This window comes from Oncorhynchus gorbuscha, linkage group LG16, assembly GCF_021184085.1.
Source record: "Oncorhynchus gorbuscha isolate QuinsamMale2020 ecotype Even-year linkage group LG16, OgorEven_v1.0, whole genome shotgun sequence".
Classification (NCBI taxonomy): domain Eukaryota; kingdom Metazoa; phylum Chordata; class Actinopteri; order Salmoniformes; family Salmonidae; genus Oncorhynchus; species Oncorhynchus gorbuscha.
In genome coordinates this window covers 16399729-16543907 of record NC_060188.1, presented here as the reverse complement: position 1 = coordinate 16543907, position 144179 = coordinate 16399729, and the positions used below count along the sequence as shown (strand labels likewise).

Genomic DNA, 144179 nt, shown 5'->3' with positions numbered 1-144179 from the left:
AGCAAACTGACATCTCTAGACTGGTGTGAATCAATGCAACATAGCCACATCAGAGGAACCAGAACCAGGTGCAAATGAGGACAAGTGTGTATTGGTTGAATATTGAGGAATCTTACACTCTGAGTGCTTTTGGTGAGGAGGAGGGGAGAGGTTCAGTTAGCGATGTCACATTTCCATCCAGTCCTACCCTCTCTTGAGAGACAAGTTGGTGTAAATAAAGAAGTTACTTGTGTTAAAGTAGTGCTGTCAGATCCAGATATCTCTGTTTTTCAATATATGTGTCAGAGTACAGCGCAGTGCTTCTTATTTAGTGTAGTCTATACAGACGCCAGCACCGCATTCAGCAGGTATTGTTCTGGGGTATAAACCAGCCTGTTCCTCACAGGTGGAATACAAAGGAAAAAGAGGAAGGAAAGAGACTCCAAACCTTCAGAGCCATTTCCCTTTCATGTGTCACTGTGCCGAGCAGTGTACAGATGTAGGATCTTCATTTGATCACTTTTTGTTGCTGAGAATTTGTAAACTTGTATTGTGTTTGAGTTTTAAAAATGTTTCTAAATTTCATATTTCCACTTTAAAATGTCAGACCTGATTTGCCCTTATGAACAATGTATCAACCCCTACAAAACATGTCCATATAATCCACATAACAATTCACATAACTGTTGCTGCGGGATTATTTTCCTTCTCTAGCTATCTGGCTCAAATTAAGATCCTACATCTGTACCTGAGTAGTGAACAAATCCCCATCCACCAGCCATAGTCCAAAGCATGACAGATGAAGCAGAAGCATGGCTGATTGATCTGCATTTCCTTTATACAGGGATTCCTATATAGCACAGTACAATATATTCCAGGAAGGCAGAAGTATGATACTTACAGTATGACCTAGGAATAACAATCATTATGTTTTGGTCAGAAATGTATTGTAATGCCAATAACCATTGAGTAATTTGATCAACAACATAAATACTCATATCATATTGCATGATCTTCCTCCTCTTCATCTGAAGAGGAGAGGCGAGAAGGATCAGAGGACCAATATGTGGCGTGGTATGTGTTCATAGTGAATTTTAATAAAGAGAACACTGAACACTGCAACACACTATACAAAAGAGTAACAAAAACAATAAACCAATGACGACCGTGAAGCTACAAATGAGACCTGTGCTGACACAAGCCACTAACATAGACAATCACCCACAAACAAACAGTGCAACCCAGGCTACCTAAGTATGATTCTCAATCAGAGACAACTAATGACACCTGCCTCTGATTGAGAACCATACTAGGCCGAAACATAGAAATCCCAAATCATAGAAAATCAAACATAGACTGCCCACCCAACTCACGCCCTGACCATACTAAATAAATACAAAACATAGGAAATAAAGGTCAGAACGTGACAATGATAATATTTTTGGTGCAGGAAATCACAGCACCATCATATCATTATGGAATGAAGAAAAAACCTTTCCCCCTTTGTCTGAATTATGATTCATAACTATAGAATTGTGATCAAACTTGAAAATGAGGGTTGGCATTTTGAGTACACAGTTCAGTGAGTTTCTTCTCTCCCTGCCTGCAGGTAATATCGCTGATGGGTAGAAGTGTTCCCGGGTCCCCTTAACCTGGTCTAAGGGGAGGAAGAGCATTCCATCTCTGGAAACAGCTTTGTTCATCTCCCCCTCACCGCCTGGAGCCACAATAAAGCAGCAAACAGTGCTGAAGTGCAGAAAGATGCCCTTTTCTTATCAGTGGGGAGGCTTGACAAAAGAAACCCTCAGGCCAAACGTATATATACAGTGGGGAGAACAAGTATTTGATACACTGCCAATTTTGCAGTTTTTCCTACTTACAAAGCATGTAGAGGTCTGTCATTTTTATCATAGGTACACTTCAACTGTGAGAGACGGAATCTAAAACAAAAATCCAGAAAATCCCATTGTATGATTTTTAAGTAATTAACTTGCATTTTATTGCATGACAGAAGTATTTGATCACCTACCAACCAGTAAGAATTCCGGCTCTCACAGACCTGTTAGTTTTTCTTTAAGAAGCCCTCCTGTTCTCCACCTATTACCTGTATTAACTGCACCTGTTTGAACTCGTTACCTGTATAAAAGACACCTGTCCACACACTCAATCAAACAGACTCCAACCTCGCCACAAAGGCCAAGACCAGAAGGCTGTGTAAGGACATCAGGGATAAAATTGTAGACCTGCACAAGGCTGGGATGGGCTACAGAACAATAGGCAAGCAGCTTGGTGAGAAGGCAACAACTGTTGGCGCAATTATTAGAAAATGGAAGAAGTTCAAGATGACGGTCAATCACCCTCGGTCTGGGGCTCCATGCAAGATCTCACCTCGTGGGGCATCAATGATCCTGAGGAAGGTGAGGGATCAGCCCAGAACTACACGGCAGGACCTGGTCAATGACCTGAAGAGTGCTGGGACCACAGTCTCAAAGAAAACCATTAGTAACACACTACGCCGTCATGGATTAAAATCCTGCAGCGCACGCAAGGTCCCCCTGCTCAAGCCAGCGCATGTCCAGGCCCGTCTGAGGTTTGCCAATGACCATCTGGATGATCCAGAGGAGGAATGGGAGAAGGTCATGTGGTCTGGTGAGTCAAAAATATAGCTTTTTGGTCTAAACTCCACTCGCTGTGTTTGGAGAAAGAAGACGGATGAGTACAACCCCAAGAACACCATCCCAACCATGAAGCATGGAGGTGGAAACATCATTTTTTGGGGATGGTTTTCTGCAAAGGCTACAGGACGACTGCACCGTATTGATGGGAGGATGGATGGGGCCATGTATCGTGAGATCTTGGCCAACAACCTCCTTCCCTCAGTAAGAGCATTGAAGATGGGTCGTGGCTGGGTCTTCCAGCATGACAATGACCCGAAACACACAGTCAGGGCAACTAAGGAGTGGCTCTGTAAGAAGCATCTCAAGGTCCTGTGTGGCCTAGCCAGTCTCCAGACCTGAACCCAATAGAGAATCTTTGGAGGGAGCTGAAAGTCCGTATTGCCCAGTGACAGCCCCGAAATCTAAAGGATCTGGAGAAGGTCTGTATGGAGGGGTGGACGAAAATCCCTGCTGCAGTGTGTGCAAACCTGGTCAAGAACTACAGGAAACGTATGATCTCTGTAATTGCAAACAGAGGTTTCAGTACCAAATATTAAGTTATGCTTTTCTGATGTATCAAATACTTATGTCATGCAATAAAATGCAAATTAATTACTTAAAAATCATACAATGTGATTTTCTGGATTTTTGTTTTAGATTCCCTCTCACAGTTGAAGTGTACCCATGAAATAAATTACAGACCACTACATGCTTTGTAAGTGGGAAAACCTGCAAAATCGGCAGTGTATCAAATACTTATTCTCCCCACTGTATATATATACAGTGGGGCAAAAAAGTATTTAGTCAGACACCAATTGTGCAAGTTCTCCCACTTAAAAAGATGAGAGAGGCCTGTAATTTTCATCATAGGTACACTTCAACTATGAAAGACCAAATTAGAAAAAAATCCAGAAAATCACATTGTAGGATTTTTAATCAATTTATTTGCAAATTATGGTGGAAAATAAGTATTTGGTCACCTACAAACAAGCAAGATTTCTGGTTCTCACAGACCTGTAACTTCTTCTTTAAGAGGCTCCTCTGTCCCCCACTCGTTACCTGTATTAATAGCACCTGTCTGAACTTGTTATCAGTATAAAAGACACCTGTCCACAACCTCAAACAGTCACACTCCAAACTCCACTATGGCCAAGACCAAAGAGCTGTAAAAGGACACCAGAAACAAAATTGTAGACCTGCACCAGACTAGGAAGACTGAATCTGCAGTAGGTAAGTAGCTTGGTTTGAAGAAATCAACTGTGGGAGCAATTATTAGGAAATGGAAGACATACAAGACCACTGATAATCTCCCTCGATCTGGGGTTCCACGCAAGATCTCACCCCGTGGGGTCAAAATGATCACAGGAACGGTGAGTAAAAATCCCAGAACCACACGGGGGGACCTAGTGAATGACCTGCAGAGAGCTCAGACCACAGTAACAAAGCCTACCATCAGCAAGGGCATTGAAGATGAAACGTGGCTGGGTCTATCAGCATGACAATGATCCCAAACACACTGCCCGGGCAACGAAGAAGTGGCTTGGTAAGAAGCATTTCAAGGTCCTGGAGTGGCCTAGCCAGTCTCCAGATCTCAACCCCATAGAAAATCTTTGGAGGGAGTTGAAAGTCCGTGTCGCCCAGCAACAGCCTCAAAACATCACTGCTCTAGAGGAGATCTGCATGGAGGAATGGGCCAAAATACCAGCAACAGTGTGTGAAAACCTTGTGAAGACTTACAGAAAACATTTGACCTCTGTCATTGCCAACAAAGGGTATATAACAAAGTTTTGAGATAAATTTTGTTATTGACCAAATACTTATTTTCCACCATAATTGGCTAAAGAATTCATTAAAAATCCTACAATGTGATCTTCTGGATTTTTTTGTTGTAATTTTGTCTGTCATAGTTGAAGTGTACCTATGATGAAAATTACAGGCCTCTCTCATCTTTTTAAGTGGGAGAACTTGCACAATTGGTGGCTGACTAAATACTTTTTTGCCCCACTGTATATATATATTTATACAGTTGATGTCGGAAGTTTACATACACCTGAGCCAAATACATTTAAACTCACGTTTCCTGACATTTATTCAGAGTAAAAATGCCCTGTCTTTATTTTAAGAATGTGAAATATCAGAATAGTAGTAGAGAGTGATTTATTTCTGCTTTTATTTCTTTCATCACATTCCCAGTGGGTCAGACATTTACATTGAGTATTTGGTAGCATTGGCTTTAAATTGTTTAACTTGGGTCAAACGTTTCGGGGTATCCTTCCACAAGCTTCCCACAATAAGTTGGGTGAATTTTGGCCCATTCTTCATGATTGAGCTGGTGTAACTGGGTCAGGTTTGTAGGCCTCGTTGCTCTCACACGCTTTTTCAGCTCTGCCCACATGTTTTCTATAGGATTGAGGTCAGGGCTTTGTGATGGCCACTCCAATACCTTGACTTTGTTGTCCTTAAGCCATTTTGCCACAACTTTGAAAGTACAGTCGTGGCCAAACGTTCTGAGAATGACACAAATATTCCTTTTCACAAAGTCTGCTGCCTCAGTTTGTATGATGGCAATTTGCATATACTCCAGAATGTTATGAAGTGATCAGATGAATTGCAATTAATTGCAAAGTCCCTCTTTGCCATGCAAATGAACTGAATCCCCCAAAACATTTCCACTGCATTTCAGCCCTGCCACAAAAGGACCAGCTGACATCATGTCAGTGATTCTCTCGTTAGTGATTCATGTCAGTGATTCTCTCTGCACCCCAGATACTGGATAAAGATAAAGATAAATAAATAAATACAGCATGGGGATGAGATAGATTAGCCGGGCTATTTACAGATGGTCTATGGACAGGTGCAATGATCTGTGAGCTTCTCCAATTGACTCAAATTATGTCAATTAGCCTATCAGAAGCTTCTAAAGCCATGACATAATTTTCTGGAATTTTCCAAGCTGTTTAAAGGCAGTCAACTTAGTGTATGTAAACTTCTGACCCACTGGAATTGTGATACAGTTAACTATAAGTTAAATTATCTGTCTGTAAACAATTGTTGGAAAAATAATATATAAAATAATAATAATATATGCCATTTAGCAGACACTTTTATCCAAAGCGACTTACAGTCATGTGTGCATACATTCTACATATGGGTGGTCCCGGGGATCAAACCCACTACCCTGGCATTACAAGCACCATGCTCTACCAACTGAGCTACAGAAGGACTCATGTTTTACTATGAAAATAGATGGAGCTATAGATGAACAGAGATTAGAGTCGAGGACAGCACAGTTCAGGACAGTAGAGTACAGTAGAGCACAGTACAGTAGAGCACAGTACAGTAGAGTACAGTACAGTAGAGCACAGTACAGTAGAGTACAGTACAGTAGAGCACAGTACAGTAGAGTCCAGTAGAGTCCAGTAGAGTACAGTACAGTAGAGTGCAGTACAGTAGAGTACAGTACAGTAGAGTACAGTACAGTAGAGTACAGTGTAATGAAATAACATCAGTACTTGTGTCTTGCACAAAAATGACTTGTGTCTTGCACAAAGATGTCCTAACGGACTTGCCAAAACTATAGTTTGTTAACAAGTAATTTGTGGAGTGGTTGAAAAACAAGTTTTAATGACTCCAACCTAAGTGTATTTAAACTTCTGATTTCAACTGTATATGTCTCTCTCTCTCTCTCTCTCTCTTGGCCCTGATCTGTGCTATCCCAAGTGCCCCTCCTTTTCCACCTGAGGTAAATGTTTATTGGCATTGAATTAAGTGAGATCTTTTTCCACTCTGTGCACAGCCAGGAGCAACAGTAGGAGAATATACCCTGACTGACCTGAACCTTGGTGTTGGTCTTGATTTAATACTAGTTAAGGCATGATTTTTGTCTCCCTGTAGGAAAAAGAGGACCTAGCACGCCCCCATTCTCATCGACAGGGGTGCAGTGGAGCAGGTTGAGAGCTTCAAGTTCCTTGGTGTCCACATCACCAACAAACTAACATGGTCAAATCACACCAAGACAGTCGTGAAGAGGGCACAAAAAAACCTTTTCCCCCTCAGGAGACTGAAAAGATTTGGCATGGGTCTTCAGATCCTCAAGTGGTTCTACAGCTGTACCATCGAGAGCATCCTGACTGGTTGCATCACTGCCTGGTATGGCAACTGCTAAGCCTCTGACCGCAAGGCACTACAGAGGGTAGTGCGAACATTCCAGTACATCACTGGGGCCAAGCTTCCTGCCATCCAGGACCTCTATACCAGGCGGTGTCGAGGAAGGCCCTAAAAACTGTCAAAGACTTCAGCCACACTGGTCATAGACTGTTCTCTCTGCTACTACACGGCAAGCGGTACCGGAGCGCAAAGTCTAGGTCCAAGAGGCTTCTAAACAGCTTCTACCACCAAGCCATAAGACTCCTGAACACCTCATAAAATGGCTATCCAGTTTATTTTCATTGCCCCCCCCCTTTTACACCGCGGCTACTCTTTAATAACTCTACCTACTGCACATGTACATATTACCTCAACTAGCACATTGACTCTGTACCGGTACCCCCCTGTATATAGTCTTGCTATTGTTATTATATTGCTGCTCTTTAACACTTGTTACTTTTATTTGTTATCCGTATCTTTTTATACTACATTGTTTGTTAAGTAAGCATTTCACTGTAAGGTCCACCCACGCCTGTTGCATTCAGCGCATGTGACTAATATATTTTGATTGGATTATTTGAACTTAATTTGTCAATGAGGTGTGACGAATCTATGTGGAAAATTTGTTGGATAAAAAAAAAAAATTGACGGTGAAATTTCAACCACAGGATTATGTTATCATGGTAACCAAATTAAAACAAACATGCCGTGTATACAATATGTTGAATTTGTACCTGGGCAGGTAGGCTGGGCAGCACCTCCTGCTGGAGAATGAATGTATCTACAGCTACCTTTTGGTCTACCATCCAAGGTTATACCCAAGCCCAGCTATGATATGTTTCACAGACTATTACCAATGTGCTATCGTGAGAATGATTGTTGAGAGATCTCTACTTAAAAACTAAATAGATTCACTGTTGCTATTGAAGTTATCCCACAGGGAAGGTTTAACAGAGAAAATGAAATGTGACCATACTTAATCAATCATCAAGGATGTTATTTACGCCTGTATAGATTTGCAAAGTCACCAACAACAATTGGTTGAATTCAACCCAGAACTCCACTAAAAATAGACAATACAATAGACCTTGGGTTTCAATCTCTGGTTGATTTGAAATGTAATGATAGTGATATTGAATTGTGTTTTGTTGTCAATGCAACCAAATATCAACATTTGAAGGAGATGTATCTTCTGCTTGGATAGTTCCATCTCTGACACTGGCTTTAATTCCAGTTGCTCTACAAATAAAAAATGTATATTTTCATCCAAAAGTCAGAGTTAAAGAATATGCCTAAATCTTGACATAAAATACATTTAAAGTTTAATTTCATTTATTCCTATTCTATAACTTTTATTGTTGGTTGAGATGGAGATGTGAATCCAACATATCAATGATTATTTTGTAGACAAAGTGGAATTAAATAACTTTAGAAATGCAATGAAATGCATATTAACTAGTTGACAAGTTAAAACCTTGGGGGTCTAAGCTGACATGGAATTGTTTTAAGATGGTCATACCATGGATCATTTTATTTTTCATTTAGAATTTTAAGACCCATTTAGGCAAAAAACATATATGAATTTGGCCTTCACTACAACAGCCCATAGAAACGCATTGAATAAATGGCAAAAATGACAGTCAACAAGTAAATCATAAAGAATAAGGTTTTGAAGTGTCTGTCCTACGTGTATATCTAGGTGATATAAGAAATCTCAGGAAATATATATATTGTTACACATATTTAACCCCTTTTTTTGTGGTAGGCACAAAACTACCTCCATACTTCCATTAATGTCTTTAACCGCTACTGGTTACCTTCAGATGAGTCCTGTGACACTTGTGGAGGTCATAGAGCAAGACCGAGAACACCATCCTGTTCGTGGGAATCTCCCTTTTCCACAGTGGGTCACAGTGGGTCACAGTGGGTCACAGTGGGGGTCATATTAGTTTGTAGCACAAATGGTTCGTACTCAACTTTGTAGAGAAAAACGAAGACTACCATCGTGAGAGTCTCCTCTTTCCATATTAGTTTGTAGGCCAAACTGTTCGGACGCAGATGTTTTCGCGAGAAGACCAATTTATGGAATGTTTCATGGTCTGACAAACACCGCTGTAGCTTGGCCACCTTCCACCGTAGAAGGCCGCCATAGGCAGATGCGGTGGATTAAAACGCAGCCCATGCAATGAATCTCTACCTTAAATTGACTGATTTTGATGGGTATTTTTTTAGTATGTTACTTAGATGGTACATCAATAAACTCTAGGGGGTTAACAAATGATATGTTGGATATGTCTCCAACTCACCCAAAAATACAAAGTGACAAGAATGGGATTAAGCCAGTGGCTCAGATGGAACTATCCAAGCAGTAGATAAATCTACTGTAAATGTTGATATTTGGGTGAATTGTCAACCAAATACAATTCAATATTACTTTCGTATTACAGTAAATAACCTTAGCCTAAAGTTATCTTAGAAACGAATGTAACATTCAACCTTAAAATTAGTAACACATCCATGGCCACATTTGGAATTGACTGTAACTATACATGTCTTATGTAATCATATAAGCGTGCATGTTCAAGACAGCATGCATAGGTCATTACAGGTCTTTGGAGATCTTCACAATTGCTGTAATAATCTGTGCAGAATCTCAACAGGCATTGATCACTTGCACCATGTACTTTTAATGTAATCTCAACTGCAATCCAGGGCCTGGTTTCCCAATAGCGATGGAATTTATGAGTGTTTTATCTATTTATATTTCTTACAATGGCCGAAGATGTACACTGAACAAAAATATGGGGTTGAGGCCAGGGTTCTGTGCAGGCTAGTCAAGTTCTTCCACAACAATCTCAACAAACCATTTCTGTATGGACCACGCTTTGTACACGGGGGCACTGAAACAGGAAAGGGCCTTCCTAGAAACTGTTGCCACAAAGTTGGAAGCACAGAATCGTCTAGAATGTAATTGTATCCTGTTGAGGTGAGATTTCCCTTCACTGGAACTAAGTAAATATAATAAAAAATAAGTGGTCTATCCCGAACCATTAACAGCCCCAGACCATTATTTCTCCTCCACCAAACTTTACATTTGGCACTATGCATTGTGACAGGTAGGGTTCCCAGATTTGTTTGTCTGACTGCCAGATGGTGAAGTGTGATTGATCACTCCAGAGAACCTGTTTCCACTGCTCCAGAGTCCAATGGCAGCGAGCTTTACACCACTCCTGCTCATGTTTGGCTTTGCGCATGGTGTTCTTAGGCTTGTGTGCGGCTGCTCAGTCATAGAAACCCATTTCATGAAGCACCTGACGAACAGTTAGTTGATGTTGATGTTGCTTCCAGAGGCAGTTTGGAACTCGTTAGTGAGCGTTGCATCCGAGGAGAGACAATATTTTACGAGCTACATGCTTCAGCGGTCCCATTCTGTGTGTCCTACCACTTCGCAGCTGAGCCATTGTTGCTCCTAGAAATTTCCACTTCACGATAACAGCACTTACAGCTGACCGGGGCAGCGCTAGCAGGGCAGAAATGTTATGAACCGACTTGTTGGAAAGGTGGCATCCTATGACGGTGCCACGTTGAAAGTCACTGAGCTCTTCAGTAATGTTATGCGGAGTGGAACAGGGAAACCCAAGAGCGGACTCAGGTGAAGGGACTGGGATGAAGTAACCAAGGTATTTATTGAAACACTGGGAAGACGGAGTGTAGGCCAGGGGAAGCTTGGGCAGGTTGCAGGAAACCAGGTTCGGAGGCTGAGGCTGGAGTGAGAGGAGTTGGGACAGGGTAAGCAGGTCCGGAGGGGAATCAAAGGGAACAGAAGAGTGAGAGATCCAGGACAGAGTAGCAGGATGAGGAGACAGGGACCAGAGTCAGAGCGGGCAGAACTGTAGCAGAAAGGAAAACTATGTCAGGCAAGGAAACCATGCACAACATGATCTAAATAGTAACAAACGGCTAGAACTGTAGACTGACCGAGCAGATATTACGATCTGGCAGTGTGGAAGTGGCAGGACTGAGTATTTGTAGAGGTATTGATTATGGAACAGGTTGCAGCTGGTGGGGATCTGCTCTGACTCCAGCACACCTGTCTCCGCCCACACAATCACACACACACACACACACACACAGAGAGGGAAAGAGCACTGAGACACAAGATGAGCAGTAGAGGGCATGGCAGGAGCAGAGTAACAAGTAAGGCCATTCTACTGCCAATGTTAGTGTATGGAGATTGCATGGCTGTCAACTTGATTTTGTGTGGTTGAAACATGTGTGGCTGAAATAGCCGAATCGACTAATTTAAAGGGGTGTCCACATACTTTTGTATGCAACTCTACTTGCTCACTAGCCTAACTTCCTTTCGTGGGCAATGATACGCCATGCCTGCTTGTTAACACTAGCAATCTACATCTAGCTACACATTGAACTTCCATCCTCTCAGGCCAGGGGCACAAGGTTTAAATTTAAGGTTAGATTAGAATCGTCATTCTAATCATTGGCCAGTACGGAGAATTAAGTAAAACCACAAGTCCAAATCCATATCTCCATCGATGGCTAATTTAGGATAGGGGCGATTTTAGCTAGCTAGTTAGCTAGCCACCAGAGGAAAACAACACAACCATACATTTTTCTGCAATAATGAAGTTTGACTTCAATAATGAAGTTTGGATTGGGCAAATCTAAACTGGCTTCCCTTGACACGTTTTTTGTGCCATACACAGCTGAGCTCAATCAGTTTAGTTCAACGCTGATTGGTTATTATTTGATTTGTTTTATATCAAGAGATGCCAAATGCTCGCTGGCTTCCCTTGCATTCAATGCTACTGGCGGCAACAATGTCATACCCTTTCTGACCAGACAGCATCAGATAGATACCCTACACATACTGAGACAGATGAAAGATAGATAGATAGATAGATAGATAGATAGACTAAATGTTTTTTGTTGTTGTTTTAAGTGTTTTGGGGGAAGCCTGGTTTTCCTTGGCATCCATGAAAACACATCACTGGGTCTATGTAGCCTACAGTAAGTAGGCTGTTTGTATTTTAATGCAGGTTTTCATTTTAAGCGGATTTTTATCCTTCGCTTGTTTGTAACAATTGCAAAAACATTGGCAACTTTATACTTGTGGTCAACTTCGTTGTGAAGTTATCAGTGGTCACAGAGCTTTTTCACACCCATTTGAACTTTTCTGTGCTTTAAGATGGTTGAAAGCATAGTGATAACACATTGGAAATCCAACTAACTTTTGTCTGTCTTTTTTAGTGGGTGAAAATAGTTTGTAATCTCATTTAACAATGTCTCAACCAAATAGGACCCAATCAGTTATCCACGTTGAAATGACGTAGTGTGCTCAGTGGGATGTTACACTGAAACATATTGTCTTCATTGAGCCACTGCAGACAGAGTGCCGTCTGTCCAGTTGCGTGTGGCCATATCGACCACTGTGTACATGATGAATCAGCCCATAGAGGTGATGGAGGCGATAGAGCCCCTGAGAATAAAGGCCTCCCTCTGGCTGTCAGCATGAGTCATCATGCTACTGGCAGCACATCACTGTGTTGGCTGTCTATCAGTGTCATTAGCTTGTATTAGTAAGTTCCCTTAATAAGGAATCAAACCCAGAATTAATTACAGTAGGTCAATGTGTTGACTCTTCACTTCATCTTGTAATTTCTACTTATTTTCAACTTTAATGGAAGTAAGTTACAAACATTAGCTGTGATGGTCTTTCTATAGCCTAATTGTTATTGGTGAAATTATATATTTGGTGTTGACTATTTGTTGACAGGAGATGTAATTTTCATCATATGCCCTCACCAGCTAGGTTAGTCATCATTATGAAGCCTTTAGGACATCAGAGGTATTTTTCTTCCAATCTGTCTCAGTTGAATTAGCTTCAGCCTGATCCAGGGTGTTTATAACATATGCAAATGTCTGACTGCCACTTCTGTTGTCATTGCACCTAGAACATCATAGTTCCTTGTTACGCTCTGTTACTCTCAATTATCCCACTAAGGAAATTTAATTGTCTGAGATATCAAGTCAGGGGGTGTAATTTGACTTTAAAAGTATAGAATCACCAGGAAATGGAAAACCCTGAGGATGGCACTTGAGAACCAGAGTGATGATTTGCCGGCCCATTTCAGAAGTGCTTTAGCAGGTTTGTCATTTCAATCAATTGGTTTTAGTGTAGGTCACAAAGAAGGTTAACTTGAATAGCTTTTGAGACAAGTGGAAATATGTAAGTGTTTAGAAAATGAATTTAATGATGTCTCATACTATACCAGACATTTATCTGAGAATTATTCACAGTGGAGGGGTGAAATGAACTACACTACTGTGAAACAACAAACCTTGTCAAAAAGACTCAGCCTTTCTCAATATAAAATTCTACTCATAATTAGGCTGAGTCTGTTGAGGTTTGGTTCCCTCTTGTGTCACAGTGGTTAGTCACAGCTTTTGTTTCCCTATATGACAGGATGCCCTGCAACTCTCCAATCTTGCCCCCCTCTTCTTCCAGATGTCTGGCAGAAGAGCTGTGGGGGAAAATGCTGGACGGAGGCCAGATAATGTGTATCTAGGCCCCCACTAAACTGTGTTTTATTCCATTCTGATCAGAGCTACAGTCTGTATGTAGGCCACTCACTACTAAACTGTGTTTTATTCCATTCTGATCAGAGCTACAGTCTGTATGTAGGCCACTCACCACTAAACTGTGTTTTATTCCATTCTGATCAGAGCTACAGTCTGTATGTAGGCCACTCACCACTAAACTGTGTTTTATTCCATTCTGATCAGAGCTACAGTCTGTATGTAGGCCACTCACCACTAAACTGTGTTTTATTCCATTCTGATCAGAGCTACAGTCTGTATGTAGGCCACTCACCACTAAACTGTGTTTTATTCCATTCTGATCAGAGCTACAGTCTGTATGTAGGCCACTCACCACTAAACTGTGTTTTATTCCATTCTGATCAGAGCTACAGTCTGTATGTAGGCCACTCACCACTAAACTGTGTTTTATTCCATTCTGATCAGAGCTACAGTCTGTATGTAGGCCACTCACCACTAAACTGTGTTTTATTCCATTCTGATCAGAGCTACAGTCTGTATGTAGGCCACTCACCACTAAACTGTGTTTTATTCCATTCTGATCAGAGCTACAGTCTGTATGTAGGCCACTCACCACTAAACTGTGTTTTATTCCATTCTGATCAGAGCTACAGTCTGTATGTAGGCCACTCACCACTAAACTGTGTTTTATTCCATTCTGATCAGAGCTACAGTCTGTATGTAGGCCACTCACCACTAAACTGTGTTTTATTCCATTCTGATCAGAGCTACAGTCTGTATGTAGGCCACTCACCACTAAACTGTGTTTTATTCCATTCTGATCAGAGCTACAGTCTGTATGTAGGCCACTCACCACTAAACTGTGTTTTATTCCATTCTGATCAGAGCTACAGTCTGTATGTAGGCCACTCACCACTAAACTGTGTTTTATTCCATTCTGATCAGAGCTACAGTCTGTATGTAGGCCACTCACCACTAAACTGTGTTTTATTCCATTCTGATCAGAGCTACAGTCTGTATGTAGGCCACTCACCACTAAACTGTGTTTTATTCCATTCTGATCAGAGCTACAGTCTGTATGTAGGCCACTCACCACTAAACTGTGTTTTATTCCATTCTGATCAGAGCTACAGTCTGTATGTAGGCCACTCACCACTAAACTGTGTTTTATTCCATTCTGATCAGAGCTACAGTCTGTATGTAGGCCACTCACCACTAAACTGTGTTTTATTCCATTCTGATCAGAGCTAGAACATCTCAGTGAAAGAGAGCTATTGATTTTTCATCTTTGTTAATGACAGTGAAACTAAGGAGTTTGATGATACATGATCGGCAGTGTGAAACAACACAAACATAGTATATTTTCTAGTTAACACAGTCACAGCTCAACATAAAGTAATCACTTTTAAGAGTTCTATTGCCCTCCCAGAGGGGTTTTCCCTCTGTGAACTCACATGAAAAGCAGACTGAGATAAAACTACTGAGTAGTGAGCAACAGCAGCAGATAGAACAAAGAGAGTTAGCTAGGGCTCTATTGTTTCTACTATATGGTTTGTGCTGAGCGCTGTGACTGAGCACACCAGGTCCTGAAGGTTGTGCAGTACTAACATGTTATGCCTTAAAGACAATTTTGATGCACACACACACACACACACACACACACACACACACACACACACACACACACACACACACACACACACACACACACACACACACACACACACACACACACACACACACACACACACACACACACACACACACACACACACACACACACACACACACACACACACACACACAGTATCTCGTCCTGACATATCCTGCTACAAATGTCAGTCTGCTCTGCAATGAGTTTCCTTCCTGTCGAAACAAATAATTTGAAGCTCATCATAAATTAAAAGGGGGACCAATGCACTGCTCATGTAATGAATTAAAATGCATTTATTGTATGGCATATTCAATGCAAACAAAGATGAAAAACTCTGACATGTTTTGGCTGCATGGCCTTCGTCAAGGAGTACAAAAATATTATAATGCAATGTCCTCTTTTGAACAGCTTTTTCCAATAAACCCTGATTTGAAGAGGGAGTGGTTACAGAATTCAATGGGACAACACCTAGTAAGCAATAACATACACATAAAAAAGTGAAGTACTGTAGATATGTTATCAAAATGCAAATCACAGTTAGAAGCATCAGAACCTCTAGAAAAATAGTTCTAACCTTGAATATGACTGGGCAAAGTGGTAAGAATAGGAGGATGGCACTAGATCACTAGATCACAGCAGACATGGACCACCGCAGTCTAAACATAGCCGAGGGAAATAGAGCAATATGTCCACTAGATGACAGCAAAGGGACCTCCTACGACCCTACAGGAAAGGTGAGAAATCCATATCTTCATTTAAACCAGGGTACCTAATGGCCTGTAGTTGTAAATCCATATCTTCATTTAAACCAGGGTACCTAATGGCCTGTAGTTGTAAATCCATATCTTCATTTAAACCAGGGTACTTAATGGCCTGTAGTTGTAAATCCATATCTTCATTTAAACCAGGGTACCTAATGGCCTGTAGTTGTAAATCCATATCTTCATTTAAACCAGGGTACTTAATGGCCTGTAGTTGTAAATCCATATCTTCATTTAAACCAGGGTACTTAAGTGGCCTGTAGTTTGTAAATCCATATCTTCATTTAAACCAGGGTATTTAATGGCCTGTAGTTGTAAATCCATATCTTCATTTAAACCAGGGTACTTAGTGGCCTGTAGTTTGTAAATCCATATCTTCATTTAAACCAGGGTACCTAATGGCCTGTAGTTGTAAATCCATATCTTCATTTAAACCAGGGTACCTAATGGCCTGTAGTTGTAAATCCATATCTTCATTTAAACCAGGGTACTTAACGGCCTGTAGTTGTAAATCCATATCTTCATTTAAACCAGGGTACTTAGTGGCCTGTAGTTTGTAAATCCATATCTTCATTTAAACCAGGGTACTTAATGGCCTGTAGTTGTAAATCCATATCTTCATTTAAACCAGGGTACTTAGTGGCCTGTAGTTTGTAAATCCATATCTTCATTTAAACCAGGGTATGTAGTGGCCTGTAGTTTGTAAATCCATATCTTCATTTAAACCAGGGTATGTAGTGGCCCTTGGTTTGTAAATCCAAAGACTTTCCCTTTGGTTTAGCTGTTTAAGACGGTTCCATTTTCTAATTGAGGCCGGAACATGATCAATACCCGTAGCTTGTAGGGAGGCAGGGTTGCCATGGTGTAAGGATTTGTAGTGCCTTGCCATGGGGTAATCGTCGTTGCCTACCCATATGGCGCACTTGTGTTTGTCATTTAGGGTGGGACGTCTCTTAAAGCTTATGACTGGTGGCTCTGGGAAGACTTGGCATAGTAGCGTATCACTTTGGATGATTCCCCAATTATTTTTTATGTTTCTTTTAATGTTCTCTGCTTCAGTGCTGTATTTTGTACCAAAGTACACTCTCCGGTGCATCATGAGGCGCTCCCCTTTACAACAAGTTCTCTCTATCAAGTCGTCTGGCCATTATACCTGGATCTTTCAGGACCTGAGCGCTGTAACCCTGGTTCAAGAAGCGATTCTCCAATTCAGCTGTAGTCTTTTTTCTGATTCTGCGGACTCTTTGGAATTGGCCATATGGAATGTTCTCTTTTAGCCTTCTGGGGTGAAAGCTGTCTGCCCTCAGAATGGTATTCCCATCTGTAGGCTTCCTAAAGATTGATGTGTGCAAACAAACTTTACACAATGTACCTTAGCAGCTTCTGTCTATGAAAACCTATTAGTGTGTACCATAGCAGCTTCTGTCAATGAAAACCTATTAGTGTGTACCATAGCAGCTTCTGTCAATGAAAACCTATTAGTGTGTACCATAGCAGCTTCTGTCTATGAAAACCTATTAGTGTGTACCATAGCAGCTTCTGTCTATGAAAACCTATTAGTGTGTACCATAGCAGCTTCTGTCTATGAAAACCTATTAGTGTGTACCATAGCAGCTTCTGTCTATGAAAACCTATTATTGTGTACCTTAGCAGCCTCTGTCTATGAAAACCTATTACTGTGTACCATAGCAGCTTCTGTCTATGAAAACCTATTAGTGTGTACCATAGCAGCTTCTGTCAATGAAAACCTATTAGTGTGTACCATAGCAGCTTCTGTCAATGAAAACCTATTAGTGTGTACCATAGCAGCTTCTGTCAATGAAAACCTATTAGTGTGTACCATAGCAGCTTCTGTCTATGAAAACCTATTAGTGTGTACCATAGCAGCTTCTGTCTAAGAAAACCTATTAGTGTGTACCTTAGCAGCTTCTGTCTATGAAAACCTATTATTGTGTACCTTAGCAGCTTCTGTCTATGAAAACCTATTAGTGTGTACCTTAGCAGCTTCTGTCTATGAAAACCTATTATTGTGTACCTTAGCAGCCTCTGTCTATGAAAACCTATTAGTGTGTACCTTAGCAGCTTCTGTGTCATGTTTGTCATTTATTATCATGTCTTGTCCCTGTGCTCCCCATTCTATTCGTTTCCCTCTGCTGGTCTTATTAGGTTCTTTCCCTCTTTCTATCCCTCTCTCTCCCCCTCCCTCTCTCACTCTCTCGCTCTCTCTTCTCTCTATCGTTCCGTTCCTGCTCCCAGCTGTTCCTATTCCCCTAATCATCATTTAGTCTTCCCACACCTGTTCCCGATCCTTTCCCCTGATTAGAGTCCCTATTTCTTCCTTTGTGTTCCGTTCCTGTCCTGTCGGTTCCTTGTTTAGAATTCACCGTGCTGTGATTGTGTATCGCCCTGTCCTGTCGTGTTTTTGCCTTCATCAGATGCTGCGTGTGAGCAGGTGTCTCTGTCAGCTACGGCCTGCGCCTACCCGAAGCGACCTGCAGTCTGTGGCCGCTTCTCCTGTTATTCCCCTCTACAGACTAGAGGATTTCTGTTATTCCCTGTTTGGACATTTCCTGTTAAGGATTCAGGATTTGTCGTTTTCTGTTTGGACTTGAATAAACTCTGTTTCTGTTAAGTCGCTTTTGGGTCCTCTTTCACCTGCATGACAGAAGGAACCGACCAAGGAATGGACCCAGCGACTTCAGACGCTCGTTACACTGCCGTCGAGATCCAAGGAGCCATGCTCGGCAGACACGAGCAGGAATTGTCTGCTGCTCGCCATGCCGTGGAGAACCTGGCCGCTCAGGTTTCCGACCTCTCTGGACAGTTCCAGAGTCTACGTCTCGTGCCACCTGTTACTTCCTGGCCTGCCGAGCCTCCAGAACCTAGGGTTAATAACCCACCTTGCTACTCCGGGCAGCCCACTGAATGCCGCTCCTTTCTCACGCAGTGTGAGATTGTGTTCTCTCTCCAACCCAACACATACTCTAGAGAGAGAGCTCGGGTTGCTTACGTCATTTCACTCCTTACTGGCCGGGCTCGAGAATGGGGCACAGCTATCTGGGAGGCAAGGGCTGATTGCTCTAACAAGTTCCAGAACTTTAAAGAGGAGATGATTCGGGTTTTTGACCGTTCAGTTTTTGGTGGGGAGGCTTCTAGGGTCCTGGCTTCCTTATGCCAAGGTGAACGGTCCATAACGGATTATTCTATTGAGTTTCGCACTCTTGCTGCCTCTAGTGAGTGGAACGAGCCGGCGCTGCTCGCTCGTTTTCTGGAGGGACTCCACGCAGTGGTTAAGGATGAGATTCTCTCCTGGGAGGTTCCTTCAGATGTGGACTCTTTGATTGCTCTCGCCATCCGCATAGAACGACGGGTAGATCTTCGTCACCGGGCTCGTGGAAGAGAGCTCGCATCAACGGTGTTTCCCTGCTCCGCATCGCAACCATCTCCCTCCTCTGGCTTTGAGACTGAGCCCATGCAGCTGGGAGGGATTCGCATCTCGACTAAGGAGAGGGAACGGAGGATCACCAACCGCCTGTGCCTCTATTGCGGAGTTGCTGGACATTTTGTTAATTCATGTCCAGTAAAAGCCAGAGCTCATCTGTAAGCGGAGGGCTACAGGTGAGCGCAACTACTCAAGTCTCTCCATCAAAATCCTGTACTACTTTGTCGGTCCATCTACGCTGGACCGGTTCGGGTGCTACATGTAGTGCCTTGATAGACTCTGGGGCTGAGGGTTGTTTCATGGACGAAGCATGGGTTCGGAAACATGACATTCCTTTCAGAGAGTTAGAGAAGCCTACGCCCATGTTCGCCTTAGATGGTAGTCATCTTCCCAGTATCAGATTTGAGACACTACCTTTAACCCTCACAGTATCTGGTAACCACAGTGAGACTATTTCTTTTTGATTTTCCGTTCACCGTTTACACCTGTTGTTTTGGGTCATCCCTGGCTAGTATGTCATAATCCTTCTATTAATTGGTCTAGTAATTCTATCCTATCCTGGAACGTTTCTTGTCATGTGAAGTGTTTAATGTCTGCCATCCCTCCCGTTTCTTCTGTCCCTACTTCTCAGGAGGAACCTGGCGATTTGACAGGAGTGCCGGAGGAATATCATGATCTGCGCACGGTCTTCAGTCGGTCCCGAGCCAACTCCCTTCCTCCTCACCGGTCGTATGATTGTAGTATTGATCTCCTTCCGGGGACCACTCCTCCTCGAGGTAGACTATACTCTCTGTCGGCTCCCGAACGTAAGGCTCTCGAGGATTATTTGTCTGTGTCTCTTGACGCCGGTACCATAGTGCCTTCTTCCTCTCCGGCCGGGGCGGGGTTCTTTTTGTTAAGAAGAAGGACGGTACTCTGCGCCCCTGCGTGGATTATCGAGGGCTGAATGACATAACGGTTAAGAATCGTTATCCGCTTCCCCTTATGTCATCAGCCTTCGAGATTCTGCAGGGAGCCAGGTGCTTTACTAAGTTGGACCTTCGTAACGCTTACCATCTCGTGCGCATCAGAGAGGGGGACGAGTGGAAAACGGCGTTTAACACTCCGTTAGGGCATTTTGAGTACCGGGTTCTGCCGTTCGGTCTCGCCAATGCGCCAGCTGTTTTTCAGGCATTAGTTAATGATGTTCTGAGAGACATGCTGAACATCTTTGTTTTTGTCTATCTTGACGATATCCTGATTTTTTCTCCGTCACTCGAGATTCATGTTCAGCACGTTCGACGTGTTCTACAGCGCCTTTTAGAGAATTGTCTCTACGTAAAGGCTGAGAAGTGCTCTTTTCATGTCTCCTCCGTTACTTTTCTCGGTTCCGTTATTTCCGCTGAAGGCATTCAGATGGATTCCGCTAAGGTCCAAGCTGTCAGTGATTGGCCCGTTCCAAGGTCACGTGTCGAGTTGCAGCGCTTTTTAGGTTTCGCTAATTTCTATCGGCGTTTCATTCGTAATTTCGGTCAAGTTGCTGCCCCTCTCACAGCTCTTACTTCTGTCAAGACGTGTTTTAAGTGGTCCGGTTCCGCCCAGGGAGCTTTTGATCTTCTAAAAGAACGTTTTACATCCGCTCCTATCCTCGTTACTCCTGACGTCACTAGACAATTCATTGTCGAGGTTGACGCTTCAGAGGTAGGCGTGGGAGCCATTCTATCCCAGCGCTTCCAGTCTGACGATAAGGTTCATCCTTGCGCTTATTTTTCTCATCGCCTGTCGCCATCTGAGCGCAACTATGATGTGGGTAACCGTGAACTGCTCGCCATCCGCTTAGCCCTAGGCGAATGGCGACAGTGGTTGGAGGGGGCGACCGTTCCTTTTGTCGTTTGGACAGACCATAAGAACCTTGAGTACATCCGTTCTGCCAAACGACTTAATGCCCGTCAAGCTCGTTGGGCGTTGTTTTTCGCTCGTTTCGAGTTTGTGATTTCTTACCGTCCGGGTAGCAAGAACACCAAGCCTGATGCCTTATCCCGTCTGTTTAGTTCTTCTGTGGCTTCTACTGATCCCGAGGGGATTCTTCCTTATGGGCGTGTTGTCGGGTTAACAGTCTGGGGAATTGAAAGACAGGTTAAGCAAGCACTCACGCACACTGCGTCGCCGCGCGCTTGTCCTAGTAACCTCCTTTTCGTTCCTGTTTCCACTCGTCTGGCTGTTCTTCAGTGGGCTCACTCTGCCAAGTTAGCTGGTCATCCCGGTGTTCGAGGCACTCTTGCGTCTATTCGCCAGCGCTTTTGGTGGCCGACTCAGGAGCGTGACACGCGCCGTTTCGTGGCTGCTTGTTCGGACTGCGCGCAGACTAAGTCGGGTAACTCTCCTCCTGCCGGTCGTCTCAGACCGCTCCCCATTCCTTCTCGACCATGGTCTCACATCGCCTTAGACTTCATTACCGGTCTGCCTTTGTCTGCGGGGAAGACTGTGATTCTTACGGTTGTCGATAGGTTCTCTAAGGCGGCACATTTCATTCCCCTCGCTAAACTTCCTTCCGCTAAGGAGACGGCACAAATCATTATTGAGAATGTATTCAGAATTCATGGCCTCCCGTTAGACGCCGTTTCAGACAGAGGCCCGCAATTCACGTCACAGTTTTGGAGGGAGTTCTGTCGTTTGATTGGTGCGTCCGTCAGTCTCTCTTCCGGGTTTCATCCCCAGTCTAACGGTCAAGCAGAGAGGGCCAATCAGACGATTGGTCGCATACTACGCAGCCTTTCTTTCAGAAACCCTGCGTCTTGGGCAGAACAGCTCCCCTGGGCAGAATACGCTCACAATTCGCTTCCTTCGTCTGCTACCGGGTTATCTCCGTTTCAGAGTAGTCTGGGTTACCAGCCTCCTCTGTTCTCATCCCAGCTTGCCGAGTCCAGCGTTCCCTCCGCTCAAGCGTTTGTCCAACGTTGTGAGCGCACCTGGAGGAGGGTGAGGTCTGCACTTTGCCGTTACAGGGCACAGACGGTGAGAGCCGCCAATAAACGCAGGATTAAGAGTCCAAGGTATTGTTGCGGCCAGAGAGTGTGGCTTTCCACTCGCAACCTTCCTCTTACGACAGCTTCTCGTAAGTTGACTCCGCGGTTCATTGGTCCGTTCCATGTCTCCCAGGTCGTCAATCCTGTCGCTGTGCGACTGCTTCTTCCGCGACATCTTCGTCGCGTCCATCCTGTCTTCCATGTCTCCTGTGTTAAGCCCTTTCTTCGCACCCCGTTCGTCTTCCCTCCCCCTCCCGTCCTTGTCGAGAGCGCACCTATTTACAAGGTACATAAGATCATGGACATGCGTTCTCGGGGACGGGGTCACCAATACTTAGTGGATTGGGAGGGTTACGGTCCTGAGGAGAGGAGTTGGGTTCCGTCTCGGGACGTGCTGGACCGTTCACTCATCGATGATTTCCTCCGTTGCCGCCAGGATTCCTCCTCGAGTGCGCCAGGAGGCGCTCGGTGAGTGGGGGTACTGTCATGTTTGTCATTTATTATCATGTCTTGTCCCTGTGCTCCCCATTCTATTCGTTTCCCTCTGCTGGTCTTATTAGGTTCTTTCCCTCTTTCTATCCCTCTCTCTCCCCCTCCCTCTCACTCTCTCGCTCTCTCTTCTCTCTATCGTTCCGTTCCTGCTCCCAGCTGTTCCTATTCCCCTAATCATCATTTAGTCTTCCCACACCTGTTCCCGATCCTTTCCCCTGATTAGAGTCCCTATTTCTTCCTTTGTGTTCCGTTCCTGTCCTGTCGGTTCCTTGTTTAGAATTCACCGTGCTGTGATTGTGTATCGCCCTGTCCTGTCGTGTTTTTGCCTTCATCAGATGCTGCGTGTGAGCAGGTGTCTCTGTCAGCTACGGCCTGCGCCTACCCGAAGCGACCTGCAGTCTGTGGCCGCTTCTCCTGTTATTCCCCTCTACAGACTAGAGGATTTCTGTTATTCCCTGTTTGGACATTTCCTGTTAAGGATTCAGGATTTGTCGTTTTCTGTTTGGACTTGAATAAACTCTGTTTCTGTTAAGTCGCTTTTGGGTCCTCTTTCACCTGCATGACATTCTGTCTATGAAAACCTATTATTGTGTACCTTAGCAGCTTCTATCTACCAAAACCTACTATTGTGTACCTTAGCAGCTTCTATCTATCAAAACCTATTAGTGTGTACCATAGCAGCTTCTGTCAATGAAAACCTACTATTGTGTACCGTAGCAGCTTCTGTCTATGAAAACCTATTAGTGTGTACCTTAGCAACTTCTGTCTATGAAAACCTATTATTGTGTACCTTAGCAGCTTCTATCTATCAAAACCTATTATTGTGTACCTTAGCAGCTTCTATCTATCAAAACCTATTAGTGTGTACCTTAGCAGCTTCTGTCTATGAAAACCTATTATTGTGTACCTTAGCAGCTTCTGTCTATGAAAACCTATTATTGTGTACCTTAGCAGCTTCTGTCTATGAAAACCTATTATTGTGTACCTTAGCAGCTTCTGTCTATGAAAACCTATTATTGTGTACCTTAGCAGCTTCTGTCTATGAAAACCTACTATTGTGTACCTTAGCAGCTTCTGTCTATGAAAACCTACTATTGTGTACCTTAGCAGCTTCTGTCTATGAAAACCTACTATTGTGTACCTTAGCAGCGCCTCCCTTCCTCCTTTTTTTCACAAAATAATGTGAAGGGTTGAACTTGTCATCTTAAATGAATGTGAGCTGACTGTCAATGCCTTTGAAGCCAGAGCTTGGGTATAATGCCATTCTCCACACCATGACCGTACCAGGCCTGCCAGAGAGCCCTGTCGTGTCAGTCTGATTCAGGGCTCATAGGACTGCATGAAAATGGTTTCCATAGCAGCAGGGATGTAGATTGCTCTCTGTCATAGTAGAGATGGCCCTGGGTGACCTCAAGAATGGCTGCCTCCTCTCTGTCTTTCTGTCTCTTCTCTGTGATTTATTGCCTTAACCCAATGACATACTCCTCTCCCTCTCCTCTCTGACTAGTCCTGCAGGTGCAGGAGCACAAGTGGTCAGGCTGGTCACAGACATGTTGATTTTCATGGGTGTCTGAATGAAATCTAGGGATTGTGACAATCGGTTTCATTTATCTCTCCTCCAGTTTTCAGGTCTCATATCATTAGTTATCATATTTTATATAAAACATTTTCACTAGGTTACAAAAAGCCAGAGGGAGGATAGAGGATACATTGTGGAAAGGTGAGATCGTTCAAATTTGTAACTTCTGCCCATAGTTACCTAGCAAATATATTAGAATAGTGGAGTAGATTCTTAGCAATTGGATTCATAGAATGGGCCAAAGCAGCCCAGTCTAACACGTGCAAACTCGTCAGGTCCTAGTCCTACCAGCCACACTGCAGCTGTCATAAGAGACTTGGTTTGAGTGTCCTCCCATTCAGACCATTGAGTGCTGCTGTTGATAAACTCAGCAAAAAAAGAAATGTCCTCTCACTGTCAACTGCGTTTATTACAATGACCTGAAGTTATTATTACAATCTGTGAAGTTATTTGAATTTTTACGAATTATCTTTGAAAGACAGGCTCCTGAAAAAGGGACGTTTCTTTTTTTGCTGAGTTTATGTCTGCTCAGCTGCTGACGGCAAAGGGAACTGGCCATGGTACTGAAAGTCAAAAAGTAGGCCAAGGCGTCAACGGATGTGAAAAAATCTGGTAAGAAAGGTTAAAGTAATTTACACTGTCCAAAGACTAAACATGTATTTTTTTATTGAATAGCTTGTGTGTTTGTAAATGAAAACTGTACGAACTAGGCTATCTATGATGTTGGCTTTCTATTATTGAGACTAATTCACTGCTATTTTGATTTATGCTTCTGTGCAGAGCTGACTGGGACATTTTTATGAAAACAGGAGTCATTTGTCCTGCAATACTGAAACTTTTGATTGTATGTATCACTCGTTAGATGGCGCTGCACTGAAGACAGATCTAGGCTACTTGCACAATCTGGAAATACACAGCCAGAAAGCGAATGGAGCCTAGCACACGGTGTGTGCTCACTGGTGAGCAATGGACTTTTATGCTCGATAACTCTGCTACCCTTTTCCCAACTTGAAACACATACACGTTTACCATGTTAACAATGAGAGGAGTGAACAATATTACTTGTGTTTTTCCAACAGAACGGCTAGGACTCCGGAGTCGGGGTTAATTTACGGACTAATTTAAACTCAGCGGAAGCAAACTATTGTATGCAGCTGGGCAAGCGGAGTGTATTCCGTCCGTCCGAACTTTACTAAACCAAGCACGTGCAGTATTGGTTATCCGATTCCGAAGTCGATGTATCGATATTTTTAAAGCTCTATTCATTCATAATTACTATGTATGTTTGCGCTTAGGACACTTTGAAATATACACAATGTTGTGGGCTCTTTGCGTTTTCTCCTTCTCCGGAAAATGAGTGCTGTGAACACAGACTATTCAACTATGGTGAGAAGATGTCTTCTGACGTTCAAACCATTCAGGTAAGCATTTACATGTAGGCTACTGTTCTCGTGGTCTCGATGTACAGGCAGTGTTCTCTCTCTGTGTAGCCTAAGTCTCAAATTGAGTTGGAAAAAAATGAGTTCACATGAAAATGGGAACGTCATGAGTAGACTACCACAAACTCACAGTGGTCAGGTTGCCTTGACAGAAGTACACCTGTGATGTCATAGAGGTGTGAAAATGGATCTGTCATGTCAGAAATATGTTATGACAACCTCATAAAAGCAAGGAGTAGGCTAACTGAATAACGGATGAAGGTGCATTGCAGATAGTGCACAACAAGACTGAATAAGAACTACATATTTCTACAGTAGTTTGCATGTATTTTCCCCTGTACACTGAATGACATGCATGTACCTATACAGAAGGCCTATACACTTGACACTTGAGTCAATATAGATCACTGCATTGTTTCAGAGCTCTTGGGTATACTCTGATCACTATGGTAAACCTGAACTCTGCCAGCACTCTAAAGGCAGTTAGACGTGTGCCTAGTGTCTACTGTGAATGAATTCATTGGTGTGTAGAATGTGTTCAGTGGCATGCAAACACACAAAGGTACAGATCAGCTGACTGTAGGTGATATCAACTAGTTTTGTGTATTTCTGAACACACTGGTTTTAGCTTGCATGAGCACAACACTCAGCTCTTCACCATTAGCCCAAATATTGGACAGTGATGGAGTATGACATCGCTCTTAGGCAGTAAGAATGTAATATTACCTCTGAATACCATGAAGCTCTCTTTTAAAGGGCTACCCTTACAGCACAGGATGAGAAGGAAAGCAATATCATAACCCGTGTTCAATGAGCAGCAGGTGATGTGAGCTGTGGTGTGTAATCTGTCAATCTAGCTCTCCATCCAGCAGCTCTCCTCTGGAGGAATGGACCGGAATGCTTTCCAATATTTCAACATTTGCATGAGCATTTCTCAGTGGATCACTTTTCTCATGCAAGGATGTCGTCTACAGTTTGAAAGGCATCTGTTATGAGCATTCATTTCCACCCACCATTCTGAACATTTGAAAATGTCTACAGTGATTGTGGTTGCAGTCACACATATGCAACTGTAATCCTTAATGTTATACTTTTTCAGTTGACTTTTCATACATTGTGTTGGACACAAGACCCATGTACTGTATGTAATATGCCATTTACCTTTGTCCACAACCAGATCCCCAGCATTGCCGTAGGTAGATTAGTTAAGTATGATGATTGATTGATAATTTATCCATCTCTAGTCTCGACAATTGGATTCTCTGCACTCTGTTAAATGGCAAGAAATGCAGTGATGGGATCAATATACTAAGTGAAACCTAAGTGGACTCAAAAAAACGAAGTAAAATAATTAGTTTTCATGATGCCGTCAACTCCCATTTGCCGAGCTATGCGAGGTGCCCCTGACAACCCCCATGTAAAGAATTGCAAAGCATTAGACCAATGGCCATCGAATTCAAACTTGTCATCTTTAAGTTTCTTTGTTATTTTGCATCATCTTCTTGTGCCCCATTCCTTTTGTACTGTACAGCTCTTTTGCTTTCATTCTGACAGTTGACCCCCCCTCTTCTCTTCTCCCCTGCCTTAACTCCCTCATTTTTCTCTTTATTGTTCCCCCTGAGTTCTAACCCTGAGTCTTGCTCTCTGTCCCCTGGCTGCCCTGGTCCCTGTCCCTGCAGGATCTTTGTGGCGGGGATCGGATTCTTCAGCCTGTGCTTCCTAATGACCTCCCTGGGGGGGCAGTTCTCGTCCAAGCGACCCGGAGACACTCCCTTCACCATGCGGGCCGAAGGTAAGCTCCAGAATACAGACATTACAGCGTCTCTCTCTCTGTAAAGCTTGTCAGCCTCTGACTACATACGTTCTCTGCACACAATAAAACGGAAGAACACGCTCAGTGCAGCAGAAGCCCTTGATTGCAGGCAGCCGGCTGACAGACCTCATCAGTCTGCTGCTCACCAGGTGGGGGTTAGGGGGCTTGGGTCTTGTTACCCTCCCCTCACCTCCCTGTAGTCTTGCTAAGATGTCACCCACCTCCAGGTCTTTAGAATTAACCCTGGTCAGTGTTCCGTGCTCTGGGAAAGCAGGCTCTTAAATTTCGGAGCACGTTATCTGTGTTTGTTCTATGTGCCCCTGCATTTATATCACAGTGCACAGATCATTTAGAAGAGTCAATGTTAGCTTGGGCGCAGTTGCCTTTCAGCTGTATTACAGCCTGACACTGACACTGTCTCATCCTCATTTGGCAATGTGGGCATTATCAGGTGGACACAACCACCCAACAGAACAATAGAAAGTCAAAAGAACTCAGAATTATTCCTGTGCCTTGTTGTTTTACAGATGATTTGCTTTATGGTTTGTTCAGCAGTGATGCTTGTAGACTAAAATGCTGCTGCGGTGCAGTGATAATACACAGTACAGTAGGAATCTCTAGTGACTGTTTGTTTGTCTGTGTGAAAGCCTGATCTAAAGCAGAATCCCTCTCTGTCCTCCAAACTGTGGTTAAAATCCATAAGTGATGGATAATCTTCATACAATGTAATCCTCCGTGCTGCACGCCAACTCCAGCAGACATAGGGAGAGGGATGTGGGCAGGCAGAGGAAGGCTGGAACGCTGCCTGATAAATTAACCACTCACAGGCTGCAGTCTAGGGAAGGCATTTGGCCCTCAGCTCATTAAACACTGCCTGTTACCCAACCAGGGAAAGCCAGGCTAAGTAAACCCTGAGCCTGTGTGTGTGTAATGAATGGGGAGGATGGAGGACAGTGTTCATTGGAGCAGCACCAGGATAGTAGACACCAAGTCAGCTACTTCTGGCCCCAGGAGTGACACAGAGAACCTGTTGACTGTGCGATCTGCTTTAGTGATGAGGATCTTTTAGTGCACCCGCGCACACACACAATTTGTGTTTTGCAAGTAAATGTGGGATCGTTTTATGTATTAGACCAACTGAGCATAGAAATATATCCCAGATTGACTGTGATGATAATAAGCCTTTTAGTAGAGCTCATGAATGGACCCATAATTGATAAAGGAGCAGTTTAGATCTACAGTGACACGGCTTTCTTCCTGGGAAGGAGAGGCAGACCAAAACACAGCGTGGTTAGAGTTCGTGTTAATTTAATAAGGTAACTCAAACATGAACAGGATACAAAACAATAAACGTGAAAACCGAAACAGTCCTAACTGGTGCATAAAACACAAAGACCGGAAACTATCACCCACAAAATACCCAAAGAATATGTCTGCCTAAATATGGTTCCCAATCAGAGACAACGATAAACACCTGCCTCTGATTGAGAACCAATCTAGGCAACCATAGACTTACCTAGACACCTAAACTGAACACAACCCCATACAACCCCATACATCTACAAAAACCCCTAGACAAGACAAAACACATAAATACCCCATATCACACCCTGGCCTCACCAAAATAATAAAGAAAACAAAGATAACTAAAGCCAGGGCGTGACATACAGTAAATTGAGATTGACACAAATATTAATTTCCACAAAGTTTGCTGCTTCAGTGTCTTTAGATATTTTTGTCAGATGTTACTATGGAATACTGAAGTATAATTACAAGCAATTCATAAGTGTCAAAGGCTTTTATTGACAATTACATGAAGTTGATGCAAAGAGTCAATATTTGCAGTGTTGACCCTTCTTTTTCCAAGACCTCTGCAATCCACCCTGCCATGCTGTCAATTAACTTCTGGGCCACATCCTGACTGATGGCAGCCCATTCTTGCATAATCAATGCTTGGAATTTGTCAGAATTTGTGGGGTTTTGTTTGTCCACCCGTCTCTTGAGGATTGACCACAAGTTCTCAATGGGATTAAGGTCTGGGGAGTTTCCTGGCCATGGACCCAACATATCTGTATGTTTTGTTCCCCAAGCCACCTAGTTATCACTTTTGCCTTATGGCAAGGTGCTCCATCATGCTGGAAAGGGCATTGTTTGTCACCAAACTGTTCCTGGATGGTTGGGAGAAGTTGCTCTCTGAGGATGTTTTGGTACCATTCTTTATTCATGGCTGTGTTCTTAGGCAAAATTGTGAGTGAGCCCACTCCCTTGGCTGAGAAGCAACCCCACACATGAATGGTCTCAGGATACTTTACTGTTGGCTTGACACAGGACTGATGGTAGTGCTCACATTGTCTTCTCCGGACAAGCTTTTTTTCCGGATGCCCCAAACAATCGGAAAGGGAATTCATCAGAGAAAATGACTTTACCCCAGTCCTCAACAGTCCAATCCCTGTACCTTTTGCGGAATATCAGTTTGTCCCTGATGTTTTTCCTGGAGAGAAGTGGCTTTTTTGCTGCCCTTGTTGACACCAGGCCATCCTCCAAAAGTCTTTGCCTCACTGTGCTCTGTAGCTCTGTAGTGGTGGTGCCCTGCTCCCGCAGCTGAATCAACTTTAGGAGATGGTCCTGGCGCTTGCTGGACTTTCTTGGGCGCCCTGAAGCCTTCTTCACAACAATTGAACTGCTCTCCTTGATGTTCTTGATGATCCGATAAATGGTTGATTTGCCCTTTTTGTGCAAAGCAACGATGACTGCACGTGTTTCCTTGCAGGTAACCATGATTGACAGAGGAAGAACAATTATTCCAAGCACCACCCTCCTTTTGAAGTTTCCAGTCTGTTATTTGAACTCAATCAGCATGAGAGAGTCATCTCCAGCCTTGTCCTTGTCAACACTCACACCTGTGTTAATGAGAGAATGACTGACATGATGTCAGCTGGTCCTTTTGTGGCAGGGCTGAAATGCAGTGTAAATGTTTTTAGGGGATTCAGTTCATTTGCATAGCAAAGAGGGACTTTGCAATTCATCTGTTCACTCTTCATATCATTCTGGAGTACTTGCAAATTGCCATCATACAAACGGAGGCAGCAGACTTTGAAAATTAATATTTGTGTCATTCTCAAAACTTTTGGCCACGACTGTCGATGGCAGGGAGAGGAAGTATAGAAATGAGGAAAACCAACAGACTGGTTTCTAACGTAGGGAAGAGAAGGTTGCTTGATGAAAGGCATTCCCCAGTGAACAGTTCACTCTCCCTCAGCAGTTTGTTTTTATAATGGAACTCACTTACAATGCAACCACAAGATAAAGCCTCAACAAAACTGTGTTAGGACAGTCCACTGTTCTGTTCATTACAATACAGTCATTAGAGGCAGCCTGAGCCTATCATAACATGTTGTCCATAATGTTCTTTCAGAGAAGTCTAAATTAAATTTGAGAAGATACAGTATACTACTATACAATAAATGATGCTGCTGTAGGCTAGTGGGAGGACTACAAATCAATGAATTGTTTGTAGATTCTGCCCAGATCCTGTCTGTATAGTATCCAGCTATGCAAGCTTTGATGCTATTTACATTGGATGATCTGTTTGTCTAGGGCTTTATGGGCTTGTTGTGTGGACAGGGAGATAATTAGCAGGCATACCGGCTTTGTTGTAGGATTCTCCCTGGTCGGATTAGTGACCACACTGGAGATATACACAAAGTTATACAGAATTGATACCCAACAATGAAATAGAAAAGATTCCTAAGGTTTCATACAGACCGTGTTTGAATCTTGCATTTCAGTTACCTCCACTTATTGATATGTCTCAATTCAGACCTGTCTGAGTCAACATCAATACCACTCAATATATTGTAGCCTATTCTCAGTGACTGCTGTTGCTCAATTGTTATTTATAGTACAATATTGTACTATTTACTTCTTCTGTCCTGTTGCCTTACCTGGCTACACCCAGTAGGCCACTGTATTAATGTCTGTACAAACGTTTACCCCATTATTGGTGCAGGTTAACATTTTTGGGGTTGAGTCTTGTCCGTGATGCAGAACTGAGTGATATCCACTAGATGTGCCAGCTGCAAAGTCAAAATTAGCTATATTGTAAAAATGAATGAAAACAACATTTAGGTTAGTGTTAGGCATTAGGGTTAGCAGTGTGGTTGGGGTTGTATGACTTTGTGGCTGGGCCAGCTAGTGACCACTGAGCAGAGCTGCTTCCAGCACATGAGTCATCCCAATACATGCTCTCCTGCATTATGCAAGTGGTCTTTCATGGAACGTGAAACTAATGATGTGGTGGGGGACTATTTCCTGGAAAGGACGAAGGCGTAAAAGAGGGAAACGTTAGAGAGGATCAATCTTAAAGGCTGCAGAGGTGTTCCAGGGGCTTCTAATTATGTCTTTGAAGCCCTCCCTCACGGAGACCCCTTTTTCCATAGGGGCTATTAACGTGGCCCTGCCTGGCTGTTGGGTAGATGGAGGAAGGGTAAAGTTCATGAGCTCCAAGATTTTCCCTTGGCAGGCTGATGCTGTTTAAATGGTTGATATACAGTAGTTTGGATGTAAACATTGTGTCTATCCCACCTGTACTGCTGAGAGATGAGAGGCAGAAGTTCCATTGTGCTGTTCCATTGTGCGATACGCACTCAATCAGAGCTAGGTCACAGCACTGTAGCATCCTTTAAGGAACCACCCATTAAGAAGCGTCTGTGTGTCTATTCACTCAGTCACTGTAACAGTGTGTTTGTGTACTAGGCCTAAGGTGTTCTCTCAGCAAAATGCCACTGATGGATGTTGGTACACATCTAATTAACAGGAGGAGTCTGGCGCTAATATGGGGCCAGGGAAGTAGACTGGCTCACACACGTATTAGGAGGCCAAGTGGGGGGTAATAACTCATGAACTCTCACCACATATGTTGTTTTCCCCTACATCTTGTAACCCATAGTAGGTCACGTATTGCGTCAGAAAACATAGTGGTTGGGCAGGAGCCACTAAGGTGAGGATGAAACAGAGAGCGCTGTTTTGCAGGATGTACACGAGTGAAAATCTAATTTGACCTCCATTCAATGTCATGGCTATCTTGTCACAATATGTCCAATGAAATGCTAATAATGCAGTTAAATCCATCAAAGTGCAAGGACTTCCACTGCAGCTATGTTAAGTGACGCGTTTATGACAACGATAGACCATGTATTGTGTAGCTCAGCAGTCATCACTACCTAAAGTTAGAGCAATTAACTGAAGTGAAGACATGGCTTTTTACTGTACATGTCTCTAAAAAAACATCAATTGCCTCAGTGAAAGTAAAATGGCACGCTTGAAACAGAGGGCGGTCTCCTCAGAAGTGGTTTTGAAAAATAGGGAAGAATTGGCCTTTGTTACAGCATGCATGTGTAGTCCCCACGGACAGAGAGACACTGCAGGAGGTCCAGCAGGCTGTGTCTTCCCCACGGACAGAGAGACACTGCAGGAGGTCCAGCAGGCTGTGTCGTCCCCACGGACAGAGAGACACTGCAGGAGGTCCAGCAGGCTGTGTCGTCCCCACGGACAGAGAGACACTGCAGGAGGTCCAGCAGGCTGTGTAGTCCCCACGGACAGAGAGACACTGCAGGAGGTCCAGCAGGCTGTGTAGTCCCCACGGACAGAGAGACACTGCAGGAGGTCCAGCAGGCTGTGTAGTCCCCACGGACAGAGAGACACTGCAGGAGGTCCAGCAGGCTGTGTCGTCCCCACGGACAGAGAGACACTGCAGGCGGTCCAGCAGGCTGTGTAGTCCCCACGGACAGAGAGACACTGCAGGAGGTCCAGCAGGCTGTGTAGTCCCCACGGACAGAGAGACACTGCAGGAGGTTCAGCAGGCTGTACTGAGGTGAGCTGCTGTGACTAAAGAAGACATGAGCTTCCGTCAGGGTGGCCAGACAAAGAGACGGATGCTTTTCTGTTGGATTTTGAAAAGCTCAAGACAGCCATATGGTGTACAGATCTTTCTCACTCTATTTTCCATGATAGGCAGTGACATTTTGCTGAAGGAAAATACCATGTTTCTACGGGTAGGGAGGCTGCACAAATGTTTTTGATACCTAGCAGATCTGATGGCATCCACCAGGTTAAGAAGGCATGGGGTTCTGCAAAGGAGAGAGGAGAGAGGAGGTAGAGAGGAGAGAAACCTCAAAGATTCCTCATCTTGAGCAGCTGAAAGGATTTAGTCATCTTGATTCTGTGTTGATTGATCGAACCTTCATCCAGTGAAAACACTGTCACAGTCATTAAGGCATTGTCCTTGTGTTCTCACAAACATTCTTTCTAGAAGAGAAACTAATATGTAAAATTACAGTGCAAACCTTTTTAAAGTTGTATAACTAACTGGAAGTCAATCTGGATAAGAGCGCCTGCTAAATGACTAAAATGTCAAATTTAAATGATGAATTAGTTCTCTGGAGTGTTCAAGTATACAAAGAACACCTTCCTAATATTGAGTTGCATCCCTTTTGCCCTCTGAACAGCCTCAATTTGTTAGGGCATGGACTCTACAAGGTGTTGAAATCATTCCACAGGGATGTTGGCCAATGTTGAATCCAATGCTTCCCAAGTGTCAAGTTGGCTGGATGTCCTTTGGGTGGTGGACCATTCTTGCTACACAGGGGAAACTGTTAAGTGTGAAAACCCAGCAGCGTTGCAGTTCTTGACACACTCAAACCAGTGTGCCTGGCACCTACTACCATACCCCGTTCAAAGGCACTTAAATCTTTTGTTTAGCCCATTCACCCTCTGAATTGCAAACATGAATGCCTAATGCTGAACACAGTAGTCAGTATGTATTGTATTGTTTGAAGGAGTGTGTGTGTGTGTGTGTGTGTGTGAGAGAACTGGATGTGTGTACATTACATTGAATCAGAAACCTATCAGCGGTCCCTGTGCAGAGTCCCTGACTCAGCGGTTCCCCTCTTTGTGTTGTTGTGGGGTCCGATTTCTTATTTACCCTGAAAATAGCGGGCCACACGTTCTATCAGAACATAAGAATGGTGGTGGTGGGAGGTCAAATGTGAACTGAATGCTGAATGTAAACATGGTTAGTATCTACATAAAAGCTCCCCATCTAGTTCCACCTTATGTCTGCCATTCACACCAATGAAGAAGACTGGCCTTCAATTTGCTTGTGGTTCTCCTAAAATGTGTTTCGGGTTTGTTTGTGTCTGTGTATATTGTCTGTAGGGAGAGGGAGGGTTAATAGGAGGAAGAGGCAGGTTTTTAATTGAAGCCGTGGAGAAGCATAGACAGTTTCCTCTTTCTGGGCTGTCAGGTGCAATGAGAGAGAGGATAAGTGACAGAGGTTGTCGGCTCTAATAGGTTCTGGTTCTGTCAGCTCCCCCATGGCTGCCGGGTACACTAGAGCAACTCAATCTCAATCAGTCCTCCTGTTAATGAATATTCGTATGAGGAGTGAGAGCAGCAGGGATAGGGGGAGTGTGAATCTACCAATCTAGCAGGTGAGAGGGGAAGGGGGGAGGGTCTGACACCCCAAGGGTCCTCAACCAGGAAAACAACACACATACACACACACACACAGTACTCTCGAGTTATATGTACCAACATTTCCCAGTTGTACACAATCTTGTATAAAACCGTATGAAAAACTGAAGGCTAATTGTCAATAGGGATATGCATAAATTTAATGTTTTATGCGGAAACCACCAAGAATTCAATACAGTATTGTATGTGCAGGGTCAGGTATGTGTGTCTGCTTATGCATGTTATAGCCAAGACATTGAATAGATTTGATCAATATTTGTCTCTGTAGGTAGCATTAGTTGGCTGTACCTATGCTAAAACTTATATTTTTCATCTTATAGCTTGTTCTCTCCTTTTTAAATAGTGAGCCAACATGCCTTCAGCACTTGTATTTCCCTGACTGATCAAAACTAATTTTCTCATGATCTCTCTTGTCTCTCTGCAGCAGACCAGAGGAGGCTGGTGGGAGGAGCTATAGAATGACAGATCATTGTAAAGACTAGGATGGAATTATTGGAATGGTATCAAACACATAAAACATGGAAACCACATGCTGGACTCTGTTCCATCCCAGCCATTACAATGAGCCCGTCCTCCTGAAGCTACTCCCACCAGCCTCCTCTGCAGCAGACATATAATGGGCATTATGTTTGGAACATCAAATCACAATAAAATTGCAAGTATCAAATCACAATTGTGGTGTTTATTTCTTTATTATCAAATGAGGAGAGACAAACTTATCACACAAGTCAGAGTTCTACTTAGTCTTTATTCTTTATTGTGTGGAAACCAGGGTCTTGCCCCCAAAACAAGGCTCACCTCATCATTATCCATACCGGAGAGCCAACTCTCCCTGGTACCTTCCAGTCAGACCAGAGCAATCTCCCTCACATGAATGGAATGTGGCTTGTTATTTTTATTTTTATTTTTTCACCTTTATTTAACCAGGTAGGCTAGTTGAGAACAAGTTCTCATTTACAACTAAGACCTGGCCAAGATAAAGCATAGCAATTCGACACACACAACAACACAGATTTATACATGGAATAAACAAAACATAGTCAACAATACAGTAGAACAAAAGAAAACAAAAAGTATATATACAGTGAGTGCAAAATGAGGTAAGATAAGGGAGTTAAGGCAATAAATAGGCCATGGTGGCGAAGTAATTACAATATAGCAATTAAACACTGGAATGGTAGATGTGCAGAAGATGAATGTGCAAGTAGAGACACTGGGGTGCAAAGGAGCAAGATAAATAAATACTGTATGGGGATGAGGTAGGTAGATAGATGGGCTGTTTACAGATGGGCTATGTACAGGTGCAGTGATCTGTGAGCTGCTCTGACAGCTGGTGCTTAAAGCTAGTGAGGGAGATATGAGTCTCCAGCTTCAGAGATTTTTGCAGTTCGTTCCAGTCATTGGCAGCAGAGAACTGGAAGGAAAGACAGCCAAAGTAGGAATTGAATTGGCTTTGGGGGTGACCATTGAGATATACCTGCTGGAGCGCGTGCCACGAATGGGTGCTACTATGGTGACCAGTGAGCTGAGATAAGGCGGGGCTTTACCTAGCAGAGACTTGTAGATAACCTGTAGCCAGTGGGTTTGGCGACACGTATGAAACGAGGACCAACCAACGAGAGCATACAGGTCGCAATGGTGAGTAGTATATGGCGCTTTGGTGACAAAACGGATGGCACTGTGATAGACTGCATCCAATTTGTTGAGTAGAGTGTTGGAGGCTATTTTATAGATGACATCACCGAAGTTGAGGATTGGTAGGATGGTCAGTTTTACGACTGTATGTTTGGCAGCATGAGTGAAGAATGCTTTGTTGCGATATAGGAAAACGATTCTAGATTTAATTTTGGATTGGAGATGCTTAATGTGAGTCTGGAAGGAGAGTTTACTGTCGAACCAGACACCTAGATATTTGTAGTTGTCCACGTATTCTAAGTCAGAGCCGTCCAGAGTACTGATGTTGGACGGGCGAGCAGATGCGGGCAGTGATCGGTTGAATAGCATGCATTTAGTTTTACTTGCGTTTAAGAGTAGTTGGAGGCCACGGAAGGAGAGTTGTATGGCATTGAAGCTCGTCTGGAGGTTAGTTAACACAGTGTCCAAAGAGGGGCCAGAAGTATACAGAATGGTGTCGTCTGCGTAGAGGTATACCAGAGAATCACCAGCAGCAAGAGCAACATCATTGCTGTATACAGAGAAGAGAGTCTGCCCGAGGGCACCCCCATAGACTGCCAGAGGTCCGGACAACAGGCCCTCCGATTTGACACACTGAACTCTATCAGAGAAGTAGTTGGTAAACCAGGCGAGGCAATCATTTGAGAAACCAAGGTTGTCAAGTCTGCCAATAAGAATGTGGTGAATGACAGAGTCGAAAGCCTTGGCCAGGTCGATGAATACGGCTGCACAGTAATGTCTCTTATCGATGGCGGTTATGATGTCATTTAGGACCTTAAGCGTAGCTGAGGTGCACCCATGACCAGCTCTGAAACCAGATTGCATAGCGGAGAAGGTACGGTGGGATTCGAAATGGTCGGTAATCTGTTTAACTTGGCTTTCGAAGACCTTAGAAAGACAGGGTAGGATAGATATAGGTCTGTAGCAGTTTGGGTCTGGAGTCTCACCCCCTTTGAAGAGGGGGAAGACCGCGGTAGCTTTCTAATCTTTGGGAATCTCAGACGATATGAGAGGGAGGTTGAACAGGCTAGTAATAGGGGTTGCAACAATTTTGGTAGATCATTTTAGAAAGCGAGGGTCCAGATTATCTAGCCCGGTTGATTTGTAGGGGTCCAGATTTTGCAGCTCTTTCAGAACATCAGCTATCTGGATATGGATAAAGGAGAATTGGTGGGGGCTTTGGCGGGTTGTTGTGGAGGGTTCCCCGGGCAGTTGGCCGGGGTAGGGGTAGCCAGGTGGAAAGCATGTCCAGCCGTAGAGAAATGCTTATTGACATTCTCAATTATAGTGGATTTATCGGTGGTGACAGTGTTTCCTAGCCTCAGAGCAGTGGGCAGCTGGGAGGAGGTGCTCTTATTCTCCATGGACTTTACAGTGTCCCAGAACGTTTTTGAGTTCGTACTACAGGATGCAAATTTCTGTTTGAAAAAGCTAGCCTTAGCTTTCCCAACTGCCTGTGTATATTTGTTCCTAACTTCCCTGAAAAGTTGCATATCACAGGGGCTGTAACTTACAGTTAGACTTACAGGTTATGTTTTTGTCGTTTGTTTGAATTGTTTACGTGTCCTCTGTGCGGGGGAAATGATAATACAAGCGGAACTACGTAGCTGATACTGTTGTAACGGGGATCCTTATTGTAGCAACACACTTTTGGAGGGAAGGCAATCCTGCGCTGCATTAGCTAAGTTTTCGTGTCATCGGGTGTAGTTCATAAAGGTTGAAGAGCGTATGTTAGGATGAAGTGTGAATTCATGCCAGGAATAATAAGTGTGAAGTTTGATTTCCTCCCTTCTGTAATAAGCAGCCAATGAGGTATTTTTTTCCTTTATTCATGTGTTTAATCTGGACCCGTTATAACGCCGGTTAAATTGTTATGTATGTAAGCATTTCAGAGTTATATCAAGGTAATAAGTCACTCGTAAGATAAGATTGTCAGAGTGTGCTTAACTGTATTTTTAATTTACTTTATAGTTCTCACGGAAGGTGATAATTTTGACTAAAACTACAGAATAAAGCTGCCAGTTAAAATCAAGGAACGGTTGTGCTCGTGGTTACTGAAGGGAGCTACAGGGGCTATTTGATGCTAATGCGGAACGCTACAGGATGTTTTTGTGCTGGTCAAGGGCAGACAGGTCTGGAGTGAACCAAGGACTATATCTATTCCTCGTTCTACATTTTTTGAATGGGGCATGCTTATTTAAGATGGTGAGGAAGGCACTTTTAAAGAATAGCCAGGCATAATCTCCTAACGGGATGAGGTCAATGTCATTCCAGGATACCCTGGCCAGGTCAATTAGAAAGGCTCGCAGAAGGGTTTTATGGAGCGTTTGGCAGTGATAAGGGGAGGTCGTTTGGTCGCAGACCCATTACGGATGCAGGCAATGAGGCAGTGATCGCTGAGATGTTGATTGAAAACAGCAGAGGTGTATTTAGAGGGAAAGTTGGTTAGGATGATATCTAGGAGGGTGCCCGTGTTTAAGGATTTGGAGTTGTACCTGGTAGGTTCATTGATAATTTGTGTGTGATTGAGGGAGGTCTATAGCAAGCGGCAACAGTGAGAGACTTGTTTCTGGTAAGGTGAATTTTTAGAAGTAGAAGCTCGAATTGTTTGGGTACAGACTTGGATAGTAATACAGAACTCTGCAGGCTATCTTTGCAGTAGATTGCAACACCGCCCCCTTTGGCAGTTCTATCTTGGTGGAGAATAGTTAGTGATGGATATTTCAGCATTTTTGGTGGTTTTCCTAATCCAGGATTCAGACATGGCTAAGACTTCCGGGTTGGCAGAGTGTGCTAAAGCAGTGAGTAAAATAAACTTAGGGAGTAGGATTCTAATGTTAACATGCATGAAACCAAGGCTTTTACGGTTACAGAAGTCAACAAATGAGAGCACCTGTGGAGTGAGAGTGGAGCTAGGCACTGCAGGACCTGGATTAACCTCTACATCACCAGAGGAACAGAGGAGAAGTAGGATAAGGGTACGGCAATACGAACTGGCCGTCTAGCACGTTCGGAACAGAGAGTAAAAGGAGCAGGTTTCTGGGCACGATAGCATAGATTCAAGGCATAGTGAACAGACAAAGGTAAGGTAGGATGTGAGTACATTGGAGGTAAACCTAGGCATTGAGTAATGATGGGAGAGATATTTAAACCAGGCGATGTCATCGCATATGTAGGAGGTGGGACAACATGGTTGGTTAAGGCATATTGAGCAGGGCTAGAGGCTCTACAGTATTTTATTTTATTTTACCTTTATTTATCTAGGCAAGTCAGTTAAGAACAAATTCTTATTTTCAATGACGGCCTAGGAACAGTGGGTTAACTGCCTTGTTCAGGGGCAGAACAACAGATTTTTATCTTGTCAGCTTGGGGTTTTGAACTTGCAACCTTCCGGTTACTAGTCCAACCACCAGGGTACCGTGCCGTAACCACTAACCAAGACAGTAATGGACGAGGCATATTGATATTAGAGAGAGGCATGCGGCGCCAAGTGAACATATGGGTCCAGTGAGTGGTTGGGCTGACTGGGAACACGGCGATTCAGACAATTTACAGGCCGATGCTAACAGTTAAACAAGCTAGCAGTTAGCAGACCGGGTTAGCAAGCAAGCAGTTAGCAGAGGCTAGCAGTTAGCAGGCAAGCTAACAGTTTGTAGACCAGGGCTAGCAATTTAGCCTTTGGGGGACGTCGCGATGGGGGTATGTTTGTTTTTGTCTCTTTGTGCGGTGACGTTGATAGACCAGTCGTGGAGTTAGTATGGTTCCAAGTAGCTTTAGGTAGCTAGCAGGTTAGCAGAATGGGCCTTCAGCGGGCGTCACGCCTGAGGGGCCTGTAGGAATCCTCGGGCAGATTATGTCGGTTTTCCAGTCGTAGAGGATCAGTTGAGTTCAGTGCCCCGTACCGGCAGTAGAAGGGGTCCGGATATTGTAGCCCAGGAGTGGGCTTCGGTGGTAGCACAGGAGCCCTGGCCGGGCTAGCTTCAGGCTAATTGTTGCTTGCTCCGGGATGGAAATGCTAGCCAGGAGTGGTCACCCGGGATTGCAGTTAGCTAGTTGTGAAGATCCAGATGAAAATATTCAGAGTTTGCGGTAGGAATCCGGGGATATGGAGAGAAATACGTCCGTTATGCTCTGCTTTGAGTCACGTTGTTCGAACTGGCGAGAGCTTTCCGAGCTAAAGGTTAGCTGATGACCGCTAGCAATGGTTTCCTAACTGATAGCTTGTAGGTAGTTAGCTGGCTAGCTTCAGTTGAATTCCAGATCCGAAGTAAATAGAAAGATTTTGGTTAGGTTTATCACCTAAGGCATCATAAATCTACTGTCAGCACTAAGCCCCAGAGGCCCACTCTCAGTTCACAAACACAATAGAGTTCTAAGAACTATATTCTGTTGCATAAAACAACCATTTGATGCAATAACAGTATTATAACATAATCTTGTAATTTTGCTCTCACAGTACATATACTGTAGAATCGTGATAATTACAATACATGTCTTATTGGCACCTTAGTATGGTGATAATATCATACCATGAAGTCCCTGGCAGTTCCCAACCCTAAACTAGCACTTTCTTTTTCTCATCCTACTCTCTCTCTCTCTCTCTCTCTCTCTCTCTCTCTCTCTCGCAGCAGCAGTCCTTTTTCCTCTACCCCCCTCCTCCCACCTCACCTGGCATCTCATCACACACACACACCAGACATACACACAGACACACACACACACACTTAGCCATCTAGTACACATACTTTGCAGGTATTGATTTCGTCTCACGATTAAGTCATGAATTTACTTAATCAGTCCAAACATATACCCGTGGTTTAAATAACAAATGAGTGTTTTTCACAAGGCTAATAAAACCATCATCTGGATGTTGGAGCGAGTGTGTCTGCAGGATTAGCGCAGTGTGATGAGACACAATACAGAGCCATCCCTCTGTGATGCTGCTGGAGTGTCAGCCCAAGTCCACACCCACCACAGGAGGCTGAGGAAAGGATGCCCACAGACAGCCACAGTAGCAAAGGCAACACAGAGGTTGACATTAGCCAAAACATGGCTTGGAAAACACAAGCATTAAACTGTATCATGTTTGTGTGTCTGAAGCCTTACTGGATTACAGCGTACTGTATGCACACACAGGGCATGGATGATGCTTTACTGTTGTCTATTCCACAATGGTGGCCGTGTTTTTCTATCTTTTGCCAATTTTCCATTGATGAGCATTACTGCCCAAAAACTAGGAGGATGACTGCTCATGATTGTTATGTTAGCTCGCAATGACGCATAGCATGTCTCATGCTCTTGTAGTTTCCTGCAGTCAAATGACCAAATCGCCCTCTAGTGGCCTCACAAGTGGAATGTTATTAATATTTGTCATAATTCCATAATTAATAAACATTACTTTAAAAAAAATTGTTGCTATATTTCAGTCTTCTGTATATAAAGTGTAATATTGGGATGTAAACTCAAAATGTTATACATTTCAACTCTACATCTGACATGGTACATACAGGTGCCTTCTTTTTTTAAGCCCATAACAATCTGTGTGAGGTGTATACTTTTGTTTCAAAGTATATTTGTTTAAGACTACCAAGAAACACTCTTGTGTGACCCTGATTTAGCCCACTGCAGTAAAAGGTTAATATTATTTTCAGAAAGAAGTACACAGGCTCTTACAATGCTTCGCATAGAGGGACATGTTCTTTTCTGAAAAGGTCTGGATGAAACGCAAAATAATAACTTATGTGGGAGTGCCCTTTGGCAAGGCTTTCATATATCTGAACACTTGTATTTCAATCTAAATTACATGCGGCTCAGATTCAGAACTAACAGTGTCCAGGCAGTAAGAGCTCTCAGCTAAATGAATCTTAGCTGGAGTGATCAATAAACTAAGTTGGAATTTGATTAGTACTATGACGTTATATTGCCAACCAGGGCAATATTCACTTCACACCATTGAGTCATACATGCCTTATTAACCCACTGGGAGCCCTTCTGGTTCCTGAACTTATCTGTCCTCACCTCAGAGGCTCTGATGACGGGCTGCAGGAAACCGTTGTAGTTCAGACGCCAGACTCTCAGGACCTATAACTTTAATATGTGTCCCTACTAAAAGTCAATGAGAGAGCAGACAATTAGTAACTGTTCATGCAAAGCTGCTCGGGAAGGTACTACACTGATCTAATTAATTCTTCCTATGAACAGATGTTTCTCATCCTAGCTGGCAAGAAACATAACACAGTGTTATGAGAAAAAGTGGTGAATGTAAGCAAATTATTTTTCCCGTTTCTAACAACCCATACAGCGAGCCATAAAAAAACTAAAATAAAGTGAAAGTCTGTTTGCTGTCCATCTATGTGAGCAGTCCCATTTGGGGCGAGCTATTTCAAACCAGTGGTGGAGGCACAGTGACTGTGAAATGAGACTAGTCGAACCGGTGCTCCGCTCTCAGCTTGCTACGGTATGGCTATCTAATTAGAATTTGTTCATAAAATCGATTGTGTTGTGGCACTTACGAAATGGAGTCGTTAAAGGAGATTAGTTCTTGTTAAATGGGCCCTTTATTAACCAGTAGATGAGGAATGACATGGCAACGGCCCACATTAGCACACAGATGCTATCGGCAAACCGGCTGCTGAAACCACTAACAGCGCAGGACTTGGTGAAAACACATTAGCCTGTTCACCTCCAGGGGAGGCTAGTCGCTGGAGCAATAAATAGAGGTAGCTGATGAACAATAGATTGCGAACATATATAAAATCATTCAAAAATGTACTGCGTGGGAGGGGTGTTAGTTTCCATAATGACGATTTATGGGCGAGACGTGTGAGAAATGTCATTATTGTGAAGCCACGTTCCAGTTCCACCTAGACTCATAGCCCAGGGGCAATGTTTAAATCAAATCAAAATCAAATCAAATTTATTTATATAGCCCTTCGTACATTAGCTGATATCTCAAAGTGCTGTACAGAAACCCAGCCTAAAACCCCAAACAGCAAACAATGCAGGTGTAAAAGCACGGTGGCTAGGAAAAACTCCCTAGAAAGGCCAAAACCTAGGAAGAAACCTAGAGAGGAACCGGGCTATGTGGGGTGGCCAGTCCTCTTCTGGCTGTGCCGGGTAGAGATTATAACAGAACATGACCAAGATGTTCAAATGTTCATAAATGACCAGCATGGTCAAATAATAATAAGGCAGAACAGTTGAAACTGGAGCAGCAGCACAGTCAGGTGGACTGGGGACAGCAAGGAGCCATCATGTCAGGTAGTCCTGGGGCACGGTCCTAGGGCTCAGGTCCTCCGAGAGAGAGAAAGAAAGAGAGAATTAGAGAGAGCATATGTGGGGTGGCCAGTCCTCTTCTGGCTGTGCCGGGTGGAGATTATAACAGAACGTGGCCAAGATGTTCAAATGTTCATAAATGACCAGCATGGTTGAATAATAGTAAGGCAGAACAGTTGAAACTGGAGCAGGAGCATGGCCAGGTGGACTGGGGACAGCAAGGAGTCCTCATGTCAGGTAGTCCTGGGACATGGTCCTAGGGCCCAGGCCAGTTGAAACTGGAGCAGCAGCATGGCCAGGTGGACTGGGGACAGCAAGGAGTCATCATGTCAGGTAGTCCTGGGGCATGGTCCTAGGGCTCAGGTCCTCCGAGAGAGAGAAAGAAAGGGAGAAGGAGAGAATTAGAGAACGCACACTTAGATTCACACAGGACACCTGAATAGGACAGGAGAAGTACTCCAGATAAACAAACTGACCCTAGCCCCCCGACACAAACTACTGCAGCATAAATACTGGAGGCTGAGACAGGAGGGGTCAGGAGACACTGTGGCCCCATCCGAGGACACCCCCGGACAGGGCCAAACAGGAAGGATATAACCCCACTTCAAAAGAGAGATCAGGGTCCAGAGTAACGCCGAGGTCCTTCACAGTTTTATTTGAGACGACTGTACAACCATTAAGATTAATTGTCAGATTCAACAGAAGATCTCTTTGTTTCTTGGGACCTAGAACAAGCATCTCTGTTTTGTCCGAGTTTAATAGTAGAAAGTTTGCAGCCATCCACTTCCTTATGTCTGAAACACATGCTTCTAGCGAGGGCAATTTTGGGGCTTCACCATGTTTCATTGAAATGTACAGCTGTGTGTCATCCGCATAGCAGTGAAAGTTTACATTATGTTTTCGAATAACATCCCCAAGAGGTAAAATATATAGTGAAAACAATAGTGGTCCTAAAACAGAACCTTGAGGAACACCGAAATGTACAGTTGATTTGTCAGAGGACAAACCATTCACAGAGACAAACTGATACCTTTCCGACAGATAAGACCTAAACCAGGCCAGAACATGTCCGTGTAGACCAATTTGGGTTTCCAATCTCTCCAAAAGAATGTGGTGATAGATGGTATCAAAAGCAGCACTAAGGTCTAGGAGCACGAGGACAGATGCAGAGCCTCGGTCCGATGCCATCAAAATGTCATTTACCACCTTCACAAGTGCCGTCTCAGTGCTATGATGGGGTCTAAAACCAGACTGAAGCATTTCGTATACATTGTTTGTCTTCAGGAAGGCAGTGAGATGCTGCGCAACAGCCTTCTCTAAAATCTTTGAGAGGAATGGAAGATTCACATTTACATTTACATTTAAGTCATTTAGCAGACGCTCTTATCCAGAGCGACTTACAAATTGGTGCATTCACCTTATGACATCCAGTGGAACAGCCACTTTACAATAGTGCATCTACATATTTTAAGGGGGGGGGTGAGAAGGATTACTTTATCCTATCCTAGGTATTCCTTAAAGAGGTGGGGTTTCAGGTGTCTCCGGAAGGTGGTGATTGACTCCGCTGTCCTGGCGTCGTGAGGGAGTTTGTTCCACCATTGGGGAGCCAGAGCAGCGAACAGTTTTGACTGGGCTGAGCGGGAACTGTACTTCCTCAGTGGTAGGGAGGCGAGCAGGCCAGAGGTGGATGAACGCAGTGCCCTTATTTGGGTGTAGGGCCTGATCAGAGCCTGGAGGTACTGAGGTGCCGTTCCCCTCACAGCTCCGTAGGCAAGCACCATGGTCTTGTAGCGGATGCGAGCTTCAACTGGAAGCCAGTGGAGAGAGCGGAGGAGCGGGGTGACGTGAGAGAACTTGGGAAGGTTGAACACCAGACGGGCTGCGGCGTTCTGGATGAGTTGTAGGGGTTTAATAGCACAGGCAGGGAGCCCAGCCAACAGCGAGTTGCAGTAATCCAGACGGGAGATGACAAGTGCCTGGATTAGGACCTGTGCCGCTTCCTGTGTGAGGCAGGGTCGTACTCTGCGGATGTTGTAGAGCATGAACCTACAGGAACGGGCCACCGCCTTGATGTTAGTTGAGAACGACAGGGTGTTGTCCAGGATCACGCCAAGGTTCTTAGCGCTCTGGGAGGAGGACACAATGGAGTTGTCAACCGTGATGGCGAGATCATGGAACGGGCAGTCCTTCCCCGGGAGGAAGAGCAGCTCCGTCTTGCCAGAGTTCAGCTTGAGGTGGTGATCCGTCATCCACACTGATATGTCTGCCAGACATGCAGAGATGCGATTCGCCACCTGGTCATCAGAAGGGGGAAAGGAGAAGATTAATTGTGTGTCGTCTGCATAGCAATGATAGGAGAGACCATGTGAGGTTATGACAGAGCCAAGTGACTTGGTGTATAGCGAGAATAGGAGAGGGCCTAGAACAGAGCCCTGGGGACACCAGTGGTGAGAGCGCGTGGTGAGGAGACAGATTCTCGCCACGCCACCTGGTAGGAGCGACCTGTCAGGTAGGACGCAATCCAAGCGTGGGGCCGGAGATGCCCAACTCGGAGAGGGTGGAGAGGAGGATCTGATGGTTCACAGTATCGAAGGCAGCCGATAGGTCTAGAAGGATGAGAGCAGAGGAGAGAGAGTTAGCTTTAGCGGTGCGGAGCGCCTCCGTGATACAGAGAAGAGCAGTCTCAGTTGAATGACTAGTCTTGAAATTGAGATTCGATATAGGCCGATAGTTTTTTATATTTTCTGGGTCAAGGTTTGGCTTTTTCAAGAGAGGCTTTATTACTGCCACTTTTAGTGAGTTTGGTACACATCCAGTGGATAGAGAGCCGTTTATTATGTTCAACATAGGAGGGCCAAGCACAGGAAGCAGCTCTTTCAGTAGTTTAGTTGGAATAGGGTCCAGTATACAGCTTGAAGGTTTAGAGGCCATGATTATTTTCATCATTGTGTCAAGAGATATAGTACTAAAACACTTGAGCGTCTCTCTTGATCCTAGGTCCTGGCAGAGTTGTGCAGACTCAGGACAACTGAGGTTTGGAGGAATACGCAGGTTTAAAGAGGAGTCCGTAATTTGCTTTCTAATAATCATAATCTTTTCCTCAAAGAAGTTTATGAATTTATCACTGCTAAAATGCAAGTCATCCTCTCTTGGGGAATGCTGCTTTTTAGTTAGCTTTGCCACAGTATCAAAAAGGAATTTCGGATTGTTCTTATTTTCCTCAATTAAGTTAGAAAAATAGGACGATCGAGCAGCAGTAAGGGCTCTTCGGTACAGCACGGTACCGTCCTTCCAAGCTAGTCTGAAGACTTCCAGTTTGGTGTGGCGCCATTTCCGTTCCAATTTTCTGGAAGCTTGCTTCAGAGCTCGGGTATTTTCTGTGTACCAGGGAGCTAGTTTCTTATGAGACATTTTTTTAGTTTTTATGGGTGCAACTGCATCTAGGGTATTGCGCAAGGTGAAATTGAGATCCTCAGTTAGGTGGTTAACGGATTTTTGTCCTCTGGCGTCCTTGGGTAGGCAGAGGGAGTCTGGAAGGGCATCAAGGAATCTTTGTGTTGTCTGAATTTATAGCACAACTTTTGATGTTCCTTGGTTGGGGTCTGAGCAGATTATTTGTTGCAATTGCAAACGTAATAAAATGGTGGTCCGATAGTCCAGGATTATGAGGAAAAACATTAAGATCCACAACATTTATTCCATGGGACAAAACTAGGTCCAGCGTATGACTGTGAGAGTGAGTGGGTCCAGAGACATGTTGGACAAAACCCACTGAGTCGATGATGGCTCCAAAAGCCTTTTGGAGTGGGTCTGTGGACTTTTCCATGTGAATATTAATGACTACAAGGTCTGATAGGAATTCAGGGAACTCAGTGAGAAACGCTGTATATGGCCCAGGAGGCCTGTAAACAGTAGCTATAAAAAGTGATTGAGTAGGCTGCATAGATTTCATGACTAGAAGCTCAAAAGACGAAAACGTCATTTTTTTTTTTTGTAAATTGAAATTTGCTATCGTAAATGTTAGCAACACCTCCGCCTTTGCGGGATGCACGGGCGATATGGTCACTAGTGTAGCCAGGAGGTGAGGCCTCATTTAACACAGTAAATTCATCAGGCTTAAGCCATGTTTCAGTCAGGCCAATCACATCAAGATTATGATCAGTGATTAGTTCATTGACTATAATTGCCTTTGAAGTAAGGGATCTAACATTAAGTAGCCCTATTTTGAGATGTGAGGTATCATGATCTCTTTCAGTAATGACAGGAATGGAGGTGGTCATTATCCTAGTGAGATTGCTAAGGCGAACACCGCCATGTTTAGTTTTGCCCAACCTAGGTCGAGGCACAGACACGGTCTCAATGGTGATAGCTGAGCTGACTACACTAACTATGCTAGTGGCAGACTCCACTATGCTGGCAGGCTGGCTAATAGCCTGCTGCCTGGCCTGCACCCTATTTCATTGTGGAGCTAGAGGAGTTAGAGCCCTGTCTATGTTGGCAGATAAGATGAGAGCACCCCTCCAGCTAGGATGGAGTCCGTCACTCCTCAGCAGGTCAGGCTTGGTCCTGTTTGTGGGTGAGTCCCAGAAAGAGGGCCAATTATCTACAAATTCTATCTTTTGGGAGGGGCAGAAAACAGTTTTCAACCAGCGATTGAGTTGTGAGACTCTGCTGTAGAGCTCATCACTCCCCCTAACTGGGAGGGGGCCAGAGACAATTACTCGATGCCGACACATCTTTCTAGCTGATATGCACGCAGAAGCTATGTTGCGCTTGGTGATCTCTGACTGTTTCATCCTAACATCGTTGGTGCCGACGTGGATAACAATATCTCTATACTCTCTACACTCGCCAGTTTTAGCTTTAGCCAGCACCATCTTCAGATTAGCCTTAACGTCGGTAGCCCTGCCCCCGGGTAAACAGTGTATGATCGCTGGATGATTCGCTTTAAGTCTAATACTGTTTAGCCTCATTGCGGCAGGGAGAGCCTCCGTGGAATGTGGCACCTGCTTTATAGCCTCGACTCTGGTTGAGAGACCGTCTCTGTACGCCTCATGCTCCCCTGTTGAACAAATGCATCAATAGAATTACTCTTGATATTGAAAATTATGAATGACTTCTACATAGTAATTTTTTCCTATTGTTGAATTATTTCAATCCCCAGCATTACTGTAGGGCCAGGAAAATAAGGGAGATGTTCTTTGAAGTGTTTCTGTACATTACAGATCTCCCTCCCTCTCCTTTGAGGCATGTTGTTGCCAAACTGGTCCAGTCTGGGAATTTCATTTAAATTGATGTGCATTCTATGCAGGCACAGTTGAAAGAAGTTTACATACACTTAGGTTGGAGTCATTAATACTCATTTTTCAACCACTCCCCAAATTTTGGTTTGTGAAACTATAGTTTTAGCAAGTTGTTTAGGACATCTACTTTGTGCATGACAAGTAATTGTTCCAACAATTGTTTACAGATTATTTCACTAATAATTCACTGTATCACAATTACACTGGGTCAGAAGTTTACTTACACTAAGTTGACTGTGCCGTTAAACAGCTTGCAAAATTTCAGAAAATGTCATGGCTTTAGAAGCTTCTGATAGGTTAATTTATATAATTTGAATCAATTGGAGGTCTACCTGTGGATATATTTCAAGGCCTACCTTCAAACTCAGTGCCTCTTTGTTTGACATCATGGGAAAATCAAAAGAACTCAGACAAAATTGTAGACCTCCACAAGTCTGGTTCATCCTTCGGAGCAATTTCCAAACGCCTGAAGGTACCACGTTCATCTGTACAAACAATAGTACGCAAGTATAAACACCATGGGACCACGCAGCAGTCATACCGCTCAGGAAGGAGACTCATTCTGTCTCCTAGAGATGAATGCACTTTGGTGCGAAAAGTGCAAATCAATCCCAGAACAACAGCAAAAGACCTTGTGAAGGTGCTAGAGGAAACGGGTACAAAAGTATCTATATCCACAGTAAAACAAGTCATATATCGACATAATCTGAAAAGCCGCTCAGCAAGGAAGAAGCCACTGCTCCAAAACCGCCATTAACCTGTTGCGACGAGCAATCCCGTATCCGGGATCCTATTTATAGCCTCAAGCTCATTACCATAACGCAACGTTAACTATTCATGAAAATTGCAAATGAAATGAAATAAATATATTTGCTCTCAAGCTTAGCCTTTTTGTTAACAACACTGTCATCTCAGATTTTCAAAATATGCTTTTGAACCATAGCTAAACAAGCATTTGTGTAAGAGTATTGATAGCCTAGCATTCAGCATGCAACATTTTCACAAAAACAAGAAAAGCATTCAAATAAAATCATTTACCTTTGAAGAACTTCAGATGTTTTCAATGAGGAGACTCTCAGTTAGATAGCAAATGTTCATTTTTTCCATTTTGTTCATCACGTTTGGCTACGAAAAAACCCCGAAAATTAAGTCATTACAACGCAAACTTTTTTCCAAATTAACTCCATAATATCGACAGAAACATGGCAAACGTTGTTTAGAATCAATCCTCAAGGTGTTTTTCACATATCTATTCGACGATAAATCATTCGTGGCAGTTTGGTTTCTCTTCTGAAGAAAATGGAATGCATGGACTTGGAGATTACGCAATAATTTTGACGGAGGACACCGGGCGGACACCTGGTAAATGTAGTCTCTTATGGTCAATCTTCCAATGATATACCTACAAATACGTCACAATGCTGCAGACACCTTGGGGAAACGACAGAAAGTGCAGGCTCATTCCTGGCGCATTCACAGCCATATAAGGAGACATTAGAACACAGGGCATTCACAATCTGGACCATTTCCTGTATGAAATTTAATCTTGGTTTCACCTGTAGCATTAGTTCTGGGGCACTCACAGATAATATCTTTGCAGTTTTGGAAACGTCAGAGTTATTTCTTTGGAAAGCTGTCAATTACATGCATAGTCGAGCATCTTTTCGTGACAAAATATCTTGTTTAAAACGGGAACGTTTTTTTTATCCAAAAATTAAAAGGGCGCCCCCTATCTCGAAGAAGTTAAAAGCCAGACTACGGTTTGCAACTGCACATGGGGACAAAGATCTTACTTTATGGAGAAGTACGGGGATGGCTGCATCATGTTGTTGGGGTGGTTTGCTGCAGGAGGGACTCGTGCACTTCACAAAATAGTTGACATCATGAGGAAGTAAAATGATGTGGATATATTGAAGCAACATCCCAAGACATCAGTCAAGAAGTTAAAGCTTGGTCGCAAATGGGTCTTCCAAATGGACAATGACCCCAAGCATACTTCCAAAGTTGTGGCAAAATGGCTGAAGGACAACAAAGTCAAGGTATTGGAGTGGCCATCACAAAGCCCTGACCTCAATCCTATAGCAAATGTGTGGGCAGAACTGAAAAAGCGTGTGCGAGCAAGGAGGCCTGCAAACCTGACTCAGTTACACCAGCTCTGTCAGGAGGAATGGGCCAAAATTCACCCAACTTATTGTGGGAAGCTTGTGGAAGGAAGGCTACCCGAAACGTTTGACCCAAGTTAAACCATTTTAAAGGCAATGCTACCAAACACTCAATTCGTATATGTAATCTTCTGACCCACTGGGAATGCGATGAAAGAAATAAAGGCTGAAAAGATCATTCTCTCTACTATTATCCCGACATTTCACATTCTTAAAATAAAGTGGTGATCCTAACTGACCTCAGACAGGGAATTGTTTTCTCCGATTAAATGTCAGGAATTGTGAAAAACTGAGTTTAAATGTATTTGGCTGAGGTATATGTAAACTTCCAACTTCAACTGTATGAACAGCCCCTTCTGTCAGCTTTAGTGAATGAAGAGAAGCCTATCTAGCCTGTTTTATTTATTCACTCTAGACCGGTATGGAATATGTAACCATGACAGAATGAAAGGAAGACATTTTAGACAAAAGCGTGACTGTATATTTACACACATGTCACACTGGCACACTTGTGCACACACACACACAGTAGATCTCCAGTGCAGGAAGATCAATTCCATTCTAATCAGTCCCCCCCCCCTCCTCCCTTGATTAAGTGTTTTGTCGTGTGGTTTAATTTATGGTCAGTTTAGTTTTTTCTGGCGAAGGTGACTTTCTCGTAGATGGTGACAAATGATGTCTGACAGTGAAAGCAAGTGAGTCTGCACACAATGCATTTTTAAGAGCCTAATATGCTTGATGAATGACCACATAAAGGTTAAGCTCTATTTCATTCACACCATAATCACAACATTTTGGGGCTGTTGTCGGTCAGTGTCAATGTTCTTAACGGCTCAGACTGTCAGACATGGGTAAGGATAAGGCTGTTATTTAGTTTTGTACCTAGACTTCTGGTACAATGACCTAAAAGGAACACTCCTCTTTCAACAGCTTGTAAACCAGAGGCTGTACTATTCTCATGTAACGCTCATCGAAATGGGTAGACCAAGGCGCAGCGTGATTTGGGTTCATCATAATTTATTTGAATGTGAGCCAGCAACAAAAACAATAAAGAGAAACAAACGAACGAATGTACAGCCTTGTAGGGCTCTCAAGCAACAATAAAATAGCAAGATCCCACAAACAGGTGGGAAAAGCCTACCTAAATATGATCCCCAATCAGAGACAACGATAGACAGCTGCCTCTGATTAGGAACCATACCAGGCCAACATAGAAATAATAAACTAGAACATCCCCAGTCACGCCCTGACCTACTCCACCATAGAAAATAAAGGCTTTCTATGGTCAGGACGTGACATCTCATTTAACTGCAGAGCTGGTTATATTGATTCAACATTCTGTTTGACTTGGGTGTGCTCTTTAGTTAATACAGTGAGGGGGGAAAAGTATTTGGACACCCTAGGAGAGCTCTTTGGTCTTGGCCATGGTGGAGAGTTTGGAATCTGATTGATTGCTCCTTTGGACAGGTGTCTTTTATACAGTTAACAAACTGAGATTAGGAACACTCCCTTTAAGAGTGTGCTCCTAATCTCAGCTCGTTACCTGTATAAAAGACACCTGGGAGCCAGAAATATTTCTGATCGAGAGGGGTCAAATACTTATTTCCCTCATTAAAATGCAAATCAATTTATAAAATTTTTGACATGTGTTTTTCTGGATTTTTGTTGTTGTTATTCTGTCTCTCACTGTTCAAATAAACCTACCATTTAAAAATATAGACTGGTATGTAGGGTGTGTGTGTGTGTGTGTGTGTGTGTGTGTGTGTGTGTGTGTGTGTGTGTGTGTGTGTGTGTGTGTGTGTGTGTGTGTGTGTGTGTGTGTGTGTGTGTGTGTGTGTGTGTGTGTGTGTGTGTGTGTGTGTGTGTGTGTGTGTGTGTGTGTGTGTGTGTGCGCACGCGCACACACACACACACAGTGGGGCAAGAAAGTATTTAGTCAGCCACCAATTGTGCAAGTTCTCCCACTTGAAAAGTTGTAATTTTCACCATAGGTACACTTCAACTATGACAGACAAAATGAGGGGAAAAAATCCAGAAAATCACATTGTAGGATTTTTTATACATTTATTTGCAAATTATGGTGGAAAATAAGTATTTGGTCACCTACAAACAAGCACGATTTCTGGCTCTCACAGACCTGTAACTTCTTCTTTAAGAGGCTTCTCTGTCCTCCACTCGTTACCTGTATTAATGGCACCTGTTTGAACTTGTTATAATAATAATATATGGCATTTAGCAGACGCTTTTATCCAAAGCGACTTAGTCATGTGTGCATACATTCTACGTATGGGTGGTCCCGGGAATCGAACCCACTACCCTGGCGTTACAAGCGCCATGCTCTACCGTTATCAGTATAAAAGACACCTGTCCACAACCTCAAACAGTCACACTCCAAACTCCACTATGGCCAAGCCCAAAGAGCTGTCAAAGGACACCAGAAACAAAATTGTACACCTGCACCAGGCTGGGAAGACTGAATCGTCAATAGGTAAGCAGCTTGGTTTGAAAAAATCAACTGTGGGAGCAATTATTAGGAAATAGAAGACATACAAGACCACTGATTATCTCCCTCGATCTGGGGCTCCACGCAAGATTTCATCCCGTGGGGTCAAAATGATCTCAAGAACGGTGAGTAAAAATCCCAGAACCACACGGGGGGACCTAGTGAATGACCTGCAGAGAGCTGGGACCAAAGTAACAAAGCCTACCATCAGTAACACACTACGCCGCCAGGGACTCAAATCCTGCAGTGCCAGACGTGTCCCCCTGCTTAAGCCAGTACATGTCCAGGCCCGTCTGAAGTTTGCTAGAGAGCATTTGGATGATCCAGAAGAAGATTGGGAGAATGTCATATGGTCAGATGAAACCAAAATATAACTTTTTGGTAAAGACTCAACTCGTCGTGTTTGGAGGACAAAGAATGGTGAGTTGCATCCAAAGAACACCATAACTACTGTGAAGCATGGGGGTGGAAACATCATGCTTTGAGGCTATTTTCTGCAAAGGTACCAGGATGACTGATCTGTGTGAAGGAAAGAATGAATGGGGCCATGTATTGTGAGATTTTGAGTGACAACCTCCTTCCATCAGCAAGGGCATTGAAGATGAAACGTGGCTGGGTCTTTCAGCATGACAATGATCCCAAACACACCGCCTGGGCAACGAAGGAGTGGCTTGGTAAGAAGCATTTCAAGGTCCTGGAGTAGCCTAGCCAGTCTCCAGATCTCAACCCCATAAAAAATCTTTGGAGGGAGTTGAAAGTCCATGTTGCCCAGCAACAGCCCCAAAACATCACTGTTCTAGAAGAGATCTGCATGGAGGAATGGGCCAAAATACCAGCAACAGTGTGTGAAAACCTTGTGAATACTTACAGAAAACGTTTGACCTCTGTCATTGCCAACAAAGGGTAAAAAAAGCAGTTCGACAAAGTATTGAGGTAAACTTTTGTTATTGACCAAATACTTATTTTCCACCATAATTTGCAAATAAATTCATTAAAAATCCTCCAATGTGATTTTCTGGATTTTTTTCCCCAATTTTGTCTGTCATAGTTGAAGTGTACCTATGATGAAAATTACAGGCCTCTCTCATCTTTTTAGGTGGAAGAACTTGCACAATTCGTGGCTGACTAAATACTTTTTTGCACCACTGTATGTGTGTGTATATATATATATATATATATATATATATATATATATATATATATATATTTTTTTTTTTTTTAAGCCTGTCACATTTGTGAATGTGGAATGTGTTTTGTTGGTTGATCGAAAAACAAGAACACTTAAACTTTAAATAGAAAAAAATATAGACTGATCATTACTTTGTCAGTGGGCAAATGTACAAAATCAGCAGGGGATCAAATACTTTTTTCCTTCACTGTAAAATCTCCATTGTGGAGTAATTAGGTAAACATTTTTATTTATTTATTTCACCTTTATTTAACCAGATAGGCAAGTTGAGTTCTCATTTTCAATTGCGACCTGGCCAAGATAAAGCAAAGCAGTTCGACAGATACAACGACACAGAGTTACACATGGAGTAAAACAAACATACAGTCAATAATACAGTATAAACAAGTCTATATACAATGTGAGCAAATGAGGTGAGAAGGGAGGTAAAGGCAAAAAAGGCCATGGTGGCAAAGTAAATTCAATATAGCAAGTAAAACACTGGAATGGTAGTTTTGCAATGGAAGAATGTGCAAAGTAGAAATAAAAATAATGGGATGCAAAGGAACAAAATAAATAAATAAATGAAATACAGTTGGGAAAGAGGTAGTTGATTGGGCCTAATTATAGGTGGGCTATGTACAGGTGCAGTAATCTGTGAGCTGCTCTGACAGTTGGTGCTTAAAGCTAGTGAGGGAGATAAGTGTTTCCAGTTTCAGAGATTTTTGTAGTTCGTTCCAGTCATTGGCAGCAGAGAACTGGAAGGAGAGGCGGCCAAAGAAAGAATTGGTTTTGGGGATGATTAGAGAGATATACCTGCTGGAGCGTGTGCTACAGGTGGGAGATGCTATGGTGACCAGTGAGCTGAGATAAGGGGGGACTTTACCTAGCAGGGTCTTGTAGATGACATGGAGCCAGTGGGTTTGGCGACGAGTATGAAGCGAGGGCCAGCCAACGAGAGCGTACAGGTCGCAATGGTGGGTAGTATATGGGGCTTTGGTGACAAAACGGATTGCACTGTGATAGACTGCATACAATTTGTTGAGTAGGGTATTGGAGGCTATTTAGTAAATGACATCGCCAAAGTCGAGGATTGGTAGGATGGTCAGTTTTACAAGGGTATGTTTGGCAGCATGAGTGAAGGATGCTTTGTTGCGATATAGGAAGATAGATTTAATGTAATTTTATGTAATTTAATGTAATTTTCATATTGGAGAATGGATAGGCCGTGGGAGTGGGGAAGCAGGAGGTTTGTCCCCTAGGTTCTGTGTTGTACTTAGCCCAGAGATTGATTGTTTAGTTTAACTTATTTTGGATGATGCTGATATTCTGACAGTATGGATGAGAGGCAATGGTGCTTGTACTTCCAACGTGTCTGATTTAACTGGCAGTTCTCTTTGTCAATATAGCAGTTAACCGCACAACAGATCTCTATCACTTACCTCTCTCATTGTCTGTCTGTCTGTCTCTGTGTGTGTGTGTAAAGTAATGTAGTTTACGAACATTCAATCAGTAAGGCTGGACTGAATGGATTGTCACTTTTCATTCATCGAGTAAACTCACATAATTCACATCACTATCTCACTCATCAGCATAGCCCAGGGCAACTCCAGTCCTCGGGGGGCCTGATTGGTGTCACACTTTTGCCCCAGTCCCAGCCAACACACCTGACTCCAATAATCATCTAATCATGATCTTCAGTTAAAAATGCAATTAGTTTAAATCAGGTGTGTTTGCTAGGGATTGGGGGAAAACTGTGACACCAATCAGGCCGGGGGGTCTGGATAGCCAGTATTTATAGGGTAGTGCCTATAACATTACCTCATCAGTATAGCCGGTATTAATAGGGTTGTGCGTATAACATTACCTCATCATTATAGCCGGTATTAATAGGGTAGTGCCTACAACATTACCTCGGCCCGCCACAGGAGTTGCTGGTGCGCGATGAGACAAGGACATCCCTACCGACCAAGCCCTCCCTAACCCGGACGACGCTAGGCCAATTGTGCGTCACCCCACAGACCTCCCGGTCGCGGCTGGTTGTGACAGAGCCTAGGCGCGAACTCAGGGACTCTGATGGCACAGCTGGCGCTGCAGTACAGCGCCCTTAACCACTGTGGCACCCGGGAGACTGTATTTAGCTCTTCAGGAATTAATTGAATTCAGGAAGTGGTTTTAATAATAAAAAATAAAAAACATTGAAACATTTTTGAAAAAAGTAGCTTCTAGTCCTCAGTTTGAGAAGTCATTAAAAATAGATGCAGTTTTTCCACATTTTGAATCATTTAAGTTTACTTCCTGAATTGACAGCCTTCAAATTGAATTGACCCCTGCCCTTGTGCTCTTATCTGACCTACTGTATGTGTCTGTGTGTTGGCAGTGCTGGGAGGTCCAGAGTCTCGCGGGGTACTAAGGAAGATCAGTGATATGCTGGAGGTCATCATGAAGAGGATGGACACTTTGTCCAAACTGGGCAACACCACCACAGACTCCCACAGACTGGATGAGCTCAGCTCAGCACTGGACAGGTAGGGTTCTGGGGTTTGGTAAGCAGGCCTGCCATTACATAATGTATGGTGTATGCATATATTTGTCTGCATATAAACAAATAATTGGAGGATATTTAAACTAGACGTTGTCCCATTAGTCTCAACATTTTCCTATCGATTTGCCCTGTTATTGGGTGGACATGGACAGTCAGACAGGGATGCTGCGCTGCCAGACATGCAGAGGCTAACAACCTGGAGTTTGCTCTTCTGTCTCCATGGCAACGGACCTCTCTCGTACAGGGGGTTGAGAGGCTCCCTCCTGCTGAGGTTTGCCAGTGTCTGACACTCTGACCATCCCTTCTGGACGTCCCTGATCCTACACTCACTCACTACACTCAAATAATCCCGGCTCAAACTATGCCTGAGAGTTGTGCTAACTGCCAGAATGCAGAGTTGTGGATGTTTGATATGGATTCTAAACACCAGAGTAGACAGTATTGTTAGAACATAAATTACTCTCACTATTCACATTCCTTGAAAGGTACTATAGAAATGATGAGGATTTTCTTCCTAAATGTTGCCGGAAAGAGGCCATTCATTGCTGTTTAAGTCAGCCTAACTGTAAGCGATTATGAAAAAGGGGGAGCATCTCTAGGCTTCAGTAGTTTGCCTCTGGTAATAAAGTCTAGTCTGCTTGGTGACCTGCTCAGAATTCAGCCAAGGTGCAGTTTAACAGATACAAAAAAGAACCCAGAGCCATTGAGTCCACTGTTAGGTCTTTAAAAAATAATCAGCCATCTCTCTCTCTTTAATGCTGTATATGGTTCTCCAGGGCCAGACACCCATTGTAAATGTATTAGTGGTGTTCTACAGAGGGAGGACAGGATTATCTTTCTGTCCACAGGAATGTTTCCTATACTGATCAGTCTGTGCTGCAGTCTGGTGCTGTGCAGAGGACCACTCGGTCTGTGTCTGGCTCTTGTCTCTTCTTACATGCTGCCTCATAGGAGGGAATAGGAAGTGATGGCTAATAGTTGCCCGTAGGGTCAAGTGATATTAGAGTGGGATTTTACGCAAAGTAATGCAGCATTTTAGACACATATACCAAACCCATGCTCATACACTTATTCCAGAAGCACTGGTCTAAACCATTTCTTCAACAACAAAAAACTCCCAACCATTAATTTAAATGGATATGTTAGATAAAGCTGTACAGTTTGAACAAAAGCCAAAGGCCAGTGTTGACCACTGTGTACAGTCAGCGTCTCATTGATATGACAGGGCTGTTAGACCCCAGCTATTGATTTGGCTCTGGTTGATACTCCCTGATAAACAGTGACATCAGCTCTGCAGAGTCCATCTTTTTTAAAATATTTTTATTTTATTTCACCTTTATTTAACCAGGTAGGCTAGTTGAGAACAAGTTCTCATTTGCAACTGCGACCTGGCCAAGATAAAGCATAGCAGTGTGAACAGACAACACAGAGTTACACATGGAATAAACAATTAACAAGTCAATAACACAATAGAAAAAAAAAATGGGCAGTCTATATACAATGTGTGCAAACGGCATGAGGAGGTAGGCGAATAATACAGTTTTGCAGATTAACACTGGAGTGATAAGTGATCAGATGGTCATGTACAGGTAGAGATATTGGTGTGCAAAAGAGCAGAAAAATAAATAAATAAAAACAGTATAAAAACAGTATGGGAATGAGGTAGGTGAAAATGGCTGGGCTATTTTCCTATAGACTATGTACAGCTGCAGCGATCGGTTAGCTGCTCGGATAGCTGATGTTTGAAGTTGGTGAGGGAGATAAAAGTCTCCAACTTCAGCGATTTTTGCAATTCGTTCCAGTCACAGGCAGCAGATTACTGGAACGAAAGGCGGCCAAATGATGTGTTGGCTTTAGGGATGATCAGTGAGATACACCTGCTGGAGCGCGTGCTACGGATGGGTGTTGCCATCGTGACCAGTGAACTGAGATAAGGCGGAGCTTTACCTAGCATGGACTTGTAGATGACCTGGAGCCAGTGGGTCTGGCGACGAATATGTAGTGAGGGCCAGCCGACTAGAGCATACAAGTCGCAGTGGTGGGTGGTATAAGGTGCTTTAGTGACAAAACGGATGGCACTGTGATAGACTGCATCCAGTTTGCTGAGTAGAGTGTTGGAAGCCATTTTGTAGATGACATCGCCGAAGTCGAGGATCGGTAGGATAGTCAGTTTTACTAGGGTAAGCTTGGCAGCGTGAGTGAAGGAGGCTTTGTTGCGGAATAGAAAGCCGACTCTTGATTTGATTTTCGATTGGAGATGTTTGATGTGGGTCTGGAAGGAGAGTTTGCAGTCTAGCCAGACACCTAGGTACTTATAGATGTCCACATATTCAAGGTCGGAACCATCCAGGGTGGTGATGCTAGTCGGGCATGCGGGTGCAGGCAGCGATCGGTTGAAAAGCATGCATTTGGTTTTACTCGCGTTTAAGAGCAGTTGGAGGCCACGGAAGGAGTGCTGTATGGCATTGAAGCTCGTTTGGAGGTTAGATAGCACAGTGTCCAATGACGGGCCGAAAGTATATAGAATGGTGTCATCTGCGTAGAGGTGGATCAGGGAATCGCCCGCAGCAAGAGCAACATCATTGATATATACAGAGAAAAGAGTCGGCCCGAGAATTGAACCCTGTGGCACCCCCATAGAGACTGCCAGAGGACCGGACAGCATGCCCTCCGATTTGACACACTGAACTCTGTCTGCAAAGTAATTGGTGAACCAGGCAAGGCAGTCATCCGAAAAACCGAGGCTATTGAGTCTGCCGATAAGAATATGGTGATTGACAGAGTCGAAAGCCTTGGCGAGGTCGATGAAGACGGCTGCACAGTACTGTCTTTTATCGATGGCGGTTATGATATCGTTTAGTACCTTGAGTGTGGCTGAGGTGCACCCGTGACCGGCTCGGAAACCAGATTGCACAGCGGAGAAGGTACGGTGGGATTCGAAATGGTCAGTGACCTGTTTGTTGACTTGGCTTTCGAAGACCTTAGATAGGCAGGGCAGGATGGATATAGGTCTGTAACAGTTTGGGTCCAGGGTGTCTCCCCCTTTGAAGAGGGTGATGACTGCGGCAGCTTTCCAATCCTTGGGGATCTCAGACGATATGAAAGAGAGGTTGAACAGGCTGGTAATAGGGGTTGCGACAATGGCGGCAGATAGTTTCAGAAATAGCGGGTCCAGATTGTCAAGCCCAGCTGATTTGTACGGGTCCAGGTTTTGCAGCTCTTTCAGAACATCTGCTATCTGGATTTGGGTAAAGGAGAACCTGGTGAGGAGCTACGGGGGGGGCGGAGCTGTTGGCCGAGGTTGGAGTAGCCAGGCGGAAGGCATGGCCAGCCGTTGAGAAGTGCTTATTGAAGTTTTCGATAATCATGGATTTATCGGTGGAGACCGTGTTTCCTAGCCTCAGTGCAGTGGGCAGCTGGGAGGAGGTGCTCTTGTTCTCCATGGACTTCACAGTGTCCCAGAACTTTTTGGAGTTGGAGCTACAGGATGCAAACTTCTGCCTGAAGAAGCTGGCCTTAGCTTTCCTGACTGACTGCGTGTATTGGTTCCTGACTTCCCTGAACAGTTGCATATCACGGGGCTATTCGATGCTATTGCAGTCCGCCACAGGATGTTTTTGTGCTGGTCGAGGCCAGTCAGGTCTGGAGTGAACCAAGGGCTGTATCTGTTCTTGGTTCTGCATTTTTTGAACGGAGCATGCTTATCTAAAATGGTGAGGAAGTTACTTTTAAAGAATGACCATGCATCCTCAACTGACGGGATGAGGTCAATGTCCTTCCAGGATACCCGGGCCAGGTCGATTAGAAAGGCCTGCTCACAGAAGTGTTTTAGGGAGCGTTTGACAGTGATGAGAGGTGGTCGTTTGACTGCGGCTCCGTGGCGGATACAGGCGATGAGGCAGTGATCGCTGAGATCCTGGTTGAAGACAGCAGAGGTATATTTGGAGGGCCAGTTGGTCAGGATGACGTCTATGAGGGTGCCCTTGTTTACAGAGTTAGGGTTGTACCTGGTGGGTTCCTTGATGATTTGAGTGAGATTGAGGGCATCTAGCTTAGATTGTAGGACTGCCGGGGTGTTAAGCATATCCCAGTTTAGGTCACCTAACAGAACGAACTCTGAAGCTAGATGGGGGGCGATCAATTCACAAATGGTGTCCAGGGCACAGCTGGGAGCTGAGGGGGGTCGGTAGCAGGCGGCAACAGTGAGAGACTTGTTTCTGGAGAGAGTAATTTTCAAAATTAGTAGTTCAAACTGTTTGGGTATGGACCTGGAAAGTATGACATTACTTTGCAGGCTATCTCTGCAGTAGACTGCGACTCCGCCTCCTTTGGCAGTTCTATCTTGACGGAAGATGTTATAGTTGGGTATGGAAATCTCTGAATTTTTTGGTGGCCTTCCTGAGCCAGGATTCAGACACGGCAAGACATCAGGGTTAGCAGAGTGTGCTAAAGCAGTGAGTAAAACAAACTTAGGGAGGAGGCTTCTGATGTTGACATGCATAAAACCAAGACTTTTTCGATCACAGAAGTCAACAAATGAGGGTACCTGGGGACATGCGGGGCCTGGGTTTACCTCCACATCACCCGCGGAACAGAGAAGGAGTAGTATGAGGGTACGGCTAAAGGCTATCAAAACTGGTCGCCTAGAGCGTTGGGGGCAGAGGATAAGAGGAGCAGGTTTCTGGGCATGGTAGAATATATTCAGGGCATAATGCGCAGACAGGGGTATGGTGGGCCCAGTTGCCTATCTGTAGTACAGTAGTACTCTTTTAAGACCAGCATCCTTCCTATTGGAGGGTCCTCAGCTTCCCTGACCAGGTAACAGCAGCCTTGGGAAGACCCAGTGTAGAAGTAACAGATAGAGGCTGAATGGACTGGTGATGATTCTGTCTCTGAGGCCTTGCTTAACCATGGCTATGCCCGTGAGAACGTTTAGTCCTCAGTTCTCTACAGCACACACAGGAGCACTGTTCTTTTATACTGTGGGGCCCAGGCGGCTGACTGACTGCATTGAGATTATACACAATCATCATGGCTCCATGAAGACAGCTGGAAGTCTCTGTGCCTCTTTGGACCTTTATGCTACATCAGCGAGGGCTGAGATTTCTGTCTTTATCTGAAGGGAGCCAAAGCAAGTTCACAATGTTCACACTGCCATAATGCTTCAGCTTGGAGTTCCCTGGGCACCTTCCAGTTTTCACTGTTAGTGCCTGAGATAGTTGTGAGTTCAGGGCTAACTCCTTCTTTCTATTGCTGTCTCCTTTTCGCTTTCTTTCTCACTCTATTTTTTTCTGCTTGTTTTGCCAACACTAACATGGCAACAACAAGCCATGGCAGTCAGCTGCCATAAAAGGCATTTGCTAACAACCCAACAACCTAATTGCACTCTGTTCTCAGTCTCCCAGGGACTGGCTTTAATGTGCTGAGTCACTTTTTCACCTCAACAAATAAATTGTGTCAGAGTTTAAAAGCTTTTTTATTTCACGCTCCAACCAAGTTCCACACAATCAGCATTTCCTCTCCTTGTTGAAGCTCAATTAGCAGGTAGCCTAGTGGTTAGAGGGTTGGACTAGTAACCGAAAGGTTGAAAGATCAAATCCCCGAGCTGACAAGGTAAAACTCTGTCGTTCTGCCCCTGAACAAGGCAGTTAACCCACTGTTCCTAGGCAGTCATTGAAAATAAGAGTTTGTTCTTAACTGACTTGCCTAGTTAAATAAAGGTCAAATAAATGCATGAATTCTCTTTTGGGAGGAAACAGTAAGCGTATACTGTAGGAGGGTGGACTTAGATGAAAGAAGTAGCCTTCTATGTTTCTTTTTCTAGATGTGCCCAGGGAGTTTATGGATTGAGAAAGGATAAAGATTGAATGTGCATTCCCACTGTGCACAGACATCAATTCAATATCTATTTCAAAATAGTTTCATTGAAATGACTAGAAAAAAACGATTAATTCAACCAGTGTGTGCTCGGTGGGTTGTCATGGGGAAAGAGATGGCAGAAATGATCAGCAAGAAAGAGAAGACATGCCTAACACTTCACCTGTGCCTGCCCCATTGATGGTCATTCCCCTGTGTGTGTGTGTGTGTGTGTGTGTGTGTGTGTGTGTGTGTGTGTGTGTGTGTGTGTGTGTGTGTGTGTGTGTGTGTGTGTGTGTGTTGTGTGTGTGTGTGTGTGTGTGTGTTGGCAGGATCCAGCCGATTGGTCTGGTGGAGAGGATCCAGGCTATCGCCCAGAACATGTCTGACATGGCTGTGAAGGTGGAGCAGATCCTACAGCGCAGCATGGCCACCAACAGAGGTACAAGAGACACACACACATCTGACCACTCTTCACATTTGAAAGGTAGTTGTGTATGTCTGCCACACTATAAGACCCTATTGAACATGACAGGCAGCATTTATGACAGTACTTCAAATGATGAGTCTCCATTTCTGTCTTTGTGAAGAGAGCTACGCTGCAGGAGGGCTCCATCTCCCTGTCTCAGCATAATTATAAATAACGCTACATGATGTTCAGTGTATGCTGATGAATTCCCCTCTAGTTAAGAAGATCTGAGACTGTCAGCTTTCTTCTATTAGCTGTCCTCTGCTCAGTTCATTGTGCTCCTGTTCTGTTTGAGCAAGAGATACAGTAGGCTACTTAGATGCAACTCCACTAGCCGACACATTAGAAAGCCAATTATAGACTTTGCATATTGTCATTATTTGCCTTGTCATTGAGTAAAGCAGACATGTCCTATTCTGTAGAGACTGTTTTTGCTACCAGAACCTAATCCCCTGGCTAATTTAGTGACACCGCTAGTGTTAGCGCTCCACACTGTGACTGCTGTAGTTATAATGGTAATCAAACAGAATGGCTGCTAATCCTTTGTCTGTGATTGCGCTCACCCAGGCTTGGCGGCACGCTGGTAGAGGAACGGCTTCTGCTATCTTTAATTAGGCTAATTGGAGCTGGCTGCCGACAAGTAGGGAGGGAGGGAGGCAGGGGAGAGAGGGAATGAAGGAGTGAGACTGGGGAGAGGGGGAATGAAGGAGTGAGACTGGGGAGAGAGTGAGACTATGGAAATGAAGGAGTGAGACTATGGATAGAGGGAATGAAGGAGGGAGAGACTGGGAGAGACTGGGGAATGAAAATGGAGTGAGACTATGGATAGAGGGAATGAAGGAGTGAGACTATGGATAGAGGGAATGAAGGAGTGAGACTGGGGAGAGAGGGAATGAAGGAGTGAGACTGGGGAGAGAGGGAATGAAGGAGTGAGACTGGGGAGAGAGGGAACGAAGGAGTGAGACTATGGATAGAGGGAATGAAGGAGTGAGACTATGGAGAGAGGGAATGAAGGAGTGAGACTGGGGAGAGAGGGAATGAAGGAGTGAGACTGGGGAGAGAGGGAATGAAGGAGTGAGACTGGGGAGAGAGGGAATGAAGGGGAGAGTGAGACTGGGGAGAGAGGGAATGAAGGAGTGAGACTGGGGAGAGAGGGAATGAAGGAGTGAGACTGGGGAGAGAGGGAATGAAGGAGTGAGACTGGGGAGAGAGGGAATGAAGGAGTGAGACTGGGGAGAGAGGGAATGAAGGAGTGAGACTGGGGAGAGAGGGAATGAAGGAGTGAGACTATGGATAGAGGGAATGAAGGAGTGAGACTGGGGAGAGAGGGAATGAAAGGAGTGAGACTATGGATAGAGGGAATGAAAGGAGTGAGACTGGGGAGAGAGGGAATGAAGGAGTGAGACTGGGGAGAGAGGGAATGAAGGAGTGAGACTATGGATAGAGGGAATGAAGGAGTGAGACTATGGATAGAGGGAATGAAGGAGTGAGACTATGGATAGAGGGAATGAAAGGAGTGAGACTAGGGAGAGAGGGAATGAAGGAGTGAGACTGGGGAGAGAGGGAATGAAGGAGTGAGACTGGAGAGAGAGGGAACGAAGGAGTGAGACTATGGAGAGAGGGAACGAAGGAGTGAGACTGGGGAGAGAGGGAACAAAGGAGTGAGACTGGGGAGAGAGGGAACGAAGGAGTGAGACTGGGGAGAGAGGGAATGAAGGAGTGAGACTGGGGAGAGAGGGAATGAAGGAGTGAGACTATGGAAGGGGAATGTGAGACTGGGGAGAGAGGGAAGACTATGGAAGGAGTGAGACTGGGGAGAGGGAGGAAGGAGTGAGACTATGGAAGGGGAATGTGAGACTGGGGAGAGAATGGGAAGACTATGGATGGAATGAAGGAGTGAGACTGGGGAGAGAGGGAATGAAGGAGTGAGACTGGGGAGAGAGGGAAGACTGAAGGAGTGAGACTGGGGAGAGAGGGAACGAAGGAGTGAGACTGGGGAGAGAGGGAACGAAGGAGTGAGACTGGGGAGAGAGGGAATGAAGGAGTGAGACTGGGGAGAGAGGGAATGAAGGAGTGAGACTGGGGAGAGAGGGAATGAAGGAGTGAGACTGGGGAGAGAGGGAATGAAGGAGTGAGACTGGGGAGAGAGGGAATGAAGGAGTGTGACTGGGGAGAGAGGGAACGAAGGAGAGAGACAGGGAGCGAAGGAGTGAGAACGTGGGGGAGAGAGGGGATTTTATCAATCAAGCCCACGCAGTGTTGTCTATCCACTGTTCTCAGTAGGCATCAGAGATCAGCAAGGGAAGCCAGGCTTTCAGAAGTGGCTATTAACTAACCCAACAGTCTGTCTAACGCTCTGTTCTATCCCCATGGCCAGTAGAGTTAACTAAGCCAACAGTCTGTCTAACACTCTGTTCTATCCCTATGGCCAGGAGAGTTAACTAAGCCAACAGTCTGTCTAACGCTCTGTTCTATCCCCATGGCCAGTAGAGTTAACTAACCCAACAGTCTGTCTAACGCTCTGTTCTATCCCCATGGCCAGTAGAGTTAACTAACCCAACAGTCTGTCTAACGCTCTGTTCTATCCCCATGGCCAGTAGAGTTAACTAACCCAACAGTCTGTCTAACGCTCTGTTCTATCCCCATGGCCAGTAGAGTTAACTAACCCAACAGTCTGTCTAACGCTCTGTTCTATCCCCATGGCCAGTAGAGTTAACTAACCCAACAGTCTGTCTAACGCTCTGTTCTATCCCCATGGCCAGTAGAGTTAACTAACCCAACAGTCTGTCTAACACAGTGTTATATCCCCATGGCCAGTAGAGTTAACTAACCCAACAGTCTGTCTAACGCTCTGTTCTATCCCCATGGCCAGTAGAGTTAACTAACCCAACAGTCTGTCTAACGCTCTGTTCTATCCACATGGCCAGTAGAGTTAACTAACCCAACAATCTGTCTAACACAGTGTTATATCCCCATGGCCAGTAGAGTTAACTAACCCAACAGTCTGTCTAACGCTCTGTTCTATCCCCATGGCCAGTAGAGTTAACTAACCCAACAGTCTGTCTAACACTCTGTTCTATCCCCATGTCCAGTAGAGTTAACTAACCCAACAGTCTGTCTAACACAGTGTTCTATCCCCATGACAAGGAGAGTTCTGTTCTAATACAAGAGACTCGTGCTAAAGCCAATATATGCTCCCTTTTAGGTATGACCCGTTGAAAAGCTTGTCTGGTTTCTGCCCCAACTGCTCCACACTATCCTCATAGGACTGAATAGCAAAGTTATGAGCAGGTATTTTAAGGATTCTGACCATAGGGACGTGTTTGTTGTTAATACATGTGTTTTCGTCCCACAGTTAAGGATGGCGCAACAGGACAGTGTGAGGTGCCCAAAGACCCTCACTACCCAGACTGCCCCAGCAAGGTGGATGTAAGTCCGCATGTCATGCAATTTCACAGTGGGTTTCCTGATCCCACAGTCCCTATGTCCTTTTGCCCTTGGACTGTTTATTACCCTGCAACTCCAGCTTTACGATCAGCTTCAATCAACCCTGCCTTGTTTCACAAGGATCAATGTCTAGCGCTGTGTTCAGATCAATGAAAGGACCTTGACCAAGTCCAAGTCAGATTTCATGGGTTCCTTAGCTATAATACATTACTTTCTACACTGACATTTGACCTCCTTTGATACATAGACATACTGTATATATTTATCATTACTTGAGTCTCCCTTGACCTTTTCCCTCAGTGGATGCGTGCCCGCTGGACCTCAGACCCCTGCTATGCCTTCTATGGGGTGGACGGCTCCGACTGCTCCTTCCTCATCTACCTGAGTGAGGTGGAGTGGTTCTGCCCCCCTCTGACCTGGAGGAACCAGACCACCACACCCACGCACAAACCTTTCCCCAAGAGACAGGTGGGATAGCTGCGTTGGCATGGGCTGTTTACAGGGCTGCTATAGTGTGTATGTGTGTGTGTGTACAGATTTAGTGTCTATACTAGTCTATGTATTTTATCTTCACTCTAACTTCCCTGTATCCGACTGGCACACAGTCTCCTGGGAGGGGAGTGTGGATATACAGTCACTCAGTCTATTCTCAGTCTATTCTGTTGCTGTTTTTCTTGTGAGAGCAGCATTCCAGTTATTTCTGTGGCCACCAGGGCCAGGTGTTCTAGTTCGTTGCTGCTCCCCGGAGCGCTGTACACTACACACCAATGGGTCGGCTGCTCATTTCAATGATCTGTGCAGCTTAATCATGGATTCTAATTACCTGCCTGGATCCAGCTGGACTAATCCTGTGACTTCTCTCAGGTGTTCCTCTGCGTTCACAGAGGCACCTACAAGTTGCTTTCCAAGCAATAATTAACTTGTGCGAAAGTGCGAAAGTAATGCATCTCATATTGATTTTGTATGGGTGCATAAGCAAGAGAATGTGTGTGGAAGGAAAGAGGGATCATGTGTCCCCACTGTGTGTGTGAGAGAGAGCGACAGAGAGGTTTGTGTGACTGTCTATGTGCCATTTATAAGTCCTCTGTGCTCCCTTATGCAGTTACAACAGCATGTTTATGAGCATGAGGCAGGAGTCCCTCAGGCAACACTATCTGGGAGCCCTGCCTCCAGGGGGAATGGGTATGACAGGGAGAGCTGTACTCATATAACACCCATCTCCACTCAACTCCAAGTAGGGCTGCTGGATATTAGTGGTTACCATGTGGCTGTTTTGTACAGGTTTGGGGAGGTGTTTAATGTATTGGCACAGCCAGAAGAGGACTGGCCACCCCACAGCCTGGTTCCTCTCTAGGTTTCTTCCTAGGTTTTGGCCTTTCTAGGGAGTTTTTCCTAGCCACCGTGCTTCTACACCTGCATTGCTTGCTGTTTGGGGTTTTAGGCTGGGTTTCTGTACAGCACTTTGAGATATCAGCTGATGTACGAAGGGCTATATAAATACATTTGATTTGATTTAAGTGTTTAATGTATTGGACTAATACATAGCTTTTTCTATGTGCTCAAAGTGATTAACATAGTAAGGGGAGAAAAAAAATGTTGATTTTCCTGTCCTCCAGGCAGCATTCCGGTCAGACACCGGGGCCCTCCTGGAGCAGGTGGGTACGGGGAAGGAGTCTCTGAGTTTCATGAAGAGAAGGATGCGCAGGCTGGCTGCACAGTGGGCCTCGGCTGCACGCAGGCTAGATGACCGTCTGAGGAGTCAATGGAGGGAGCAGAAGAGGGTGAGTGTGTGGTGACTGTGGAGGGAGCAGAAGAGGGTGAGTGTGTGGTGACTGTGGAGAGAGCAGAAGAGGGTGAGTGTGTGGTGACTGTGGAGGGAGCAGAAGAGGGTGAGTGTCCGGTGACTGTGGAGGGAGCAGAAGAGGGTGAGTGTGTGGTGACTGTGGAGGGAGCAGAAGAGGGTGAGTGTGTGGTGACTGTGGAGGGAGCAGTAGAGGGTGAGTGTGTGGTGACTGTGGAGGGAGCAGAAGAGTGTGAGTGTGTGGTGACTGTGGAGGGAGCAGAAGAGGGTGAGTGTCCGGTGACTGTGGAGGGAGCAGAAGAGGGTGAGTGTGTGGTGACTGTGGAGGGAGCAGAAGAGGGTGAGTGTGTGGTGACTGTGGAGGGAGCAGAAGAGGGTGAGTGTGTGGTGACTGTGGAGGGAGCAGAAGAGGGTGAGTGTGTGGTGACTGTGGAGGGAGCAGAAGAGGGTGAGTGTGTGGTGACTGTGGAGGGAGCAGAAGAGGGTGAGTGTGTGGTGACTGTGGAGGGAGCAGAAGAGTGTGAGTGTGTGGTGACTGTGGAGGGAGCAGAAGAGGGTGAGTGTCCGGTGACTGTGGAGGGAGCAGAAGAGGGTGAGTGTGTGGTGACTGTGGAGGGAGCAGAAGAGGGTGAGTGTCCGGTGACTGTGGAGGGAGCAGAAGAGGGTGAGTGTCCGGTGACTGTGGAGGGAGCAGAAGAGGGTGAGTGTCCGGTGACTGTGGAGGGAGCAGAAGAGGGTGAGTGTCCGGTGACTGTGGAGGGAGCAGAAGAGGGTGAGTGTGTGGTGACTGTGGAGGGAGCAGAAGAGGGTGAGTGTCCGGTGACTGTGGAGGGAGCAGAAGAGGGTGAGTGTGTGGTGACTGTGGAGGGAGCAGAAGAGGGTGAGTGTGTGGTGACTGTGGAGGGAGCAGAAGAGGACTGTGGAGTGTGTGGTGACTGTGGAGGGAGCAGAAGAGGGTGAGTGTGTGGTGACTGTGGAGGGAGCAGAAGAGGGTGAGTGTGTGGTGACTGTGGAGGGAGCAGAAGAGGGTGAGTGTGCCGTGACTGTGGAGGGAGCAGAAGAGGGTGAGTGTGTGGTGACTGTGGAGGGAGCAGAAGAGGGTGAGTGTGCCGTGACTGTGGAGGGAGCAGAAGAGGGTGAGTGTGCCGTGACTGTGGAGGGAGCAGAAGAGGGTGAGTGTGCCGTGACTGTGGAGGGAGCAGAAGAGGGTGAGTGTGCCGTGACTGTGGAGGGAGAGAGAGTTTCTGTGTCTCTGCTATGAGTCAAAAGGTTGACAGTTCACTCATATCTCTTCCCATGACAGTGCAGGCCAGTAATATGTTGTGCAGGTAGGTGCCCATTTTGGTTTGCTATATTTGATTCCCGAAAAAATAGGCAAAACAAAAGATGGATCAAGACGAGGTGGCCTTCATGAACATTACAGTGGTGATGTTTTTCTCCACTAGCGATTACGGACCCATTTGCTGTGAGTGGTGTTACTGTGAATGGCTGAGAGAAGTAGAAGTAGAGGAGACTGACCAGCTGTTATCAGGAGAGCAGGAGACTGACCAGCTGTTATCAGGAGAGCAGGAGACTGACCAGCTGTTATCAGGAGAGCAGGAGACTGACCAGCTGTTATCAGGAGAGCAGGCCTGGGATTTATTGTCTTTAGTGCTCTCTAAACAGCCTGACATTTACAGGGACATTTTCAAAGAGTGGTGGAGGAGCCTGAATGCAGGAACACTGCTTTACCATCACTGATGAAATGACAATGACTGTAAAATCTCCCCAAGCCTGCCCTTTGTGTCAAAAACCTTTTCGTAATGTCATAAAAGGTTATAAATCAACCTCAGAATAATATTGGCATGTGTGTTTACATACTTGTCTGCAGTGCACTAGATGGATTAAACAGTACCTGTGCTGATTTTCCTTTCACAGTGAAGTGAACAACATTACATTGACGAGCTAACCACCTCCGTCACCGGCTTCATAAGGAAACGCATCGGCGACGTTGTCCCCATAGTGAAGGGTCACGACGTTGTCCCCATAGTGAAGGGTCGCTGCTTCCCCAAACAAAAGCCCTGGATTAACACGGAGGTTGGCGCTAAAATAAAGGATGGGGGACAAAGGATACCGCACACAGGGCTATCGCAGACAACCCTGAGGCTACAGCTGAGGAAAGGAACGAGTACAAGATGTCCCGCTACGCAAAATATCAAAAGGACTATAAGGTGGAATAATACTACACAGGCTCCGACACCAGGAGCTACGGTCCATTACGGATTTCAAAGGAAGACGTGCTCTGTCCAACTATGCCTCTCTTCCAGACGAACTCATTGCATTTTATGCACGCTTCGACCATAACAACACCGTTTCATGCGCGAGGGCCCCCACCATCCCAGAGAACTGGTTTATCTCACTCTCCGAGGCCAACGTGAGTAAGATCTTTAATCAGGTCAACACTCTCAAGGACACGGGGCCAGACAGTACCCAAGGGCATGTTCTCAGAGCATGCACAGATCAGCTGGCAGGCATATTCACTATCATCGTTCCTGTTCCCAAGAACTCTAATGCTTCAAGCCATAATGACTACCACCCTGAAGTGCTTTAAAAGGCTAGTTATGGCACACATCAACTCCATCAGCCCAGACACCATGGACCCACCCCAATTTGCATTCCGCCCTAACAGATCCAAAGACAATTAATCTCAATTGCACTCCACACTGCCCTCACCCACCGAGATAAGAGGAATACCTATGTGAGAATGCTGTTCACTGACTAAGGACCCTGGGACTGAACACCCGACGGGCCGCCCCCAGGTGGTGAGGGTAGGCAACATTACCTCTGCCATGCTGACCCTCAACATGGGGGCCCCACATGGGTGTGTGCTTAGTACCCCCCTGTACTACCTGTTCACCCACGACTGCGTGGCCATGCACGACTCCAACACCATCAAGTTTGCTGACGACACAACGTTGGTAGGCCTGATCACTGGCGTCGATGAGACAGCCTACAGGGAGGAGGTCAGTGACCTGGCAGTGTGTTGCCGGGACAACAATCTCTCCCTCAACGACAGTAAGACCAAGGAGCTGATCAACACATCGATGGGGCTGCAGTGGAGCGGGTCGAGAGCTTCACGTTCCTCTGTGTCCAACTCACTAAGGACTTTAAAATGGCCCATTCACACATGCACAGTCGTGAAGAAGGCGCAACATTGCCTCTTCCACCTTTTTATTTACATATTTTTATTGAATCTTTATTTAACTAGGCAAGTCAATTAAGAACAAATTCCTATTTACAATGATGGATTACCAAGAGGCAAAAGGCCTCCTGCGGGGACAAAACACACATCACGACAAGAGACACCACAACACTACATAAAAAGAGACCTAAGACAACACAACATGGCAGCAACACAACATGGCAGCAACACAACATGGCAGCAACACAACATGGCAGCAACACAACATGGCAGCAACACAACATGGCAGCAACACAACATGGCAGCAACACAACATGGCAGCAACACAACATGGCAGCAACACAACATGGCAGCAACACAACATGGCAGCAACACCAACATGGTAACAACACATGGTAACAACACATGATGACAACACAACATGGTAACAACACAGCAGGGCTGGCAGGTAGCCTAGTGGTTAGAGCGTTGGGCCAGTACCCAAAAGGTTTCTGGATCGAATCCCAGAGCTGACAAGGTAAAAATATGTTGTTCTGTTCCTGAACAAGGTTGTTTAACCCACTGTTTTCCGGTAGACTGAATTTGTTCTTAACTAACTTGCCTATTTAAATAGTTAAATAAAAGTAAAAGGTAAAAAAAAAAACATAACACAACATAGCAGCAGCACAAACTTTGTTAGGCATAGAAGACAAAGCAGCCACAAGTGTCAGTAAGAGTGTCCATAATTGAGTCTTTAAAGTAGAGCTTGAGATAAAACTGTTCAGTTTGAGTGTTTGTTGCAGCTCTTTCCAGTCGCTAGCTTGAGCAAACTGAAAAGAGGAGTGACCCAGGGATGAGTGTGCTTTAGGGACCGTTAACAGAATGTGACTGGCAGAACGGGTGTTAGATGAGGGTTGCAGTTGGTATCTCAGATAGGGGGGAATGAGGCCTAACAGGGTTTTATAAATAAGCATCAACCAGTGGGTCTTGCGCTGGGTATACAGAAGATGGCCAGTTTACAGAGGAGTATAGAATGCAGTGATGTGTCCTATAAGGAGCATTGGTGGCAAATCTGATGGCTGAAGAACATCTAGCTGCTCGAGAGCACCCTTGCCTGCCAATCTATAAATGACATCTCCGTAATCTACCATGGGTAGCATGGTAATCTGAATCAGGGTTAGTTTGGCAGCTGGTGTGAAAGAGGAGCGATTACGATAGAGGAAACCAAGTCTAGATTTAACCTTAACCTGCAGCTTGGATGTGTGCTGAGAGAAGGGAGGAGGTTGAAAAGGTTTGGCATGGGCCCTCATGACAGATCCTCAAAAGGTTCTACAGGCAGTATGAAAAGAAGGCTCGGAATATCATTAAAGACTCCAGCAACCCAAGCCATAGACTGTTCTCTCTGCTTCTGCACGGCAAGTGGTACCGGGGCATCAAGACTGACACCTATGCACACTCACAGGACTCTCCAACACACACACACAACATGCACACACACTCACATACAATCATAATTTGCGCTGCTGCTACTCTATCATCCTGATGTCTAGTCATCTTACCTCTATATCTACCTATTTCACTCCAGTATCCCTGCACATTGGAACTGACCCTTTTATAAAGTGTGTTCTTTCTATTTTTATTTCTCATGTGTTTCTGTTCTACCTTGTTATTTTTAGTGCTATAATGATATTGATTACTATATTGCTGGATTTGCAAGAAAGGCATTTCACTGTACTTGTGCACATGGTGTTAAAAACTTGAAGCTTGAATTATTCACAAAACCAAGGCTGGGAAAAGTATAGATTGACTGCAGTATTCTTTGAGTTTACCACTCCGAGCATTCTCTTTGTGCAAACCCCACTCCTTTAATCCTCCTCTAGTTAGAAAGAGGCTCATAACTTCAAACGTCTGAGTGAACATGAGACGCAGGGATTGATAGGTGTTTGCTTTGCTTTGGGAAAGCAGGACAGTCTGCTCTTTGGCCAAGAGATGCTTTCAGAACATATAGGATTCTTCTTTTCATCAGTCTCTCTTTTAGAGAACTATTACCTTGGATAAGCCAGCACCAGCGCTGTCAACACACAGCATCCTTCCCAAGCCTGTTCCTTGATCAGCCTCCAAAAAGAAGAGTCTCTTTGTTCTTTTTTTTAACGGTGTGTTCAACAGTAATAGTTTCTGTCCATTACCTGGCCCCTCTGGGCTTGGCTGCAGCGTCTCTGACGGAACAGAACAGTGTTCAGAAAACAGACGAGGAGGAACTGCTGCGCTGCTGTGAAAACGCAGATGAGAGGACGATAATCTGCCGATGGAAATAGACTCGTTGAAGGGAGACTTCACAGAGGAGTGGAACTAGACAGCAGCCGTCTACCCCACCTGTCTCTCTCCTCTCTGTCTGCAACCTTGATTTTTCTGTGTCTTTCTCTCTCTACACATGAACTGTACTTTCATAAAGGCAAAATTTCTGTAGACAACTTTTTAAACTTCCAATTCCTTTTGTTGTCATTTGAAAATGAATTATTTCATGTAGTTATGGTGACGTGACAAGTATTGTGTGGCTGGCATGAGTACGATGGTACTACAGTGACATGAGGATTCACTGGCATCATAGATGCCTGTTGCGGTACTTCTGCCTGGTCATGGTGAGGCTTTTGTGTTGCGTCCACTCTTAACGAAAGCAGAGCAATAAATCGCAATTGATTGTCATCGATTTCCCTCTTTGTATTGAGTATGCACTGTGCAGTCATCTTGTCCTCTAGCAATTTCCCTGCATTGTGCAATATTCAATGGGTCTGTGTTGGCTGCCTTCACTGAGTCCTTCGTTTTCTTCCATCTTTAGTGAGAATGGTTAAACTAGTTTGGAGCACGAACCCCAGAGTGGTTTGCTACTTTACTCTTTAGAAGTAAGATGAGAAAGTTTTGTGAGTCAAAAGTAACTGGGGAAGAATTAAAGGCTGCCATCTGTTGAGAAATCACACAGTCTGATTTCATTACACAGTTAACAGGCTGGAAGTCCCATCCTCTCCCATCAGCAATTAAAACAGTCTTGTACCATTAGGCATATTAATTATCTTCAGCAGATCAATCACTATTCAGATTCCAGATTCAGAAATGGTGCTTTTCAAGATTTGCTTGGGGAGGAATGTTTCATGGCTCTTCCTGTCTTTTAGCATAAATATTCAGTTTGTTGCAATTCATCTCTCTTATCTCTATTCCAAGAACAATGGTTTTGGGGGGATCTGAGATGTACAGACATGAATGAAGCTAATATAGATAGCTATGGATAAGAACCATGGATCAGTCCTATTAGTTGGGAGCTCATCAGAATGAGACTGAAAACAATTCAATCCTATGGTTCCAACCCCTCAACCGTCTGTTTTTCTTCTCAGATCCTGGTGCACGTAGGCTTCCTGACAGAGGAGTCAGGGGACGTGTTCAGCCCCAAGGTCCTGAAGGGAGGTCCTCTGGGGGAGATGGTCCAGTGGGCTGACATCCTCACAGCCCTGCACGTCCTGGGACACAACCTCAAGATCTCCGTCTCGCTCAAGGAGCTGCAGGGGTGAGTCAGATGATGTCATGTTCTATCTATGTCTATTTCTATATGTAAGGATGGGACCTATCACAGTATTCAGACTGAGTCTAGTGGTTCAGAACTTCTTCCTCTGGCTCAGAGTATATAAAGTCATGCATGAGAGAGGACTTTTTCAGCACCATGGATAGCTCCAGGGAGAACCGTACTGTGGCCATTCGAACTGTTCTGTCAATTCTTAATCCCCTCACGAATGCTCTAGTCCTGTGACATATATTTATTGAGAGTCATGTGATTTGTCGTGACATGATATTTTTCCCAATTTGAGATGTTTTTTTTGCACACACATTTGGATGAAAAAACAAAGCTTAAATTCTCTGGCACTCATGTCATACATATCTTATAAACCCATCTCTATTTATACCGTCTTACCTTTTTAGGTGATGTGTAACCATGTGTAAGGCAGCCCATCTCAGGGTTCATACCCACACAGTGTGTTTGGTCTCACCCTGATAAGCCACCTGTCTCCCTGTAGACTGGAGTTCCAGCCAGACAGACAGCGTTTATGTGTTCCTCTCCCAGCTCACTGACCCCAGACAGACAGTGTTTGTGTGTACCTCTCCCAGCTCACTGACCCCAGACAGACAGTGTTTGTGTGTACCTCTTACAGCTCACTGACCCCAGACAGACAGTGTTTGTGTGTACCTCTCCCAGCTCACTGACCCCAGACAGACAGCGTTTATGTGTTCCTCTCCCAGCTCACTGACCCCAGACAGACAGCATTTATGTGTTCCTCTCCCAGCTCACTGACCCCAGACAGACAGCGTTTGTGTTCCTCTCCCAGCTCACTGACCCCAGACAGACAGCGTTTGTGTTCCTCTCCCAGCTCACTGACCCCAGACAGACAGCGTTTATGTGTTCCTCTCCCAGCTCACTGACCCCAGACAGACAGCGTTTGTGTTCCTCTCCCAGCTCACTGACCCCAGACAGACAGCATTTATGTGTTCCTCTCCCAGCTCACTGACCCCAGACTGATAGCAGTGGCTGGCTGGGCCACAGAGCAACATCCGGTCTAACCAAGGCTTTATTTATCCATCTGAAAAGATAACGCTATTGATTTTCAAGTCGGCCAGGTGTGACTGCTGGAGTTAAGAGAGCAGATGGTTCAATCTGGGAGTAAATGCCATAAACGTCTTGGAGGACCCAGTCCCTGCCTCTCCTTTTATCATTGACCCTTTCCCAGTTTCACCCGGCCTGGTCTAAATTGCAGTGTTTAAGTCGGACTGGAGATATTGGATATTGTCGATTCCTGCCAGTGCAGACGTGAGGCTGAGAGAAATTGGACAGGCAGCAGCATATGGTGTGGCTTCTGTTATTGAAGACATATTCCTCACTGTGGGGAAGCGTCAGAGTTATAGCTTCCCTGTGATCTCAAATTGGAGTTTTGAAGAAAGCGGCTTTGATAAGGGTAGACTGGAGATCAGTGAGAGCGGATGGGATTCTGCCTCTTCTGCCCACGCTATTATTTACCTCACTAATTGGTGTCATGGAGTATTGAATTACTGCATTCAGTCACCACAGGGAATGTGTCTTGTGAATGTTGATGAAACCGCATGAGACTGACAGTAATTGTCAATCAGAAACAAATTGGAGCTGTGCTAAAGCCAAGAGGCTCTGTTTCCAAAGGTTGAAATGCTGTGTGTGTGTGTGTTCTCGTGTGTTTGTTTATTGGTATATGTGAATGTGATGGTCTACTGTAAGGCCCATGCATCTCTCTATTTGTCAGGAAATGGAATGTGCAGCCTTAGAGAAAATATAATAGAAGGTTGAAATTGGAGCCTATTGGATTTATCAGACAGACCATTTCCCCCTTTTTCTCGCAGAGAAAAGAGACTCAGTACATTTCCCACTCTTTTTATGATTATATCTTCTCAAATTGGCCAATAGAAGAGATGCTGAATGTCCAATACATTTCTTTCCAGGATCATTAATGAATAGGAAAATCGGACATTTCTCTCCATTTCTACCTCCCTCTCTCTCTATCTCTGACTATTAAGTTGACAGATTGCTATATGGGTTGAGCTCCCACAGATTCCCCCAGGGTTGTATCTATTTAGATTTCTTCCTCCTATCACCCCCACTCAGCCTGGGAAACATGTCATCCTAATAGCCCATGATCTGCAGCGGCTGTTATGAGAGGACGATGGTTGGTATTGTTGTTTTGCAGATCATGGGTTGCTTGGTTTCATCCAAACCACCAGATACTGTAGCTACTACTACTCTAAGTTAGATATAGATTAGTAGTAGCTACAGTACATGGTGGTTTGGATGAAACCAGCAGTTTGCTTGAGTGGTTGTCACTTCCCCTGCCAGCTTTATGGACTAGTCCTCTGGCTCTCTGTTTTTATTCAGACGTCTCCGTTCCACTCGCTACTTCAGCTGAGGGTCTTTTTTCGCGATATAAGCTTCTGGCTCACGTCGCTTGCAGATGCTTAACTAAGCTGCTTTGGTATATTTTTTTGTGATATTTTTGGACAGAGAGGAGGACGCTCCTCTGCATGCAGCCAGATTCATCAAGTCCGCCTTCGCACAGAAAAACAGCTTGAAAAGACATTCTCCAAGGACTGTTTCATCTGTATTTTATCATGATTAATGTAAGCCCATTTTTCTGTTGCGGTAGGTAGTTGTGGTAGTAGTTGAGGATGGTGCAGTATGTTTTTCTATGTTACAGTGTAAGTCACTCTGGATAAGAGCTTCTGCTTAATGACTAACATTTAAAAAATGGAAACATCCCATTATTGGTCACCCTCTTCCTCTGATCAAATCAAATCAAATCAAATGTATTTATATAGCCCTTCGTACATCAGCTGATATCTCAAAGTGCTGTACAGAAACCCAGCCTAAAACCCAAAACAGCAAGCAATGCAGGTGTAGAAGCACGGTGGCTAGGAAAAACTCCCTAGAAAGGCCAAAACCTAGGAAGAAACCGAGAGAGGAACCAGGCTATGTCGGGTGGCCAGTCCTCTTCTGGCTGTGCCGGGTGAGGATTATAACAGAACATGGCCAAGATGTTCAAATGTTCATAAATGACCAGCATGGTCGAATAATAATAAGGCAGAACAGTTGAAACTGGAGCAGCAGCACGGCCAGGTGGACTGGGGACAGCAAGGAGTCATCATGCCAGCATGGTCCTAGGGCTCAGGTCCTCCGAGAGAGAGAAGGAAAGAGAGGAGAGAATTAGAGAACGCACACTTATATTCATACAGGACACCGAATAGGACAGGAGAAGTACTCTAGATATAACAAGCTGACCCTAGCCCCCCGACACATAAACTACTGCAGCATAAATACTGGAGGCTGAGACAGGAGGGGTCAGGAGACACTGTGGCTCCATCCGAGGACACCCCCTGACAGGGCCAAACAGGAAGGATATAACCCCACCCACTTTGCCAAAGCACAGCCCCCACACCACTAGAGGAATATCTTCAACCACCAACTTACCATCCTGAGACAATCCTGCTGTGTTGCCTTGATGGGCAGATGAGTCACTAGGCTGAGAGTGGGGATGGGAGGAAGTGATGACGCTCCAGTCTCTGTCAAGGGAGGTGAGGTTAATTGAAGGGGGAGCCTCAGTGGTTGTGACATCATATTTGTCGGGAACAGCATCACATGTGCTAAAAGGTGCCCGGCGGCGGTTAGCCAAGCAGTGCAGACAGCTGTCACTTCCTCTAGGGGATCTCCCCCCTGTTCCTCCCAGTGCGACGTGAGTAATTAGCCAGCACCAGAGGAGGAGAAAGGGAGAGGAGAGAGGGAGGGAATAACAGCCTGACAGAGTTGGCTGGCTGGCTGGCTCTGCAGTGACGACAGGGCCAGGAGAATACTGAGAACCCCCCTGCTACAGCAGCTCTGTCTGTCTCCACCTTCAGACTCTGTCCTCCACCCTCTGAGACCAGTAGGAGAGAGAGAGAGAGGGAAAGGGAGGGGGTGATTCCACAATATGAGGAACATACATCATTTGAACCTTCAGCATGAGTCCAATCAGAAGCATGATATAGCCATGCAATAAATGACGAGTGAGCTCAAACTGATCTGGAATCAGAAATAGCATCGATAAGAGCACAGCCACTATGTGTTTGGGAAGGAGGCACTAAGAAACATAACTCTCTCTGTCGTTTTACCCCTATCAAATCACCATTTGAGGCTGATTAGGCTTCCAGAAAGGGGGCTGCTGTGTGTGCCTGCAAGTGCTACTGCGCTCTCTCACCCTCCAGCCTTTCCAACGATGTGCTTTTGTTTCTCGGCTTTGAAAAGCCAATCTAAAGCATCCCTGTTAAAAACAGATTGCTGTGTGTTTACAATATGTTGCAGTGCGCAGCACTTTTACAGAATCAGAGTTGAGGGCAGAGTTTTATTGTTCGCAGTGATCAAAGCATTTGGGTCATGGCACGATAACATGATAGAATCATGTGACTTGATTTAGCTGCAGCGAGAGGGATTCGACTTCATCCAAGAGTCGTAGCGTGATGCCTAAATGAGATTGAGAGCAAAGGACTACATGGTGTGTTTTTGAGTGTTGCATGTCAGTTTTCATCCAGTTTGAATCGCTACAGTACTATATGCTGTATTGTAAACTCGGCAAAAAAAGAAACGTCCCCTTTTCAGGATAATTTGTATAAATCCAAAAAACTTTACAGATCTTAATTGTAAAGGGTTTAAACACTGTTTCCCATGCTTGTTCAATGAACCATAAACAATTAATCAACATGCACCTGTAGAACTCAGCCCAGTCAAAACTGTTCGCTGCCCTGGCCCCCCCAATGGTGGAACAAACTCCCTCACGACGCCAGGACAGCGGAGTCAATCACCACCTTCCGGAGACACCTGAAACCCCACCTCTTTAAGGAATACCTAGGATAGGTTAAGTAATCCCTCTCACCCCACCCCCCCCCTAAGTTTTAGATGCACTATTGTTAAGTGACTGTCCCACTGGATGTCATAAGGTGAATGCACCAATTTGTAAGTCGCTCTGGATAAGAGCGTCTGCTAAATGACTTAAATGTAATGTAAATGTAGAACGGTCATTAAGACACTAACAGCTTACAGACGGTAGGCAATTATGGTCACAGTTATGAAAATGTAGGACGCTAAAGAGGCATTTCTACTGACTCTGAAAAACAGCAAAAGAAAGGTGCCCAGGGTCCCTGCTCATCTGCATGAACGTACCTTATGGCATGCTGCAAGGAGGCATTACACCGAGGCCTGTACCCTGGAGCGGGATCGATTTCGAGGTGGAGGGTCCGTCATGGTCTGGGGTGGTGTGTCACAGCATCATCGGACTGAGCTTGTTGTCATTGCAGACAATCTCAACGCTGTGTGTTACAGGGAAGATATCCTCCTTCCTCATGTGGTACCCTTCCTGCAGGCCCATTCTGACATGACCCTCCAGCATGACAATGCCACCAGCCATACTGCTCGTTCTGTGTGTGATTTCCTGCAAGACAGGAATGTCAGTGTTCTACCATGGCCAGCAAAGAGCCCAGATCTCAATCCCATTGAGCACGTCTGGGACATGTTGGATCGGGGGGGTGAGGGCTAGGGTCATTCCCCCCAGAAATGTCCGGGAACTTGCAGGTCCCTTGGTGGAAGAGTGGGGTAACATCTCACAGCAAGAACTGGCAAATCTGGTACAGTCCATGAGGTGGAGATGCACTGCAGTACTTAATGCAGCTGGTGGCCACACCAGATACTGATTTTGACCCCCCCCCCCCCCCCCCCTGTTCAGGGACACATTATTCAATTTCTGGTAGTCACATGTCTGTGGAACTTGTTCAGATTGTCTCAGTTGTTGAATCTTGTTATGTTCATACAAATATTTACACATGTTAAGTTTGCTGAAAATGAACGCAGTTGAGAGTGAGAGGACATTTATTTTTTTGCTGAGTTTACATTGTAACATTGCTCTTTGATTTGTTCCACTTGAACATTGTGACATTTAATTGGACACACCCTGTATTTTGAAAAATAGGACCAAATATGAACAGCCGTTGTATACTGTATATATCCTGCAGTCGACATGGAGCAGGAGAGCTCAAACACAGTTCACAGTAGCTGCAGTAGTGTCTGCTAGCTCCACATTGAGGTTTTGACTCACAGGACTGACTGTACAGAGCCAAAAAGTGGGCGGTCGACATTCAACACTAACAATAATCAATCAGTGAATAAAAGTGAGGAAATAGCATAACAAGTGGGTGTTCCACATTAAGAGGAAGCTGTGCTTTTGTTGTTGAAGGAGGCAGCTTCTCAGTCTCTTATGCCCAACTCTCGCAACTGGCTCATTACTATGCCTGGCTCTGCTCTGCCAAGCAGGTCTCCACGCTGCCACTACCCTCTCTCTGCCTGTTTCTTTTCTTCTACACTGAGCCCTCTGCACCCCATGGCCTCACCCCGGCCTCCTTCCTGTGAATGTGGCACGGCATCTGCCACGGCCAATTCTCCTCACCGTCTGACTTCCTCCTCTCTGTTAGATAGACTTCTGCTCAGCTACAGTATAAGGTTCTCGCTCTGATATCTGGCAGCACGGTGCAGGTGGCCAGTCCACTCAGTGGGATACACCAAGATGGCCTGGTGCATTTAGCTGGTTCTTTTCTCATGGGGTGCCAGTCCATCCTCCCCTCCTCTCTTCTTCCGCTCCTTCTCCCTCCCTCCCCCTTTCTTCACCTACTCTCTCCCACTCTTGCCGAACTCTCAGCAGGACAGTCAGCCCCAGATGTCTTTCCTCTTGTGTGTGCGTCAGACTCAGTTTGTGTGTGTGTGTGTTTGTTCGTGTGCATGTGTTGCTTTTTATTCAACTGCTGCTCATTTTCAGCTCCATAACTGCAAATGTAATCCCCCTGTTCTCTCCAAGTGTGCAGGGATTTGCATATATCCAATTAAAGCCCTGGACACAGCAGATTTAGTGCATTTGTGTGCAATACTGCCTCATGGGGTCACATAATGCAATTATTATACATTTGTTCTCACATTATCACACATCTTTTATCTGATCTATCCCTTAAATCATTGTTTTACATGTTCTAATAAATACAGTACCTCCGTTCTATTGGCGAACGTACAATCTCTGGAGAACAAACTGGACGAGTTCCATTCGAGACTATACGTTCAAAGGGACCTGAAGAACTGTAATATGTCTTTCTTTGAGTTGTGGCTGAAGTAGGACATGGACAATATACATTTAGCTGTTTTTTTCTATGCACTGGCAGGACAGAACGGCAGTGTCGGGTAAACTCAGAGGGAGTTGCGTGTCTCTTCGTTAACAACAGTGTCCGCGCGATCTGTAATATTAAAGATTCTGCTCTCCTGAGTAAGAATACCTCATGATCAGCTTTAAACTCTATTTAGCAAGAGTTTTCACCTATATTTTTCGTAGCTTTCTATTTACCACATCAAACCAATGCTGGCATTAAGACCACACTTAACAAGCTGTATATGGCCATAAGCAAACAAGAAAATGCTCATCCAGAAACGGTGTTCCTAGTGGCAAGTTATTTTAATGCAGGAAAACTGAAATGCCTCTTACCTAATTTCTGCCAGCATGTCACTTGTGCAACTAGAGGCAAAAAAACTCTACATTACCTTTACTCCACACACAGAAACACATACAAAGCTGTCCCTCACCCCCCATTTGGCTAATCTGACCATAATTTAATCCTCCTGATTCATGCTTTAAATAAAAACTCAAACAGGAAGTACCAGTGGTCCGTGAAGTGGATGCTAAGCTACAGGACTGTTTTGCTAGCACAGACTCGAATATATTCCGGGATTTATCTGATGGCATTGAGAAGTTTAACACATCAGTCACCGGCTTCATTAATAAGTGCACAATGACATCCCCACAGTGACCGTATGTACGTAGGCACATATCCCAACCAGAAGAGGGATTAAAGGCAATATCCGCAATGTGCTAAAAGCTAGAGCTGACGCTTTCAAGGAGCGCGACACTAATCCGGACGCTTATGAGAAATCCCGCTATGCCCTCCGATGAACCATCAAACAGGAAATGCGTCAATACAACAGATCGAATAGGCTCTGATGCTTGTCGGATGTGGCAGGGCTTGCAAACTATAACGGAGTACAAAGGGAAACCCAGCCAAGAGCTGCTCTGTGACGCGAGCCTACCAGACGAGCTGAATGCCTTCTATGCTTGCTTCGAGGCAAACAACACTGAACCATGCATGAGAGCACCAGCTGTTCTGGATGACTGTGTGATCACTCTCTCCGTAGCCAATGTAAGTAAGACCTTTAAACAGGTTAACATTCACAAGGCCGCAGGGCCAAATGGATTAACAGGATGCATACTCCGAGCATGTGCTGACCAGCTGGCAAGTGTCTTCATTGACATTTTCAACCACTCTCTGATCCAGTCTGTAATATATACTGTACATGTTCAAGCAGACCACCATACCTGTGCTCAAGAACGCCAAGGTTACCTGTCTAAATGACTATCGCCCTGTAGCACTCACATCTGTAGGCATGAAATGCTTGGCTGGTCATGGCTCACATCAACACCATCATCCCAGACACCTTGGAGCTACTTCAATTTGCATACCGCTCCAACAGATCCACAGATGAGGGGATCTCTATTGCACTCCACACTGCCCTCCACACTGCCCTTTCTCACCTGTGCAAGAGGAACACCTATGTGAGAATGCTGTTCATTGACTACAGCTTAGCGTTCAAGACCAAAGTGCTCATCGCTAAGGACCCTGGGATTGAACACCTCTCTCTGCAACTGGGTCCTGGACTTCCTAACAGGCCACCCCAGGCGGTGAGGGTAGACAACATCACATCCGCCACGCAGACCCTCAACACAGGGGCCCCTCAGGGATGCGTGCTTAGTCCACGACTGTGTGGCTGCACACAACTCCAACACCATCATTATGTTTTTGGTGACACAACGGTGGTAGGCCTGATCACTGACGACGATGAGAACCTATAGGGAGGAGGTCAGAGACTTGGCAGTGGGGTGCCAGGAGAAAAACCTCTCCCTCAATGTCAGCAAGACAAAATACCTGATTGTGGACTACAGGGAATGGAGGGCCGAACACGCCCCCATTCACATCAACAGGGCTTGTAGTAGAGTGCGTCGAGAACTTCAAGTTCCTCGGTGTCCACATAGCAAAGGATGTACACACCAACCCAGTCGTGATGAGGGTACAACAATACCTCTTCCCCCTCAGGAGGCTGAAATGATTTGGCACGGGTCCTCAGATTGTTAAGTTCTAGAGCTGCATCACCACTTGGTATTGCAACTGCTTGGCACCTGACTATAAGGTGCTACAGATGGTAGTGCTTACAGGCCAGTCCATCACTGGACCCGAGCTAGCTGCCATCCAGGACCACTATACCAGGCGGTGTCAGTGGAAAGCCCTAAAAATTGTCAGACTCAAGACATCCAAGTCATAGACTGTTCTCTGTGCTACCGCACTGCAAGCTGTGCTGATGCACCAAGTTTGGAAACAACAGGACCCTGAATAGCTTCTACCCCCAAGCCATAAGACTGCTAAATAGTTAGTCTGGGTAGCGATGTGGTTAACTATTTAACTATCTACATTGAACTTTGACTTATCACATATGCTTCTGCTACTGTTTTTATATGTTTTTTAAATTATTATATTTAAATATCTACCTCAATTACCTCATACCCCTGCACATCGACTCGGTACTGTCACTGTGTATATAGTTGTCACTCATTATGTATTTATTATTACTTTTATTATTACGTGTTTAACTTTTCTATTATTTCACTATTTTCTTTCTCTCTGTGTTGTTGGGAAGGTAAAGCATTTCACTGTTGTCCACACCTGTTGTTTACAAAGCATGTGACTAATACAATTAAATGAAATGTGATATTCAAGGTTATAAATGCCACTTTTCAGTGGGTTAGATGAGTTCCACCTGTCTGAACTGCTGCAAGGTGTCATGGGTGTGTTAGAGAGACATCCGAACGAGCTCAGCCTTTTAATTCTTAAACTGGGAACATTTTCACGCTGTACGGAATTTTACAACATGATGTCATAATCGGAACGATTGGGAACTTTTTCACGCAGGGAAAATTTTTACATGACACAAGGCCCTATACACAGGTGAAGCCACAGTATTTGGAACAGTATGTTGCTGTCAGATACACTACATGTGTCATAATATAAAATAGAATAGAAAGCTGTATATTGTTAAATCTACTGCTGTCCCAGGGGAAGGTAGGTATGCCACTGCTTGAGCCATGGTGAGGTTAAATGACTTCTCTAGCTTTTCAAGGTGAGAGAATGTCTCGCAGCTCCTTCACTTCCCTTGTGGGGGTGTATTAGATTGAGCATTCTGACTTTGTTACAGTGTATCTGTCCTTAATAAAATACAGAGCAAATCCACACACCACACACACACACACACACACACACACACACACACACACACACACACACACACACACACACACACACACACACACACACACACACACACACACACACACACACACACACACACACACACACACACACACACACACACACACACACACACACACACACACACACACACACACACACACACACACACACACACAGAGAGAGAGGGGGGTGAGGCATGCCAATGCCATTTTGGGAGTGAAAGTTTGCCACAGTAGACCATAGTGGGGGCAAATCACCCCATTTAGGAGCAGTCATGCTTGAAATTAAGCCTGGCGTGTTCATTTCCAATAGTAAAACATGACACTACCCGACAAAAATGCAAACTGTCCAAGTTGAGTTATTTGAATGCCAGACCCAGGGTATGATTTTACTGTAGGTCTTTGGGTTACTATGCAGACCCACACTGCAATAAGATTAATTCCAGTCAGGTGAAGTGTACAAGGCTTGTGTTTGGGTGCTGTTTGGATGCACACACAGGCATACCTCCATACAATTGGCTTGACTAGTGCTCTGTATTCTTGAGTGGGGTGCTGGCAAAGAGAATTGAATCCACTCTTGAGTGAAGACCCCTTTTTGTTTTTGTACGCCTTTATACTGTCGTGTCTTTGGCATCATTAAAACTATTTATCAAATAACTCTCTGTAATTATTGTTACACGATTTAAGCTGATTAATCATGTAACTGTAATTAACTAGGAAGTCTGGACACCAAGGAAAATATTCAGATTACAAAGTTATAATTTTCCTAATATAACTTTAAGATATTTATTATCTGATCAATTTGTCCTCGAATTAATGAATTATTCTTTACCTCACGTTAGTCTCATTCCAAACGTTGTAAATTGTTGGTTATCTGCTTGGACACAGTCTTCACTATGAGTCATCAATACATCAATTGTCTTAATTTATCTATTTACTAAACAAACCGTAGATAGTTACAAGGAAATGATAACGGAGTTTCCCTAGTGGGATAAACCGGTATCGCGGCTTGGTGGACAGAAAGGAAGTGGGGGTCAACTGAGATGAGACACTACAAAGTTGATAATTATAACAATTGAAATGCTAATCTTTTGCACATGAACGCTCACTCATTCGGGAATAATTGCAATCAATCAATATTTTTACGCTCAGTGTGTCGTCGGGATCTCTGTTGAAAAGTTTGTTTCTGTTGGAGAGTTTGTCCTCTCTCTCTGCCGTGGTTATAATGGCTCATTCAGAGTGACATTCATTCATGTCGTTATAGAATAGTTGTTTCGGCGGTTGGCGGGCTTCGCGTTCAATGCTACCCAATTCCTAGCTGCAGACTAGTAATTAATATCAAAGACTTGTCCTTATTCTGTCGCTATCGATAGTCTAAGAGTTTAACCACGTGGGATGGTTAAAAGATTCAGCAATCTATTCAAACCCTTATTTCCCTCTGTGATAGAGGTACTGGTATGGTCTCAAACCTTGGCCCTCCCGTTATCGAAAGGTAAGCTGGTCTACTGATAGAAATCCCAGGTGGGGGTTTTATTCGAAACATCGAAAAGGGCTGTCTGTGGTCCTGTCTGTGCCCCAGGGGGTGTGCCAATGACTTAGTGAAACTTTAAACAGAAATACAATTCTCTCACATTAACATCATTACATAGCACCCGTCCTTTCACAAATAGTATCATCTTTACTCATTCATTTTGTACAACAAATAGATGAGGCTATTGTATAAACAGCGTTATGGTAATGTGCGGTTTTGTCTCTCATGAGTTTCACAAAATTGTACCAAACGGACCAGTTCGTAGCTGGATTCTTCACTGATCTTCTATACCTTCTTCCAGAACATAAATATATATTTTTTGTTGTTGAATTTTACCCCCCCTTTCTCCCCAATTTCATGGGATCCAATTGTTAGTAGTTTCTATCTTGTCTCATCGCTAAAACTCCCGTACGGGCTTGGGAGAGACGAAGGTCGAATCACGACCCAACCAAGCCGCACTGCTTCTTAACACAGTGCCATCCAACCTGGAAGCCAGCCGCACCAATGTGTCGGAGGAAACACCGTGCACCTGGCGACCTGGTTAGCGTGCACTGCACCTGGCACGCCACAGGAGTCGCTAGTGCGCGATGAGACACCCTACGGACCTCCCGGTCGCGGCCGGCTGCGACAAAGCCTGGGCGCGAACCCAGAGTCTCTGGTGGCACAGCTGGCACTGCGATGCAGTACCCTAGACCACTGCGCCACCCGGGAGGCCCAGAACATAAATATTGTTTGGACCTCCAGTTCTGTGAGGTGGAAGAAATTCCTTTGTTTTCTCTATGAAAACTCACTCTCTATACAGTGGCCATGAGTCTCCTCCAGGAATTTACAACCTCTCTGACCACAGCAGCCTGGGTGTAGGAGACAGAGAGCGATGGTGCAGAGGTAGGGGGATGGTGCTCACTGTGTCCAAAGAGGGCAACGTCATGACAATACAATTGACTGATGAAGCTCTAGTCTAAAGCAGGGATGGCTGACAAAGACTCTCTACTCATTATCAAATCTACTGCAGAAGAACATTCTACCGTGCCTGTTTCCACCAGTTTGCAATTCCGACTAAATCAGTTGAGCAAACAAAAGCAAAATCGATAGCTTTTATTTGCAGGGGTGTGTGTGTGTTGACTGTTTGTCTGTTTATTCACACTGTTTATACAATAGCAGTCTAAGCCTTTCTGCTGTTATCGCAAAGCCCCGCTAGAACAGCTGTGAGCATGAACACATTCAGAAGACCACACAGCAAAGCATCTAAATCAACTACACAAACACTGTCATCCTTCATCTACATAGATCTATACAACTTAGCCTGGAAATTGTTAATATGGTTAATATGTAATCAACAAGATTGTGTCTACAGAATGCACATTATGGACAAACGTGTTGTGCTGTATGGACCAGATCTGGGTCAAATTCAACTATTCAACAAACTCAACTAGTTGGATAGTATAAAAATAAGTTGCATTGAATTTTGAGGTGGATAACATCTCATCTTTTAGCTACCATTATCTCTACCTCTGCTTATACCATGTCATTTACAGAACTGCTCTCCCTGTCTCCCCCTGCAATTACATTTCCTCTCCCACAGAGGCTGTCCATCTCCCTTTAAAAAGGCAATGTGTTCACAATATTCCCGTCTGCAGTGCAATCACAAAAAAATCATATAATTTAGAGGCAGACATAATTCAGCTGAAAACCGTTTGATTGCGGGGGCCATTTTGTGTCTGACAGCCTACTGAAACTTCGGCTCTAGCAAAGGGAAGCAATTACTCTGGCTGCTGACTAGTGCAATCTCACTGCATCTGAAGAACACTCTAACATTAGAAACCTAGCCACTCTGTAAAGTGGAATCTGGAGGAATTAATCAAGACCTGCAATTAACATGTTTACCTTTGTATCCTGGACTAATGTCAGTGTGTGTGGTGCTTGATTTGAGGCTCCTGAGCTGAATAGCAAGACTTAGACTCTTTCACAGTCAGTCAGAGAACACGAAGACTCTGTCATTATTGTTTCCCCCCAGCTATTTCTGGAAATTGTAACGAGTGGCCAATTTCCTGGACTCCAATTCTTGGTGTTACGGTCATTAGCATAAGTTGTAGCTGCAGAACGGTGTGCATTTCTGACAGCCAGAGAGATAAAAGTCTGGATAGGAGGCAGATAGCTGTCATTTTCATTCCAATGCCTCACCACCTCTTCCACAGGGTGTCATTTGGAAGCTTCTCCCTACTCAGCCATGCATTACGGACAGCAATGATATGGTAAATCAGGTGTTTAGATATCCCTGTACATACTGCCTGCCTATCCGTTATCTCTCTGAGGTGATTGTGGGTCACTGATATGGCTTAATAATCAACAACATCAATGGTTATTGACAGAGTCACTCCGATGAGAGAGTCAGGTAATATTGTGTTGACAGACATCAGAATATGTGAATAACAGGCAGGGTCCACCCTCTGTTTTGAAACATTTATTTAAAATCCCTTTGGCCATTTTACAAAGACTGCAGGTGTTTTTCCGAGCCAGGTGGCTGGTGTAGAGAAGCTTTTATAAAGGGAAATAAATTAAAATGTGTTTGTTTGCATTTTGGCAAGCAAGTGATTGTTTTCATGAAAATACAGTTTTTAGTGTGGAAAGTCTAAAAAGCTTAGACTTCTTGAGGTGAGCTGAGATGCATTGCTTGTTTTATTGCTCACTGCAACACGTACACCTTTTGAATTTCTCTACTAATTGCACATAGAGCGAGTAGCAAAGCAGTGGCTGAATTAGGAAAATTTCTGCACCTCCACCTATCAGACTTCTGGTATCATTCCCCTTACACCCGACACATTTGGTTGACGAGCTCTGATGGCTGGGGCTCCTCATCTCTCTCTCACACACACCACTTGGGAGATGGCACACAACATTTATGGAAACTTCCAGGCCATTTCAGAGCATTAGAATTACCCCCCTTAAGGCATTTCAGCTTTTTACAGCAACATAGTATGTCCCTGCTTTTTACAGGAGCGGAGTATGTCCCTGCTTTTTACAGGAGCGGAGTATGTCCCTGCTTTTTACAGGAGCGGAGTATGTCCCTGCTTTTTACAGGAGCGGAGTATGTCCCTGCTTTTTACAGGAGCGGAGTATGTCCCTGCTTTTTTTTACAGGAGCGGAGTATGTCCCTGCTTTTTTTTACAGGAGCGGAGTATGTCCCTGCTTTTTTTTACAGGAGCAGAGTATGTCCCTGCTTTTTACAGGAGCAGAGTATGTCCCTGCTTTTTACAGGAGCAGAGTATGTCCCTGCTTTTTACAGGAGCAGAGTATTTCAGCTGCTTTTTATAGGAGCAGAGTATGTCCCTGCTTTTTATAAGAGCAGAGTATTTCAGCTGCTTTTTATAGGAGCAGAGCATGTCCCTGCTTTTTATAGGAGCAGAGCATTTCCCTGCTTTTTATAGGAGCAGAGCATGTCCCTGCTTTTTATAGGAGCAGAGTATGTCCCTGCTTTTTATAGGAGCAGAGTATGTCCCTGCTTTTTATAGGAGCAGAGTATGTCCCTGCTTTTTATAGGAGCAGAGTATGTCCCTGCTTTTTATAGGAGCAGAGCATGTCCCTGCTTTTTATAGGAGCAGAGTATTTCAGCTGCTTTTTATAGGAGCAGAGCATGTCCCTGCTTTTTATAGGAGCAGAGTATGTCCCTGCTTTTTATAGGAGCAGAGTATTTCAGCTGCTTTTTATAGGAGCAGAGTATGTCCCTGCTTTTTATAGGAGCAGAGTATGTCCCTGCTTTTTATAGGAGCAGAGTATGTCCCTGCTTTTTATAGGAGCAGAGTATGTCCCTGCTTTTTATAGGAGCAGAGTATGTCCCTGCTTTTTATAGGAGCAGAGTATGTCCCTGCTTTTTATAGGAGCAGAGTATGTCCGTGCTTTTTATAGGAGCAGAGTATGTCCCTGCTTTTTATAGGAGCAGAGTATTCCCTGCTTTTTATAGGAGCAGAGTATTTCAGCTGCTTTTTATAGGAGCAGAGTATTTCAGTGCTTTTTATAGGAGCAGAGTATGTCCGCTGCTTTTTATAGGAGCAGAGTATGTCCAGCTGCTTTTTATAGGAGCAGAGTATTCCCTGCTTTTTATAGGAGCAGAGCATTTCAGCTGCTTTTTATAGGAGCAGAGTATGTCCAGCTGCTTTTTATAGGAGCAGAGTATGTCCAGCTGCTTTTTATAGGAGCCGAGTATGTCCCTGCTTTTTATAGGAGCCGAGTATGTCCCTGCTTTTTATAGGAGCAGAGTATGTCCCTGCTTTTTATAGGAGCAGAGTATGTCCCTGCTTTTTACAGGAGCAGAGTATGTCCCTGCTTTTTACAGGAGCAGAGTATGTCCCTGCTTTTTACAGGAGCAGAGTATGTCCCTGCTTTTTACAGGAGCAGAGTATGTCCCTGCTTTTTACAGGAGCAGAGTATGTCCCTGCTTTTTACAGGAGCAGAGTATGTCCCTGCTTTTTACAGGAGCAGAGTATGTCCCTGCTTTTTACAGGAGCAGAGTATTTCAGCTGCTTTTTTACTGTGTCTTGTTCCCTTCATTGTGTGGATATACAGTCTTAATTATATTATAGGCAACTGGACAATGTGTAGTATTTATTTTCCAAGTCTGTTGTTATTCTCTGTGTTGATTGTTAATATACATTCCTTTCGTATTGACAGTGGACATACAGTACCAGTCAAATGTTTGGACACACCTACTCATTCAAGGAGTTTTCTTTCTTTTGACTATTTTCTACATTCTAGAATAAATGTGAAGACATCAAACCTATGAAGTAACACATGCCAAGAGTGTGCAAAGCTGTCATCAAGGCCAAGGGTGGCTACTTTGACGAATCTCAAATATAAAATATATTTTGATTTGTTTAACAATTTTTTGGTTACTACATGATTCCATATGTGTTATTTCATAGTTGTGATGTCTTCACTATTATAATACAATGGAGAAAATGGTAAAAATAAAGAAAAACCCTTGAATGAGTAGGTGTGTCCAAACATTTGACTGGTACTGTATGTACAGTGATGAAGTTGTGTTGTGACATGTTTGCGGTGTCTGAGCCGAGCTTCTGTGTGTGTGTGTGCAGGTTTCTTGGGGTCCCCCCTGGAAGAGGAAGCTGCCCCCTGACAGGACCTCTGCCCTTTGACCTCATCTACACGGACTACCATGGCCTGCAGCAGATGAGGCAGCACATGGGTCTCTCTCTGAGGAAGCACAAGTCAGTGGTTTTTTATAATATGTTTTCTATATGCAGTTGCGGTCAAATATCTGCACTTTACAATGCAGTGCAATGGAGCAGAATGGTCTGATTTCTCTTTTCAAAACTGGTTGAATGGCCATTTTTACCCTGTAGGCACCTGCAACTTACCACAGGTGAGATAGATTACACAAAAACGAGAATCACTCGCCTCCAACAAAATTAATTCGAATATTTTATAAGTTAGTCCAGGCCATTTTTTTTTTTTTTACTTGAAGAGAAAAATCTCAATTTCAGTTTAGATTTTTATCTTTCTTGGTCCTGTGCAGTTCTAAATCAAAGATATACACATGTGAACACCAAAGTTTTTTTTAAGTGTCTTATTTTAGAAGAATTTGTGAATCGTGCAAGGGTGCCAAAATATTTGACCACAACTGTATGTGTGTTTGTGCGTGTGTGCTTACTGTGAGTGTAGGCATGGAATGTACAATGCACCATATCAAAAATGAATTAATCTCTTCTGAAGGAGGAACAGACTTGTCCATGTGATGCGTAAGTTAAACTGTCTGTGTGTTTCTTTGTTGCTGGCATTTCTGTTGTGCTGGTTAATCATTGGCTTATTGGCCTGCTGCCCTTATTGGCTGGTATTTTGTCAGCTGGTTGGTCCCCTGTGAGTCACCATAGCACTGCATGAGAGCAGCCCACACAGTGATCAATTGGGTAAATAATGAGTCCCAGATTGACTAATAGAAATGCTAAGTAGCACAGTGGAGAAATGGCCCTGCTTAAAGACCCTGAGTTCTCTGTATACATTTTGACCTTTGCAATGTACAGGAATTTGTCCGAGGCCCGCAAAGTGTCGACTAAGCAAATAAAACAAGACAATTTTAAGTGATATGATTGTAAAAGTGAAAATGATAATGTTTCTATTTCTTGGTTGGAGAGAAACTTATATGTCTGGGGTGTGATAAATCTGTTCTATTACATTATACTGTGGAGTAGTGTTCCAGTCTGTTTTGTCCCTAGCTGCATATTCAATTTCCTGTTCCACAACCTCCATTTAGCTCATTATACACATGCATGCACTCAAACATCAGCACACTTGCATGTGCACCCTAAAGCTACCCCACTGCTTATAACTAACTATAAGTTAAAAGTAGACATTAATATGTCAAAGATGCAGAAAGAATACAGCATAGTGGTCAATTTCCACGACAACTAAGCTTTGAAGCGTGAGTCTCAACTTCTCCTTTTTTGTCCTGTGGCTACCACATTACAAAAGTGGGAAGCGAACCTGTGCACATGTTGCGTGACTGTGTGAAAGCAAAGTCGTGCATTTCGCTCATCGCATTATCTGCGATGCTGCTCGTGGCAACATAATTTCACTCAGTCTACCTTTAACTATCTAAGATGAGCCAAATACATTTTCTCCAGGTCCATCTACTGTGTGCACTGCCTGTAACACAGTATACCCCGGTATGGTACAGGAACATTTACATTACATTTTTACATTTAAGTCATTTAGCAGACGCTCTTATCCAGAGCGACTTACAAATTGGTGCATTCACCTTATGCCATCCAGTGGAACAGTCACTTTACAATAGTGCATCTAAATCTTAAAGGGGGGGTGAGAGGGATTACTTATCCTATCCTAGGTATTCCTTAAAGAGGTGGGGTTTCAGGTGTCTCCGGAAGGTGGTGATTGACTCCGCTGTCCTGGCGTCGTGAGGGAGTTTGTTCCACCATTGGGGGCCAGAGCAGCGAACAGTTTTGACTGGGCTGAGCGGGAGCTGTACTTCCTCAGTGGTAGGGAGGCGAGCAGGCCAGAGGTGGATGAACGCAGTGCCCTTGTTTGGGTGTAGGGCCTGATCAGAGCCTGGAGGTACTGAGGTGCCGTTCCCCTCACAGCTCCGTAGGCAAGCACCATGGTCTTGTAGCGGATGCAAGCTTCAACTGGAAGCCAGTGGAGAGAATGGAGGAGCGGGGTGACGTGAGAGAACTTGGGAAGGTTGAACACCAGACGGGCTGCGGCGTTCTGGATGAGTTGAAGGGGTTTAATGGCACAGGCAGGGAGCCCAGCCAACAGCGAGTTGCAGTAATCCAGACGGGAGATGACAAGTGCCTGGATTAGGACCTGCGCCGCTTCCTGTGTGAGGCAGGGTCGTACTCTGCGGATGTTGTAGAGCATGAACCTACAGGAACGGGCCACCGCCTTGATGTTGGTTGAGAACGACAGGGTGTTGTCCAGGATCACGCCAAGGTTCTTAGTGCTCTGGGAGGAGGACCAATGGAGTTGTCAACCGTGATGGCGAGATCATGGAACGGGCAGTCCTTCCCGGGAGGAAGAGCAGCTCCGTCTTGCCGAGGTTCAGCTTGAGGTGGTGATCCGTCATCCACACTGATATGTCTGCCAGACATGCAGAGATGCGATTCGCCACCTGGTCATCAGAAGGGGGAAAGGAGAAGATTAATTGTGTGTCATCTGCATAGCAATGATAGGAGAGACCATGTGAGGTTATGACAGAGCCAAGTGACTTGGTGTATAGCGAGAATAGGAGTGGGCCTAGAACAGAGCCCTGGGGGACACCAGTGGTGAGAGCGCGTGGTGAGGAGACAGATTCTCGCCACGCCACCTGGTAGGAGCGTCCTGTCAGGTAGGACGCAATCCAAGCGTGGGCCGCGCCGGAGATGCCCAACTCGGAGAGGGTGGAGAGGAGGATCTGATGGTTCACAGTATCGAAGGCAGCTGATAGATCTAGAAGGATGAGAGCAGAGGAGAGAGAGTTAGCTTTAGCAGTGCGGAGCGCCTCCGTGATACAGAGGAGAGCAGTCTCAGTTGAATGACTAGTCTTGAAACCTGACTGATTTGGATCAAGAAGGTCATTCAGAGAGAGATAGCGGGAGAGCTGGCCAAGGACGGCACGTTCAAGAGTTTTGGAGAGAAAAGAAAGAAGGGATACTGGTCTGTAATTGTTGACATCGGAGGGATCGAGTGTAGGTTTTTTCAGAAGGGGTGCAACTCTCGCTCTCTTGAAGACGGAAGGGACGTAGCCAGCGGTCAGGGATGAGTTGATGAGCGAGGTGAGGTAAGGGAGAAGGTCTCCGGAAATGGTCTGGAGAAGAGAGGAGGGGATAGGGTCAAGCGGGCAGGTTGTTGGGCGGCCGGCCGTCACAAGACGCGAGATTTCATCTGGAGAGAGAGGGGAGAAAGAGGTCAGAGCACAGGGTAGGGCAGTGTGAGCAGAACCAGCAGTGTCGTTTGACTTAGCAAACGAGGATCGGATGTCGTCGACCTTCTTTTCAAAATGGTTGACGAAGTCATCTGCAGAGAGGGAGGAGGGGGGGAGGGGGAGGAGGATTCAGGAGGGAGGAGAAGGTGGCAAAGAGCTTCCTAGGGTTAGAGGCAGATGCTTGGAATTTAGCGTGGTAGAAAGTGGCTTTAGCAGCAGAGACAGAGGAGGAAAATGTAGAGAGGAGGGAGTGAAAGGATGCCAGGTCCGCAGGGAGGCGAGTTTTCCTCCATTTCCGCTCGGCTGCCCGGAGCCCTGTTCTGTGAGCTCGCAACGAGTCATCGAGCCACGGAGCGGGAGGGGAGGACCGAGCCGGCCTGGAGGATAGGGGACATAGAGAGTCAAAGGATGCAGAGAGGGAGGAGAGGAGGGTTGAGGAGGCAGAATCAGGAGATAGGTTGGAGAAGGTTTGAGCAGAGGGAAGAGATGATAGGATGGAAGAGGAGAGAGTAGCGGGGGAGAGAGCGCGAAGGTTGGGACGGCGCGATACCATCCGAGTAGGGGCAGTGTGGGAGGTGTTGGATGAGAGCGAGAGGGAAAAGGATACAAGGTAGTGGTCGGAGACTTGGAGGGGAGTTGCAATGAGGTTAGTGGAAGAACAGCATCTAGTAAAGATGAGGTCGAGCGTATTGCCTGCCTTGTGAGTAGGGGGGGAAGGTGAGAGGGTGAGGTCAAAAGAGGAGAGGAGTGGAAAGAAGGAGGCAGAGAGGAATGAGTCAAAGGTAGACGTGGGGAGGTTAAAGTCGCCCAGAACTGTGAGAGGTGAGCCGTCCTCAGGAAAGGAGCTTATCAAGGCATCAAGCTCATTGATGAACTCTCCGAGGGAACCTGGAGGGCGATAAATGATAAGGATGTTAAGCTTGAAAGGGCTGGTAACTGTGACAGCATGGAATTCAAAGGAGGCGATAGACAGATGGGTAAGGGGAGAAAGAGAGAATGACCACTTGGGAGAGATGAGGATCCCGGTGCCACCCCCCCGCTGACCAGGAACGGTATGAAGGTGTGCATTGTACTGCCCTACCCTATCTCGCACGCACACACGCACACACACACACACACACACACACACACACACACACACACACACACACACACACACACACACACACACACACACACACACACACACACACACACACACACACACACACACACACACACACACACACACACAATATTATTATAGAGACCACATGAGATTGGTGGCAACTTAACTAGGGAGGACGGGCTCGTGGTAATGACTGGCGTGGAATGGTATCAAATACATCAAACACATGGAATGGCATCATACACCTGCTAACCATCTGCTCCTTTTCCCGGCCATTGTTATGAGCCGTTCTCCCCTCAGCAGGCCCCTGTGATAGAGACATGCAAACACAGCACAATATTTGAAGTGCACACACTATTGTTTGCGATCACACAATGAAGCTCACTCAAGGTCACTTGATTAGCCGATGTGTATCAACTGTCCAGGCTAATACTTTAATTTCCTCTGCAGGCCCCCCAGACTGCTTAGAGATGCAGGACACTGATAAATCAACCAGATCTGATAATATCCCTTGATTCCTTCAGTCTGGATATGCAGAACTGAGGAAGCTGGGAGATAAAACAATGCTCCATGCTGGACTCACCCTCTCAGTATTCTCAAATGGCTTCCATTCCCTATCCTTCCTCTTCCTTTCCATATCCTTCCTCTTCCTTTCCCTATCCTTCCTCTTCCTTTCCCTCTCCGTCCTCTTCCTTTCCCTATCCTTTCTTTCCCTATCCTTCCTCTTCCTTTCCCTGTCCGTCCTCTTCCTTTCCCTATCCTTTCTTTCCCTATCCTTCCTCTTCCTTTCCCTATCCTTCCTCTTCCTTTCCCTATCCGTCCTCTTCCTTTCCCTATCCGTCCTCTTCCTTTCCCTATCCGTCCTCTTCCTTTCCCTATCCGTCCTCTGCCTTTCCCTATCCGTCCTCTTCCTTTCCCTATCCGTCCTCTTCCTTTCCCTATCCTTTCTTTCCCTATCCTTCCTCTTCCTTTCCCTATCCATCCTCTTCCTTTCCCTATCCCCCTTCTTCCTTTCCCTATCCTTTCTTTCCCTATTCTTCCTCAACCTTTCCCATTCCGTCCTCTTCCTTTCCCTATCCCCCTTCTTCCTTTCCCTATCCTTTCTTTCCCTATCCTTCCTCTTCCTTTCCCTGTCCGTCCTCTTCCTTTCCCTATCCTTTCTTTCCATATCCTTTCTTTCCATATCCTTTCTTTCCCTATCCTTTCTTTCCCTATCCTTTCTTTCCCTATCCTTTCTTTCCCTATCCTTTCTTTCCCTATCCTTTCTTTCCCTATCCTTTCTTTCCCTATCCGTCCTCTTCCTTTCCCTATCCGTCCTCTTCCTTTCCCTATCCGTCCTCTTCCTTTCCCTATCCGTCCTCTTCCTTTCCCTATCCGTCCTCTTCCTTTCCCTATCCTTACTCTTCCTTTCCCTATCATTTCTTTCCCTATCCTTCCTCTCCCTTTCCCTATCCCCCTTCTTCTTTTCCCTATCCTTTCTTTCCCTATCCCCCTTTTTCCTTTCCCTATCCTTTCTTTCCCTATCCTTCCTCTTCCTTTCCCTAACCGTCCTCTTCCTTTCCCTATCCTTCCTCTTCCTTTCCCTATCCTTCCTCTTCCTTTCCCTATCCGTCCTCTTCCTTTCCCTATCCGTCCTCTTCCTTTCCCTATCCGTCCTCTTCCTTTCCCTATCCGTCCTCTTCCTTTCCCTATCCTTCCTCTTCCTTTCCCTATCCGTCCTCTTCCTTTCCCTATCCGTCCTCTTCCTTTCCCTATCCGTCCTCTTCCTTTCCCTATCCGTCCTCTTCCTTTCCCTATCCGTCCTCTTCCTTTCCCTATCCGTCCTCTTCCTTTCCCTATCCGTCCTCTTCCTTTCCCTATCCGTCCTCTTCCTTTCCCTATCCGTCCTCTTCCTTTCCCTATCCGTCCTCTTCCTTTCCCTATCCGTCCTCTTCCTTTCCCTATCCGTCCTCTTCCTTTCCCTATCCTTACTCTTCCTTTCCCTATCCTTCCTCTCCCTTTCCCTATCCCCCTTCTTCCTTTCCCTATCCTTTCTTTCCCTATCCCCCTTTTTCCTTTCCCTATCCTTTCTTTCCCTATCCTTCCTCTTCCTTTCCCTATCCGTCATCTTCCTTTCCCTATCCGTCATCTTCCTTTCCCTATCCTTTCTTTCCCTATCCCCCTTCTTCCTTTCCCTATCCTTTCTTTCCCTATCCTTCCTCTTCCTTTCCCTATCCGTCCTCTTCCTTTCCCTATCCGTCCTCTTCCTTTCCCTATCCGTCCTCTTCCTTTCCCTATCCGTCCTCTTCCTTTCCCTATCCGTCCTCTTCCTTTCCCTATCCGTCCTCTTCCTTTCCCTATCCGTCCTCTTCCTTTCCCTATCCGTCCTCTTCCTTTCCTTGTCCTTCTTTCTTTCCCTATCCTTCCTATTTTCTTCTTTTTCATCTAATCTAAAGTAGTGAAGAGCATGCCCCACCCATCTGAGGATCGGTTTTTCTCAGCAATCTATTTCCTGTGTTTGAGGGCTGCAAAATCCATTTGTTACATACATCTCCGTGGACTGATTGCTTTTTGTGACTGTTCATACTCTTGCTTGCACCTGTCGTTTTTCCCCATTAATGTTACGACAACGGAAATGTTTGTAAAGACATGTCAAACACACCCCACCCCGGTAATGGTTGAAATGGGCTCAATGGGATACATTGGCTGTTAGTTGAATCGAGAAGAACACTAAAGCCTCATCTGGAATTGAACGTATCGTCTCGACACTTACAGAAAGAGAAGATAACTTTATTTTGATAGGTGTAAATTTTTTTGTGGAATTGAAAAAAGTTGTAATTTAATACAGTTGAAATGTTTACAAATTAGATGCACTGAAATGAAAGCAATTTCTGAAAATGAACTCAGATTATAGTGATATTATGTCTGATCTCGCAAACAATGTAAAGTATGTTTAGATAGGCGTAATCGTGTTGATACCCTTTTATCCGAGGGTAACCTGCTATTGACACACTTACTGAATTATGCAAGAGAATGTGACAACAACCGTTATTAATCAGTCTAGACAGCGCAGGTGAGTGCAGATAGGGAGGACAGAGCAGGTGAGTGCAGATAGGTTAGATAGTGCAGATAGGGTAGACAGAGCAGGTGAGTGCAGATAGGGTAGACAGAGCAGGTGAGTGCAGATAGGGTAGACAGAGCAGGTGAGTGCAGATAGGGTAGACAGAGCAGGTGAGTGCAGATAGGGTAGACAGAGCAGGTGAGTGCAGATAGGGTAGACAGAGCAGGTGAGTGCAGATAGGATAGACAGAGCAGGTGAGTGCAGATAGGGTAGACAGAGCAGGTGAGTGCAGATAGGGTAGACAGAGCAGGTGAGTGCAGATAGGGTAGACAGAGCAGGTGAGTGCAGATAGGATAGACGGAGCAGATAGGGTAGACAGAGCAGGTGAGTGCAGATAGGGTAGGCAGAACAGGTGAGTGCAGATAGGATAGACAGAGCAGGTGAGTGCAGATAGGGTAGACAGAGCAGGTGAGTGCAGATAGGGTAGACAGAGCAGGTGAGTGCAGATAGGATAGATGGAGCAGATAGGGTAGGCAGAACAGGTGAGTGCAGATAGGATAGACAGAGCAGGTGAGTGCAGATAGGGTAGACAGAGCAGGTGAGTGCAGATAGGGTAGACAGAGCAGGTGAGTGCAGATAGGGTAGACAGAGCAGGTGAGTGCAGATAGGGTAGACAGAGCAGGTGAGTGCAGATAGGATAGATGGAGCAGATAGGGTAGGCAGAACAGGTGAGTGCAGATAGGATAGACAGAGCAGGTGAGTGCAGATAGGGTAGACAGAGCAGGTGAGTGCAGATAGGGTAGACAGAGCAGGTGAGTGCAGATAGGATAGACAGAGCAGGTGAGTGCAGATAGGGTAGACAGAGCAGGTGAGTGCAGATAGGGTAGACAGAGCAGGTGAGTGCAGATAGGATAGATGGAGCAGATAGGGTAGACAGAGCAGGTGAGTGCAGATAGGGTAGGCAGAACAGGTGAGTGCAGATAGGATAGACAGAGCAGGTGAGTGCAGATAGGGTAGACAGAGCAGGTGAGTGCAGATAGGATGGACAGAGCAGGTGAGTGCAGATAGGGTAGGCAGAGCAGGTGAGTGCAGATAGGGTAGACGAGTGCAGATAGGGTAGGCAGAGCAGGTGAGTGCAGATAGGGTAGACAGAGCAGGTGAGTGCAGATAGGGTAGACGAGTGCAGATAGGGTAGGCAGAGCAGGTGAGTGCAGATATGGTAGGCAGAGCAGGTCAGTGCAGGTAGGGTAGACAGAGCAGGTAGGGTAGACAGAGCAGGTAGGGTAGACAGAGCAGGTAGGGTAGACAGAGCAGGTAGGGTAGACAGAGCAGGTGTTTGGTGGTTGCAGCCCTGTTCCTCAACTTTTATATTAATGTATTCATACACTGAAGAAAAATATAAACACAACATGTAAAGTGTTGTTTTTCATGAGCTGAAATTAAAGATCCCATACATTTTCCATACACACAAAAATTTATTTCTCTGAAATGTTTTGCACAAATTTGTTTAAATCCCTGTTAGTTAGCATTTCTCCTTTGCAAATATACTCCATCCACCTGACAGCTATGGTATATTAAGAAGCTGATTAAATATCATGATCATTACACAGGGTGCACCTTGTGCTAAGGACAATAAAAGGCCACTCTAAAATGTGCAGTTTTGTCACACAATGCCATGCCATAGGTGTCTCAAGTTTTGAGGGACCGTGCAATGACTGCAGGAATATCCACCAGAGCTGTTGCCGGATACATTTTTATGTTATCTACCATAAGCCGCCTCCAAAGTAATTTTTGAGAATTTGGCAGTACGTCCAATCAGCTTCACAACCGCAGACCACGTTTATGGCGTTATGAGGGCGAGCGGTTTGCTTGTTCACATTGTGAACAGAGGGCCCCATGGTAGCGATGGGGTTATGGTATGGGCAGGCATAAGCTACGGACAAAGAACACAATTGCATTTTATTGATAGTCATTTGAATGGACAGAGATACCGTGACGAGATCCTGAGGCCCATTGTCATGCCATTCATCCACCTCTCATGTTTCAGCATGATGATGCACAGCCCCATGTTACAAGGATCTTTACACATTTCCTAGAAAATGTCCCAGTTCTTCCATGGCCTGCATACCTACCAGACATGTCACCCATTGAGCACGTTTGGGATGCTCTGGATTAGAGGTCGACCGATTAATCGGAATGGCCGATTTAATTATGGCCGATTTTCAAGTTTCCGTAACAATTTTTGCCGATTTGTTTTTTTTTTAATCAAAAAAATAATATATAGATTTTTTTTTACATAAAAAAAAAATCGGCATAATCGGTGTCCAAAAAATATATATATATCTTTTTCCACCTTTATTTAACTAGGCAAGTCCGTTAAGAACACATTCTTATTTTCAATGACGGCCTAGGAACGGTGGGTTTAACTGCCTTGTTCAGGGGCAAAACGGCAGATTTTTACCTTGTCAGCTCGGGGGACTCAATCTTGCAACCTTACAGTTAACTAATCCACGCTCTAACCACCTGCCTCTCATTGCACTCCATGAGGAGCCTGCCTGTTACGCGAATGCAGTAGAAGCCAAGGTAAGTTGCTAGCTAGCATTTAAACGTATCTTATAAAAAACAATCAATCAATCAAATCAAATTTTATTTGTCACATACACATGTTTAGCAGATGTTAATGCGAGTGTAGCGAAATGCTTGTGCTTCTAGTTCCGACAATGCAGTGATAACCAACAAGTAATCTAACTAACAATTCCAAAACTACTGTCTTATGCACAGTGTAAGGGGATAAAGAATATGTACATAAGGATATATGAATGAGTGATGGTACAGAGCAGCATACAGTAGATGGTATCGAGTACAGTATATACATATGAGATGAGTATGTAGACAAAGTAAACAAGTGGCATAGTTAAAGTGGCTAGTGATACATGTATTACATAAGGATGCAGTCGGTGATGTACAGTATAGTATATACAGTATATACGTATGCATATGAGATGAATAATGTAGGGTAAGTAACATATAAAGGTAGCATTGTTTAAAGTGGCTAGTGATATATTTACATCATTTCCCATTATTAAAGTGGCTGGAGTTGGGTCAGTGTCAATGACAGTGTGTTGGCAGCAGCCACTCAGTGTTAGTGGTGGCTGTTTAACAGTCTGATGGCCTTGAGATAGAAGCTGTTTTTCAGTCTCTCGGTCCCAGCTTTGATGCACCTGTACTGACCTCGCCTTCTGGATGATAGCGGGGTGAACAGGCAGTGGTTCGGGTGGTTGATGTCCTTGATGATCTTTATGGCCTTCCTGTAACATCAGGTGGTGTAGGTGTCCTGGAGGGCAGGTAGTTTGCCCCCGGTGATGCATTATGCAGACCTCACTACCCTCTGGAGAGCCTTACGGTTGAGGGCGGAGCAGTTGCCGTACCAGGCGGTGATACAGCCCGCCAGGATGCTCTCGATTGTGCATCTGTAGAAGTTTGTGAGTGCTTTTGGTGACAAGCCGAATTTCTTCAGCCTCCTGAGGTTGAAGAGGCGCTGCTGCGCCTTCTTCACGATGCTGTCAGTGTGAGTGGACCAATTCAGTTTGTCTGTGATGTGCATGCCGAGGAACTTAAAACTTGCTACCCTCTCCACTACTGTTCCATCGATGTGGATAGGGGGGTGTTCCCTCTGCTGTTTCCTGAAGTCCACAATCATCTCCTTAGTTTTGTTGACGTTGAGTGTGAGGTTATTTTCCTGACACCACACTCCAGGGCCCTCACCTCCTCCCTGTAGGCCGTCTCGTCGTTGTTGGTAATCAAGCCTACCACTGTTGTGTCGTCCGCAGACTTGATGATTGAGTTGGAGGCGTGCGTGGCCACGCAGTTGTGGGTGAACAGGGAGTACAGGAGAGGGCTCAGAACGCACCCTTGTGGGGCCCCCGTGTTGAGGATCAGCGGGGAGGAGATGTTGTTGCCTACCCTCACCACCTGGGGGCGGCCCGTCAGGAAGTCCAGTACCCAGTTGCACAGGGCACCCAGGGTCTCGGCTTGATGATGAGCGAGACCCAGGGTGTTGAATGCTGTAGTCGATGAACAGCATTCTCACATAGGTATTCCTCTTGTCCAGGTGGGTTAGGGCAGTGTGCAGTGTGGTTGAGATTGCATTGGACCTATTTGGGTAGAAAATTGGTGGGTCTAGGGTGTCAGGTAGGGTGGAGGTGATATGGTCCTTGACTAGTCTCTCAAAGCACTTCATGATGACGGAAGTGAGTGCTACGGGGCGGTAGTCATTTAGCTCAGTTACCTTAGCTTTCTTGGGAACAGGAACAATGGTGGCCCTCTTGAAGCATGTGGGAACAGCAGACTGGTATAGGGATTGATTGAATATGTCTGTAAACACACTGGCCAGCTGGTCTGCGCATGCTCTGAGGGCGTGGCTGGGGATGCCGTCTGGGCCTGCAGCCTTGCGAGGGTTAACACGTTTAAATGTCTTACTCACCTCGGCTGCAGTGAAGGAGAGACCGCATGTTTTCATTGCAGGCCGTGTCAGTGGCACTGTATTGTCCTCAAAGCGGGCAAAAAAGTTATTTAGTCTGCCTGGGAGCAAGACATCCTGGTCCGTGACTGGGCTGTGTAGTTAATCACTAGTTAATTAACTACACATAGTTGATGATATTACTAGTTTATCTAGCGTGTCCTGCGTTGCATATAATCGATGCAACGCAGGGGGATGATTTAACAAAAGCGCATTTGCGAAAAAAGCACAATCATTGTACGACTGTACCTAACCACAATGCCTTTCTTAAAATCAATACACAGAAGTATATATTTTTAAACCTGCATATTTAGCTAAAAGAAAGGTTAGCAGGCAATATTAACCAGGTGAAATTGTGTCACTTCTCTTACGTTCATTGCACGCAGAGTCAGGGTATATACAACAGTTTGGGCTGCCTGGCTCATAGCGAACTAATTTTCCAGAATTTTACGTAATAATGACATAACATTGAAGGTTGTGCAATGTAACAGGAATATTTAGACTAATGGATGCCTCTCCTTAGATAAAATACGGAAGGGTTCCGTATTTCACTGAAATAATAAACGTTTTGTTTTCGAAATGATAGTTTCCGGATTCGACCATATTAATGACCAAAGGCTGGTATTTCTGTGTGTTATTATAACTAAGTCTATGATTTGATAGAGCAGTCTGAGTGGTGGTAGGCACCAGCGGGCTCGTAATCATTCATTCAAACAGCACTTTCGTACATTTTGCCAGCAGCTCTTCACAAGCACAGCGCTGTTTACGACTTCAAGCCTATCAGCCTAATGGCTGGTGTAACCGATGTGAAATGGCTAGCTAGTTAGCGGGGTGTGCGCTAATAGCGTTTCAAACGTCACTCGCTCTGAGACTTTGAGTAGTTGTTCCCCTTGCTCTGAATGGGTAACGCTGCTTCGAGGGTGGCTGTTGTCGATGTGTTCCTGGTTCGAGCCCAGAGAGGAGCGAGGAGAGGGACGGAAGCTATACTGTTTTATGAGCTATAATTCAGTCAATATCTGATGGATTATAAAAAATGTAAAAGTTTGGAGTATGTTCATCCATTGTCCAACACAGGAGGTTGGTGGCACCTTAATAGGGGAGGATGACTACATGATAATGGCTGGAGCGGTTTCCAAAGTGTTTGATGCCATTCCATTTGCTCTGTTCCAGCCATTATTAAGAGCCGCCTATTAAGAAGCAGCCCCTCATACATTATGCCCCAGCAATGTCAGAGACCCACCAAAGAAGGGAGGTATACTTGCGGTGTTTGGAGGTGGTTGCATTGCTGTGAGTAAGTGCTCTCCATTTATCTCCCCTGTGGTGTATAGTAGCCTAGCAGCTTGTGATTTGAAGTCAATTTCCCCCCACCTGGAGGGCAGGCTGAGCCCAGCACACTGAGGGAGAGGAGAGGCACGGCGACATCCATCACCTTTGACTACTTTACGGTTCAAGTCTCCTGGGCTTGGTTCCCATACCACTGCTTGTTATGGGCTTATACCAGATAAATATTCTATCATCGCAACAGGAGGCAATGTCTATCTATGTTCTGCTATTTTGACATACAGAACCAATTCATTCTCCCACCTCTTTCCTCTGTCTCTCAGGTGCCACATCCGTGTGATTGACACATTTGGCACAGAGCCGGCATACAACCATGAGGACTACGCCACCCTGCACGGCTACAGGACCAACTGGGGCTACTGGAACCTCAACTGCAGGCAGTACATGACCATGTTCCGTGAGTGAACTCTGAGCATAATCTCTCTTCTGACACTGGATGTGAGGGGAATGGTGTTGCGCTTGTTTATCAGGTATCAACCTCAGAAAGAGAAAGTGGGAAAGGGTAATAGGGATTTTAGTGGAGGTTTGGCTTTTGGAGTGTGTGTGTGGGCACAGATGTTGTGGGGCACTTGTGTGGGCCTCTGGCCTCTCATAGTGGAAGCTCAGGGTCAGAGAGACGAGAAGGAGCCTGGGAGGGTAACAGCAGTTGTGGCCAAACAGATGCCTAGAGCTAGACACTAGAACTTAGCACCATAGGATCTCACTGGCACACACAGAGCTCAAACATCCAGCTGGGATCAGTGGAAGGAGAGGAGACTTCAGCTGTGTTTGTGGTCTTCCAATTAACTCAGTGAGCATAGCTTCTGTGGAAGTACTGCTGTTTTGGAAATACACATTGTAATTGCAAGCCACACTCATATTGGGTTTGAAATAGGAACACGTTATATATATATATATATATATATATATTCTCATGGCTATTTTGTTTTTTATGCATACTGGGAATACTCCTTGCTTTGTTTCCTGGTCTATAGAGTGACCACTGTCCTTCTCTTAGGTGATGTGGTCCTAGCTGGCCTAATCAATTCCTTTAACCACTGTCTCTTTATTCCTATAACTTACTCAACATGCTTCTGACTTTCATCTGAAACTGAATGTCAATATTTAGTTTAGTGTTTGGCTGTCACGTGTGCTCCCTTCCGGCCTCTAGGTCACCAGGCTGCTCGTTATGGCGCACACCTGTCACCATTGTTACGCGCACCTGTGGGTCTTCAGACTCACCTGGACTCCATCACTTTCTTGATTACCTGCCCTATATACAGTTGAAGTTGGAAGTTTACATACATTTAAACTCAGTTTTTCACAATTCCTGACATTTAATCATAGTAAAAATTCCCTGTCTTAGGTCCGTTATGATCACCACTTTATTTTAAGAATGTGAAATGTCAGAATAATAGTAGAGTGATTTATTTCAGCTTTCATTTCTTTCATCACATTCCCAGTTGGTCAGAAGTCTACATGCTACCAAATTCTAATTGAGTGTATTGCCTTAAACAATTTTAACTTGGGTCAAATGTTTCAGGTAGCCTACCACAATAAATTGGGTGAATTTTGGCCCATTCCTCCTGACAGAGCTGATGTAACGAGGTCAGGTTTGTAGGCCTCCTCGCTCGCACACACTTTTTCAGTTCTGCCCACACATTGAGGTCAGGCCTTTGTGATGGCCACTCCAATACCTTGACTTTGTTGTCCTTCATCCATTTTGCCACAACTTTGGAAGTATGCTTGGGGTCATTGTCCATTTGGATGACCCATTTGTGACCCAGCTTTAACTGATGTCTTGAGATGTTGCTTCAATATATCCACATAATGTTCCTGCCTCATGATGCCATCTATTTTGTGAAGTGCACCAGTCTCTCCTGCAGCAAAGCAACTCCACAACATGATGCTGCCACCCCCGTGCTTCACAGTTGGGATGGAGTTCTTGAGCTTGCAAGCATCCCCCTTTTTCCTCCAAACATAACGATGGTCATTATGGCCAAACAGGTCTATTTTGGATTCATCAGACCAGAGGACATTTTTCCAAAAAAGTACGATCTTTGTCCCCATGTGCAGTTGCAAACCGTAGTCTGGCTTTTTAATGGCAGTTTTGGAGCAGTGGCTTCTTCCTTGCTGAGTGGCCTTTCAGGTTATGTTGATATAGGACTCGTTTTACTGTGGATATAGATACTTTTGTACCTGTTTCCTCCAGCATCTTCACAGGGTCCTTTGCTGTTGTTCTGGGATTGATTTGCACTTTTCGCAACAAAGTATGTTCATCTCTAGGAGACAGAACGCGTCTCCTTCCTAAGTGATGTGACGGCTGCGTGGTCCCATGGTGTTTATACTTGCGTACAATTGTTTGCACAGATGAACGTGGTACCTTCAGGCGTTTGGAAATTGCTCCCAAGGATGAACCAGAATTGTGGAGGTCTACAATTTTTTGGCCGAGTTCTTGTTATTTTCCCATGCGTCATGCAAACAGGCACTGAGTTTGAAGGTTGGCCTTGAAATACATCCACGGGTACACCTCCAATTGACTCAAAAGATGTCAATTAGCCTATTAGAAGCTTCTAAAGTCATATCATTTTCGGGAGTTTTCCAATCTGTTTAAAGGCACAGTCAACTTAGTGCATGTAAACTTCTGACCCACTGGAATTGTGATACAGTGAGATAATCTGTCTGTAACAATTGTTGGAAAAATTACTTGTCATGTGCAAAGTATGATGTCCTAACTGACTTGCCAAAACTATAGTTTGTTAACCTGTTGCGTCGAGCAATCCCGTATCCGGGAGCGTAATTATAGACTCAAACTCATTACCATAACGCAACATTAACTATTCATGAAAATCGCAAATTAAATTAAAGAAATATATTCACTCACAAGCTTAGCGTTTTGTTAACAACACTGTCATCTCAGATTTTCAAAATATGCTTTTCAACCATAGCTACACAAGCATTTGTGTAAGAGTATTGATAGCTAGCATAGCATTAAGCCTAGCATTCAGCAGGCAACATTTTCACAAAAACAAGAAAAGCATTCAAATAAAATAATTTACCTTTGAAGAACTTCAGATGTTTTCAATGAGGAGACTCTCAGTTAGATAGCAAATGTTCAGTTTTTCCAAAAAGATTATTTGTGTAGGAGAAATCGCTCCATTTTGTTCATCATGTTTGGCTAAGAAAAAACCCAGAAAATGTAGTCATTACAACGCCAAACTTTTTTCCAAATTAACTCCATAATATCGACAGAAACATGGCAAACGTTGTTTAGAATCAATCCTCAAGGTGTTTTTCACATATCTATTCGATGATAAGTCATTCGTGGCAGTTTGGTTTCTCCTCTGAAGCAAATGGTAAAATGCACGCAGCTGGAGATTGCGCAATAATTGCAACGGAGGACACCAAGCGGGGCACCTGGTAAATGTAGTCTCTTATGGTCAATCTTCCAATGATATGCCTACAAATACGTCACAATGCTGCAGACACCTTGGGGAAATGACAGAAAGTGTAGGCTCATTCCTTGCGCATTCACAGCCATATAAGGAGACATTGGAACAAAGCGCATTCAAAATCTGGGGCATTTCCTGTTTGAAATTTCATCTTGGTTTCGACTGTAGCATCAGTTCTGTGGCACTCACAGATAATATCTTTGCAGATTTGGAAACGTCAGTGTTTTCTTTCCAAAGCTGTCAATTATATGCATAGTCGAGCATCTTTTCGTGACAAAATATCTTGTTTAAAACGGGAACGTTTTTTTTATCCAAAAATTAAAAGAGCGCCCCCCCCCTTTTAAAAATGTACCTTTATTTAACCAGGCAAGTCCATTAAGAACACATTCTTATTTTCAATGACGGTCTAGGAACAGTGGGTTAACTGCCTGTTCAGGGGCAGAACGACAGATTTGTACCTTGTCAGCTCGGGGGTTTGAACTAGTCCAACACTCTAACCATTAGGCCCCAAAGGCCCCTGCCGCCCCAAAGAAGTTAACAAGACATTTGTGGGGTGGTTTGAGTTTTAATGACTCCAACCTAAGTGTATGTATACTTCCGACATCAACTGTATGTCACTTCCTTTGGTTCCTTCCCCAGGCGTTATTGTTTCTGTTTCATGTCTGTGTGCTGTTAGTTTTTCTTGTTTTGTATTTGTATGATGTTCTGTTTATTTTATTAAAACACTCCCTGCACTTGCTTCCCGACTCTCAGAGCACGTCGTTACATTGACTTTGACTTATTGAGCTTGACACTTTGCTATGTTCGTCCCTTACAGCACACACTCCCGACAACTCCTTCATGGGTTTTGTGGCTGAGGAGCTGAACGACACAGAGAGGCTGGGCATCCAGAGGAACAAGGTGGACAGCATGGCAGTGGTGTACGGCAAAGAGGCCAGCATGTGGAAGGTGATCATATGGATATAAATGTTCAATTCCTAGAACCTCTAAAGAAAACCATATTGCTGAGAGTGCATTTGACTGACACCCCAATGGGCGTATCACCTGCTCCTGTCTACAAGATATCAACAAACAAATGACTTTTTCCCTACTAAGATGTGCAGTCCAGTTGAGGTGGCGTCTCAACATATTTACACAACAGTCAGCAGTCTGTTATACGCTGCAGTGTATTCTGTCATGATGTGATAAATGGAGTGCACCCCACTTCCAGAGACAAGCTGAAACGTGCCTAAGTTATTCTCTCCTATCTGCCAAGCATGACACTTCAATCTGCTAGGTATATGTATGTACGCCCAGAGAGGTGTGAGTGTTGTGGAAGCGGCAATTGTTTTTGTTTAGCGTAAATTCTCCATCCAAGCTACAGGAAAAAGGCATCACTTATTCATGTGTCTGGCCGCCTCCCTGTGGTTGAATCAGCTGCATTTGTTCTCTCACTCTCTATGCTTATTGAATTTCCCCTCACTCTGAACAGTTTGAGGTAGGGCGTGCGAGGTATAATATTTATGAGTGTGAATGCCATCTGTGTCTGGCCCTCCCTCGACACTGAAAACCCCTCACTGCTTCTGGCATCATCCTCAGCTCTCCGGTTCACATGCTTGTCAGCTATGTGTTGTACTACAGCTGTATGTCCACAAGGAGACAAAATGACTATCATCTTATCTCTCCCACTCACTCCCTCTTGTCTTTCCTCCTTCCCACATGGTTTCCTCCTATTCTGCTCTCATGTCATGTTGATGGATCATCTCCAGCTCCAAGTAAGGATACCTGCACTTCCTGTCAATGATTGACATTTTCAACACCCTCTGAAACGTTGTTTTACATTGAGCCGTAGTACAGACTGTCCCTGGTGTTTGGTTTCCTTGCAGATTCCTATTATAGAGATTGATCCTGTTCATGCACAATGAATGTGTTAATGTTCCATTAAATGTGCCAGACAGTTAACTACAATGATTTTGGAATGAGTCAGCAGCTTTAGCTCTTCAGACACAGAAAGATGTTTCGGGTGAATCATCTTTATCTACCATAAAGATACAAGGGGTTTTTATAAAAAGGCCTGAGGTTTGTTATGCATTCATCCTGGTCGATCTGCATCTTCTGTCACCCCCCTGTCAGATCAATAAACTGCTGCCCTATAACAGGTTTAGGAAAATACAAAAGGTGGAGTTTTAATCAATACTCAGAATGTCAGCTCACTACTAATGATAGTTTTACTTTGTGTGCTCTTTTATATGGAGCATCTGCAATAACATCAGTGGTTCTATTTACAACTGTTGGCGGAAGGGTTCTTAGTCTACAGAGGGAAAGCTCATGCATATTTATTTCGATTGTGTTCCGTACAAATGTTCTATGTTAGGCTAAGTATGCCACTGAAGATTTGAAACGTACAACATTCTCACCACTATATGTAAATCATGCTCACCCAATACATCTCTATGATTAGCGACCAGTATGCTGCTGTAGCCAAGGTGAAACCCATGCTTACTCTTCACACTCTATGGCCATTCTCGTATAATTTGCCCCTGGTGCTGCTGTAGCTTGGTGTAGGAAATCAGATCACCCCTCTAATTGGCTATGCCAGTCTGTATGCACCAGAGGCCCCAGTAGCCACCCCACTAATCCTAGTAACAGTCAGTCATACAGGCTTCTGTCCACACTGCCCTGCACCAATCAGAATCTCTCTAGGGTGAGAGGCCTATCAGTCAAGGTTTTTTAAAACTCTTTAGAGAGATGGCCTCCATGCTACTGTAGTCTTCACAGGTTGAGCACATTCTCCGTTGCTCTTCAGTCCCAGGAGGGTGACACAGATAATATGGAGGAATCTCTAAGCAGAAGAGGCTGACAGCCAATGTCATGAATAACATGTTTGCCCCTGTCTTGGTTATGCCTGCAACCAACACACTGAACATAACTTTATGTTTGAGAAGAACTTTGAACTCTTACAGAATTGGTTAAAAAAAGGAGTTACATTCTGCATATTTGGGGGGGACAGGTAGATTATACTGTGTGCCCAGTCCGTCCTAACCATTTGTTCCATTGACTCTTAGGGTAAGGAAAGGTTCCTGGCCATTCTGCACCGCTACATGGATATCCATGGGACTGTCTATTATGAGACACAGCGCCCTCCAGAGGTGCCTGCTTTTGTCAAAAACCACGGCCTGCTGCCCCAACAAGAGCTGCAACAGCTGCTCAGAAAGGCTAAGGTATGGAGGGTTTCAATACCTTTTTATATAATATACTTCAAGTACAAGTTGCCAGTTAACAGCAGCCAGGAACCTTTCCTTACCCTATGACCCTTGGTTCATCTTTTTATTTTCCTCTTTCAAACAAGCTCTTCATTGGGTTTGGCTTCCCATACGAAGGGCCAGCCCCTTTAGAGGCCATAGCCAACGGCTGCATCTTCCTGCAGCCCATGTTTAAGCCGTCTCACAGTTCCCTCAACCACGAGTTCTTCAAAGGGAAGCCCACTTCCAGACAGGTGAGCAGGTTGTCTCTGTGGTGGCAGTGGACTGTCTCCATACTGTTGAGAAAATGAATGTTAGTCAGTGAATTAGTGCAAGGTAGGCCTCAACCTGACTCGTGTGCTTCTCTGCTCGTGGCTGTGTCCATGTATTGTCTGGATGGAGACTGTATTGACTGATATAGTATTGTGTTAATTCCTCCATCAGGTCTCCTCACAGCATCCCTATGCTGAGCAGTATATAGGCAGGCCACATGTCATCACGGTGGATTTTAACAACTCCCAAGAGTTTGAGTCTGCCATACGGGACATCTTGAGGACCAAAGTTAGTATGCTAATTTCACTTGAGATGATAATATAATATATTCCATTTAGCAGACACTTTTATCCAAAGCGACTTAGTCATGTGTGTATACATTTTATGTATGGATGGTCCCGGGAATCAAACCCACTATTCTGGCTACAGAGGACCACATGATTTTCACGGAGATAAGCGTGGCTGTTCAGAGACAAATGACCTTTCAGATGTATTATCTTCACTGCATCTCATGTTAAAGAAAGTCTTGAGTATTAACATTACCTACGCATATGATTAATGGTGCCGTGGAGGTATATAATCTCTTCTCCCACAGACTGTATTTCCAGTTGTGACCCACTTCTCTCTCACATTGCTAATTGAGCTGTTAGTCACAGGATCCAGTGTAACTGCAAACTGCATAGCTGGGATCTTTCCAAGGACTTTAGTCCTAATTGCTTCAGAGATGGAGTTGCTTAGTAGGTAAACTGGGCAGCAGACACCTGAGTTAGCATGGCAGTCTTCCAGAGGGCCCATACTGTCTTCTCCATGCACTAACCATTGTCTACTGAAGATGATATTAATCTATCATGCTGTGCTCAATCTGTCGCCAGGCCAACATGCAAGGTACGTCCAATCGATCCCCCAACACACGGGGAATAATGGTAGGTTAAATATAGCCCAGACTTGCTGCTGAGGGAACCAAAACGGAGCATCTACTTGACGTAATGCTGTGGTAGAACACGTGCATGTAATGGGTTAGGAGTGGAGGAGAGGGGCAGGAGGAAATCAAAACAACTAAATAATACAGGACACAAGCACTTCTCAATATGTTGATATACAGTGCATTCAGAAAGTATTTAGAGCCCTTGAATTTGACATTTTTCGTAATATGAATTTTTTACCCCACTTTTTTTGTCATATCCCATTACGATCTTGTCTCATCGCTGCAAAAGAGGCGAATCATCACCCGCCAAACCATGCTCCTTAACACCCGCCCACTAAACCCGGACGCCATCCACACCAATATGTTGGAGGAAACACCGTTCAACTGATGACCGAAGTCAGGCTGTAGGCACCTGGCCCACCACAAGAAGTCACTAGAGTGCAATGAGCAAAGTAAGGCTCCCCCCGGTCAAACCCTCCCTAATCTGGACGACGCTGGGCCAATTGTGCGCCGCCCTATGGGACTCCCGTTCACAGCTGGTTGTGATACAGCCTAGAATCGAACCCGGGTCTGTAGTGACGCCTTGGGTAACCTTTGCACCTACCGGGAGGCCCCAGACCCCTTGACTTTTTCCACATTTTGTTACATTACAGCCTTATTCTAAAATGTATTAAATAAATTAGTTTTCTCATCAATCTACACACAATACCCCATAATGGCAAAGTGAAAACAGTTTTTTATGTTAGCAAGTTTATTACAAATAAAAACATGTCACATTTTACATGTACAAGTATTCAGACCCTTTGCTATGAGACTTGAAATTGAGCTCAGGTGCATCCTGTTTCCATTGATCATCCTTGAGATGTTTCTACAACTTGATTGTGGCAAATTTAATTGATTGGACATGATTTGGAAAGGCACAAACCTGTTTATATACAGTAAGGTCCCACAGTTGACAGTGCATGTCAGAGCAAAAATCAAGCCCTGAGGTCAAAGGAATTGTCCGTAGAGCTCCGAGACTGGATTGTGTCGAGGCACAGATCTGGGGAAGGATACCAAAAAAATGATGTAGCATTGAAGGTCCCCAAGAACACAGTGGCCAACCATCTCTGGAGCGCTCCGCCAATTAGGCCTTTGTGGTAGAGTGGCCAGACGGAAGCCACTCCTCAGTAAAAGACAAATGACAGCCGGCTTAGAGTTTGCCAAAAGGCACCTAAAGGACTCTCAGACCATGGGAAACAAGATTCTCTGGTCTGATGAGACCAAGATTGAATTATTTGGCCTGAATGCCAAGCCTAGAGGAAACCTGGCACCATCCCTACGGTAAAGCATGGTGATGGCAGCATCATGCTGTGGGGATGTTTTTCAGCAGCAGGGACTGGGAAACTAGTAAGGATCGAAGGAAAGATGAACAGAGAAAAGTACAGAGAGATCCTTGATCAAAACCTGCTCCAAAGCCCTCAGGAACTTCAGACGACCCTAAGCACACAGCCAAGACAATGCAGGAGTGGCTTCGGGACACGTCTCTGAATGTCCTTGAGTGGCCCAGCCAGAGCCCGGACATGAACCTGATCAAACATCTTTGGAGAGACCTGAAAATAGCTGTGCATTGATGCTCCCCAACCAACCTGACAGAGCTTGAGAGAATCTGCAGAGAAGTGGTACAAATCAAATCAAATTTATTTATATAGCCCTTCGTACATCAGCTGATATCTCAAAGTGCTGTACAGAAACCCAGCCTAAAACCCCAACAGCAAGCAATGCAGGTGTAGAAGCACGGTGGCTAGGAAAAACTCCCTAGAAAGGCCAAAACCTAGGAAGAAACCTAGAGAGGAACCAGGCTATGTGGGGTGGCCAGTCCTCTTCTGGCTGTGCCGGGTGGAGATTATAACAGAACATGGCCAAGATGTTAAAATGTTCATAAATGACCAGCATGGTCGAATAATAATAAGGCAGAACAGTTGAAACTGGAGCAGCAGCACAGCCAGGTGGACTGGGGACAGCAAGGAGTCATCATGTCAGATAGTCCTGGGGCATGGTCCTAGGGCTCAGGTCCTCCAAGAGAGAGAAAGAAAGAGAGAAGGAGAGAATTAGAGAACGCACACTTATATTCACACAGGACACCGAATAGGACAGAAGTACTCCAGATATAACAAACTGACCAAATACTTGTGTGCCAAGCTTATAGCATCATACCCAAGAAGACGGAATGCTGTAATCACTGCCAAAGATGCTTCAACAAAGTACTGAGTAAAACAGGGTCTGAATACTTATGTAAATGTGATATTTTAATTTGTCATTATGGGGTATTGTGTGTAGATTGATTAGGGGAAAATGAATGTAATACATTTTAGAATAAGGCTGTATCAAAATGAGGAAAAAGTCAAGGGGTCTGAATACTTTCCAAATGCACTGTGCTATACAGTACACACTGAAGGTGAAGAAAAACATGTCCCCTCTTTGATCCAATGCGGGTGAACAACTATACTAATCCCTGTGGTATTCACTGGTGTAAAAAGTACCCAATTGTCATACTTGAGTAAAAGTAAAGATACTTAAATAGAAAATGACTAGTAAAAGTGAAAGTCACCCAGTAAAAGTCGAAAAGGATTTGGTTTTAATTATACTTATATATCATTTCACATTCCTTATATTAAGCAAACCAGATGGCATGATTTTCTTGTTTGATTATTTTACAGATAGCCAGAGGCACACCTCAACACTCAGACATAATTCATAAACCAAGCGTTTGTGTTTACTGAGGCTGAAAGCAGTAGGGATAACCAGGGTTGTCCTCATGATAAGTGTGTGAATTGGCAAATATGTCTGTCCTGCTAAGCATTTGAAATGTAACTCGTACTTTTGGGTGTCAGGGAAAATGCACGTAGTAAAAGGTACATTATTTTATTTTATTTAAATAGTAAATTAAAGTACAGATACCCCATAAAAGAACTACTTAAGTAATACTTTCTAGTATTTCTACTTAAGTACTTTACACCACTGGTGATATTGTAATCAGGTATACTGGTCAGACATGATGAGTATGTATGCAGTAAATGCGGTCGGTTTAGAGATATTAATGTATTTTAAAGCTGAATTCAATTCAGACTCCATGGAGAGCAGTTTTTTTTCCTGTTCCTTTCTTTCCATTATATAAAGATGCCCAAAAGGCAAATTGCATTCTGGAATAGATGATGAGGTGCCAGATACATTTCATTAAACTCAGATGAAATAAACGAGTAAGTGAGCGCTAAAAGGAAGTGAATGCTAAAAGGAACCATTTATCAGTTTAAAAGCCCAAGTGCCTCTGAGAGGCCTGATGGTAAACAATGAGATCTCTTTTAAATGGCACAGACATCTTAGGTTAGGTGATGTGGAATGGGACTGCAGTACCATCACACTGATTGAACATTTCCCACTCCAACATGTATCATACTTATTCATGTAATCGAACCCAAATAGGCTTTGGATAACAGCAAAAATAGAAAGCATTGACCTGCAGAGTTCATCCTTTGACACTGATGACTAACGTGTGTTTACTGCTGCATTGAAAAGAGATGCCTTCTCTGTGCTGTTTTCACTGCAGTGTCACAGCATCTGTCGTGTATGTAACATACGTTCTCACCTGTAACTCTATGAAATGTGCCAGCTCTGGAGAAAGTTTTCACATCATCTTGTAAAGGTCAAAAGTGGGATGGTCATCACATCCTCCCAGTGAGTTGTTAAAAAGATTCAGACACTCGGTTTAGCAGCTCGTACATAACCTGTGGTCGATTGTCAGCTTAATCCATTGTTGGTCATATTGATGTAGTCGATGTTAATAGAGTAATGAACTCAAGTCAAAGGCTGTCACCTGTGATGTATGAGGTCATTGATTCTAATATGAAGCAGCTCATAATGAAGCCGTACACAGTGAACTTAATGAATACGTCAGCTTTGATTAACGGTAAACCGTTGCAGTACTATTATGGCTGTGGTGTTAGAGGTCTAAAGCCGATGGTGTGTGACGGTGTATGATTTCCTTTCTGCAGGTGGAGCCATATCTGCCCTATGAGTACACCTGTGAGGGGATGCTGGAGAGAGTGCATGCTTACATCCAGAACCAGGTGGGTTTGTGTTGCATACACCGGCCTTCATTACCCCGGAGATGGTGCAGCCAGCCTCATCCACATTTATTTATGCACAGGCAAGATGAAGTCACACTGTAACCTATACATATAAAAGAGCGAACATACACACACACAGTCCTGTTTAACTAACCTTGTGGGGACACATAATTCAGTTCATTCAAAATCTTCTTTTCCCTAACCCTAAAACTAACCCTAGCTCCAAACCCTGAACCTAATTCTAAACCTAACACTAATTCTAACCTTAAACCCAAACCACCTAGAAATAGCATTTGACCTTGTGGGGACCAACAAAATGTCCCCAGTTGGTCAAATGTTTTTGTTTATTAATCTTGTGGGGACTTCTGCTTCCCACAAGTATAGTTAAACACGTCCACACACACAACCACGCACACACTAAAAGCCTTTTTAATATTTATTTGCACAATTACACACATTGTCATGCTCCAGTACGTTCATCATACTGAGATGATTTGTGCGGTGCACCGAGGGGCTTGTCTTCCAGTCTGGTTAAGGCAGTGGGAGAAAAGAGGAAATAGGGTGGCCTATGCCCAGCTCTGATCCACTCCCCCATCTGTCCATCACACACAGAGTAGTGTGCTCAGTGGGCTGTGACTGACTGAGACTGCCCGCCTGGCATGTACGAGCCCAGACTCTCAATCAGCGACAACCCTTCTATCCTCCTCCGTGGGCAGCACTGACCCCCATGATCCTCACTAATTCTTTATTGAGAATTTTTATACTGCTTTCTCATGACACACACACACACACACACACACACACACACACACACACACACACACACACACACACACACACACACACACACACACACACACACACACACACACACACACACACACACACACACACACACACACACACACACACACACACACAGATTCCGGATGAGGTGTCTGATCGCTCGCCCTGTTTTCCTGTTGAGCAGTAGCCCAGGGCTGGGGGGCTGTGGTGTGGTGGAGTGGAGGAGGCCTGGTTATTGCAGCAGGGCCCTGGGAGCCTGTTTAATAAACTGGACTGGGGGTCAGAGGAAGATGTTGCAGAAATATTATTACCTGTTCCTTATGAATAGGACTGACTGGGGGAGGTGATCTCCCAGGGTTGATTCCTGCCTGAAACTCATTTGATTATTGGTGGCATAACTGTATTATAGACATGACGATAGTTCAGTGTTAAATTCATATCTCCCAACCATCATATCTAAGCCAATATGACACCAATCTCAATGAAAATTTGCAAATCAACTTGATTGGAGGTACTCAACACACTCCCCGCCATGAGCCGTTACTGTGAACCACATAACAAAGTCTGTCTTGTGCTTACCCAGCTAAAATTCTAGACGTTGGATTAAAACGGGACTATAGCATCCATAAAGCGACCATCGGGATTTTAAAAATGCCAGATTGACTACATTTTGTAGGTGTAACAGTTTTTTGTCAATTTATCATTTATCGCTCCCATGTGCTCATTTCTGTCCGTTAAGTGCCAAAGATGCTACCTTTTAGTAGCATTTCTGAAAGAATGTAAGTGGTGCAAATCCATGTTTGCTAGCATCAGAGAAACTCATCAGTTTCATATCCATAATACATTCCAGGACACTCTTACACAGTGCCAAACTAACAACTCTGCCAAGTGTTAGATATTTTTCAACTCTGTCTCGGACACCTGTGTGGAGCTAGCCACAATAGTGGAATTTGCAGTTCACCTTCAAAATAAATGCCCCCATTGACAGTGATTCAAACTGATACAAATAGTGGATGAGATGTTGAACAGCCCTTAGCTGTGGTATATTGGCCATATACCACACCCTCCCGGGCCTTATTGCTTAATTATGTTGTATAATAATGTTGCATAATCACCTTCCAGTGTAAAAACCTTGGAATTTAAAAACAAGTTTTTAAGTGAGAATAAGCATTGGTCTGAAGCTGAAAAAATAAAGGAAATTCCCATGAGCACCACATTGCCTTTTTCACCCATGCGCTACCTAGGGTTTCCAGCACATACAGTAGCTATGTTGTTCTTCAAACTATGTGTAGGCAGGTTGCTTAGGATTCATACTCTTCAGAGGGATAATGGACTTTACAGTGTCCTGCTATCAAAATTATGTATACCGGTATGTGTGTATATACAGTACCAGTCAAAAGTTCTGACACACCTACTCATTCATGGGTTTTTCTTAGTTTTTACAATGTAGAAAATAATGAAATAATATATATGGAATCATGTAGTAAACCAAAAAGTGTTGATCAAATCAAAATATATTTTAGATTCTTGATGATAGCTTTGCACACTCTTGGCATTCTCTCAAGCAGCTTCACCTGGAATGCTTTTCCAATAGTCTTGAAGGAGTTCTCACATATGCTGAGCACTTGTTAGCTACTTTTATTTCCCTTTGCGGTCCAACTCATCCCAAACCATCTCAATTGGGTGGAGGTTGGGTGATTGTGGAAGCCAGGTCATCTGACGCAGCACTCCATCACTCACCTTCTTAGTCAAATAACTCTTACACAGTCTGGAGGTGTCTTGCGTCATTGTCCTGTTGAAAAACAAATGATAGTCCCCCTCAATGCAAACCAGATGGGATGGCATATCGCAGCAGAATGCTATGGTAGCCATGCAGGTTAAGTGTGTCTTGAATTCAAAATAAATCACAGACGGTGCCACCAACAAAGCACCATCACACCACCTCCTCCATGCTTCACGGTGGGAACCACACATGCAGAGATCATCTGTTCACCTACTCTGTGTCTCACAAAAACATGGCGTCTGGAAACAAAAATCGCAAATTTGGACTCATCAGACCAAAGGCCAGATTTGCATCAGTCTAATGTCCATTGATCGTGTTTCTTGGCCAAAGCAAGCCGCTTTTTCTTGTTGGTGTCCTTTAGTAGTGGTTTCTTTGCAGAAATTCGACAATGCCCTGATTCACGCAGTCTCATCTGAACAGTTGTTGAGATGTGTCTGTTACTTGAATTTATTTGGGCTGCAATCCTATCGGCTGCCTTCGATACTGTGAACCATCAGATCCTCCTCTCCACCCTCTCCGAGTTGGGCATCTCCGGCGCGGCCCACGCTTGGATTGCGTCCTACCTGACAGGTCGCTCCTACCAGGTGGCGTGGCGAGAATCTGTCTCCTCACCACGCGCTCTCACCACTGGTGTCCCCCAGGGCTCTGTTCTAGGCCCTCTCCTATTCTCGCTATACACCAAGTCACTTGGCTCTGTCATAACCTCACATGGTCTCTCCTATCATTGCTATGCAGACGACACACAATTAATCTTCTCCTTTCCCCTTCTGATGACCAGGTGGCGAATCGCATCTCTGCATGTCTGGCAGACATATCAGTGTGGATGACGGATCACCACCTCAAGCTGAACTTCGGCAAGACGGAGCTGCTCTTCCTCCCGGGAAGGACTGCCCGTTCCATGATCTCGCCATCACGGTTGACAACTCCATTGTGTCCTCCTCCCAGAGCGCTAAGAACCTTGGCGTGATCCTGGACAACAAACTGTCGTTCTCAACTAACATCAAGGCGGTGGCCCGTTCCTGTAGGTTCATGCTCTACAACATCCGCAGAGTACGACCCTGCCTCACACAGGAAGCGGCGCAGGTCCTAATCCAGGCACTTGTCATCTCCCGTCTGGATTACTGCAACTCGCTGTTGGCTGGGCTCCCTGCCTGTGCCATTAAACCCCTACAACTCATCCAGAACGCCGCAGCCCGTCTAGTGTTCAACCTTCCCAAGTTCTCTCACGTCACCCCGCTCCTCCGCTCTCTCCACTGGCTTCCAGTTGAAGCTCGCATCCGCTACAAGACCATGGTGCTTGCCTACGGAGCTGTGAGGGGAACGGCACCTCAGTACCTCCAGGCTCTGATCAGGCCCTACACCCAAATAAGGGCACTGCGTTCATCCACCTCTGGCCTGCTCGCCTCCCTACCACTGAGGAAGTACAGTTCCCGCTCAGCTCAGTCAAAACTGTTCGCTGCTCTGGCTCCCCAATGGTGGAACAAACTCCCTCATGACGCCAGGACAGCGGAGTCAATCACCACCTTCCGGAGACACCTGAAACCCCACCTCTTTAAGGAATACCTAGGATAGGATAAAGTAATCCTTCTCACCCCCTCCCCCCTTAAAATATTTAGATGCACTATTGTAAAGTGGTTGTTCCACTGGATGTCATAAGGTGAATGCACCAATTTGTAAGTCGCTCTGGATAAGAGCGTCTGCTAAATGACTTAAATGTTAAATGTTAAATGTTAAAATGTTAAATGTTAAATGTTAATGCAGCAGAGGTAACTCTGGGTCGTCCTTTCCTGTGGCGGTCCTCATGAGAGCCAGTTTCATCATAGTGCTTGATGGTTTTTGCGACTACACTTAAAGAAACTTTAAAAGTTATTTACGTATTGACTGACCTTCATGTCTTAAAGTAATGATGGACTGTCGTTTCTTTTTGCTTATTTGAGCTGTTCTTGCCATAATATGTATTTGGTCTTTTACCAAATAAGGCTATCTTCTGTATACCACCCCTACCTTGTCACAACACAACTGATTGACTCAAACGCATTAAGAAGGAAAGAAATTCCACAAATTAGCAACACACACCTGTTAATTGAAATGTATTCCAGGTGTCTACCTCATGAGCTGGTTGAGAGAATGCCAATAGTTTTCAAAGCTGTCAAGGTAAAGGGTGGCTACTTTGAAGAATCTCAAATATAAAATATATTTGGATTTGTTTACTGCATGATTCCATATGTGTTATTTCCTGGTTTTGATGTCTTCACTATTATTTTATTTGTGTAGAAAATAGTAAAAATAAAGAAACCTTTGAATGAGTAGGTGTGTCTAAACTTTTGACTGGTACTGTATATTCATATTATTCCAGGAGGCTGGAAGGCAATGTGTATGTCATAAGAGCTATGGCTTTTATTATTCTGTAAAAATCAGAACCCATCAGAATGTATAGCAAATAAATGAATGTATAGTTCACATCTGAATTACACACAGGACAGGTGTAATGAAATGTGTTGTTTTACAGGGTCAGTCATATTAGCAAAGCCCACCTGAAGCAAATTAGGGTTAAGCTTTGCTCAATGGCACCGACAGATTTTTCACCTTGTCGGCTTGGGTATTTTGGTTACTGGCTCAACGTTCTAACCACGAGGCTACCTGCCGCTTCAATGCTGAATGTAGGCTACAGTAGAATTGACCGATGAATGTAATGCTGAATAGCCAGATTGTGTAGTTATTCTGTTGTGTTGTACTCGGCAGGAATTCTGTGCACCCGAAGCTCCATTTCCCTCAGCGAATAACTCCAGCAGTTGGCCAGGCAGCCCCCCCAGCCCCTTTGTCCTGCTGCCCAACTCCAGTGCCCTGGCCTGGGCCTCCAACATCAGCACTCCCCCCTCCTGGCCCCCGCTTAGCGCCCTGAGGCTGCTGGCCTCCCTGGAGGGCCAGTCATGTATAGATGCGTGCCAGAGCGCAGGCCTCATCTGTGAGCCCGCCTTCTACCGCTTCATCAATATCAAAGAGGCCTTCAATGGGTGAGCTGCTGCTGCCTCCCTCCACCACCATGTGATCACACTACCATCTGTTACACAACATTCATCTTGTAATTTAACATTCAGCATATTATACAGCACAATCACTGAGGAAACAAACAATGAATATGAGCATCTTAAATTCTTCTGAATATCCTCCTGAATATCCTCCCTCATTCTAATGCACTACCCAATGTGCTTTGGTGTAATGAATATTGATAGCCATTTATGAAGCCTTTTTTAAAAGCATTGATTATAATGTAAATCACATGACTTAATATGAATAATGATATATAAAGAAATATCTCTCTGGTGTCTCCGCCCAGGCTGGAGGTGCAGTGTGAGGGGGTGGAGGCTGAGATCAACCACATCTTCCCAGCCTTCTCAGTGGAGAGTAGTGAGTGTGGCCTCCAGAAAGACCCTCTGCTGTTCAGCTGTGCCGGGGCCAACAACAAGTACCACCGCCTCTGTCCCTGTAGGGACTACCGTAAGGGCCAGGTGGCGCTATGCAGGGACTGCTTATGACTGTGACCAGCACCTGGGGGAAGATGACCTGCCACCACTCCCTCAGCCTTGGCCATCCCAGGGGCCCTTTTTATAGGTGGGAGGGACACTGAGGAGGATGGCCCTGCTGGAGGTCACTGTGGGTGACACAGAGGTACCAGTAGGGTCGGTCGCCATGGGGTAGAGGAGCAGCTGTACAAAAGATCACTGCTGGTATCATTATAGCACAGGGGGGAATGCTTCACGGAACTGGACAGCTGGATAATGTTACAATGAGACTCCCTATCTGCTGCTCTGACCGGAGGCTCAGTGCATTGGCAATTCTGAAATTATTAGAATACCCGGTCGCCAAACCCACAAAATTGCTGCCAAACAAGACGTGTGGCTGACAATGCACATCAGGGAAATGCATGATTGTACTGTACCCTGCTAAAGTGATGACGCTGCTATAAGGTGAACGTTTTACAATAGTCTTTATGGACTACATTGGGTCCAACAACAGGAATGTTAAGGGGTGGAGTTATGAGGAACACAGAAATGAGGGGATTCAAAAAGATATCCCTGATAATTGTATTGCAATGCTATAGTTGCTAATATCCGCATTGCTTCAAGTGACTTGCAGATACTGTATGGAATGTAATGTTCTGTGAAATACTTTGATCATAATGCAGTTGGGATATTTGTACAGTAGATGCACTACTAGATGTAATATTTTCCATGTCTCATACATTAGTATATTTGTACATACATGTTGATTAATAAAAAAGACAATTGAAACATTCTGATACAACTCTAAAACAGAGCCAGGTTACGTCTTGAGACATGAATGAGTCTGTAGATTTAGAAAAGCAATTGAGTGTAAAGCTGTCATCCATCTTTTTTTGGTCAATTTCACAAAGCCAAATGGAAAAGAATGTTCTAATGACTTCTTTCAGAGTTAGTGATTTCTCTGCAGGCACTGTTGGCTTGGACTCATTCAGTTCATGGAGTGGTGCCTAAATACCCACAGACAATTTGTGAGAAGGTTGCCAGTGGGAGGAAGGCTGCATTTAGATGGTGCAGATCTTGGTGAGTTCTGTTGGGATGGAGAGTAGTGTTGGCTTATCCATGGGTCTTGGTGCAATAGATCCCACCTCTCACTCATCTCACCACAACCAGCAGCTCTACAGTTCTTTGCTATTTTTGTCTGTCCGACTTCAGGATTTTCAGTCTTGTAGACACCAATGATTTACTGAAGTAACCGTCAAACACACACTTATACTCCACAGTTGACATACCCCAATACCATGATGAGACCCAGTAAAGTGAGTTTGGAGGGGAGCCGGTCCATGCCCCAGCCTGTCTGAGGGAGATTGACCTGGAGGTAGATGTTGAGAAAGGTCATATACTGTAGACAATCATTCAATTATCCCTTTGCAATCAACAGGGTTGATAGCTCTCATCAGCATTTCCCATTCCCTGACCTGGGTGTAAAATGAGCGTCATCATTCACTTGTTGAGGCTGCCAATAATGTACTCGTATTCATTTACATAGATTTTGATATAGAGGCACCAATATGGATTTAGTGAGAAAACTGATGGAGACATTTCTACAACATCTGATGTGAATTTTACGATTCTTCCACTGGTATAGACAAGTAGATCACTCTTTCATAAAACACATGGAAGACACTCTGAAACACATGACTGATTCTATCATTTCAGAGAATGACATTAACTTACACATCAGACAATTTGCTCTGATGACCAAACACAGTTTTAGTCCTCCAATGGTCTTCTCCCTCCTGTGGTTGTCCTGATTAAGATGCCATTGCCAGGTTGTGTATCACTCCTCTGGAGGTAACAGAGAGCCTCGCAAACTCTGCAGGGGGAAAATAGAGACGGTAGAAATGAGAAAGATGAACCTACCTTCAGGCCTGAAAAAAAGAGGGGGAAGATGTCTACAGGCAAACCTGCAAGCTCTAACTTCAAACAGGTCTCTACCATACAGAGTTGGGAACCAGGCCATTCATAGTCCTGAGAGCTATATCAAACTTTTATCGCCAACGTCATGTCTGCACAAGTGTTTTGTGGCAGTCTGTCCAGATATTAAAAAGGAAAATGGCTCATTCTGTCCAACAGTGTACATTTTTTAATGGAATGGTGAAATATGTGCATTCTGAAGTGCATTTCAATCTGCAATGAGAAACTTTTTCCAATTGGGTCTTTCTTCCTTTAATGTTTTGTCCAGTGGATACATCTACTACTGACTTGAATCACAGCTACAGTACACTGCTTTGTTGACTTGGTGCGGCATATTGTACGGTATGTTTTTGTTACATGATTTAGGTGATATGGGATTTAATAACATTTTATAGTGCCATAATTAATCCGCCAACTATTTTTACCACGCTAGCCTGACATGCACAAAATGGCTGAGGTGACGTGAAAGACACTCATTATACCTGCTCCAGAAATGCTGAACACTCTTAGCCAAGATAAGAGAGGTTTTAATGAGATATGTTGAGAGAAGATGATTGGAATTTGCCAGCTTAATGAAGGTGCTTATACTCCATTGTCACCTGAGTTTAATGGAGACACATTTAAGCCCATTCTAATCATCATTTTCCTGTCTGTGAACTCAAGTTGAACTTTAGCTTGAAAAAGCACAGACAGGAGTGAGAACTGAAGGATGGCGAGGAGGAGAGGATAGAGATGGGAACGGGGCGAGGGAGCCGATGAGCTTTTCCTGTTCCTAACTTTGAACCTAAATTCAATGACATGGTGATATTTTTTGTTGAGTTCACGTTGAATTCGTGTTAGTTTAACCAAATGTAAATCCAAACTAGACTGACTGACGTCTGTGCCCAGTGGGGAGGCTCTCCCTTCGCCCAACCGTCCTTTTGATTCAGATGTTCATCTGAGGTCCTGACTCTGTAGTCACTAAAGACAAATCCCATCCCCTCACACTACCTTTGCCAATGACATAACTATATTACAGACCATATGTGTTTCTCTAATGCTGCAGGTAATAGCCAGGTCACATTCCCCAGCTGGTGTAACTCCACCATGCGTTAAGCAGCGGTCTAACTAAGACTTTGCGAGGTGAAAGTGGACTGAAGAAGCAGAGAGGTCTATAATTTATTATTATCTCATAAGCTACAGTGCATCTCTGCTGGTCAGCAGATAAGAGGATTAGACTGTAGAAAGCCAACAGCACAGGTTGGAGCATCTTGACTCTCAAGAGGCTGACTTTGAATTTATACGTGTGTTGTTTTCTGGAGAGTGTTCAACTGTCATGGTCAAGAACCAAACGTAGAAAGGGTCATTTAAATGCCATGCAGTAGTTCTGGCTCACCTAACTCCCTCCTTCAGCTTACTGTACAGGTCTTATCAAAACAAAATGTATTTGTCATATGCGCTGAATACAACAGGTAGACCTCACAGTGAAATGCTTACAAGCTCTTCCTCAACAATACAGAAACTAAAAACACATGAGAAACTAAACACACAAGAATTAAGCTTCATACAGTGGCATGAAAAAGTATGTGAACCCTTTGGAAATACCTGGATTTCTGCATAAATTGATCATAAAAATGTATCTGATCTTCATTTAGGTCACAACAATAGACAAACAATTATACGTTTTCATGTCTTTATTGAACACACTGTGTAAACATTCACAGTGCAGGGTGGGAAAAGTATGTGAACACTTGGATTTAATAACTGATTGACCCTCCTTTGGGAGCAATAATCTCAACCAAAAGTTTTAAGTAGTTGCAGATCAGACCTTCACAACGGTCAGGAGGAATTTTGGATCATTTCTCTTCACAAAACTAAGCAATGTCCTTGGGATGTCTGGTGTGAACTGCTCTTTTGAGGGCATTCCACAGCATTGCAATTGGGTTGAGGTCAGGACTCTGACTGGACCACTCCAGAAGGTCAGGACTCTGACTGGACCACTCCAGAAGGTCAGGACTCTGACTGGACCACTCCAGAAGGTCAGGACTCTGACTGGACCACTCCAGAAGGTCGGGACTCTGACTGGACCACTCCAGAAGGTCAGGACTCTGACTGGACCACTCCAGAAGGTCAGGACTCTGACTGGACCACTCCAGAAGGTCAGGACTCTGACTGGACCACTCCAGGAGGTCAGGACTCTGACTGGACCACTCCAGGAGGTCAGGACCCTGGACTGGACCACTCCAGAAGGTCAGGACTCTGGACTGGACCACTCCAGAAGGTCAGGACTCTGACTGGACCACTCCAGAAGGTCAGGACTCTGACTGGACCACTCCAGAAGGTCAGGACTCTGACTGGACCACTCCAGAAGGCATATTTTCTTCTGTTGAAGCCTTTTTTTCTCTACACACACAGTGTTGTGTGTTCCTTCCAAACAACTCAACTGTAGTTTCATCTGTCCACAGAATATTTTCCTAGTAGCACTGTGGAACATCCAGGTGCACTTTTGCAAACTTCAGATGTGCAGCAATGTTTTTTTTTGACAGCAGGGGCTTCTTCTGTGGTGTCCTCCCATGAACACCATTCTTGTTTCGTGTTTTACGTATTCTAGACTCGTCAGAGATGTTAGCATGTTCCAGAGATTTTTGTAAGTCTTTAACTGACACTCTAGGATTCTTCTTAACCTCATTGGGCATTCTGCTCTGTGCTCTTGCAGTCATCTTTGCAGGAAGGCCATTCCTAGGGAGAGTAGCAACAGTGCTGAACTTTCTCCATTTATAGATCATTTGTCTTACTGTGGACTGATGAACATCAAGACGTTTAGAGATACTTTTGTAACCTTTTCCAGCTTTATGCAAGTCAAAATGTTTAATCTTAGGTCTTCTGAAGTCTATTTATTTGAGGCATGGTTCACATCAGGCAATGTTTCTTGTGAATAGCAAACTCAAATTCTGTGAGTTTTTTTATAGGGCAAGGCAGCTCTAACCAACATCTTCAATCTCATCTCATTGATTGGACTCCATGTTAGCTGACTCCAATTAGCCTTTGGAGAAGTCATTAGCCTAGGGGTTCACATATCTTTTCCAACCTACACTGAATGTTTAAATGATGTATTCAGTACAGCGAATAAAAATACAATAAAATGTGTGGTATTAGTTTAAGCACACTATATTTTGTCTAGATGAAGATCAGATCAAATTTGCTGACCAATTTATGCAGAAATTCAGGTAATTCCAAAGGGTTCACATACTTTTTCTTATCACTGTACAGTGCATTCAGAAAGTATTCAGACCAGTTTTTTCCCGTTGTCAATCTAAACACAATACCTCAAAATGACAAAGCAAAACAGGTTTTTAGAATTGTTTGCAAATTTATAATGCGAGAAACTGAAATATCACATTTACATAAATATCCAGACCCTTTACTCAGTACTTTATTGAAGCAACTTTGGCAGCGATTACAGTCTCAAGTCTTCATGGGTATGACGCTACAAGCTTGGCACACCTGTATTTGGGGAGTTTCTCACATTCTTCTCTGCAGATCCTCTCAAGCTCTGTCAGGTTGGATGGAGAGTGTCGCTGCACAGCTATTTTCAGGTTTCTCCGGAGATGTTAGATCGGGTTCATGTCCGGGCCCTGGCTGGGCCACTCAAAGACATTCAGAGAGCTGTCCCGAAGCCACTCCTGCTGTCACGCCCTGACCTTAGAGATCCTTTATTCTCTATTTTGGGTTAGGTTGGGGTGTGACTAGGGTGGGCATTCTAGTTTCTTTATTTCTAGGTTGGCCTGGTATGGTTCCCAGTCAGATGCAGCGGTCTTTCATTGTCTCTGATTGGGGATCATACTTAGGCAGCCTTTTCCCACCTGTTGGTTGTGGGATCTTGTTTTGTGTATAGTTGTTGGTTAGCACCAAATAGCTTCACGTTCGTTTCTTTCTTCTTTATTGTTTTTTGCAGGTTCACGTTAAATGATGATGATGAACCCAAACCACGCTGCATTTTGGTCCGATTCTTACAACGATGATCGTGAAACCTGAGTTGTCTTGGCTGTGTGCTTAGGGTTGTTGTCCTGTTGGAAGGTGAACCTTAGGACCTCAGACTGGGGCGGAGTGCTCTGGAGCAGGTTTTCATCAAGGATCTGTCTGTACTTTGCTCCGTTCATCATTCCCTCGATCCTGACTAGTCTCCCAGTCCTGCCGCAGAAAAACATCCCCAAAGCATGATTCTACCATTCTACTACAATAAAGCATGGTGGTATGCTTTATCGTAGGGATGGTGCCAGGTTTCCTCCAGACGTGACGCTTGGCATTCAGGCCAAATAGTTCAATGTTGGTTTCATAAGACCAAAGAATGTGGTTTCTCATGGTCTGAGAGTCGTTGCCTTCCATCTGGCCACTCTCCCAGAAAGTCTTAATTGGTGGAGTGCTGAAGAAATGGTTGTCCTTCTGGAAGATTCTCCCATCTCCACAGAGGAACTCTGTCAGAGTGACCACCAGGTTCTTGGTCACCTCCCTGACCAAGGCCCTTCTCCCCGATTGCTCAGTTTGGCCGGGTGGCCAGCTCTAGGAAGAGTGTCGGTGGTTCGAAACTTCTTCAATTTAAGAATGATGGAGGCCACTGTGTTGTTGGGGACCTTCAATGCTGCAGAAATGTTTTGGTACCCTTCCCCAGATCTGTGCCTCGACACAATCCTGTCTCGGAGCTCGATGGACGATTCCCTCGACTTCATTGCTTGGTTTTTGCTCTGACATGCACTTTCAACAGACCTTATGCAGATTCAGTCTTCCCTGTCTGGTGCAGGTCTACAATTTTGTTTCTGGTGTCCTTTGACAGCTCTTTGGTCTTGGCCATAGTGGAGTTTGGAGTGTGACTGTTTGAGGTTGTGGACAGGTGTCTTTTATACTGATAAGTTCAAACAGGTGCCATTAATACAGGTAACGAGTGGAGGACAGAGGAGCCTCTCAAAGTGTTGAATTTATTATGGATAAATTAATAAACAATATCCCCATTTTAAATAGAATTGTGTCTAGATAAACTTATACTCTGTATGTTTAAATAGACAATATGAGTTCATAGGAAGAAATTGTGTGACAGGAGAAAGGAGTAATAAAACCATTCCAACTGGGCAGGAACAAATGGGTTGTGGACTGTGTAAACACATAAGGTCGTTAGCCCATGGTTGACCCAACCTGAAACTTAGCTCTGGGGTTTTTAGATTAGTGAGTGCATTCCTAGGGTTTCTGTTAATTAAACCTGTCAGTTCAGTGATCGATAATGTTGAGGGGTCAAAAGTTATCTGGGAGTGTGTTAGTAAGTTAGAATGAACTCTTCACCTTACTTTGTCCTGTCGAGAGGGGGGGGGGGGGTTCGTTTAAGACAGTGAAATGACGTCATGATCTGTATTTAAACTGATGCATTTGTTTTGAGTGGGAGCGCGCTCCGAGAATAAATTCTATTACATATTATTTAAAGACTGGTCTGCGTCTATTTTATGCAAACAAGAAATCTTGCAAATTCTCATAAAATAGACGAAGGGCTTTCAATTGATGAAAGCACATCGGCATAATTAAATTATGCTAACACAAAGAAGCTCCAAATACTTATTTTCCACCATCATTTGCAAATAAATTCATTAAAAATCCTACAATGTGATTTTATGGATTTTTTTCCCTAATTTTGTCTGTCATAGTTGAAGTGTACCTATGATGAAAATTACAGGCCTCTCTCATATTTTTAAGTGGGAGAACTTGCACAATTGGTGGCTGACTAAATACTGTTTTGCCCCACTGTATATAAAAACAAATCTCCTTATTTTTCCAGGTAAGTTTACTGAGAACACATTCTCATTTACAGCAAAGTGGAATAGTTACAGGGGAGGGGGGCTGAGTGAGTGAGCCAATTGGAAGCTGAGGATGATTAGGTGGCTATGAGGGCCAGGACACCGGGGTTAACACCACTACTCTTCGATAAGTGCCATGTGATCTTTAGTGATCACAGAGAGCTAGGACACCCATTTAACGTCCCATCTGAAAGACTGAACCCTACACAGGGCAATATCTCCAATCACTGCCCTGGGGGATTGGGATATTTTTGGGGGGACCATAGGAAAGAGGGCGGCTTACTGGCCCTCCAACACCATCTGGTCTCGCAATTAGGGACCGACCAGGACCAACCATGCTTAGCTTCAGAGGCAAGCCAGCATTGGGATGCAGGGTGGTGTGCTGCTGGCCTATGAACTTCACATGTTGGTGTTGGGTCTTTATACATGGAAATGACCAGCAGCAAACCACAGCTCATTAAATAACACTAAGAAAAACAGGCCAATTTCCCTCCCCCAATGCACGCTTTACTCAGAGAGAGCCAGACCAGTCACCCTCCATTAAGAAAAGGCAGGAAGTGAACTAATTTCATTGTAGACGCTTTGCCAATTAAGGTATGTGAGAGAACACATACAGACACGTGAGTCAGATTCATTTGAGAGAGCAGGTGAGGAAGCCATTAGGGGTATGTGTTGCATTAATCAAAAGGGAAGGCTGCTGGTATGGGACATGAGGAAGCAGCTTTAACCCCACTGTCACGCAAAGAAAAGCACCACAGAAACCAGAGCGAGGAGAAGAGAGTGGGAGGCCTGGCCAGCAGTTTAGATAAAGGTGATTAATCCTAGCCTGTGACTCTCTGTGGGGAAGTTGGCCTCTCTCGCTTTGAATCATGCCGTTTCATGGCCACTGTATGGGCTAATTCACTGATGGAGAAAACACATTCAACTGGTTGACCGGTGGCTGTCCACTCTACTTTATACTGAGCTTACATATTGTTCCTTACCTACAGTGCAGCCAGTACACCATGTTCTGTATGTCTTTTCATTTACTTTATATTTCATACTGAAAGCCTTGGATTAAGGGTTCTGATTATTACTGATTACTATTACCATTATGTATTATCCTGTTACTAGTCACTTTCTACCTCTGTTCACATGTACATAACAGTCTAAATTGCCCCAGTACCCCTGCACATTGTAATAATGGTACTGGCACAGACCTGGATATAACTTCCATTCTCCTGGTTTTTTTTTCTTCTCTTATTTCTTGTATGTTTTCCTCATCTATATTATCACTGCATTGTTGGAAAGAGCTGCAAGTAAGCATTTCACTGTGCTGTTATACACCTGCTGTATTCTGTGCGTGTGACAATACAACTTTGAAACTGAAGGCTAGAACTAATGTATTTTAAGGACGGGACACGGACGCATACAATAAGTCCTGCTACAACCTCCGTCAAGCCATCAAACTTCTGAGCTTCTGAGTTGACCTTTATATTTTCTTATATATTCTTCTTATGCACACTCACAGTCCAACACACATACAAACTCACTCTATCCTTTTCTCTCTCACACATAATATGCACATACATTTACACTGACTTTACACATGCCCACTCACATACAATCATTATATACGCTGCAACTACTCTGTTTTATCACATATCCTGATACCTAGTCACCTAGTGGAGCTAGGTGACAACTGTAAGCTCACAGAAAGGGACAGCCAAGTGCTGAAGCAAGTAGTGAGTAAAAACTGTTTGTCCCCGGTTGCAACACTCACTACCGAGTTCCAAACTGCCTCTGGATTCAGCAAAATAACTGTTCGTTGGAAACTTCCTCCAATGGGTTTCCATGGCCGAGAAAGCCGCACACAAGCCTGAGATCACCATGCGCAATGCCAAGCGTCGGCTGGAGTGGTGTAAAGCTTGCCGCCATTGAACTCTGGAGCAGTGGAAACGTATTCTCTGGAGTGATGAATCAGGTGTGACGAGGGTGGTATGTGTGTTTTTGTCCTGTCTAGGTTTTTTTGTATATCTATGGAGTTTTGGGATTGTCTAGGTAAATGTAGGTCTATGGTGGCCTGAATTGGTTCCTAATCAGAGACAGCTGTTTATCGTTGTCTCTGATTGGGGATCCTATTTATGTTGCATTTTCCATTTTGGTTTTGTGGGTTATTGTCTATGTATGGTTTCCTGTGTCAGCACTAGTGTTTATAGCTTCAATGTCCTTTTGTTAGTTTAAGTGTTCTTCCTTTAATGAAGAGGAATGTATTCATATCACGCTACAGCCTTGGTCTCCTCGTTACAACGAATGTGACATGTGGCAAGGCTTGCAGACTATTACAGATTACAAAGGAAGACCCAACCGTGAGTTGCCCAATGATGCCTCCTTCCCAGACGAACTAAATGCCTTATGGCTTGTGTTGTTTACCTCAAAGCGAGCATAGGTGTGAGGGTTCCCACTGTTTCCGGGCGACTATGCCATCTAGCTCTCTATGGCTGAAGGGGGTAAGACATTTAGAAGGGTTAACATTTGCAAGGCCAGGGACCAGACGCAATAGGGCATGCGCTCAGAGCATCCACGCCCATCGGGGCTGTAGTGGAAGTTCCTTGGTGTACACATATCTTAGTGAATATGGTCCATACACACCCACACAGTCGTGAAGAGAGCACAAGAGCATCTTTTCTCCCTCCAGAGGCTGAAAAAGTTTGTCATTGGCCACCAGATCCCCAAGAGTACTTACATCTGCACCACCGCAAGGCTCTATAGAGTGTGGAGCGGACGGCCCAGTTCATCACTGGGGCCGAGCTCCCTGCCATCCAAGAACTTTATACCAGGCAGTGTCTGAGGAAGGCCCAGAAAATGGCAAAAGACTTCAGCCACCCAAGCCATGGACTTCTCTTTGCTACCATCTGTCATGCAAGTGGTACCATAGCATGTTCCAAGACAGCTTCTGTCTCCAAGCAATAAGACTGCTGAACAGCCAATCAATGGCTATCCGGACTATCTGCACAGATTCTATGCGCACACTCACACTGACACACATAACGCACACATATTGAAGCAACACACATAACACACACATACTGATGCCACACACACGATCACACATCATATACGCTGCTGCTACTTTTTACTCTTATTATTATCTATCCTGATGCCCAGTTACTTTACCCCTGCCTACATGTCCAAATCTACCTTAACAACCATGTATGCCTGCACATTTAAATGTTATTGGTCCTCCTTGTACAGTGCATTTGGAAAGTATTCAGACTCCTTGACGTTTTCCACATTTAGTTACGGTACCGCCGTTTTAAAATCTACACACACACTCGTTACAGCCGTATTAAAAAAAGGTCCTCATCAATCTACACACAATACCCCATAATGACAAGCAAAAACTGTTTTTTAGACATTTGTGCAAATGTATTAAAAATAAAAACAGAAATAATTAACTTATTTGCTATGAGAATTGAAATTGAACTCAGGTACATCCTGTTCCATTGGCCATCCTTGAGATGGTTCTACAACTTGAGTCCACCTGTGGTAAATTAAGTTGATTGGACATGATTTGGAAAGGCACACACCTGTCTGCAATAGGTAAGCAGCTTGGTTTGAAGAAATCAACTGTGGGAGCAATTATTAGGAAATGAAAGACATACAAGACCACTGATAATCTCCCTCTATCTAGGACTCCACGCAAGATCTCACCCCGTGGGGTCAAAATGATCACAGGAACGGTGAGCAAAAATACCAGAACCACACAGGGGGACCTAGTGAATGACCTGCAGAGAGCTGGGACCAAAGTAACAAAGCCTACCATCAGCAAGGGCATTGAAGATGAAACGTGGCTGGGTCTTTCAGCATGACAATGATCCCAAACACACCGCCTGGGCAACGAAGGAGTGGCTTCGTGAGAAGAATTTCAAGGTCCTGGAGTGGCCTAGCCAGTCTCCAGATCTCAACCCCATAGAAAATCTTTGGAGGGAGTTGAAAGTCCATGTAGCCCAGCAACAGCCCCAAAACATCACTGCTCTAGAGGAGATCTGCATGGAGGAATGGGCCAAAATACCAGCAACAGTGTGTGAAAACCTTGTGAAGACTTACAGAAAATGTTTGACCTCTGTCATTGCCAACAAAGGGTATATAACAAAGTATTGAGATAAACTTTTGTTATTGACCAAATACTTATTTTCCACCAAATAAATTCATATAAAATCTTACAACGTGATTTTCTGGATTTTTTTTCTCATTTTTCAATTGGACAGTACAGCAGAGTAAAGAAAAGTAGCTTTCAGTACAGTAGAGGTCAGCACAGTAGAATATAATAGAATAGAGTAGAGTTCAGTACAGTACACAGTAGAGAACACTAGAGTTGAGTACACTATAATGTACTAAACTAAACTCTACTCTGTTTTGTGCTGCGCTGTCCTGTACTAAGCTCTACTGTGTTGTACTTTGATGTCCAAACTTGTGAAATATATGATTGATTCAGATTCGGTCCGGTCTTGATGAACCAAATTTTGTATTTTTGGGGGGCAGATCTCATTAAAAATCTGTGTGTAGAAAAATACCCCAAATACAAATTATGGTATTTCATAATCATGCACACCCACATATGTACATAACGTATACGGTAATGTGATTATCACCAAAACATTTATAGCATGTATAAAAATGCAGGACCCAGAGCATGCAGACACAATCCCTGTCTACGTCTGTACTTGCCAGAGGCAAGACACATGGCAGGCAGGTAGGTCGAGAGAGAGCAGTCTAAACAGGGGGAAAACAGCTCTAGACTATACCCAGTGAGCATATAACGTTCTGAGAACCATATGTTTCTTAGAGCTTGGTGAGAGCATGCTTTTCCTGTGCTTGTCCTTGTCCATGCTTGTCCTATGGTTATTTTGCATACAACCTTCCCACAACTTTCTGGGAATGGTGCAGGATAGTTGCTTGGCTTTGGAACATTCTCAGCACATTTAAGGAACTTGACAAAAATATGTAATTTTTTGGTATTTCATTACTGTAACCTGTTGAGTGTTTGATGATTGGATGAAAAACGTACCCAAATGAAACTGCCTATTTCTCAGGTCTAGAAATAGAATATGCATATAATTGTAAGGTTAGGATAGAAAACACTCTAAAGTTTCCAAAACTGTCAAAATATTGTCTGAGTATAACAGAACTGATATTGCAGGCGAAAACCCGAGGAAAATCCAACAAGGAAGTGCCTCTTATTTTGAAAACTCCCTGTTCCATTGCATGCCTTCCCTTCATTTAAAGGGATATCAACCAGACTCCTTTCCCTACAGCTTCTACGTGGTGTAAACAGTCTTTAGACATTGTTTCAGCCTTTTATTCTAAAAAATGAGCGAGAACGATCACATCGCTGGGTACCAGCAGAGTTTTGCATGCGCCAACAGTTTGGAGCAGACATTTTCTCTCTCTCTCCAATTGGAAAAGCTACGGTCCGGTTGAAATATTATTTATTGTAAAAACAACCTGAGGATTGATTATAAAAAACGTTTGACATGTGTCTTTGAACTTTCTGGATACTATTTGGAATTCTTCATCTGCCCGTCGTGACCTACACGAGCCTGTGGATTACTAAACATAACGCGCCAACCAAATGGAGGTTTTTGGATATAAAAATAATCTTTATGGAACAAAAGGAACATTTATTGTGTAACTGGGAGTCTCTTGAGTGCAAACATCAAATATCATCAAAAGTAAGCAATTCATTTTATTGCTTTTCTGACTTTCGTGACCAATCTACTTGGCTGCTAGCTGTTTGTAATGTTTTGTCTGCTGAGAGAGATGTTCTCACATAAATGCTTGGTTTGCTTTCGCTGTAAATCTTTTTTGAAATCTGACATGCCAGGTGGATTAACAACAAACTAAACTGTGTTTTGCTATATTGCACTTGTGATTTCATGAAAAATAAATATTTTTTGTAATTTAATTTGAATTTGTCACTCTGCAATTCAAAGGATGTTGACGAAAATTATCCCGCTTACGGGATGGGTGCGCCAAGAAGGTTTAACAGAACGTTTCCTAAAAGTTCAAACATGGTTACATTTAATTTCAATTCTGGTAATGTTCTAGCAACATTCTCCAACTGATTTGACATTGGGAATGTTTTCAAATAGTTTAGAGAACGTTAAGGAACAACGGAATTTCAGTACATTGTAACGTTTCCTACTGGCTGCCTCATGGTTCTACTTTAAGTCAGGTTCTCAAATTGTTCCAAGAATGTTAAGAAAACTTTCCATTAAAACCACAATAACATTTTTGTAACGTTCAGAGAACGTTCTAAGATTGGAATGTATATATTTGTAAATAACATTCTCAGCATCAACAAAAATCTCTCTATCCTCTATTTTGTTAAGTGTGTTCAGGTTGGTTGGCCTCGCCCACTAATTGGCCACAGCTGATCTTAATGAATGCTTGTTTCCCTTTGAAATCGGGTCTGTTTTAATGACTAAGAGGAACAGCTTTGTATGCAACAAAGAAATGGCATTCCAGCTACATCCTGGTGGTGCAGTGGACTAATTCCATGGATAGAGGACAGATATAGGTTTGAATTTCACTGATGCCATGTCACAAAAAATAAATGTTTGCATTATTAATGCCTGAGGAAATAAGCTAGTTGTGTTATTGAAAGTTATTCATAAACCTCCAAATAATCTATAATTTCCGTTCTCAAAGCGTTAATAAACCTCCCAGAATTTTATTTCAAGAAACCAGAGTAAAACATGCTCAGAACCTCCCAACAACCTAAAAATAAATGTTCCCAGAACAGCCGAAATGATCACTTCCGTTCTCAGAATGTATTAAAAAAACGTTCCGTTTTACTGGTCAGAAACATATGGCTTTGTTCCCAGAACCAACAGGAAACCAAAAACATACTTTCCCACAACTCCCAAGGAACCAAATGTGCTAGCTGGGTAGTATCATCCAGATCTGGGCCACTGGTGCTGAGTCTGCCCAGAGGCATCCGAAAAGAGGAAGGTTGGGTTTGGACCCGACCGTGTCTCTGCCTCTTCACCTCATTAGCAATCTGTCAGTCACCCCGCCGGACACTCGGGCAGTTCACCTCTACCGATGGGGGTTATTTTCATATGTAAGGTGGTAATCACATTGGCTAATGCAGTCTCCATCCTGGCTGACTTAATTGCTTCCCTGCTCAGGGTCATATCCAAGGCGATTGACTCGGTAAGCAAGTGCAGAGATGTTCAAATCACAACTACTGTTAAAGTTCATTTGGCCTGAAATGATGGGCTAAAACTAATCTGGAAGGGGATATTCACCAATCATTCTTATTTTGGATACCTCTCTCTGGGCTATATGTATTATATTTACACATGAATATTTTCCAAAGTCAGAGAGGCAGCAAAGTCTTCCACAGAGCTGAGGAAATAGGCTCTCCGGGAAAATGCTCTCAAATATCAGCCCACTCACTCAAAATGCCCTTTCACTCCTCTTCTGTTGTCATCTATGGTTGATGTCACTCAGCCTTGCCACTGACGTATACTATGGTACATGCTATCCGATCAAGCAGGCTCAGTGGTGCATGCCATCCTGCACGCATGCTACCCACCCAAAATAGTTGTGTGTGGAATGATGGCTAGAGCTCCAGCTGTAAAGGTGTGTGGAATGATAGCTAGAGCTCGAGCTGTAAAGGTGTGTGGAATGATAGCTAGAGCTCAAGCTGTAAAGGTGTGTGGAATGATAGCTAGAGCTCAAGCCGTAAAGGTGTGTGCTAACTGACAGTGGAAAAGAGCTGAGGACAGAAGACATACCCATCAGCAGGTGAGCCTGTGCAGCTCGGGCCAGCTGGCAGATCCAGGACCAGTCTATTCATGCTGCATCTGTCACTGTTCTGACAGACACACTGTCACTGCAAAGTTTATAGACTGCGATCTAGCAGCATGACACACAGACGGTATAGCCACTCTCAGTGGTAAATCAGGTGCTGCTGAAGGACTGAAGAGCATCTGTGGTCTGGATTTTAGGAAAAGTGTGTGGCGTGGTGACTGTTGACTGTCTGGAGAGGTGGAGCAGAGAGAGAGAGAGTGAGAAGATACAGGTAGATAGAGAAGAGGTTTCTAAATCCCAAGACATTCCCTTCACATGATCCTGGTGTCTGAGTGGCCTGCCAAAATGTCTGAGTCCACTTGTATTGATGGAGAAAGGAGATGAGAAGGAGAGCGCTAAGGGAAAACAAGCAGAGAAAGAATGAGGGAACACAGTAAGAGGGACACGTAAGGCTGAATGAAAATAATGGCATATAAACGGGACAGAAATCAAGAGTGAGGGATTAAAAGAGTAAAATAGTCACTTAGATGTGTAAAATAAACTCAGCAAAAAAAGAAACGTCCCTTTTTCAGGACCCTGTCTTTCAAAGATGATTAGCAAAAATCCAAATAACTTTACAGATCTTCATTGTAAGGGGTTTAAACACTGTTTCCCATCTTTGTTCAATGAACCATAAAGAATTAATGAACATGCACCTGCGGATCGGTCGTTAAGACACTAACAGCTTACAGACGATAGGCAATTAAGGTCACAGTTATGAAAACTTAGGACACTAAAGAGGCCTTCTACTGAAAAAACAGCAAAAGAAAGATGCCCAGGTTCCCTGCTCATCTACGTGAACGTGCCTTAGGCATGCTGCAAGGAGGCATGAGGACTCCAGATGTGGCCAAGGCAATAAATTGCAATGTCCGTACTGTGAGACGCCTAAGACAGTGCAACAGGGAGACAGGATGGACAGCTGATTGTCCTCGCAGTGGCAGACCACGTGTAACAACACCTGCAACATCACACCTGTGGGACAGGTACAGGATGGCAACCACATCTGCCCGAGTTACACCAGGAACAGACAATCCCTCCATCAGTGCTCAGACTGTCCACAATAGGCTGAGAGAGGCTGGACTGAGGGCTTGTAGGCTTGGTGTAAGGCAGGTCCTCACCAGACATCACCGGCAACAATGTTGCCTATGGGCACAAACCGACCGTTGCTGTACCAGACAGGACTTGCAAAAAGTGCTCTTCGCTGACGAGTCACGGTTTTGCTCACCAGGGTGATGGTCGGATTCGCGTTTATCGTCGAAGGAATGAGCATTACACCGAGGCCTGTACTCTGGAGCGGGATCGATTTGGAGGTGGAGGGTCCGTCTTGGTCTGGGTCACAAAATCATCAGACTGAGCTTGTTTGTCATTGTAGGCAATCTCAATGCTGTGCGTTATTGGAAAGACATCCTCCTCCCTCCTCCCTCATCATGACCCTCCAGCATGACAATGCCACCAGCCATACTGCTCATTCTGTGCGTGATTTCCTGCAAGGCAGGAATGTCAGTGTTCTGCCATGGCCAGCAAAGAGCCCACATCTCAATCCCATTGAGCACATCTGGGACATGTTGGATCGAAGGGTGAGGGCTAGGGCCATTCCCCCGAGAAATGTCCGAAAATTTGGTGCAGACCTTTGCTATTGTTCTGGACTTATTCAAAGTCTCAGCACCACTGATCCATTGGCAGCTCACCAGGTTGTCTTGAACTGACTGGTCAGAAATACACTCTCATTACCCAACAATGATCTCATGAAAAATATTTAAGCAAGATAACTTTCACATTCAAATGAAAACAGCACAGGGTGAGTGATTTTTCTGATTCAAATCCAAGAATAATAAGTGAAGGAAAGAAGCCTCAAACTGGACTTATTCAAAGTCTCAGCACCACTGATCCATTGGCAGCTCACCAGGTTGTCTTGAACTGACTGGTCAGAAATACACTCTCATTACCCAACAATGATCTCATGAAACTCTTTCAAGCAAGATAACTTTCACATTCAAAGGAAAACAGCACAGGGTGAGTGATCTTTTCTGATTCAAATCCAGAATATATGAAGGAAAGAAGCCTCAAACGGGATTCACAGAATGGCCAAATTCTGAAATCCATCCAATTAGATCCTTGATGTAAAAGTCTTGGTAGAGATCAAAGCCTGTGTGAATTTCAGAGCCAGCTTGTTTCCAGCCCACTTGTTCTCATGAGTTATTTAGCATGCTGTGGATTGATGGAGTGAGAGGGGGAGTCAGTGTGTGTGTGAGAGAGAGAGAGAGAGAGAGAGAGAGAGAGAGAGAGAGAGAGAGAGAGAGAGAGAGAGAGAGAGAGAGAGAGAGAGAGAGAGAGAGAGAGAGAGAGAGAGAGAGAGAGAGAGAGAGAGAGAGAGAGAGAGAGAGAGAGAGAGAGAGAGAGAGAAGGGATATGCTGTACTACATACTGGCAGGCATATCCCCAGAGCCATCCTCAGACACAGCAACGCAGCAGAAGAGAACTCTAGTATCTCCCACTTTACATGGTGCAGCCACAGGGAACAGGGCACAGCTGTGGGTCCAATTCATTGAAAGGGAAGAGAGAGAGGAGAGAGAGAGTGAAACAAAAAAGTCCCATTCAGTCTCCGTGCTGCCCCTGAACTATGAGAGTTAAAGGAAGCTAGCTAGGAGTGGGGGGGGGGGGGGGGGGGGTTCACTGCTCTTACCTTAATTAATGATTCATTATATGCCCGGCATATATTTATCCTTGATTTTCAGCATGTAGTGGATTGATCCAGAACTCGATAGAACCTCAGTACAATGATAGTGTTCCTGTAGACTGTGAAGCCGCAGCAAAGATGATCAGTAGTCACCAGTTGTCTGCTCTGATTGTGGAGATGCTTCCGCCAGCCTCTGATACTGTCTGATCCCCTTTGATCTCTCCAAATGAGATGGCCAAGCGTTAGAAGTGACTGCAGCAATCTCACTAAGGATGGATCTCCCGGGGAGACATAGTGAACCGTGTGATTATGTATTGTCTCTCTCCTCATTGCAAAACACCTCTGTCTCGCTCTGTCTTTCTCTCTATTCAATTCACCTTTTCGCCTCAAGAAAATGAATATTGCCGCTTCGTATCAAACAATTATTCCCAGTGGACGGTTTTTGATCTGCTATTGTCACTTAAGCAAGCCAAGCAAAGCCCCAGAAATAACCAACAATTAAAATATATAAAACCACACCACCAAGTTTGTAAATAAGGATACTCTAAAAAAACTATTCCCAAAGGAAATAAGTGCGTGATAACTTGAAAAACAAACCAAACGGTTAATGTTATGCTTCACCCGTTCCCCGTCTGCGCTGACGTAGAGGGCCTGAATGATGGGCGTCTGTGCCTGGGTGGCAGAGCAGAGGCAGGCTGAATAATGAATCAGGATGGCATGACTCAGGCCCGTCTCACAAACAGCTGTAATCTCCTGCTTTGATCAGGCCTAATTGATCTCATTTGCGCTGGTTAAGGCTGCCTCAGCTGCAGCAGAAACAGCTGTCACCCAGCTTGTCAGGACCTGCTAATTAGAGCCAGCACAGATAAACACTGGATACTTGATAAACACTTATATCTGAAAGCCTATCTAGCTGTGGTTAATGCCTGTTTCTTTGTGACTGACTACCTGTGGTCTGGCATGTTACATTGGGTTACTATGCAGACTAAAATATTGAATGGAATAATATGGTGAGTAGGGCTAAATCTTATAGGCTCTCCATTACTGTAGATATCTAGGTGAGCAGACTAGAGTGGCCCATTATAAAAGGCATTGATGTCTTTGAGCCGCTGTTTGAGAAAAGGTCACAATGCGTGACTCCTCTCAGGTGCCCAGTGTATTAATGTCCTGATGAGATAAAGCCGAGCTGACAGACACGGAGTGAGCTCATCTCTCTCTCTCTCTCTCTGGTCTTTTGGAAGACTTCGCTTACTATGGCCGGGCAGCCCTTTGAAGGCTACATCTTTCTCATTTCAATGTGGAAGGACTTGTGCGTTCATCATGATTGATCCGGAAGAGATTGAAGGAAGTTCAATTTTAATTTTGAGTTTAACAAATTCTAATCATCTCGCTATTTGAAAACCAACACATTATGGATTTACTATTGTCGTGTCTTTGGCTATGCCGGATTAAGTGATTAATAT

The 144179-nt window shown here is 44.5% G+C and overlaps 1 protein-coding gene across 5 annotated transcripts; it reads left to right on the top strand.

Annotated features, from left to right (window-relative positions):
* Positions 1-24854: 24854 nt before the first annotated feature.
* Positions 24855-125204, top strand: LOC124000821 (alpha-1,6-mannosylglycoprotein 6-beta-N-acetylglucosaminyltransferase B-like). 5 transcript variants are annotated; one of them, XM_046307454.1, is made up of 19 exons: positions 24855-24906; positions 25157-25253; positions 27413-27525; positions 57545-57692; positions 63898-64007; positions 67390-67463; positions 67782-67949; positions 69098-69262; positions 75829-75998; positions 93031-93162; positions 106643-106776; positions 110628-110758; positions 111559-111564; positions 112855-113010; positions 113139-113285; positions 113476-113592; positions 118261-118335; positions 123647-123918; positions 124242-125204. In XM_046307454.1, the coding sequence occupies exons 3-19, from the start codon at positions 27456-27458 to the stop codon at positions 124438-124440; spliced, it is 2274 nt and encodes a 757-aa protein (XP_046163410.1). In that variant the 5' UTR covers positions 24855-24906; positions 25157-25253; positions 27413-27455; the 3' UTR covers positions 124441-125204. The 5 variants fall into 5 exon arrangements, with proteins under 5 accessions (XP_046163410.1, XP_046163411.1, XP_046163406.1 ...); XM_046307450.1 differs by having other exon boundaries at positions 24891-24906; positions 25157-25715; XM_046307452.1 differs by lacking the exon at positions 24855-24906 and adding an exon at positions 25374-25715 and having other exon boundaries at positions 25186-25253.
* Positions 125205-144179: the final 18975 nt, after the last annotated feature.

Bases quoted from the DNA above. Each gene is read 5' to 3' on its own strand.
- LOC124000821 (XM_046307450.1), top strand. From the start codon at position 25,648: ATGAGTGCTGTGAACACAGACTATTCAACTATGGTGAGAAGATGTCTT. The intron at 64,008-67,389 runs GTACAAGAGACA...TTCGTCCCACAG, and splicing joins CAGCATGGCCACCAACAGAG to TTAAGGATGGCGCAACAGGA. The intron at 67,464-67,781 runs GTAAGTCCGCAT...CTTTTCCCTCAG, and splicing joins ACTGCCCCAGCAAGGTGGAT to TGGATGCGTGCCCGCTGGAC.